The sequence below is a fragment of the Pelmatolapia mariae genome, linkage group LG12, assembly GCF_036321145.2.
Source record: "Pelmatolapia mariae isolate MD_Pm_ZW linkage group LG12, Pm_UMD_F_2, whole genome shotgun sequence".
Taxonomy (NCBI): Eukaryota; Metazoa; Chordata; class Actinopteri; order Cichliformes; family Cichlidae; genus Pelmatolapia; species Pelmatolapia mariae.
The window spans coordinates 31,776,793-31,910,772 of NC_086237.1; the positions used below are offsets into that span (position 1 = coordinate 31,776,793).

At 40.0% G+C, this 133,980-nt stretch overlaps 2 protein-coding genes across 3 annotated transcripts; one reads left to right on the forward strand and one right to left on the reverse strand.

Moving 5' to 3' along the window:
- Positions 1-3,749: 3,749 nt before the first annotated feature.
- On the reverse strand, positions 3,750-102,247 carry LOC134639538 (ADP-ribosylation factor-like protein 15). Of its 2 annotated transcripts, none has more exons than XM_063490805.1 (5): positions 101,859-102,247; positions 62,836-62,980; positions 61,382-61,441; positions 44,921-45,129; positions 3,750-5,578 (listed from the first exon to the last, which is right to left on the reverse strand). In XM_063490805.1, exons 1-5 carry the CDS (start codon positions 101,868-101,870, stop codon positions 5,426-5,428), a joined length of 579 nt encoding a protein of 192 aa, XP_063346875.1. In that variant the 5' UTR covers positions 101,871-102,247; the 3' UTR covers positions 3,750-5,425. The 2 variants fall into 2 exon arrangements, with proteins under 2 accessions (XP_063346875.1, XP_063346873.1); XM_063490803.1 differs by lacking the exon at positions 101,859-102,247 and adding an exon at positions 91,742-92,093.
- A 4,928-nt stretch (positions 102,248-107,175) lies between these two features.
- Positions 107,176-119,896, forward strand: snx18a (sorting nexin 18a). Its single transcript, XM_063490802.1, has 2 exons — positions 107,176-109,024; positions 118,541-119,896. The coding sequence occupies exons 1-2, from the start codon at positions 107,515-107,517 to the stop codon at positions 118,792-118,794; spliced, it is 1,764 nt and encodes a 587-aa protein (XP_063346872.1). The 5' UTR covers positions 107,176-107,514; the 3' UTR covers positions 118,795-119,896.
- The last annotated feature ends 14,084 nt before the right edge of the window (positions 119,897-133,980 follow it).

A 133,980-nucleotide genomic window follows, 5' to 3' on the forward strand; every position in this document is an offset into this window, starting at 1 on the left:
TAAAGTAAAAAAGCAAACACTCGAATGACTCATAAGGCATACCATAACGATCCCGGCATGTCGCTGCAAAGCGCGAGTGCACTCACTCACTGCTTGGCAGGGGTGTAACTCGTTAAGATTCTATCAGGTTTGAGCTGTTCATTAGTCTTATGGCTCGACCACAAACCCTTCAGGATCAACGTGCGCGACAGGAGGGATTTCTCTGCAGTCACATTTCAGCGTCTAGTGGAGGGAAGCTCTGAGAAATCTAGAAACACAGAAATCTGGCTGACTAAAAATGAGTGAATTACTAAGAAAGTGCTGAATTTTCATTAAAAGCAATTCTGGACTCCCATATTCTCTAACAAGAGACTCTAGGATTTTTTTTTTTTTGGTATTGTCTTTTAACATAAAAGCAATTTAAAAGAGAAAGGCTTAATTTAATATGTATTATTCGTCAAATGACCCACCTATTTTGACATATGTGGAAACTCTAAACAACATGATTTTGAAATTTGCACCATAACTGTGGTTCATCTGCAACCGCTTTTCCATTAATCATCAGGTTAAATTAAACATATGAGATTGACACCTTCAGGGTAAACAAATCTATCGCTTTTGGTGCCGTGACACCAGTGAAAATGTCACGGTGCTGCAAATTTCTGGACTCGCCTCAATCATATGACAGATCTGGAAACCATTATTTAGTCCAGGGTACATTTCGTCACCAGCTTACATCATTTCGATGCGTTTCCGTCATTTGTGTTTGTTGTTCAAAGGGGTGTGAGAGTGTTGAAGGCAGGAGAGTGCTGAAACAAAGAGGAAACACCCCGAATAGACCCAAAGGTCCCGCTTGATTACAGACTGGTATCTTTCTCAGATAAAACGTGAGCGAAAGTGATTTCTACGCTCGGCGGAGAGCTTTTTTCTTTCCCCCCTCACTACGAGGGGCCGAGAATGGTGAGCGGCCCGCACAAAGCATCGGCTGTGGGAGGCAGAGTCGGGGTACAGGGCCCAGATGGATGTCAGGGCAACATCTGTTCCACCTCCTGGCTGGATCTTATCAGGAGAAACGCTGCCACACACACTGGACGGGAGAAGCCGGGGAGAAAGAGGCATTCTTTTCAGAGTTTAAAAAAACATGCCAGCTTTTGTTTGTCCTGTAAACGAAAGTTAGGTTCCCGGTCGGGTCACACATTTGCATTTCACAAAGCTCACAGGGTTCATTTTTTGGTGTGTGATAGCATTTGTTTATACTTGTGCTGTATGACATGAATTTATATCTTTATACATTAAGCAGTAGTTGCCAGAATATGAACATAATCCAGTTAATATTCTTATAAAATGATACTTTATAGTAGAATATTCAGTAACTAAACTGCTTAAATTATAACCATTTTAACCAGTTGGCAAAAATGCTGCAGCTGTTGAATGCTGACATGTTAAATGAATGCTGTCATTTAACATGTGAGCCAACTGCACGTGTATTTATGTTGATATCTATTGTTTCTGACACCCATTTCAGGACTTCTGAGCACAGTGTGCTATTATACTCTTTGCTTTTATGCAACAGAAGTAACATGAAATACAAACAGCATATATTCCATAATGTTTTTTTTTTTTTAAACAAACTCTTTGACCTGTTTTTAATTACCGTGGGAGAGAAAGTGTGAGAGAAAACACACCCAGGCAGCTTTGTCGTCACTTCACATCACAGTTTTGCTAAAAAAGATGAAATGCTGCAAACATGACATTGTTTTATAAACCCACATAGCTTCTGCTTCCAACAATATGAAATATCCTGGAGCACCCTAAAATGTTCAAATGAACACCGGCCGTGTTTGAACAGCACCTGATGGAAGATTTCCTGTTAACTGAAGTGTGTGTGTGTGTGTGTGTGTGTGTGTGTGTGTGTGTGTGTGTGTGTGTGTGTGTGTGTGTGTGTATGTATACACACAACAAACTGTAACCAAGTTGTAAATGTGAGAAGAAAAAAAAAAAAGCCCAGATAATGACGTGAATGCAGCACTCTTGATGTCAGAAAATCAAAACCAAAAAGACAAATGATAAACTATGATGAAGGCTGCAGCCTCGCATGGCGGATAATTGCTCGTGGTTGGCAGCTTTGAACTGTGTTGCGTAAGTTCAGCGTGCTTCTGTGCAGCGTCAGCCGCAGTCGTTCTCTAGAGGGCAATTTTCCTTGTTTTATCCTTTTGTTACAAATCACACCTTCACTTTATATTGCTGCCAACAATTAGGCTTGCCATAGATTTGTAGATCTCTTTGCATCTTCCTCCCTTCCTGTCTGCCATTAATCAAGATTCATTTTAGGAAATTATAAATTGTGCCTGCAGAGACTTGAATGTACTGTCTCCATCACAGTAAACGTCCAGTTTCGGTTATTGTTGCTAGGTAATGTACTGTGAACGAAAACCGACTAGAAAAGTCTTGACAGACGACGATAGTTTAACTTTGCAGCTTAATACTGAGGGTCTGCTGCCAACAAGGACGAGACACTCCCCGAGCCAGACAGCAGGCATTAAATGAGCAGAGCAGGTGAAGGTTTAGCGAGGAGAAGACCGTCTGCGTCTTCTTCAGGGGAATTAAATCACCTTTACAGACATGGAGAGAGTGGGGAGAAGTGGAAGCGTGAGAGGTCCCTCGCCTCTCTTCTTTCTCCCGGGAGGGCTGCTCCTCTGAGGTCCTGGCCTCTTCCCTTCCCCTGGGCACTCGGCATGCCCACGCTGAGGGAGGGTTACTTTGGTGTGACCAAAGGGAAGCAGAGCGCTCAAGAGTGAGACAGAGAGATGGAAAAAATCTGAGCAAAGAAAAGAAAAAAGAAGAAAGAAAAAAGATAAGGAGAGGGAGAAAAAAGGACTTAAAATAGAAAGTGAGAGCGACAGGAAGAAAAAAGGGGGAGCGAGACGAGCGCAGCAGCCCATGGTTTGTCTCAGGGCTGCAGGAGCTTCCAGAGCTGGTGTGCAGCAGACTGAAGAGAAGCACGTCTGCCCCAGAGGCAGAGACTGGAAAACAGGATCAAAGAGTCGCCAGGGCAACCTGCATGACACACATTGTATTAAAGCCACACGGTTAATTTGAAAGAGAGGGAAGAAGGGCAAAAGGAGAAGAAAGGGGGAGGCAGAGGTAGCACAGAGTAGAGTATATTTATCAGGCACTCCTGTCTCACTCTGTTAACTTTCCACTCACAACTTTCTTCAGCTGCTCCACTTTGACTCTCTCTCTTTTTTTTAAACCTCTGGCTCAAACTCCTCTGGGTCATCTGCATTTTCCTGATTATCTTCCAGCAGCTCAGGTTTCCACGGGTCACGCTAAATCACAAACCAGAGGTACTGTGAAGAAAACATGCAAACTTTCAATTCTTTAAATATTTTGTGCTAAAACATGAAATGCAAATAATCCATTATTCAAATATTTTCCCATTCATACCCATTTTGACCAAATTTATGCTTGCACAAAAACCCTTTAGCTCCACAGTTCTGCAATTATTCTGTGAATAACTGCATTACGCCCCTCGATAGCATTCAGAGGAAGTAAGAGGACAAATGTATCAGATATTTTACGTCCACAGTTTAAGAAGCAAACGTGATCAAAATGTCAACAAGAACTGTGACGGTAATTTTCCTTTTAAAACGTAAATTGCCTTTTTTGAGACAAATGCAAGATGAGATAATAACAACAACAACGTAAATACTGCATTTTTAAAGGTTTGGGTAATGAAATGACATGAAAAGGCCAACACTGGTGTCATCCCTAGTCAACAGATTTATTTTGCTTTCAAGCGAACAAATGCATCATTCTCACATCAGGTACAAAAAGTGGTTAATTCTCTACAAACCTGACAAAAATACTGATCAAAATAACAACAAACAATACAGAGTACGCAGGAAGGAGGAGGTGTGAACATTATTCATAAGCACATCTTCGGGACAACCACACACCTGTGGCACAATGAACATGACTCATTTTAAGAGGTGTGGAGTCCACCTGAGGACAGCCGCACTGAACTGGCTCATCTAGGCCAAAGAAGCCCCATCGAGCAGTAATGGAAACAGGGAGCGGCGCTGGAGTGGAGGGGTAGTGTTGGTTTGGATGAAGTGGGGCAGAGATACGTGATAAACAGCAGACGGGGAGGGGTCTTCAGACAGTTGGAAGGCATTAGTGTGTCGGACAGCGACTTGTCAGATGCAGCTGTTGCTGTGACTGATTGATAGTTTGTATTTCACCCCGATGGGAGTCTGCAGTCACAAGCCAATGCTGAAAGGGATTATATCAAATTCAAAAGAAAAAAAAACATACTGTAAAAAAAACAAAAACATCATCAAAAGTGACAATTTTAGTGTTAAGCAACCAAGTCCATTACATTTCTCTACTTGTGGAGAAATCCAGCCTGGTCAATCAATGTTTTTTGTTTCTTTTTTTCTTCTTTGATTTGAAAAAATTCCTAAGTGTGACTCGTGTGTGTATGACATATAAAAAAATCTGAATGCAGCTCTAAGAGGTTAAGATACAGAGCTAGAAAATATATCCTAAGTTGCACATTTACAAAAGCATTCAAACTCATTTCCACTTTCTCTGAAAGACTAATGTCTCCATAAACTCACCTAACACTAGTCACATGATTAGTAGTACTTGTGTATGGCTGCACAGGAGGGTACACAGCAATATACTTGTCTGCATGTACATAAGATACTCCATGAGATACTCAGACTACACTATTCAGATTAGATATTCAGACACGGTGTGACACACCGATATGTAACTACCGTTCATAACACAAGGCTTTGGACTATGCACTCCAATCACATGATGGCATTCGCTGTTACCGAGTCAAAAGGAGAAGCACACTTGACGGCCATACAGTACTTCTCAGTGGAAAGAACTTCAACCATGCCCACCCAAACATCCTGCAAAGTAATTAGTGGAGATGTTAAACATATCTACAGACAACCTGGGCTCCACTGTGTGTGTGTGTGTGTGTGTGTGTGTGTGTGTGTGTGTGTGTGTGTGTGTGTGTGTTAGTGCTCAATAATGACCAAAGGAATGCCATACCTTCCAAATGCCATTGATTTAATCACAATGGCACAAACAGCAGTAAACAAGATTTCTGTTGTCGGCAAAGTTCAGTGATTTCTTTTGACAAACTGCTTTATGCTGGGTGGGTTTAACAGTCGCGCTCCTCTGTCAGGCTGTAGTAGTTGACTGTCGCTTGTGCACGCTCTTCCAATTTGAAAAATGAGACCGCAGTGAAGGGAGGATAACATATAATACACATCTCACAGAGAGAAACCAACAACTGCTGTATTTTCTTGTGTGTGTCTGAGTGTGTGTGTGTGTGTGTGAGTGCATGTGTGCGCATGTACATGGGCACCAGCAGGATGTGGTGGTGTTTAACCGCTAATGTCTCCTAGCATTAGCAGCTTTAGCATCATATCCTTGCTGGCTCTGTGTCTTTGTCCTCCAACAGGCTAATGAACTGACCGAAGCTCTCCTTCACCGCCTCCATGTTGTCAGTGGTGCTGCCCTCCAGGATCCAGCGCTTTCCTCGGGCCAGCGGTTCCAGCTCAAAGTACTTCTTGATCTGCAACCAAACACACGATGCAATCAGCTAAAATAATCATTTGAAAAAAGTAAAATCTTATATTTAGCATCTAACAAAAGCTCCTGTTTTCAATACGAATAAAAAAATATGAATCAACATTTTAATTTTCCCCCAGAACATCTTTGATCAAATTCAAAGTATAAAAAGTTCAAATAAAGCAAAAACACAATCGTCAAACTACAGCTTGTAAAGGCATGTAAGCTGGCACATTTTCATCTCATATCCTCACCACACTAGGTCAGTTCACACATTACGTCACCCTCAAACATGTGGCAGAAAGTAACTTTATAACGTTGTTCTTTAGTAACACATAAGACTGAAGACATGGTACGTTTTTTTAGACCGGTATCCAGTAATTTCTGCTGTTCGATCCCACACACACACACACACACACACACACACACACACACACACACACACACACACACACACACACACCTAAATGAAACACAACAGCCTCTTCATCTGAGGAATAAAAGGGTTGGCACTGCTCTTTGTAACAGTTATTATAAAGTTCATATGTTGGCTTTTGGCTGCTCTTGACAGTGGGGGTGCTGTGAGGTTCGGGGGAGAACCAGAACCAGCTGTTACGTAAAAACAAATCTCAGCAGAGGGAAACAATGTCTTAGACCTCCACTGAAGGTACTGCAGGTTGTTAGGGTTTCTGACATTTTCAAGCTGAGAGATATGGAAACAATTTTTTTGCCCGATGTGAACCCAGTTCATCCATCTCCTCCCGTTTGTCTTATAGCCAGTGAAAAATGCACAAAACCAAATGTGTACTGTCAGCAGCTCTGGGAGAAAAATGCAAAGCTTCAAATGTAACAGATGCAATAAAAACACAATTTCCCACCTTATTAACTAATTTAGTCAGTTTCATGCTCAGTTTGACAACGGTGTATAGGCTTGCAGAAATGTACACAATGTGTACAGACGCTGGGTTGACATATATGAATATAGGCATCTCTATTTCACACTCATCTTTATTAGAATATTAAGCTACAAGCTTACTACTACTAACTACTGCGTTTTTTCGAATGCAATATTCACATTGAGTATTGACAGGCTGGAAAGAGGACAGCACATTAAAAAGCTATGCTCTGAAGCTATTTAAAACATTACATTAGCTATTATCAATTTAATTGATTTCTTTAGTGCTCATTTCTACACATTTCTGCAAATATCAAACCGGGATTAATGACTGTAGACAACCTCAGTATTTTGAATTATACAAGAAAACAAGGAGCTCTGTGCAGTAAATAAACACCACAAAGTCCACAAGGATCGTCACACAGTCAAATTACTTTTCAACTTCAAGTGAAATTGCTTTTGTCTAGACCGTGCTGGGCTGTCTAGCTGTGCCATGGTGTGTGGCATGAAGAGGACGGAGAGGAGGAGGAGGGGGTGCGCACTCTTTGTGTCTGCTCAAACCCAGCCAGCCATGCCAGCGAGTGGGAGAGTGAGTGCCGTCTCTGCCCCCCTGAGCCGAGTCTCTGTCCGGGTGTAATGTGAGTTTAATGACAGATTAAGTCACCTCAGCCGCGTTTGGCTCAGAGGCCTGGCTAGAAAGCCGAGTGGACCCAAACAGTGTTAACAAATCTGTCTGGGTAACTTGAGCTGCCCTAGCCCAGGCTCTAGCCCCAGACCTAGACTGTAGACGATGTGGCTGGCTGCCTGTCTGGCTGGCTGGCTGGCTGGCTTACTTGTCAGCCTGTAGCCAAGGCCCTCTTCTGGAAGACTTTGGCCCCTGCACTGGCAGACAGTCAAAAGTCCAGAAGTGACCTTTGTGCAAGTGCAGACAGGCTCAAGCTTCTCTCACTTCCCCTCATGGGCCAATAGAACACACCCAGGGGCATCTCATAGTGTGGCAAATACCTTCTTTAGCACTGTGCGACAGATGAGCGGTCTTACCAACGACGGCAGATGACTTCTAAAGTTTTCAGTGCAGCTTTACACTTACGTGCGCATGATAAAACCCCTAATCTCTCAAACAATCCCCTTTTTACTTAATAGCCAGCTGATATGAACACCTTCTTGCGAGCTACATTTCATCGACACTGCATATCAAATCCAGAGACTTTAATCACACAATTCAGCTATTATATGCTGCTTAAAACAAGGCCTCAGTATTACATTACTGAAAGAATCAGCAAGGTAATGCAATCAGCAGTGTGGCCCAAACCAGTTTCTCTGAGATTAAATCCTCCTAAGCACACTTATGCTTGCTTAAGGAATTGCGTGAGGCAGTGGTATGGGTAAGCCACACAAGACGTGGATTGACAGATGGCTCCAAGGATGACCACTGGGTCATCCAGTCTAGCTTCTTCTAGGTCATACAGACCGGAGCGTCTTGCCTTGTGCATGTTAGGAAGCAGCTTATACATGCATAAGGGTGTCAAAAATTCTTTAATCGCTTGTGTCTGTGTCAGCCGAGTTCCTGCTGCTCGAGCCTAGTCATGTTAGCCAACAGTCTGCGCTCTCAGGAGGACAGACATGAAACCCAGGAAAGGTGAACTCTTTGGTAACAGCCCTGAATAGTTAGTAACTTCTGAGACTATGAAAAGTCTAAAGACTGGGAATGTGTAAGGAATCTAACATACCCAAGGGGCAGAAGACCGACATATAAAATAATGTTAAAGCATGATTTCTTTTTGGAATATGAACCTCGACTTAAGTAAATTAATTATAGATCTATTTTTTAGGTTGTATAATTTGTGACCCAGTGTCCGCAGGGAGTGGCTGTATAATATAGTCAGCTAAGCTTAAGCTCCAACCCTGGCAAGCCTACTTTGGGCTATTTAAGATACCCAATGGGCATATATGGCACGTGCATCCAGCTGCTCCCTGACCTGTGCCAGATTACTGCATGTATGGTCACTCTTGGCATCATGCCATGTCAAGAGGATCTCCTAGCAGAATAAAAGAGCTTTAATGAGCTCTGCTCTGGCCTCTTGACCAACTAAACAAACCGTGGAGCCACCTAAAGGGGCAGGGCAGCTATGGAGATACCTGATATTGCTGTCTGATACTACATGTGAAGAAAGAAGAAAAAAAAAACCCCTAACAAATTTATATCCTCTCCTCTGCAGTTGTCTTCACCTTCTAAAAAAGCATATAGCAGAGCAGGTGGCAGTGGGCTCAGATGTCTATATTTTAAATTATAAAGCAGACAAAAAACAAAAACAACAAAAACTGTCAGAAGTTTTTTTTCAGTATGCTTATTTAGTATTTATTTAGGTACACCGGTACAGTTTCAGCTTCTCCCAGCATGCCCTGGATAACAGGTTTCCAAACCCACACACACACAGAGGACCAAAAAAAGAAGAAGAAAGAAAGCAGCTTATATCTACATTGATGCACCCACTCAATCCAGACAGATACTAAGCTTCTCTGTCAGGCTGGCCAGACATTCAGGTACTGAAAGTAGACGATGTGGTTGCGATTTACTGATTGTTACCTGTTGATTCTTGCACCACAACTATCAAGAAAACCAAAAAACACAGCTCCTACCATAAAAAAAACCCTTCCGAAATGTATTAAACCATCACACTGTTGAGACAAAACCGACATTGTGCAAACAGCATCACAGACAGAGTACACAGAGAGCTGATACATAACTAAGTGGTATGTAACCTAATGTGACTCACTTTTGTTGTAGTGTTTCCACAGCAGTAATTATCTCCAAAAAGTCAATTTCATGGATCATTTTCATCATTTTATTGGTACGCAGTGTTCCTTGTAGTTATTTCTGCTGTTGAATTTGTGCTGAGTAATTTGTGGTTAAGCACCTTTTCAACAGTGCGATGGCAGAAGTCCAAGTTAACACGGTGACATTAACATGTTCAGGATCTTTCTGATAAAGCTTACTACGGTTCAGTAGGCTATGTGGGCGTATTTAAGAAATCTCAAGTCGTTTTTAACATATTTGCAGAGGTTTACAACAAAGCCAGATGAAAGAGATTTAGATTTGTTGGATACACTCCTACAGCAGATTAGGACCGAAAGAAAGTTAAATGATCTGTGCTGTAAGCTTTCCATTTCTCATGTAAGGTTGACACTTTCCTCGGGTTATAAAAGCCTGAAAAAACAATTAAATTAAATAGAGTATTATCAAATAATACTAATAACATCTTACTGTTTAAGTAATAAGATCATAAACCGAAGAACACAGAATGTTAATCTAAGAAGACGTTGGTTCTTTTTAAACAAACAAAACAAAGTCAAAACCAAAAGAGAAGCCGTTAAAAATACTCGGACAAGTTATGATTTCCTCCATACAACAGCAAAACTATTTTTTGAAACAAGGAGCACTCATTGGCCAACCAACAGTTTCGGCGTAGAGCTTTTAATTAGGCTAAACGTCAGCAGAGACCCTTTTAAAATAAATGAATAACATGGCCTTCGATGCCCTTCTCCTAATACTTACCATGACAACATATCTATGAAGCGTCACTGTCACATGTCAAAACCTCACCACACGAGCAGGCACAAAACTGGAGAGGGAAGCAATAGGGGGTCTCTTAACCAGGGAAAGTGGCAGACTCAAATATCCAAGACAATCAATTACACCATCCCTTGACATGTTGGCCCCTGTGAAGATATCAGTCACTTGGAAAATGGCCCACACTGGCGACTGCATTGAAACGGGAGGGTAATGTGAGATCCACTCACCATATAATAGATATGCCTTTGTTTGCTTTTCCGCCTTACCTAAAGAGCCTTAGACATGAGAAAGCCTGGAGGTCCCCAAGAGAGGAACACTTGGGAAGCCTGTGAATAAACAAACACTGTGCCTCAAATTGAGGGAGGTGTGAAACGAAACAGCCCACTGGCCAGTAAATAAACCCCAAAGCCTATGTAAGCACCTATTTAAAGCTATAACACTTTCAGCAATGGACTGAAGATTTTGCATCTAAGGTGGGCAAGTCAAGGTAGATCATGACCTGATCACTTGTTTGGTTAATGTATTAGCAGTAAGTAGGGCATGAAGTGAGCACTGCAGAATCCCTCTTTGAATATAGTTGGGACAGCCAGCAGCTGGCACAGCACAGCAAGAATACAATAATAGAGCTCAACAGGATCTCCATACCAAACCCTTTCCTATTGTGTGTGCACAGCAATATATATACACAAGGGCTTCCCCCAACCAAAGACTTTCCCAGCCATTAGTCGCGTAGTCATTGCATGTTGATGATATTAATTCAAATATTTAACTATATTTTTGGGATTCTTTTAAAATGGTTTGAGTTCCAGAGCCCAGAAGAGATACTACAAAGGGTAACACTGTAGATGCTTTGCTATATTACAGAGAAAAATGTCATATTCTTGGGGTTATGCCTCTCTATAAGATCCAAAACTTTAAATTGTCTGCAAATCATATCTACTCATCTAATAACAGCAGACACCAGTCTTTTACATGTTAAAGCTGCCACATCACAAAAGGTTTGAGGTTTTGTTGTGCATTTGTATGTTTCCAGTCAAATCCCTTTTAAACGCTACGGACTACGAATCTCGTCATCGACCAAGCTTGGGTCCATTTTAAGGGAGCAGTGATATGATTTACATGCTCGCACTGTTGTACAGCAGAATAATAGCTTTGCTTTTAGATGCATTTTGTTCAACTTTGTGGACATAAACTGACTAACGTGGCCCAGTGGACCAATCGATACTCTGACTCCTGGCCAGAGGACGTTTGTTACCTTACCCTAACGCTCTACACTGACCGACAGATAGAGGTGAAATGCCAAATACACAAAAACACATTAGCTGTCTGGTAGCAATTATATTTTTGAGGGATACAGAAATGGAAGCAATCAGCTTTTGTATACTAAAGACCAGAGCAATCATCAATAAGAAGCAGTGCACAGCTGAAGACCTTGATGTTTCAAGCTGCAGTAGATTTAGGGCGCACTCAGGAATGCAAAGATCCATGAAGAAACCTACAGCTGTACTTTGAAGCAAATAAAGAAAAATGGATGTAGGGGGTTTAAGAACACACCAATGGTGTCAAAAAGACATATTGCAAAGACTTTAAACCTGAATTCTGAGCATGACAGGAGTGAGTGGGACAAACAAAGATGTGGACTTTGAGTTAAATCCTTTCATTTGCTATGGAAACAATCCAGGTCTAGCTAGCATGTAAAAGCGCTGAGGCCACCCTGGAACCAGACCAGAGTTGTAGAACTGTTGGAGCAGTCAAAAGATGTCTAAAGTCCCAATGTCACAATGTAAAACCTGAGCAGCCTTGAGATTTACTGTCGTGTTCCACTCAGGTGAGACCACAGGGCTTCCCCTGGGCTCAGCTTAGCGCGGGTTCAAAGTGATTCACTTGCAGTACACTTTTCTTCAAAGCCAACTGACCACTGCCAGATCAGAGTTATCCTCAGAGGCTCTGTAAATCAAGGATGCACAGGGGACATTCTTACAGACTCCTTCACTGTGCTCCTTGGAACAATGTTATTGCTTTTAAGAGGTTACACGGTGATAATGTTCTTTCCATATAAGCATTTTGAAAATTTATCTAAAAGATGTGCATGAGAAAATTCCCATTTGGACAATGAACAGGTAGATCTTTTTTTTTTTGCTTTGTTTTTACAAGCACAGAGGTATTTGCTTTTATTTTTCTTGCAGCAAGTCATATGACTTCCAAAAATGTCTGGCTTCCTCATGGGTAAATGATGCATGTTTCAAATTTGGTAGTGACAACATCAGATGCAGTGTGTTTCTGCAGAACACGTCCTTACATATCTACATAGGACAAAAGGGAAAAAAAGAAGAAAAAAAAATGTGGCATGGGATGTGGCATAGTGAGACAAGGGTCTAGAGGACAGGCTAAAAATATCTAAAGCCATCTGATCAACAGAAAAAGAAGTAATGACTCAAAAACACCAGAGGAAAAAAAACAAGATGGCAACCTCTTTGGTGTCCCAGTGAACGCACTGAATTTTGTTATTTTTAGCAACTGATTGCAAGAAAACCTTTTTCCAAACAATCGCAGTCCAACTTGGATTAATGGCAGTCACTCTGAGTCAGACTGGCAAAGGTTTGCAAATTAATTTCTAATTTCTATTCTCCTCTTGGAATGGAACAACTAAGGAAGATGTCATTAAGATTTGTTTAATGCTTCAAAGTTAAAATGAAAAAGTTCTTCTCTGAATTTAATAAGCTGACGTAAGGAAATGGGCAATTAGAGGCCTTAAAGCTGTGGCTGATTAGTTTATATTCTGACATAGGTACAAAGATGTCCAGAAGATCACTTGAGAAAGGAAAAGATAACATGCTAAAATCATACCTGAAAAACAGGGCGCACTTAATTTCATAAGCTTCTGATGCTATATATGTTTAGATCACAACATCTAAGAGACCTCTTTGGTTGTGGTCGCTGGCATATATCGTTAAGTGAAGCTTAGAGATGAGGTGATGTTACAGGCCAGAAGCACGAATGGCATTTTCTATAGAGTGCGGGCTGGGGGCAAAGGGGAAGAAAAACATCCGCCCTCTTGTGCAGGCTGGAGAATAATTGGCAGGTTCAGTACATGGAACAAGGCCCCTTCACCAGGGTTTGACCTGCAGGACACTAAGAAACGTCTGCGAGGGTAGAATATTTGGGAAGTGTGTGTAGTGGGTGGGGGGGTGCATGTTTGCCTTGCCTTATTAAAGATTTACAGTATCTCAATTTATGAAAGGCCAAGAGCTCCCTGACAAGGAACATCTGGTCTATGGGACTTAAACGGGTGAGCTGGCGTCCTGCCCATGCTCCCTGCTGCAGGGGCCAATGTGCCAGCACCTTCCTTTAAGCCCGCCCTTTCTCTCTTCTTCTTGTGAAGGGGGCTGCCTTGCTGTAGCAGCCCACACAGAGGGCTCTCAAAGCCCAGGAGGTCTGTCCCAAGCCACCCCTCCTTTTCCAGGACCCCCCTAGTGGGACTGTCCACCCCTTTCACTCTGAGGCCCCCCTTTCACACTGCAGCTCTGACAGTTAACCAGCTTGAAAGCTGCAGCAGGCCCCCTCTTCAGCACACAGCTTGCGGCATTAGAATCAAAGTGCTCCACTCCTGCAAAAGATTTAAACCATGCGTCAAGTTGGAGTCTGTACACACACCCTCACATAGCAACTTCTCTTTGCAACGCTTACTCTCACAGACACAGACGCGCAAATCAAAGGCTATCAAATTTTTTTCATTCAAGGTCGCAGCGCTTTCATACTTTTTTTTTTTTTTGTTGCTTTGGATACCTTCTCATATTTATAATCGTAATCACATAATCAAAGGATTCAAAAGCATACATGAACATGTTTGCTTGTAATGTGTAAACTAATCACAACAAAGCTTTTTCCCCCCTAAAAACAACCAACTGGCAGGCAAAAAGGACGAAAGACCAACCAGAAAACCAAAGCTATGATGAAACCAAGGCTTGTTTGTTCAAAACACACATTTCCCAACATGTGTTCCAGCTGCTTCAAGCAAATTTCACTAATTAAAGTGCACGTCACTCTATGAAACCAATTTTCGGGAAATGTACACATTGGTGGCGTCTCTGTGGATATGCATGGTTGCGGTGCTCATCATCAAACTTGAGGTTTGATGTAGTTTGAGAAATGTGTTTGTTTTTGATGCATGGTTCAATGCCCTTAGTTAGAGAACTGCTTCTGTCTGGTTTTAATCTCTTCCATAATAAGAAATCAGTAGTGTATACCCAAAGCTGTGGATCAGTACAAACAAAAGCAGCCATAGCCACACACAATCATTTTTATACCACAACAGGCAAGGATGAAAGCCAACCCTGTTCTTTTTATCGCATCAATTAATTATCAATAAAGCCAATAATGGCCTTTAACACTAACGCATTTAAGAAGTTAAGAACAAACTTCTGTGAAGCCTGGATATAAATCTGCCAGGAGCCCCACATTTGAGAAACAGTGCTATACCCATCAAACTTTTAGAAAACTTGTGAAAAAGGGTACATTTCAATGGATGAAAAACTCAATGGAAGGGAACCCCCCCCCGAGATTCCCAGCGTTTGATCCATGTGAGTCAGCAAGGGAACTTTGGGGTCAAATCGCATACTGAATAGGCTTTTCGGAAGTCTTGTCCTGGCTTGTGGCGGCCGGTCGTCCGACCCTGCTTGACCGAAAACAAAGGGAGGGCCACTGACCACAATTGGGAAAGACGGGATTCTTTTCTCCTACAGAGGAAAGTACGGTGCTGAATAGGGTCTGGCTGTCTGAATTGCGCTCCAAACGGATTCTGAGAGTGAGGACCCACTAGGGTCAGGGTTCAGCGGCATTTGACGTAGGCTATGGGAAAATGCGTGCACAGTGCCCACACAACCTGCCAACTGCCCTCTCACCCACAGTGCCCCTTAACCTCCCAGAGGGACAGACCACCTGCCCAGGGATGACAGGACGAGAAAGGCGGTATGGGTGGGAAAAGGAAAGAAAGCAGAAATGAAGGTGGGCGGGAAGGCTGCGCTAGTGGGTTAGACAAAGATGTAAGCGAGATAAAACATCAAAGAAACAAGTAGTTTCTAAGTAACTTCACATACTGGTCTTCCAAGGTCTAGCACACATTCTCCAGAGGGTAATCAATATGTGCTGCTTGACTGATTTTCCAACTTTTGCATCCCAAGGTGGGCTGGATGAAGCCCCGGTTACATGTCTGTAAGATCTCTCTTGAGATTTGCAGTGGAAACAGAGGTTAATAGCAACATGGAAATGTATGTTACAGCACCCCTAAAAGTGGCTCATCATTTATCAAAGACTCAGGTATATCTATCAGCTAAAACATCTGGAGTCAACTTTTCCCTTCTCAGGAGTACAGTTTCACATGGGACCACCAAGAAAGACAGAGTTTATCAGCCCAGTCTGCTCTGAATCCTCTATTTCTTTGTAAGCACTTTCTGGTCATCACTACCAGGAGTGACAACATCCTGCTATGTCTTTTCCACCATCTGTAAGAGGATATGGCCAAGCAAGAGTCAGGAGCAGTGTACCACATGCAAAATGCAAAGGGGACGGTCACTCCGGTGCTATCACCAAGGATAAATTCCTCTGTCCTGTTGTTAAGAAACAAAAGTGTTTTCACAAGCCCATCTTATTACGGTCACCAAGAAATATTGATAGAAAAAAAAAAATCATATTGAAATGCAGTGTGAGTTGAGGGGAAATTAAAAGTATCAATTTAAAGTGTAAAAAAGAACCAAAAACCTGACGGGACTTGTTGAGTTCTAACACCTTGAAACATCTCTGCATTAAATTACAATACTACCTGAGTGAATTGGAAAAATGAGAGCACAGACTGATTAATTGTAATAGAAGACGTAAAGGCAGACACTGACATTTAAAGACAGCTTAATTGCAAGAGTCTGTTGGAAAATCAAGCTGTCAACACTGTGTTTTACCAGAGAAGATAGAGTCATCTAAGTGCACATGGTGGGGCCACTGGCTGGAGACACCTCTTAAAAAAATATCACGCGCTGCTTTACATGGAATGTCACACTTCGGAGTGCCATGCGGTTCACCTAATCAACTGACGGGAGGGAACTGAACTCAGAAACTACACCGAACCGTGTGCGGCTTGTGTGAAGTGTCAGCAAGCATATCTGTGCATATCACCATTAAAGTGCATGTTGTAGACTTTCATCATCGCTATTCAGTTACAGTTACATACTATTCTAATGTTTCAGTGCTACCGGAACACAAAGGAATGCAGGACCGTAATCTCATTCCTACTGTACGTTTCCCCAACCAAATGATATTTGTGTGCTCTGTACAACAGCATGGACCTCAATTATGACGAGCAAATATGAAGTGAATAAATTTGATGCTACTGGCATCTGCAAGAAGAAGTTAAATATTACTCACAAAACTGAAAGTCAAACGAATAACAGCCAGCAGAGTGGAAGAGTGCATTTTATAAATCCATAGAAAAGTGTACTCTTATAAAAATAATAAAAAAAAAAAACACCTTCAAAAAAAGACACTGGATGAACTTACTCTAATAAGCAACAGATCACCAACATATTGTTTATGTAAATGGGCTGAAAATAATATTTTTTTTTATCATCTGTACATATTTCACAGATAACTGCTGTTAAAATGCTGTCAACGTGTCCGGGGGGCTAACTCAAGCTCGGCTTTCTGGATGTTGCTACATTGTGGTCAATATGTTTATATAATGTGACCACAGAGTCATTTGCACTTGGCAAGAAATAAGGGACAGAGCTCAGCAAGGGCACCTGCTCCTCATCCATTTTTCTCCTGTAGCCAGCAACACAAGTCTGGGGTTGGAGAGAGGGAGGTGGGGGTGGGGAGCACTGGTTGCTGACCGGCTTCAGTCTAGACGGCTCAATACGCAGTTGACTTTTTAAACCCGCTTGTCTGGAAAAGAGCAGACGTGAGGTAAGAGGGGGGTGAGCTGCAGCAGAGAGGTGGTGGTGCATTTTGGCTGCCATAGCCAGCGGGCTAAACTCACTAGGCACAAGCAGAGGGAGAGAGTAAGAGAGGGAGAGAGGGAGAGAAGAGGGGGGTGGAAGAAAAAAGGAAAGAGAGGAAAAGAGAGCGAAAGAGAAACAGATAGAGAGGCAGAGAGAGCGAGCAAGAGACACTATCAGAGAGAGCCATCAGAGTCAGTGGCTGGGGCTCCATTGTCAAGGTCAGTGAGCGGCAGAGTAAAAAGTCACACCACCTGACCCCCCCCCCCACCTCCGCCGCCTGTCTGCTTTCCTGCTGTTCATCCCCTGTCCTCCTGCTCAGTACCGCCATCAGTCTTGTCTGCTCACTCAGCACACAGCAAGGAAATCTGATCTAAGTGACTGCAAAAAATATTCTATAGTGAAGCTGTCATTATATGGGATGTATTTTACAATTCCTCTATTTACTTAGTTTGATAAGGGGAATACACCCCAGGCAAAAACAGCTGTATATGATTTCGGTTAACATCTGAATACATTCCTTTTTCGCATGAAATAGCCCATCGATTCCCCAGATCTGTGAACACTATGGTGGTCTCCCTGCTGATGCCGTTTTTAACTCTGCACCAGAAATTTTTATGCAACAGCTGGACCTTTTAAGTTTGGAGCCCATTCATCTTCATTTGGCATCGTGGAGAAAGGCTTTATTGGGAAATTAGTAGAATTCAAAAAGAATGTCTGTTAGAAATGCTGACTGCACTTGAGCTGCAGTTTTCATTAGTCCCAATCTTTGGCAGTCAAGCTGATAAAAATTATTTGACATTGCACAATGATCTCATCTTTACAAGACTGGCAACGAGCCCGTTTGGAATTTGTCTTAATTATTATTCTGCAGAGAGCAGGAGAAAGATGAAATTGGCTCACTTTTACTTTTGCAACATTACTTAACTCTCTTAAGGCGAAAGCAAACCACTGAAGAATACCGACATCTGCTGAATCATTTGACGAGGCTGCAGCACTCCTTTACCAACGTACGTGATTAAATCTAGATGAAAAGACTAAGACGGGTCATAGCTCACAGACTGCCCTTGTGGTGATTAAGCACTGACCGCAGCTTTTTCTGCCCATGAGGTATGTGAAAAAACAAAGGGCAAGCCACGCAACACATACATGCTGTGCAGCGTTAAGCATAGCATCACTTTTGTCGTGAGCATCAGTGTTTACAGACCAGCTGAGTTGAGCAAACACTCCTTTTGATATCACCGCCCCTTCCTTTCCCTTCAAAGGCAAACTGAGAAAGGACATCCATTAGGACCTCTCAGAGATTAAAGTCAGTCAATGGAGAGACATTTAACATCATCATATAAATAAATAAATAAATAGCACAGAACACTTGTAATTAGATCAAAGTTTCCTTTTCAACGCCTTGTGTGTGTGTGTAGAGTTAAGACTTGTGAGTGTGTGTAAGGACAATAAGAGTTGTCCCCCCCACTCCAAAACCTAATCTCACAGATTTTGCCCTAAACCATGTCTTTTTGAAGTTACCTTCAAAGAAATCAAATTATGATCCTTCACTTCAACTGCAAGACCGCGTTTTAACTAAACATGACTGTATTCTGCAAAGTGATCAAGACTTTAATGCTCTGCTGTCCGAATGACTAATTTAGCATTTTACTGAAGGACATTTTTAAGGTCAGCCTATCACATTTTTTCTTTCATTTTTCACTCTTTTGAAGATGTGATTTCATGTGTTTCAATGTGACTGTGTGTCTTTTCTCTCCTGTACTCGGGTCACTCCTGCAAAAAAGCTCTTAACACTGAATTTACTACCTCCCTACAAGTAGTCGTCCTTTTTGCTTGTGCTAATAACGGATTATTTTCTAGAGGACAAAAAGGAGGAAAAAAGGTTGGTACTGGCAGCCTTTGTAAACTCCTGTTTAACAGACTAGTAGAGGGGAGGACTTAAACATATACTTTGAAAAAAAATTGTCACTTTTCAGTCTCATTTGTGACGTATGTGGTGCACAACTTTTATCCTGATGATTATTCTAAATGAGCTGGCAATTATTAGACATTTGCACCCAGTGATGACGCAAATGCAAGGTATTGTAAGGGTGATCTTAACAACTTCGTTATGGCCATTTGGTAAAGGAGTTGCTCACGCTGTGTTGTTTCCTTCTTAAGGTTCATTGATTGGCCCTTACCTGTGCCTCATCTTCTAAACAACCAATCAGCAGCCACTGGGGAATTTTGAGCCACCAGCGTCACAGTCCACAATGACACACACACCATGTGCCAGACGTTTGACGAAAGTTTCAGACACTGGGCGCCACATGAGTCACTGAGCACAGCCACCACCCAATGTGTGCCAAGACCTGCAAGTTCACCATGTGCAAAATGTGACAGAGGACAGTGGTTGACTAGCCACTTCCGTCTGGACTATTCCCAACACAGTTTGATCAAAAGTTGTGAGAGGACTTTCTGCAATGTTAAATTACTGTCACGGACACTAGAAAAAAAGAATACTGTTCCAGCCACATAAGAGAGTCAAAAACCTATAGGCTCTGTTTAGTAAATTAGGGGTCTTATGCAGCAGAAATGTTATTCTGAGGACCCTGCTTTTTCCCCCCTCTATAGAAAGCTTAATTTGGTCTGCATTAAATTTCCTTTAAGTCATATTTGCAAACTAAAATAGAATTCTGGTGGTTTTATATTAACTGAACAAATGTTTTTAAACTTCAGGAGTGTCAGTTCCATCATAACCACATCCGGATATAAATACTTCCTGGGCCTTGTGTGAGAATTTATGGTGAGTCATCTTAAAAGCCTCAATTTTAACAAATTACCTGTTTTGGTCATAACTGCCAGATCGCATGCCAACACAAATTATTAGGAACCTCCCCACATTTGGATCACATTAATGCACTGTATATTCAATTAGCAAAGAGTAGGCAAGATTCAGCATGTGCAAGAGCGACATAGTTTGCGCAGGGTACAACTTGCAAAAATGTATTACTAACCCGGCAGTGCACCTACGTACATGCTGCATGCTGAGATAACTTATGAACTAATTAATGGCTAAAAACAAGTGATCAACTGGATGTAACATTCAAGTAGCCATCTGGATGTCTACCACCTGTCGAGGGTGAGTAAGAGCATTATGTGGCTAGGAAGAGATGTGTCATATTTCAAACAACAAGTCAGTTGATTTTACAAACTTTGTCCATTACTACAATTGCTAAAGGGCATATTTTTAAATTAACAGATTAATTTATTTATAAATACTTTTACCATTTGATCATGTGTGTCTCTCTAGTTTTAATTGTAATCTCAGTTTTTGCACAAAATTGTGATGCATTCACGTGACTGATTTATTAAATCCAACCTCTATCTTGTGCAATAGGTATAGATAGCAAAAAAGGTTGCATAGTAACGTCATAGTCACTTTTCTAATGGTAAAAGAAATGATCAATATATTTCAGTGAAAGCACACAGTGCTTGTCTTTGTACTTTTACTGCTCACATAAAGACAAACCCTGACAGATGACTTGTGTTTGAGATATCCCACAGAAATAAACAGATAAACCATAAATAAAAACAAAAACAAAGGTTTTAGAATTTCTAGTAAGAACACCAGTGCAGTACATTACTTCAAATTTATGCATCATCACATCACTGGCTTAAAGTAAGACAGTGCAGGACTTTCTCTGACGTTAAGCCAGAACAAAGATATAAAATATGAACTAAACTGAAAAGAAATAATAAAATTAAGACATGACTTTAAAAAAATACACAAGGGTACTGAAATAAACAACATGAAAATATGTCTGGCAGTTATTCTCTGACCAGCAGTGGTAAAACAACACCCGACTGTAATTAACTTTAATTCATTTAGCATGCTTTTCTAAGCTTGGCTCAGAAAAACATACAAATAAGAATTAAGCACAGTGAAGAGAGTCGTCATTATCATAATGATCAACGATGAACGACTAAATACAGATTTCAAAAAGTATGATGAAACATCTAAAGGGGTCATTCTGACTGCACTTAGGTTTTCATAAGAAACATAAACAGCAGACTGTCAGAGCTTTGCAGGGAGGCTTGCAACGCTTCACTGCAAAAAAAACAAAAAACAAAAAAACAACAAAAAGAAACAACCGTCACCAGTACAGAGATTTCTGTTCGGTGTTTTTCTGAAAAGAAAACAAGGATGTATCAGTGCTGTAGAAAAAAAAATACTAATAACTGATGCACCTTAAAAATGGTTTCTGTGACATCCATGGAACAAAAGGATGAGAAAGGAATACTTTCCATGCGTTTCACACCTTTACTCGGTTAATTAAATAGAAAATACTGCTATCAAATGACTCTTGTCAGATTAAGTGGGCGTTAATGACGATAATGAAATGCCTGCAAGGGCAGAGGTTATTAGTTACTAGAAATTGTATATATATTATTGTGCAACATTAAAGTATCTAATATACAATTAGAGGTGAGAACCTAGAAAATGAGCTCTTTTCTGAAGAGTTACAAGCAACTTAACTTTAACTGATTAAGTGAAACCATCACCAGAGGGAATGCACAGTACTTTTCAGATAACTGAAGTAAAAACTTAATCAGAGAAGATGAAGCAAAGCCTGCTGAGTGAGCAACACTTGTGGCACTTGGAACTGCTCCAAAACTTACCAGTAACTTTTTTATTTCCACAAAGTACTTCTCATTTCCATTGTCTGGCTGTCTTTCCAAAGCTTTCATCTTTCTTTACTTAGACCCTTTGGGACTGTCTCTTCAAGCGAGTTGGTCTGCACAGAAGTACTAGAGGGGTATCACCTGCAACTGCCACAAACACTGCAGAAAATAGGCTTGGGAAAGACACTTTGTAAGGAACTGACTCCATCTGAGGTGTCAGCTATACCGTTTGGTGTGCATGACAGGTAAACAATAACATCCCTTAACACCCACGGATTACTTTAAAACGCATCAATTACGAAAGATTATTTCAACGCATCCGTTAAGCATGCCATTATCCGGATGTATACACGTTTCAACAATAATCGTGAGAGTTGGAATCCCATCCTCTCTATTGTCAATGACTGGAAGTTCATTTTCACAGATGATAAACAGATTCCATCTGTCTACAGGCTAGGATTACTACTGAAAGAGGGGAACAATACCATACATGTTTAGCAGAAAGCCCGCTCTGCACAACAGATGATAAAGAAGCCATTTAAAAAGAACAGAAAGAAGCAGAAATCTTTAAACGTGTCCCTCCATATTTCAGAAAATAAAAGGTTTTTGGCTTTTTACCAGTTTAATAGCACATGACACACATCCTGTTTGTACTTCCACATGCTCAGAAAGCAGAGCTACCACAGGCTTCATCTGGAGGCTATGACACCCAAAATCATTTGATTCACTTCCAGACAGTTAGTGCCCTAAACTATTCATCAGAAACACGGTGTTCTGAGTGGATGTTGGCACTGACGACTGGTCATGCCGCAGCCCACGTAGAGTCCTTCTGGTCATATGGTCATTGGAGACCTTTAACATTTCACTATTAGCTCCCATTAGGTCTTAGGGGGCTTAGTCACATCCTTAGACATTCTGTTTATTCTCTCACAATTACTGGTTAAACCTGAGGGGCAGTGACTAGGCTTTATGATTGACATTTCTTGCCACATGCAAGCAGACAGGATGCAGTCATACAGATTCACTGATCTAATGTTTTTTTGTAATTTGATTCACAAAAAGAGAGAAGAATCGTGGTTAAAAATTAATAAAGTTAACAGTTTTCTGTGCTTGCTTCCAAAACTGCCTCCAATCTGCCAACCAACACCAAAAACGAGCCATGTTACCAGCCCACAATTCCTTCATGGTATAATGCGAAATGGCACAGTGATGTTAATGCTTTAAATTTGTGCTCACGTATCCACAATGACTACAAAAAACAAATATGTGGGCTTGCAAATCTGGTACATGCTGATGGTACAGACACAGATTTGTGCTATGCCCACAGTATAGGAGGCAAATTGAAAACAATTGCCACCACCCACTTTGGGACTGGAAATAATACTGTTCTGAGTGGGAAATGAGAAAGATTTCCTTCTATATTTGTACTTAATAACACAAGACACGGCATCGTGACGCTCTGACTATGATGCACACTACACTTGTCAGCAATACTTTGATAACAACTTAGGTGTGAAAAGCTACCTTAAAATCTCACTTAATACTTCAGACACAAATGCATATGAAACACTGGTAAAACAACTATTCTCAAATGTTTAGCACAGATCAATGTAACATTTCACCATGCTGCACTAAGAAGGGTTTAATTGGTTTCAAAAATATAAATGGGTGCAAAAGTTGCAGAGTAAATGAAGTAAACAGTCTTTGGGACGAAAAACTGCAGAGGCAATTCCTGAATACATCAATAAAACACATTCACCAGTCTTTACTTTCATCACATGTGGTGCAACATTCTTATTTTTATCACTTGATATTAATTTTGTTTGTTTTTTGGCAAAAATGTGTATTAGTTTATTAGAACATGTGGTGGAGATTATTGCTCTCTGGATCTCGGTGTTCCCCCAGAGGAAGGTGGTGGGAAAAGGGAAGTCTGGACATCCCTGCTCAGACTTCTGCAGTTATGATCAAGACCAGTAGCAGAAAATAGATGGATGTCTATAAGTTTCAGAACTTTTTTTATTATCCATTTTAACAAACACAAACCACAGCCAAGGATGTTCCATGTGTCCACTCCCACTTGGTAACAGTGTCAAAAATCTGTGGTAAAACTGTTAATGTGGGGTGATGTTTGTTAACCTTAGCTTTTTGGTGGTAGAGTAAAACCAAGAGTTAAAAACTGCAGCCATTGTCTGTGCTTCTCTTCTGAATGTATTCATCTTTGAAGTCATTTTTTTCTTCTTCTTCATTTTGTGGTCAACTTTGCCGTGGCCATTCCCTTTCATCCTGAAGCAAACTCTTCAACTAATCAACATACAACAAAAATGATGAACAAATTGTCACCTTACTGGATGTACACAAGCATGACTCCATATCCTCTGTCTTGGCTGTGTCCTCATAGCCTGTCCCTCTGCACAGCCAAGACACAAATGTGGAGAATTAAAACTGTCTTTGGATGAAGACCCACATTAGTCCCAAAACTAACTTATTCCTTCTCACTGAAACATGAAAATGATCAATATATATTAATCTGTGCTGATTTAAGCCAGATTTGCACCTTCACACAAATGTGCCTGTCATGGCAATTCAGACTGAAACAACTGTTACTGTTGCCATTTTATTTGTTCTGGTTTACAATGGTTCACAGATGGGAATCCACCTGATGGATATCCATTAAAAAAGATGGAGAACTTAATTCACCTGGAACTACATTAATCAACTTGTGTATTACAGAGCACCATCTACATACAGACAAAATCTTGGTTTATCAGTTAATTATTCTTTTGAGTTATTGCAGTCTTTGAATTTAAAAAGAACAATCAGATAAACAAGGTGGATCACAGGATTTGGTGTGTATGGGTAAACAAGCAGAAAAGTAAAACGGTCACGACTAGGCTACTTTTTCACAGTTCTTTGTATTTGAATTAGAAGATGTTTGCATTTAAAAGTTTCACTGAGGTTCAGGTGTAGACCCCGAGGCTTGACTAATCCTACTTGGAGTGCCAGTCCCATTAGACCATGTAATCAGGAATGCACTGCAAAGCAGGTGTGTTAATAATGCTTATTAAACTAACGCCCATTTACTGCTGTCTGCTTTGGATACCTGATGTTTGTGATGTCATGACAGACATGGGATGGGAGGGAGAGAGGAGGAGGTAAGGTTAGTGAGGAGTATTTTCACAGACTGGCAAGTCCAGACAGAAAGGCAGAGCGAAAATAGCTCTAGGGGCAAACAAGGTAACCTTTTTCAAAAGACGCTTCAGGGGGTGTCTGCCAAGTCCCACACAATACTGTCTGCAGTGAGTGTCTGTGCTGCAGTTGTATTGCACTGCCGAACAAAATATCTTAAAATGTCTGGGTCCATCTCCCTAAGGCAGATCAAATACACTGCAACAGTCCAAAACTGCTCATATAAATGCCAAAAGTTCATCACCACCTGCAAATCCACCTGATCCCCCCCCGCCCCGCCCCTGTTAAAACTGTTAAATTATTACAAAACAAATGGCAGGAGTTCTGCATGCAAACAAAAAAAGCTAAGACTACAATATGAAGCACTGCTCTGGACTTTAATACCACTTTATTATAGGTTGACTAATGCAGAAAATTATTACCGTGCTGGACAAAAAAAAAAGCTATTTAGACTATGAGGGAACAAGGTTTAATCATTCCGCTGAATTGTGGTATTGCATTTCCTTAGAGATTACAAGCGGAAAAGATCAAAGCATCTTATAGATTACATTTTAACTCTGTGATTATAGGCCATTTAACACAACATTTATTTCTTACTGTACTTGTGTTTGATCATTACCACTGCTGTCTGCTGTTATCTGTTTTTTTTTCTAGTCCATGGAAGTTTGGGACATTTGTTTTTTCCAACTGTAATGATAAACATGTTATACATGTCTATCATACTGTTATACTGTGGAATGCAGACCTAGTCTCCCCACTGGTGCCCCGGATTAAGCCAGGCACATAAACATGCTCCACTGAGGTCATGCATATCCCTTGTGTTCATGATATCATGACCACAAAATAAGCCGTGAACACCTAGGATGTAGCTATAATCAGATGTCCTACATGGTAACTGTTGTTAAGAATAAGACCCAGAAAATAACACTGCCTAAATCACTTGAAAGATGAGCATATCCCTTCTAAGACATCTCCGTGATTCACAGGAAGGGAGAGAAGGGGGGACATGTACAACAAGTCTGGGCATATCCATGCCAGCCAGGACATCCCCATTAAGGGGCCACTTGCTTCTAAAAGTGGAGAGAGATGGGCTATGTGGATCAGATGGCCAGTTGTTTACAAGGTGGGTTCCCACTAACATAGATAAGAACTGACAAGAAAGCAGGTGATGCTTGACCTTGCTCTGACACTAGGATCAGAGGAAGAAAAGGAAAAGGTGAACATACAGCCCTGTTTCACAAGTGTTGGGACATACTATAAGATGTAAATAAAAACAAAACAAAATGTTACCATTTTCAATTCACCTTTTACTGAAGGACAACATATCAAAAATAGAGATATGACATATACCATATGCTCAATTTTCGCATAAAATAACTACAGTAAACTGCATTTGAATTTAAGATTTACAGAATCAGTGGCCAGAATTATTTTCTCTTTGAGTTCTCTTTATTCTAGGAATGCATCCTCTTTGAGTTTACCGATGTGTTCTGGCCTCATTCACGGGTAATGTACCAGACAGAGCAGATTACTGCCTTTCTTCATTCTCTCTGCTTGGCTGAGGAAGGTCTCCCTGCCCATTTCCTTTTGCCAACTTTCTCTGTTGTCCTCTTAGTCAGGCTGACAGGGACACCAGTAGTAATTCTGGAAAGCCCTACCTTGTTTTTCATAAAGACCAAATAGGTCAATGCAACTCAACCAATTGCATCAGAAATGGGAAGTAAACAGACTTAGTTTGAATTAAACAGGATAGAAACCATTTCAGTTGCTTATTTGTTCTTGCTCCATGACTTCTGCCCACTGTTTCTTTTGAAGCAACAATTCAGCCACAGGGACTGTTTGAAGTGATGGTTACAACTGGATTTCTGTGACTGAGTGATTGCTATCAGCGACTTGTGTTTTCTTAAGTCCTTCAAGAGCGAACTGAAGAGTTCCACACTGGCTTTGCACTATGAGAAGACCTGGGACCCAATGCAGTGTTTACATACACTCACTCATCCATCTCTCACACAACAGTGACTGAGGAGTGTTGGGCAATGAGGCGTTCAGATCTTGTCCACGGTCTATTTGTCCCCAATGAGCGGTGGCTTTTTAAATGCAAATAGCTGAAAATATAGTCATGTTTCTTGGCTATGCCATGTAAGGTGTGACACACTAAAAGAAATTAAAATAATAAAAAAAATGTCTTGTCTACAATAACTTGTAGAATGGAATGAATAAAACTCCATATTACAAAAGTAGCTATATAGGACAACCCACTAAAGATTGACCAGGCAAAAAGAAAAATGTCATGTATTTTCTCTTACTGTCTGGAAGTAGTTGTATTCTCATCATGCTTGCCTCAAGAGGAAAGTAGCTCAGGAGTATTTTACAAATATACAGATTCTACTTTGACACGTACCACCCACCCAAACAGTATTGGCAGCAGTCTCATCCAGCGTGATAATGCACCACGCCACATAATTTTAAAGTGTCCACAGTGGGCTTGGGAACTGCTCAAGAAACATGAAAAAGAGCTTAAAGCGCAATTTGGCCACCCAACTCCTTGGGCAGCCATGGGATATGGCACAACCCATTGGACCCAAGGGATCCACTGCCAACATCTTGGTGCCAGACACTACGGGACTCCTTCAGAGCAATCTGTGTCCATGCCCCGACAGGTCAGGACTGTTTTAGCGACATGAGACTGACCTAAACAACATCAGGCAGTCTGTTTTAATATTGACATTTGTTCAACTGATTAAAAGCTTATCTACAATTTGCATCTGTCTACTCTTTCAATTTCGACTTAGGCTAATACAGTACAACAGCCACGTGGACAGTACCTTTTCAGGACCTTTTACCAGTGACTTAAACCCTGCCGGTGTCATGTACTCAGACAGACACAGTGAAAGAAAAGAAGGAGAAAGAGAAGAGCTGGCACAGAAGTAAGGTCCACAGGTTTGGCATTCACTGTGGCTGGCAGAAACATAACTAAAGATGGCTGAGTGCATTCCCAGCCCTGGCAGAACAAATGGAGCTGTTGTTTGGGTTCAGAGAAGCTGGCCATCAGAAAGGACTCTGCAGGAGGGAAGTGGCAGGGTGGGTAAACCAGACAGGGACATACGAGGACACTGGAGCAGGGTGGCAGGGTTGCATCGCTGACACCACCCACTTCAGCTCCAACAAACAGCATCGAACAGTTCCCGCAGGAGAAAGCTTATGTAGAAAACAAAACAAAGGGTCAAACTCAGTGTAAGCCGCCAAGTGAAATGCAAAAGATTTTGTACTGTATACGAAGAATGTGATTTGCTTGGAATGTACAACAAAAATAAAGGAGTTACAAATAAGATGAGCAAACACGCCGTGACATGCTACTTTCTCTAGGCATTTAAACTGCATAATCAAAGCCCGTTTTGTTTATATTTTCTGAGTGAAAATGACTGATTCACAAAACAGAGCTTCAAAATGTTAAGAGATTATTTAACCTCAAATTATCCGTTAGGATAAAACTGTCAGGATTTCCCTGTCTTCTTTTGCTTTCAAGCACTTTGGGGGGGTAATCCAGATCACAGCGAGCTGAGGAGGACCGTCTCATGTGGCACAGATAGCCCAGGGGATTCTTCTGTCATCGGATGTGATTAAGACATACACTGAGCTGGAACAGTAACACTGCCCAATGCAACACACACTACAAACTGCCACAATCTAAAGTAAGACCTTTAGGTTGTGTGTGGAGGTGATGGATTTTAGCTGACTTGAGGTAGTAAGATGCTTCAAAAACCCTTTGGTCCAAACAGTTCAAGTAACTAAAGTTGCTTCACGTCAAGAATTATAAAGAACACAATGCTTTTCCTTGAGAAGTAAAATTTTCAAGACAAGCCAAACCAAAACAGTCACAGTTTAATGTTAAGTGACTCTATACTGGAAACTATTTCTATTTGAATACTTTTTTTGTTTAAAGAAATATTTTGAACAGTTGTGAAACTATGCCTAAAGTTTTGTTTTTGGTTGTTGACAACCGCATGCAAGTCATATTTAATCCCATAACTGTGTAGGGTCTGTGGATACCGACTAATGAAAAACTAAAACACATGTAACAAGACCACAATAATATTGTTCCTATCCATAGAAACATTTATAATTATTTCTAATCAGATGTACATGATGCAACCAGCCTGCTCGCTAACTGGAAATGATGTGAGGACTGTGTAATGGCGTACAGATTCGGTTAAGTACAAAGCAGCCAGTATGGTTCAGTAACCCTTTTAGCATGATACGTTATCTTGTGTGAAGAATGTTTGAGATAATGCTGCAGCTTTAATCATACCCAGGCAGGCTTGTGGTGCTCACAACACCTGGCTTCCAAATCCTGTCCGTCACATCTCCATTTTTGGTAGACATTTTTTAGAGGCATTAACGGTGCCTCGGTGTACGTCTGCAGACAGGGTGGCTATGGCTGTTTACCAGCTTTGGCTACAGCACTAAAACAAAAGAATGCTGCTTTTGACAAAAGACAGGATTTTATTACAACTCATCTTAGAGTCATTTGTTTTTAGGTTTAGGAATTTACAAACAGAGATGGGTTTTTTGCAAAGTCCAGACATGACTGACTACCTTTTTCTATGCTCTTATTTTCTGAAGAAGAAGAGTAAAACCAACATATCTTTGGCTTTTAGTAACACTTTAAACATTTCATTCTTCAAACACTGCTCAAAGGAAATATTAGCTACTTTACTGGCCTGTTCTTTTTGACAGCACCGATAATGTAAAAGGAGTTTGGGAAAGTAAACATGTAATCTGAACCCCAGTGTGTCTGGTCTGAATTGTACCTCAGAGTTCAGATCGTATTTTAAACATATATACGTAGACAAGACTGAGATTACAAAGACTACGAAGAAGACTAGCTTGTTAAAATTCCATGCATCCGACTTCTGATTTCAGGTTACATCATGTCACACTTATCTGCTTAAAGACCCCAGTCCTTTTTAATTGTTCATCTATTTGCCTACTATTAGTACCCAATACTTACACATTATGAAGCTTACTCATGTTCATTTGTATAACCACTGGTAGAATCTTAGTGCAATAACATGAATGGTAGTCCCATGGTATGGGGGGAAAAAAAATACATGGCTCATTTTAAGTTTAACAGCTTCAAAAGAAACAAATGATTAAAAAAGAAAATCAGAAATTATACTTTAGGAGGTGATATATAACAGAAGAGGTCGTGTAGCCCTAATACAAAACATTTTGACAGATGTGCACAGAACTTTATCAATCCCAAAAATGTACAGGCGTGCAAAGCTTAACCCTCACGCACAAAAGCTTGTTTCCACACCCAGCATCACAAATCTGTTCTCTCTTTGACAGGTATGGCCATATACTGTTTACATGAAAGACGATGCTTGCTGATGCAGATGAGCACCTCCCACGCAGCTACCTCACTCCCCACCTCCCTTTTGGCAGAGCATACCAATTTCCACCTGGATGGTCTTCAACTATGTGCCAAGAGGATATCACGGCAGCTCCATATCCTCTGTGTGACAGTGTAATTCCCTCTGCCCTGCAGCCATGTCTGCTAAACTCAGACAGTTTACATGTTCATGTAGCTACATTGCACTGTGCAAGAATGAATTGCCAAGTATTCTGTGCATTCATTTGATTTCTGGCACACACGGTTTAACCCCTCCAACATGAGCTGTCAGAAGCGCAGTCAAAAGTTAAGCGTGTTCAATCTTTCTCTCAGTTCAGAATACAAATAACCCAAACACTACTGAGTTACCAATGCACATTCTCCTTTGTTATATTTTATTATATAATTGTATTCTGTAATTGAAATGTATTAAAATATCTAAATTTAATGCAAAGCAGCAGAGAAATGAATATAATACATGACTGAGTGGCTCTGCGGTACAGAGATGTATCAAATTCCACAATAATTAGGTAATATACCATTTCACACTCCATTACAGTACAAAGGAAACCAGTTATATACATTTCAATCACCTAAAGTCAACATTTAATTAAAACTTCCAAAACATGCCAAAAGCTTCAGATAGTTGACAGCTGGAGGTTTTTTTTGTTTTTTGTTTTTTTAAAGTGGTGTTGAAATATACCATGATTTCATTTGAATACAGCAAAGTATAAAAACCACACAATTAATTTTAAAGGCTGCAAAACCTCTGGCTTAGTTTCAGTAACTTACAGTAACTAAAAGTATAATCCTACCTGCACTGTACAAGTTAAAATGAAGTGTAGTTACAGCTGAATAAATGCACTGGAGAAAACATTCCAGAGTTACTCTTAAACAGAAGAAGTCAGATATTAAATGGGGTCTATTACAGTTTTCATTGTTTCCTTTCATACTGATACAGTTATACTCATAGATGCTTATATTTAACAAGTTATAAGGTCAGCATATCAGCAAGAATTTGCTGTGACTCAGAACCTCGGGCTTTAGGGCTGCTGAAAAAACCCCTCTTTTTTCCCCCCACTTGCGTTTCTGTATGATGTCAAATACAGTTGATATCCCTAATATGGCAAGCAGAGGAGGTGGTTCCCACACATACAAGGTTTTGGTGGTAGAACCTAGGCAAAGCCAATTAGAAGAATGTTGCCTTAAAGGGAAGATGAGCCTAAATGGAAGGTAGCTAATAGCTAACTTTGGTACAAAAAGAATGAGTGTCAAGTATATTATCACTAGAATTATCACCTTGCACTTGTATTCCTCAACCAGCACGTCTACATGCATGCAGGGTACATTCATGTCTGTCATACAGTAGTTTAACTGTTAGAGTATCCATCTCCTTTGAGTGTTTGAAAAATGGCCAAAAATACGTTCTTGTAGAAAATTATGAAGTCACAGTAAAGTTCACCTATGACCTTTTTGGATATGAAATGTCATCACTTCATTACTTTATCTTACTAGACAGTTGCGTAAAATGTTGTCATAATTACTAAATGAATTTTTGAGTTATGGCCAAAAGCGCGTTTTGTGATGTCACACTGTTCTTGACATTTGACCACTGAATTCAGGTTTGGAGCTGATGTAATGAAATATACCCTTCAGATGTACCTGAGGTATTGCATTCACAAGAATGGGACTGACATGACGTCGCAGTGACCCTCACCTTTGAACAACAAAAAAAAAATCGAATCAGTTCTTCCTCAAGGGTTCAAGAGATGCCATGTTCATGACAACCGGACAGGCAAAAATAAAACCCAAAAATACAACGCTTCCAGCTACAGCTGTTCTCGGTGTGGAGGCATAAAAGTCTCACCTGATGTCAAGCATGACTTAACAGGCTCTGAATCATAATGCCACTGACCTTTAAATTTATGGCCGGTTTCAGATGCATTATATTCTTAAATGATTCATAGTGAGCAGCGAATGCAGCCTGACCTTTTAAGTAGTACTGTAAACATATCCTGTATTTTGGAATGACTGGATAGTCCCAGTGTAACTACAAACAGACATTACTGATCACATATAACTTGTATACTTCTAATGAATTGAGATGATTCGGGCCTCTGATTAGGCTTGCCTTAGCTGTTTTCTGGCCCAACTGGGAGGAGACACTGTGGTAGTCTCAGAACCTGTTGGAAAGTTTATCTAAGATGGTCTGGGAATGCTTCGCGATCTCCAGGAGGAACTGTAGTGTTGTTGGGGAGAAGGCTGTCTGGAATACCCTGCTTACTTATCCTGCAGTCTACATCAATAACGAAGCTAAAATGCTAGTACTTCATCTGAATTTCAATTTAAGCATTTGTATTTGACAAATTTGAATCTAAAACATTTTTCAAACCTAACTTTCCAATCATGTCTATGTTTCATAACGGCCAACTGGGTGCCTTCTGTCAGACGTGTTTTGGGCTTAAAGACAGACAATGCACCCACAGAATGTGAGAATCCATGACAGGTTCCCAGACAGTATAAAAATTGGCTAAAGGGTTTTTCTAAATAGGATGTAACACTCATTTGAAATAGCTTGAGACAGTAAAAAACAGACAAGGGCAAATAGAGGCATACGTTCATCCGTTTTTTAGAACTGATTCTCTATTGTAGACAGCACCCAATATCCCCCCACCCTCTACTTCAAGCTAAGGCTATCAGACAACTAAAGCTGCAAAAGTAAAATGACCTGGTGACTGTTAAAGCCCTTGAGAGAGTTTCTGTCTGGTTTCTGGGCTCATCCATCAATCCTTAGACTAGCTTATATATACACACACTGTTCCACAGAGCAAAAGAAAGGACTGATTTCTGCTGCACACAGCTCAAAGAATGACATAATTTGATTTTGCAAAAAAAGCTTTCTGGTAAGTGCTGATTGTTGATTTTATGCATTTGAGTAAATGCTACCAAAAATCGTGCCATGAATAAACAGTAGCTGGTGAAAGTACAACCAAATAAACCTGAAAAAGGGTCCACTGCAGCTTTTATGTGTTTAATCGATACGTATTTATGTGTTAAGATGTTTTTATTATCTTTACCCTGATGTCTGAGAACACCCGTTGCGTGGGTACTTCAATTCATGTCCTTGTCCACTTCTATCTCCACATACACACAAGCTAACAACATCATTGTGGGTCCTGCCCTTGTGGCCTTCAGGTCAGTGGACGTGCCGATTACCCGCAAGACCTTGACAGAAGACAAATCTTAGCGCTTTGATCAGTGTCGGTGGGTCACCCCTCAAAGCCTTGTTACAGGATTGGCGCTTGCCAATTAGCACAATTAGCTTCTGGCAAGCTGCCAAGGGTGTCACATGGGACCAGCTTTGCACTGATGATACCTGACAAGCCCACAGAGCTGTCATGGTTGCTGGATGGACAGGAAAACAAAGACAAAACAGATTGTGCCATGTACCTGCATAGGTCAGTGACAGAACAAGCACTTTTTGGGTGAAAGATTAGTTCAACATGTAGCAGAGAAATAAAACAACTTTTATATCACATGATCTAAGTTCAGTAAAAAACAAAACAAAACCCCAAAGCACTGCTTTTAGTACATTCACCATATTACTGCACAGCAAGGTACAATAACAGTCCTGAGGAGGCACTGGTTGTGCAATGGACTTGTTAAGTTTTACTCTTGGTTTTTATCAAACTGGACAGTCATATATCCTTAGCTGTCATTTGCCTTTTAAGACAGGCAGAGATTTTGTTTGTGAGGCCTAGTTCTCTTAATGTTTTATCCAGAATGCTCAGCTGAGGGACTCCCATATCTCAAGTCCTCTGTGGAGATGAAAAACATTTGCAAATAAAGTGGCTTTATGGGGGGGAATTCCAACCCATGCAAGGCTTCGCTGCTTTTACACACACAAATGGGTACATGGGTACAGTATAGAAAGACATCTGGAGGTGGTTGTGCCATAAAGGAATGTAGATATCAAAACATAAAGGCTTGGAAAGTGCAGCGAATCATATCAATGCGATTAAATCTTCAACAGGAGTATAGCTGCTGAAAAAAAAAAAAAAAAAAAAAAAAATCAGCTGCCTCAGTCACTTTGTGGTCATAAACTCACACACCAGTTAGATATACTACATAAAAATGTAAAAAAAATAAAATTAAAAAAAAGATCAATTGGATAACAATCACAAACCAGACAGCTGCCAAGAAAGGACAAGAAGGCAGGTGCCCTAAAAATCTTGTATTAGAAGAGGGCTAAAAGAAATCCTACATCTCTTTTGTCACCTAAGCGAAAAAGTTAATGTTTCGGTTAAAATTAGATACATAAATAGAAAAGGGTTCCAGCATACCTACAACTTTGTGCTATATAAAAACCACAAGCAAAAACTGTGGGATGGTTACAATTGGTGTGCTGATTAAAAAAAAAAAAAAAAGAAGAAGAAGGAGGAGGAGGGAAAAAAGCCCCAGACGATGGGCAGAGAGATAAGGAGAAGGGGAGGTCTGGGGCACTGACGTTCTGCCACAGAGCCATTCTCATTTGCAGCTTTGTGTTTCCTTAGTCCTCTCGCTTTTCCTCAGCCCAGTCAGTGTAAACTCTGTGCTTGGCTACACTGAATATCTTAGGTAACACTGCTTGAGATCAGTATCTCCTTTCAAAACAAGAAGCCAGGAAGTGTTCCGTCTGTCTTTAGCACAATTCACCCAGCACTGTGGTTTTCCTCTTCACATCAATTCCACTCTTTATGGTTTCCTTCTTTGTGTGAGTTAGGTTTAAACCTTTCCAGCTGAGGACAGTAAAGGAGAGTGAGACCACAGCGTCTGCGTGTGTGGGTATCTACTTGCGGTTTATTCAGAGTGCAGCTGCATTCCAGAGGCTGAGCAGTGAATTGACCACATAACACCATAGTGTGTGCGTGTGTGTGTGTTTGTGTGCGTGTGGGAAACACAATGAGGAAGGAGATTACAGTGAAAAGGACTGTTGATGTAAAACTGTTTGATTTCCACCGGTGCACGCTTGCATGCATAAATGAGTACATCCGCACAGCTGCTCAAGGATGGGCGTGTTACAACACACCTTGTCTGACAACACTCAGACGCATCTGGAGGTCTTGAAGAAGAGACAACTTAAAAGAAGGACTTAATTATCTGGCCTGAATACCAAAGACACTCTAATGAAAACATTCCCATCTCTTCTTCTCCTGCTCTTCCTGCCATGCTGCTCCTTCTCTATAAAAGTAGATGTTTGCTATCCACATTAAAGCCTCTAAATAAAGAGCGGCCCAAAACACCTTATCATCAGCTGCTAATTGCACTGGGAAGGAGGCTTTACAAAGAAAGGAAAAACAGTGACCTCAATAAACTGTATTGCAAAACTGTGATTTATGTCAGCGAAACAATAATCAAAGAGAGGAAGCTGAAACTTCAACCTTTTCTCATTATGTCATTATGTCCAAAACTGGTTTCAAAACAACTTTGTGGGATTTATGCACTGTAATCAAATCAAATGGACCACCTGAAATAGTTGCTTCACACCTTGGGTGTTTTTGCAAAAATTATTTGGCATGAGACACTGTTAATTCATGTCTTTCCTGATAGTTCAGAAGGCTTTACATGAACTAATAAATATATCAGTTCACAAGAAGTCATCTAACTTTTCTACAAAGGGCTGATGATGATGTTAAGCTAAGCAAACTGTGTTGGAAATAGACAAACCCTGCTCTTAACGGCTGTTTTAGTAAAATGCACTGTACCACAGCAACAGTCGCGTGCTATCCCCCAATAACTAACATTAGCTTAATATAAAGACAAAAAGGTTTAGATTAATGGCATTCAGTTTATCCATATTTGAATATTTTGTTACAAAGATAAAGGCATATCCCATTTCTCCCATTACCGTTTTACTTTGAAGATCTATCCCATGTTAGGTTTACTAGGTTTACTAGTAAACTAGGTTTATTAGGTTTAGATTGTTTGGTTTACTTTGCATTAAAGCTTATTTAAGCTGACAAAGATGCTGAAACAGCATCACTGTACTGTTGTTTACTGTATGGCAATAAAAAGGCAAAATGTCTTTTTACTTTCAGTGCCTAGAACAAACTGAGGCCAGCCAAATTGTTTTTAAAAAATAAAGCACCATATCCACTACTTTCACAGAATTAGTGCATTCTAGTGTGGTTATAAGCCAGATATAACTGTCTAAATACATCTGTCTTTTTAAGAAGCACACAATATCTGATCATTATTCCTCCCACAGTGTCTGTAAACATATTCATGAGTTCATCTATTCTCTTAAAGTAAATGTACCAAACACTGTGATTTTCTGCATCTGTGATTTAAAAAAGCTTAACAATAAATCAATGAATTTTTCACAAACCGTTACAAGTTATTGTGTAAAAATAGTAACATGTATGCACGTCAGCGCCTGAATGTGTTGTTTTTCATCCTGATCAGTCAGTCAAAAGCAGTTTAAACTGTGGTCTGTTAATGTTGTGTCATCGTGCTTTATGACTTCATTAAATCCATTAAAAAGAATGAGCAATCCCACAGCTATCATCTAGGAATACTCCTGCCTCATTTTCCTCCTGTTTCTACCCGTTTTATCAATAGTCACACCTGATTTATTTGCAGACTAAAGAGATAAACTATTAATAATAAAACTGATAATCATGATTTCTTTGTGACATCCATCAGCCATCAGAGAGCATAAATATGACCTGGCCAACAAAAATTTCTGTATATTTAAATTGAATTTTCATACATTTTACATGGCTTTTATCTGGATATTAAATACATAAAATTGGTGTAAAAGCATTCACCAACTTGGAAAAAAAACTTCTTTTCTCTTAAATCAAAGAATTGTTGACAAATTGGATAAAAGAAAGTCAGAAAACTATAATAATGCATATGGCTATACAACCCCCCCCCCCCCCCCCCCCCTCTGCATTTAGAGCCTTTAGATCATTTTTAGAGTTATAATGGATAACTATTACTAACTTGTTTTATAAAACAATATCTCTTATAGCCAAGCAAATACCTGAAAATAGGGAAAATAAAGACATTTTGGGGCACATAATTATAATTAGAAGTGTTACCTTTATAAAAATCTGGATATCACTGACTATGCTGGTAAAACTTTTTCCACTCAAGGGAAAAAGCGCCACCCCCCTATTTTCCCTACAGCATCTCCACTCTCTTGATAGTTCCCAGTCAAGATCCACCCCTGAAACCCTTCCTCAAAAAATCCTTCAGGAGGTCAGCAGAGAGATTAAGACCCTTCAAATGGGGTCATGGAGATCAATGATCAAACAGAGAGCCAGGGACAGGCCCCATACCCCCCACTCCACCCACTTTATTTCAGAAAGCCTGATAATAAAGACAAAAAGGCTGGCTAACAATTACTTCCCTACACCATGACCCAGCCACCCTCTTAATCTCAGGAGGTGGCCTCACCTATAGCTGTCACTGAAACTTCCACCAATCAGTGATTAGAACATTTCTATTTTGTGAGAGTCTCAAATATGAGCTAAAAAAAATACAAATGAGGGCAAAAAAAAAAAAAAAAAAAAAAAAAGGATTTTTCTCAAACACAGTTTGAATTGCAAACGTTTTAAATAAACTAATGCAATACAGCAAAATGCAATTCTGGGCTTTTTAAAAGTGAACTTTCCACAAACCTCTTTACATGGGAAGAAAAAAATGTTAGTTGTGGAGTTTCTATCATTGTGTGAGCCACATTCCTGGGGACCACAGGAGAACAGAAACTGGCTGCGAAGAACCCCACTCAGCTGTGGGGTTGCTGAAGATGTTCCCTGCAGAAAACTTGCCTCCCACTGAGTTACAGCTTTTCACATACTGGAGTAAGTTCAACATTTTTGTAGCATACTTGGATTGTAAAAGAAAGGACGCCACAAAGTTTTGAAAGGACTTGCAAATAAATTTTTGGTATAACCACGTATGAATAGACAAGAAATTAAAAGTAAAGTAAGTGAGCATAAAATAAGAGAGGGGCCAGAGATTTTAAACTTCCTGTCCCTAGTGCTTTTGCAGTGACACTGATAAGATTTAGACACTCTAGATCTCAGAAGAGAGGACAGAAATTGGCCTTAGTTTCTAAAATTTTAAGAAGCTTCACATCATAAAGTCAGATTTACACTGTGAGCGATGAACTGGTAGAGATTCAATTTGATTTTCAGTTTTAAGTTCTTTAATAGCTGGAATCCCTCAACAGACTTGAAAATAAATAAATAAAGGTGAAAATCTGTGCAATGCATATGCAAAGTCTCACTTGACCACTCATCAGATGGCATTTCACGATGTGTAATTTTTTTTATTTATTTATAAATGAGCGTGTCTCTCATTTATACATATGCAGTATGTGTTACAACGTAGAATACGAATGCAAAAAACAAAAACAAGTCCAAAATGCCAAATGTAAAAGTGGGATTTCCCCTCTTTCCCATTAGCTTAAGCTAAAACAGTAACCACTCTAAAATTTTGTAACTCAGATAAAGAATTCACAGAGTCACAAACCAACATATTTCAAAGAAAGTGAACGTTTTTGGATACATTTAAGTATGGACAAGGAAAATTTGTGGGGGAGCATACTGGTTAACAGTAGATGCAAAAAAAAACTGTTCATTTAGTTAAATGTACTCCTGCTAGGATCAGCTGAAGGCAGAAACCATGGCACATATAATGCATTGTCTGCGTCTGTGTGCCCGCTGGTGTCTCTGTGTATGTGTGCGTCTGCCAGCCTGTTTTAGTCAAAACATGGCCAATTGATGATCAATGATTGTTAGCATGTTTGGTGAGGAATCTGTCAATATCTGTGTCCTCTTTCGTGTCTTAATCTTCTAGAAGGAAAAGCAGACTGGGAAATCATTTTTAAGAAACAATTTAATAATTAACAGACCAACAAAAATTGTTTTTCCTCTTTAAAATGCCCTCCACTTGTCCAGTTATGATGCTTGTCTGTGCAGTGTAACTCTGCAAAGGCAACATGAGATTTCACATGGTACACTGAAAACAGATGTGCTGCAATTCATACCAGACTACAAAATGCTCAAAATGAAGAAAAGCATAATGGACTCTTCAGGTCTGGATTCACTTGAGCTTGAGTGTGTGAGTATAAGTGAGGGAGTGAGTAAATGAGGGAATGAGAGTGTGAAAAAGAGAAAGAACGAGAATGGGGAAGAAAATAAAAGACAGTACAGTGTGTGCGTACGTGTGCATATGCATGCATGTGCATGGGGTGGGGTGGGCTTTCTCTTTTCAATCATCCAGGGAAGCTGACCCCAATGTTTCAACGCCTCTGTCTTCAATCCTGCAGGGGAGCCTTTCTAATGGCTCCCAAAGTCAGATATTGCAGCCTGTTCCTTCTTCCTCTGTTTACCGTATTTTTTGTGTTAGTTCCCACACCAGGCATCATGACTCAGTCCAGACCTCCACTGGTTTTCCCACTCTTCATATGCTGTATCATCAGTTTTATTTCTACTTCTGTCTTTTCCTCAGACTACAACTATAAAACACCAACATCCACGACACTGATAGCATTTTCTAAAACAACAGCACCTCATGGATGCATTCCATTACGGCCTGCCATCCAAACAGACCTGCTTTGTTGAGGTGTTATATCAACAGGGTGACCTCCCCTCTACACCTCCCTAGCTTCCTTGGGCCCCCCAATGGCAGGAGATTGATGTCAACAAGGAATTTTATCCCATGTTTCCTTCTACCTCCACCAGACCCACCCTGCTCCCAAAAACACTTGCTCCAGCACAGAGGGCTTCAGTCAGGCCTTAACAGGCTGGCTAAGCTATATTACCCCATTGCCACCTACTCTCACCCCTTGCTCTTACAGTGTCAGAAACACCCTAAGTCACTGATGTGACACCATAAACAAAGAGTGCCCCAGAAAACAGCACTAACAAATGCAAGCATGTGTGTGTTAAGGAAATGATCCTTGTTCTGTCAACAGTGTGGTTGCTGTGAGAAAAAGGTCAACAAGGAGACGTAATTTGTGTATAGTGTCATCGCCAGAAAAGCTGCCAATAGAATTCAGACCAACTAAATTTGGGACTGTTTCATGGGTGGTGCTTGTCAAACATTCACAAGAAGCAAGAACCTGCAATGCAGCTGCTGTCTTTGGAGGTTTGTAGAGTTCAGATGAAAACCTGCTGGAGGAGTAAGGGGTCTGCAACAGCACATTTACAAGTTCCAGTAAAAATTTGCAGCATTACTTAATTCTATTCATCTGTGGCCATAATCCAATATTGCAATCTAGATCACAGCCCTGCAATGACAGATACATGATACTGCTTTTTCAGCAGGCTTCCAGAAAAGCTGTAAAATTATGAAATATTCACTCAGAGGCCAATTTGATTAGATGTTAATGACTGCCAATTAAACAGGTGTACCTAACAAACACTGACATGGCAGCAGCTCAATGTATTTAAGCAGGAAGATAACTTGCTAACGTTGAACCAGGCCATCAGAATGCAAAAGAAAAGTGATATAAGTGACTTTTAATATGGTGTGGTTGTTGGTGTCAGACGGACTGGTCTGAGTATTTCAGAAACTGCTGATCTACTGGGATTTTCCCATGCAACTGCTAGCATTTACAGAGAAAAAATAATCAGTGAGCAGAAGTTCTTTAGGAGAAAATGCCTTGCTGATGTCAGATGTCAGAAGAAAATGCTCAGATAGCTTCGAGCTGATAGGAAGAGAAGAAAAATTCCTTGTTGCAACCAAGCTATGTAGAAGAGCATCTCTGAATACACAACAGTTCAAACCTTGAAGCAGATACCTTACCATGTCCATCCCTTTATGACCACAGTCTACTCATCTTCATCACTGCTGCCTCTATATACCATGTCATAACGCTTTGATCATCTAAAACTAATGTCCTGAACATGACTTTGAATTCACTCTGTTCACATGACCTCCAGTCACCAGTAGTGCACCTTTTGGCTGTGGTGGAATGAAACAGGGGATCTGCATCATGATTATGCAGCTGACAACTGTGTAAAGCCACCATAGCAATATGGATGAAAAATCTCAGAGGAATGTTTCCATGATCTTGTCAAAAATTGGTGCCATGAAGACTTAAGGCATTTCTGAAGGCAAAAAGACGTCCAGCAAGCACTTTACTATGGTGTACTTCATAAAGTGGCTGGTGTGTGTGTTTATTAATCATCCTAATTATACACATTAGTATCTAGACACACTACCCCTTTAAATTGAATATGCGTGGCGTCATGGGCGCCAAAGGCTCACTGACTGGCACGGGGCACAACAGCTGGCCCATGTGACTTCATTAGACATAAGAGGTGAGACAGCCCAATTTTCTGAAAATCTCAGTGTTGGCTATGACAGGAAGTTGTCAGAACACGCATGCATCATCTTGCTGTGTACGTCTGGGCTGTCCACTGCCTGAGGCACCTGTGACAGACACATAAGCATCAGAACTGGACCATGGTTCATCCTTCAGATTCAATACATATTCTCCTCTTGCATCAAAATGCTGAATAAATAAACACACATAATTTATCTTATGTCTCCAACTAGAACCAATATCATGGGAACCTTGGCAGAAATGGAAACAAACTCCAGGAAGAGACCCCTGTGGATGCTGAACAAATGTTTAGTTAACGTATAGAGAAGTTTTCCTCTCAGCCGTTCTATTTCCACAACTTTTCCATTACAGTATCAAAGATATTTAGCTCTATATATAACACAGAGACAAAGAAACAAAAGGTTCTTTAACAGTTGGTCTAAAATTTTGTGTTGTCTTATGCAAAGATTATTTATGAGTCACTGAACATTAAGCTCCTTCAGTGACAAGGCATGAGTCAGATATGTGCACACAGGGACGGTAACACTCATAATGACCATAGAAATACAAACACACAAACAGATTACAACGAATACAAATATGGACATAAAATATCATTTCTTTGGTATCTAAACTGGATTAACCGCTGTGAAAAATCCTGTCAAAGTATATTAATAAACCATAAGAGTAATTCAATTAAATAATACCTGTTATCACTCACAGCAGATTCCAGTGCTTTATGTTAATCACTAATTTGTCATATGTGCTAGACAGGATGTATATATACAAGAGCATAGAAGGTAAAGTAAATAGAAATTTAAATAAAATTACAACTGGAGTTTCTTATGATCTGTAATCAATTCAAGTGCATGCATAACTAAGTCAGAAATACTATGACAAACACACATAGAACAGCAACATGGAAAACGTTCAAATTCCCAGTGACATTCAGCTGATAGTAGACATAGTATCAAAACAACTGCATCAATCCTGAACAACTAGTTTTATGCAAGTCTTTCACGATGAACTAAACTGGGCCTTTCAACAGGGTGCAAAAAAGGCCTTTAGGCAACTTTTATCTAACCCCTCCATCCCCATAAGTCAGTCTCACGTGTCATCAGTGTTTGCAAACAGTTCAGCCAAATCAGAAACTGATGACTGACTGATAAGGACATCACGCCAAGACCGCTCAGAGAATATGGGCAGGCCACAGGCAGATTAATTAATCTGCTATGATTTGAGGGCCAACAAAGGGACCAGTGTTGTCGAGGTCAAAACAAGCAGTTGCCACTTAAATGATCAATAAGATGAGTGGGTTTCCGTGACTATTGTGGCTCATGCTCAAGTGCATCCAATCCATACTAATTAGTTACATTAAGTCAAAACTGATTCTGGTGGTGCTGGGCTCCAGAGTGCAATTAAAAAAAAAATAAAAAAATAAAAATCTGTACCGAGTCTCAAGCTTTTCATTGGTTGCCTGACATGTAGCACGTCTGTGTGCATAGCTTTTTTTCTGCATTCCATTGCAGAACACTAAATGTTTGCTCTGTGCGTTGCTGCAGCTGATTCTTTTATTCATTTCTGCTGCTCAGAGTGCGATCAACACCCGCTAGCTGCACTGTAAAATTGCACTCCTGTTTCATGCACTTTGACTCACAAGTGTGGCTAAAATTGAACCGCTGGCGTTTGGTGTTCGATTCCTGCGTCATGATATCGAGTACTGATTGTATTTGTGACGTCTATTCATAGCCCTTTTAAACACTATATCTAATTAGAGACAGGGTATAGTTCCGATCATGTTCTAACATTGTCTATGAACAAAGTGTGATTATATTTGGAAGAGTTAAACCAGTTGCTCCACTAAATACGAATGCAAGTAATATATAATAAACCTAGGTCAGAGGTGCTTGCAGCACGACACAAAAGTTATTATTGTGGCACCAAAGACTATGGTTTGCTTCTCAAATTAACTGCTCGCACACCTAAATGCAATATTTTTCTGAAGCCCAGCAGAGTAACATCTTTGCTTTAGTTACAATTACTTTATGTCACAACAGAATCAGTCTCACAGCTTATCCCTTTTTCATTTCCCACAGTGGATTTCACATCCCTGAAGTAGCAACATTGGTGGTCCAGGGTAGGAAATGCAGATGGTGCTCTCTCTAACTATTCGTCTTTGTTATCATTTAGAAACATCAAAAAGGACCCTAAACATGATGTATGTGTGTATATATTTCTGTGTGTGTTTGCGATTTTGAGAGCGAGTGTCCACAATTTTAAAACGTATATAGTGAGCACTGCATAAGAAATGCTAGATATAACATCCTACTCTAAGAGACTTCTTAGAGTCTCTTAGAATTGAATTGAATTTTTTTGACTTTTTTGTCCTTTATACCCAACACACAAGCAGTCATCAACTTTGTCCCAAGGTGAGGGTGTCACACAGGTTGTTGTGATAGATTACATTAAGATCTTTAGAATCAGAATCAGAATACTTTATTGATCCCTAGGGGAAATTATATAATGCTAATTATGTTATGTTATGCTAAATTTTGTTATATGAGATAGGTGACACAGTTAGAATGCCTTGCTATAGGATCATTTCACGGCAACATATATAACCAACACCTTCATGTTTGGACTTGGGCATGCTTTGAAATTAAATTAACAGATGGATATTTCTGACTGCTGAACTGATTTTTAAATTAGAGCATGATGTATATATGCATTTATAGAGATGCTAGTTTATCGTATCTCCTTAAATTCTCTCTCCCCACCCAAGTTATTCAGCAACAAAAATGTGAAAGAGACAAAAAAAAAAATATGGAAAAGACACAGGTCTGGTGGACTTTTCTACTACAAAACTAATCTAAAGAGGTCTTTAATAATCCGAGTTTATCCCTTTGCTGGGGACCAAACTGCCTTTGGAAACAAAACAAAAAAAACAACAAGTCCATCGACACACAAAAGCCAGAACTCCACTACCATGAAAAATACAGAAATTTCATCCTTAAGTTTCACAATTTTCAATATCTGGCAATATGTTAACATTCCAAAAGTCATTATGTTGTCCACTGTAAACTGTGTGACAGCCCTAATGGGCCTATTGTATACAACAAGTTATTTCAGTGTAAAATGAAAAGGGTCATCCACGTGTATGTGTATATTTATATGAGTGTGTGCAATGAATTATGCAAAATGATGTCTTTACTAACCCAGATGTGTAAGGGGCAGTGTTTACATCTGCAAGACAAACTGAACTTTGAGAGAAACATCAGATGGAAACATTAGCAGCAGCACTGACAACAAACTAACTTACCTGGTTCGGCGTTCTTGCAGCAGGCTTGTCCTGATGATTTGCAAGGATGAGGAAAGGTAGTGTGCAGAGCTGTGGGTGCTGCAGAGCCGAGTGGAGCTCATTACGTGCCGCCTCCAGGTCCTCATCTGATGATGCGCTATCCAGTACGAAGACTACACCCTGTGATCCTTGGTAGTAACGACTCCAATACTTCTTGATGTTGTCAGCTCCTGTGGAGGGATGTGATGCTATTAAATGTAGCCACTGTTAGAGCTCTATATTAGAAAGTATGACACTTGTAATTGTTGTGTTTGTAAATTAACTTTAATGAAAACAAAATATACATAACACTCAAATATATAAATTATGGATTAAGGAATCTGTTTGGTGTAAAACCAAAACAACCAAAGAGAATGCTGACAACACGAGTCAGACATGACCGTCACCTTCCTCTGCTTCCATTCTAATTTTCACTCACAGCAAGGGTTGCAGTTGTAAAAACAAATTTTAAAAAAAGACTTGCGAGAAAAGACATTAATAATTAGTTAATAAAAAAAATAAACACACACAAAAAATCTATTATTTTTTACTTTTTAATGTAACCTTAGTGTTTCAACCATAGTATCCTATTACAGTATCATGCTCAAATTCATTGACCTCTTTAGAATGACCCATTCCTCCACAGATGTCTCTAAAGGCCTACTGCATGGTTAGGTGCTAGATTTATTACACCTGAGGCAAAGGGATTGAAAACAGACAGAGAGGTGTGGCCCATTACATTTGTCCATATAGTGCAGAGCATTGTATGGCCCTCAGGTCACATCCGGCTCTTTGACTGTCCCTGACCGGCCCATGTGAGATCAATAGGAAACTAGGATGCAAACATAAATAAGTATACGTCACCCAGTTTGTCCCATTTCAGCCACCACACACTTTGATAAAATCCTCATCAGTGAATGGCTTAATGATTTTCCTATGTTTTGGATATCACAATACAGCTTTGTTGCTTTATTTTGGAGGTCAATGCTATTTTTTTTTTAATTTACATATATGCGTGTGCAAGTGACTGCAGCTTCACTGTAAATGCATTGGATCAGATGTTTCACAGATGCAAGTTATACTAGCTCTGAAAGACATCAGCTCACATTAAAAAAAGAAAAATTGATGAAGAACGTAGAGTTTTTCCACAAGACCTGGACTTCTAAATATTTATTTACTGAAGTCTGAGTTAAAGCTGGGTGCTTACTTGGTAGAGGGCAGATTGCTGTTTTTAAACATTGCAGTTTAAAATGTCATTAGGAGACTAAACACTGAGAAAAATGTAAAAAAAAATAAATTATTGATGCAGAACAGGAACTGACATCTGATCATTTGCTAGCAACGTTGCAAAACCAACAAGGAAAAGCCCCATCCAGGGATAGTGCAGTCAAGACCAGCTTTGTGATTCGGGACAACAAAAGGAAGTGATTTGTTCACAGAGGTAACTCTGCACCTGGACATTCTGGGGCTCAAAATGGGACAAACTGGCAGGTGTTTCAAGCAATGGCTGTCCAAAGTTAAGTCTGAAATTTAGTAGAAACTGCACATACTCATTAAACAGCGATAAAATGCTGGTACTTTTATTTTGTCTTTTTCACATTTTCATTGACTAATTCTAATATCTACGGTGATAGTAGTTTGTAAAATTAAATCAATATTAATAAATTAACACTGAGCAGAACTGAGTTCAGCTTACTGGTGTAACCCTGCACAACAGCCCCAGTTTCCCATTGGGAAAATTAACTTCCCCCCCGGAAATAGTTTAAAGGTCATTTGTCATCTCTGCTTACTTTTAAATGAACATGTTAAATAAATGGTTAATGTCCTTAATTACAGCACTAACTGTTGGACGTCCGCTATGAAAAATAATTCCTAATCACTGCCACAAAGTACCATCATCAACATGCTGATCAGTTAGAGAACCATCTTCAATAACAAGAAGGACAAGCGAGTCCTGCAACAGATGGCATGGCCACAACAGAGTCCTGTTCTCAACATCATTGAGTCAATCTGGTATTATAAGAAGAGACAGCAGCAATTGAGACCACCTAAATCCACCAGACAACTGTGGCAGGTTCTCCCTGATTCTTGGATCATCTTACCTACACCACTTCTTCAAGGCAAACTTGGCAAACTTGCACTTTCACCAATAAGAACTGGTGAATTAAAAACAAAGGGAGTAGCATACAATTTTTTTCATCTTTAACGCAAACTGTATAAATGGAAAGTCTGAGTATAGGTGTTATATGATTGTATCTATGGGAGTGTCTTTTTAGACATGTAATCATTTATAATTAGGGATGGGTATCGAAAACCGGTTCTTGTTGAGAACCGGTTCCCACTGTTTCAATTCCTTGGAATTGTTTGGCATTTTTGCAAACGGTTCCCTTATCGATTCCAGTCGCCCCAAATGACGTCACCGCGTTGCGGAGCGTCATTTACCTGGCAGGAAACATGGCGGCTCAAACGCTAAAAAGTTTGGTCATACTTTACGAGAACGGATGACAACAGGGCAACTTGCAATACTTGCAAAGTAGATATTTCATTTAAGGGAGGAAACACTACGAATATGCAAAAGCATTTGCTCACAGAACACGCGATGACCTTAAATGAATGTCGTCTTTTTAATTCCGCTCCGGACTCGTGAATCTCAACCCAGCAGCAGCGGTAACGTTTGCACGTCCTCTCCCGTTAATGCGGCAGGTAAATAATCAACTAACAGTGCATATTATGTTAGCGCGATCTGCCTTATTACAAAACCTGCCATTACTGTGCATTTAGGTGACCATGATGAGAGAGACAGAGTCTGGCTGGCTCAGATGCTGGCAGTTTTCGCTGCAGTCTACCGGTAGCGTCTCCTTTCAGGTCAGAATGTCACCGAGCAGTGACTAAGTTTGTGGTAAAAGGCATTTGCCACACCAGATGCCCCCGATTTTCGGTAAGTGAATGTGTTTAATTGTAGGCAGGGAGATTACTGGATATTCTTGTGTAATTGCTACAGAATAATTTATGTTATACTTTGTTATTGCTACAGAAGAATATTTATTTTATTATTTTACATTTACAATTTTTTCCCCGGGGACCCTGTGACACCCCATTGAAGAGCCGTAGGCTGTGGATCTCTTAAGATCTCACTGTTGGGTTTGTAAGGCCATGTTACTCCTAAATTTCTATCTTGTTCAAAGAGAAGATATAAAACAAAGTTCTAAGCTAATCGACCTTAGTGTTCTCCTTTTTTTTAAAAAAAAGAATCGATAAGAGAATCGATAAAGAATCAAATCGTTAAACAGAATCGAAAATGGAATCGGAATCGTGAAAATCTTATCAATACCCATCCCTATTTATAATGATTTAAATATTCATTTTCAGCTAATAACTTCTGTCTGTTTATTGCCTGGGACTTTTTCTGATGGGCTACTTTAGGGAAAAAAAGGTTGGTTTACAATCTTCACTGAACAAACCCCTGCCAAAAATAATCTCAAACAGCAGTGTCCACCACACAAACAAGAATCAACCTGTTATGTATTAAGAGCTGCAACACAAAGTCTGGTCAAATCTCTAAGCCTCTCTTTTGCAAACCCATCTACACTATTTGAATGTACCTTTGTAATTACAGCAAGTCTAATTGGTGTTATTTATGGCAAATCTCACCATGGGTGGGACGGTGTTGCAGTAGTTGCCACTATTGCCTCACAGCAAAAAAAAAAACATGCATGTTAGGTTAAACTGTGATTCTAAATTGAGCATAGATGAGAGGCAAATAATGTGCCTAAAGGCACAGAACAAAGCATTGTATGAATGTATGGTTACATGTGGCCAGGAAATGTGGCTATCAAAAGACTAAAAAAAACACTGTATGAATGCCATTCCATGTGCATCATTTTTTACTCTGACAACACTTTTCTTAAAGTCAGTAAGGAGTAACCAATAACCGTGATATCTTGGCAATATTCTTTCATTTCTTGGTCCTTCAGCATTAGGAGTCTTGTCTTATGAAATAAGGATAATTCATTTTAACTCATTGAATCCAAACTGAGAACAGCTGCTGATCCTCACGAGGAAAGTATGAGGAGGAAAGTACACATTTCCAACAAAATTTTGAAACAAAAAGTTTAGTTTTACAAATTCAAAATGCACATAAGGGTTGTTGTTTTTCCTAAACAAATCCCTTTCTTATATGAAATCTATAAAAAGCTGAAGTTCCACCAACACTTTATTGCACATTACATTATAAAAAGAATAGCTGTTGTCTGGTTTCACACTTTTAAATGTATTCACTCAAATGATTACTGCCCTTTCCACATGTTTTCTATTGACAGGTGCTAAATGTCTGTTTTACACGCTCAATAAAGTTGTTGTCACTGTGTACACTATACACATAAGTATGTTCACTTGCTTGTAGAAGATGTACTTTCTCTGGTTAAAATTATCCCTCTCCATCTGGTGAGGTTCCTTCCTTTGCAATCTTGTGAATTGTTATTTTGTTATAGTTGCTCATAGTAAGTTAATTGCCAAGAAGTGACGAACTGTGAGGCTGGCAAATGTTTAAAAATCACGAATTGCTGTCAGTGACATTTACCTCCTTTTTCTCATGCTCTCCTTCTCTTCTTTCCTTCCTTCCTCCCCCACTCTTTCTACTCACACCTCTCACTAGAGTGGAAAGCTATCAGACAAAGTGGCACTTGAGAGATTGACTAGGAAGCTTCTCTCAACTTTGCCTGGAAATGGTGGAATGTCTGTCATGTCTCGTCGGATCTTGTTGGCAGCTTCTGCCACCTATTGGTCTGCAAGCAGGATTTGCAAACATGATGTCATGATTCTTGGAGGAAGTTACTCATATGATTAATTTTTTTAAAAGTGCACCATCGGTGCGCCAGACCTCATCTCTTTGCTTGTTTTTCCTCTCTGTTTTTGACAACTTTCATGTATCACTTTTATTTATATCCACCAAAAAGAACGTAGAATAATAATTTAAAAACACATTTTATAGTTTTAGACTGCAAGCATACATAACAGGCTGGAAGTTGTATCACGAGAAGTTAAAAATAGCATGTCAGTAACAGTCATGGCTCCTAGTGAACTTGTCAAGTCTTGACTCATGAACTGGACTGCTTGTTGCCTCACTTATTCAATGTGTAAAACCTGACAAAAGTAACATTAAAATGCCTGCCTCCAATATGACAGATTCCCTGCCTGAACATGACAAATTACATGGACAAACAATACATCTGAACTGAGTCTTTTTAATCAGCTTGTTGAAAGAATCTCACATAGTGCTGTCAAATCTTATGGTATGCTTTGTTGGGTGCTACAGAAGAAGAATTCACAGCTGAATACTATCACTTTTTCCTTTTTCGATTTTATTTGTGTTCCCTTGAATGCCTCCCATTTACTTCTAATTTAAGTTACAATTTGCATTTCTATGAATGTTCAACATCCTTTCTACTTGCCCTCACACTTTTATCTGTTGGTTCAGCTCTTATTCATTCAAATGTTCCCTTTCAGGAAGAGCTGATTGCACACTTGCTGATAGCAGTAGAATTACATTTGCAAATGATCCAAGCTGTTGTGCCCAAACATCCGTGTGTGACCAATGTTCATGCAAATAGATATGCAATGCACAGGGGAAAGTGTAATGTCTGCAATTTTCTGTTGTATAATTTACAAATCATAAACGCTAATCACCTGGCAGTAGGGCTGTGCGATATGACCAAAATCTCATATCCCGATATAAGACATCTATCGTCCCGATAACGATATAAATCACAAAAATTTAACATTTTCTGTAAATTCTGTGAATCTCGGGCAGCTCGACTTGCGTGAAGTGTTTCCAGCTGGGCGTCATGTACCTGGAGTCGAGTGTTTTAACCGATGCATGAAACTATACATTTTTAGACATAAGTTGTAATGGCCGTCGTTTTCTTTGTGAGTATTTATTACACACCGTGCTGCGGGGAAAAGCCTGTTCTAACATTTGAGTCTAAGGTTTATTTTTTAGCACCTGACGGCTATTTTTTGCTTCTCATCCGTAAATACTCTGCATCCTCTTTCACGTGATTCAGTTTATTTTGAAAGGTCTCAACAGGATCTTGAGCTTTATTGTGAAAGGTTTATATAGAAAATAAACAAGCGGACACGTCATTGTTGTTAACGACAACACATAAAAACAGGCGCTTGTCGGTCGGTAGTGTGGTTATATTAAATATAAGAGAAAGAGAGAACTTTAAGAAATTAATATAGCCACTACGGTGACCAGTGGCGGTCCTAGCCTGTTTGTCGCCCTGGGCGAACACTCCCTCTGTTCAGTTTGTTCATTTTAATGATCACTGGGTTTTCATTTGTTTGGTTGCTATGGTGATGTGTAACGGGAGTCACGTGGGTGCTAGCGGTGACATTAAGAGGGCGTTGTCAGTCTGTCTTTCACTGGTTTGATTTTGACAGAGAGGAGGGCTGGGTAGCCGTAGGTTTTGTTGACCGCAGCACAACGAGTTTCCCCTTGTTGCATTAGAGCTGTGATGTTTTAAGAGTTTGAATCGCGAGCCGATCACATTGCTCTGTAAACTTTTCAAGCACTCTAATAAACAAGCAAGCAATTCCACCTCTCGCATTATTGCGTAAAGTTGACAGCGCGTCAGGCAAATAGGCAGGCTCAATCCCCCGGCCTCTAGCGACTGTGGAAGTCGCTACACTCCTCCTCTTCTTTTCTCTTTTTTTAAAACTTTAAAAACGGGTTGTGTGTGAGACTTTAAATCAACAAAATATAAAATATACATTTAAATTGTTATTGATCCCTTACCCCTAGTCCTAAAGTGCATATTTATTTTTTTTACTCTTAAATATTTATTGTTTGTTTATTTGCACTGCTGTAACTGGAGCCTCGTCGCCTCGTCTCTCTATATACTGGACTGTATGTAGCGGAGATGACAATAAAGTTTACTTTGACTTCAGCAGCGAGCAGGCGCATCGAGGGCTCTCGCGCTCAGTTTTCCCGTATAGAATTTTGAAAAAACATCGGTGCAAATTACAAGTCTGTATCATAATGTCTGCTGTTTTCGTGTTTGTTGGTTTGTTTTTATTTTGTTTTATTTTGCGAGTTGGTTATTAGATGCTGCTCCAGCCAGCCAGAGAATCCCCCGCAGCCCCCTTCCTCTCCTCCCTTTGCCGCAAGCAGCAGGCGCACCTCGCAAACGGAGGGCGCCCTTACTCCCAGCAAATGGGCGATAGAAAACCGATCGGTGCCTATGCCATTCCCAATATGCGCTGGCATGATGTCGGGGCAGCATGAGTATGAGCAATTTTTTTTTTTTTTTGCCGATGCCCGTGATGCCGCCCCCCACCACGATGCCACCCCGGGCAACCACCCGTGTCGCCCGTATCCAAAACCCGCTACTGACTGTGACCATCAAAACGATGAAAAAATACTGCCGTTTATTTTGCGACACCACGAAACAAACGATAGCGTAAAATGAAACGATAGACGTTTTTATATCGTCATCCGATATATATCGTTATATCGAACAGCCCTACCTGGCAGACACTCCAATTTACCAGTGTTCCCTGAACACCTCATATGAAGCCAATTGGTTGTTATGAAAGCATAACAGACAGAAACAAGCACATAACATTTAGATTTTTAAAAGAGAATAGTCATAAGGATGCATTTAGTGAATGGCGTGCATGTAGTTGTGTGTAATAAATGCAAAACACCTGAAGTGGGCCTGGGGACAAAAACAAATGCTAGCCAAGACATTCATTTCTAAATAATGAAATGGAAACTGACCTTGTATTAGTCACTTGATTTGACAGACAGGAATTGAGTTGCTGGGGAGACCACTGCATTTATTTTTAGTCTGCCCAAATTTGGTTGCAATTTCACACATGTTGGGAATTTTCTGGTAGTAGTGGGGAGTGCAGCTAAAATTACAGATGTTCCTTAAACACCTCAAGCATTCCGATTTCAGAATTTAAAAAAATAAATAAATAAATAAAATAAATTACACTAGCGAAACAGCTTTATTATGAGTCTGACATCAGAGTCACTTCTCAGAAATTAAACGGCTAGATAACACATCTGATTCGTTATATTTTTTTGTTTGGCGAGTGCACATTTTTGCAGCACGTGAGGCTAAAGCAAAAAGGAAGGAAAGTACTAACACATTCCATGTACTGCATAAAATAATAAAACATATGAAAGTATGCATGGTTTGAGGTCTGCGACCCATGAATCTTAAATTCATGCCCCAAAGACCTTGAATCTGAATCTTACTTATATTGTATGAACACTTGCTGTGTTTTGCATGCATTTGATGATTCATTGCACATGCACAGCCAACTGCAACAGGACACTTATGTGAAACGCTTATGAAGTTATCATGCATTACTAATGCAGCCAACTCTCCACACCCATAAAACATTTTCACATTCTTTCTCCAAAGTTATTGACAATGAACGTTGATATAGGTTCTAGGCTTTTGAATTTATTGAAATGTCAGAACTTTTAGACCTGAAAAGGTCAGCTGTTTAGTTAATCATCTATAAATAAATAACGTTTTTTTTTAAATCAATCAACCTATTTTCTGTCATATTTCTGCAAATATTTCTCTAGCTTTTCACAAGTGATACTTAATGTTCTGCTTGTGGTGAAAAACAAGGCTATTTTAAGTTGCCAGTTTGGGTTTGAAGATATTCTAAAAAGGGCATTTTGACTAGTTTTAATAATTCAAAGACCATAGAATTACAGTTAGTTCATCATCAAGAAAGAAAAAGAATCTGTAATTAGTGGAGGGTAAAAATGCACATTTGTTCCTTCCGTAGTCATCTCTACCTTGCTTAAACAATTAACTTTCCTTGCTTTACAAAATATTGTAAAACCCTAGTTTCAATGTGACAGAAAGTAGTGCACTTTTTCAGTTTATTTTGAAGTATTAAGTGGTTACGCTTTACGGACACCATCTGAAGCAAAAAAACGAAAACACACGGCAAAATTAAGATTCTGTCTGAGTTACAATCCCCGTTAGAGGAGAAAATGGGAAAAGCAGACATTTGCCATTTGTACAAACATGTAACAACATGTTCTGATTTTGTGTTTGACTTTTAATTAATGAACAAAACTTGGATGCAAACGCCAGCAAAACGTCAAGCAGTCAATACGCAGCAAAAATTAAAAGCAGCTTGAATTCAGACTCTTTCTGTTGCATTCAATAGCCTGTGTTTATGAATTCTTTCACAAATTCAAACAGCATGCCGTGCTCTATATTTCAACAATACATTTCAACAGTTGAAACCCTGCCACCCTATACTTCCTTTGGTGTAAATAAGACTACTGTGAGGGCTTGATCTTTTTGTTTTGGTCTCAGATTTACTGTCAGGTTTAGCAATAACTTATTAAACAGTTTTGCTACTTGGTTTAAGTTTTCTGGCAGCTTTCACCTTAAACAAAAACTCAGTATTAGGTCTTAAACTTTTGAAAAATAAATCCCGGAAAGCAATCCTCTTTGAAGTTATGCTAGTGCCAGAGACTGAGGAAAACGGCTACAACAGAGTGACGAGCGAGCCTGCTGGGACTGTTGAGCAAAGCTGTTGTAATAAAGTTTGCTTACTTCACTAAGGAATGACCTGGCTGGAACTGGAGTGAGGAGTAAAAAACACTTCCACTGTCAGTACATCTGTCAGCCCACACATTAATCCCTTTCATTTATGCACACAATTAACAGCAATTGTTTATAGAAATGCAGCTTCACAAAATATCCTAAATGACTGTGTTACTGTATGCAAAAATTTGGCAGATGTTACTATAAGCAATCATTTGACTGGTGTTATTATATGTAATATTTTGGCAGAACTTTTCCTTTTTAGGTGTGTAACCCTGGTCTTCGATGGCTGAGCCATTTTCATCATGTGCCACTGTAACTGACACAGCTGTTTACGGTTATGGAAAAGTAATGTGAGTGGTTCAAAGTGTAATAATCAATCACCAAGCCACTGATGTTTATATGACACTACCCACCCCTCTTACACAAACAGTTTCCTGCACTAATATGAACAAAAATATTTAGATGATCTTGCTTGTTTCTGATCTACGGGTTCTGAAATACTGAAAATGTTCAATATTTCAGAAATTTCAACATCAAAAGTTGGCTTTCCCAGAGCACCCTGAGGATACGAATGAGTTCTTTCTGATCCACCATTTAACCACAATGAACATGAAGGAAGGTAATATCCTTGAATAAGGCTTCAAATGCAGATCGGTTACACTCCAGACTTCAGAACTCCAAAACCAGAACAGTCTGCGCCTTCCATCATCCGCTTTAAACGCAATGCAAATTACTTCACTGTGGTTGGATTTTTTCCCCACACAAAGCAAAAGCTTCTTTTCAGGGTAAATTTACACACACGGTGGGGATATTTGATAGGAATGAGAACCGCATATGGTCAGTAGTAACGACTATGTAGTGTTTTTGTTCAGAGATGTGCTTGGTAGCTAAATTTGGCTGTTAAATTTTCTGTCATGTTAATCTGTCTTGCTCTTCTCATCTCACTTGTGTCCTAGTTAGTCCATTCTTCTGTGGAGAGTGGGTTGGCCAAGAACTACTGGGACAGGTTTAGGGGATTAAACTACTTCAGGTTTTGGGGGTAAATCACAGGTTTAGGTAAATGGTGCCCCTTTACACCAGTAAGGCTTCATGTTGAAAAATGATCAATGACATCTACATCTCACATAGGACAGTAGTCCTCTCAGCTGAGACATACCAGTGACACTGACATAAATACTTTGTTTTAAACTCCAGAAATGACAGCATGTGTGCATATTCGTATGTATATAATGTTATGACATGAATATCATTTTACTAATATGATATGCTGAATCATTCATTGTATGTGAAGGAAGTTAACAGTGATTCATATCTATCCCACTGCTATAGCCTGCATGACATTCACTTGAAACTGAAGTGTGTCTGTCCTTAGCAGAAATGTGTCTACAAAATATTTTGAACAATGCAAATCAGTTTTGTTTACTCCACAGCTTTTCCAAGTGGGTGCTACTGAGTGCAACATTAAATTATTTGGGGCTACTGACACTAGAGGGATAAATGAATGCAAACTTGCTTCTAAAACGAGAAAACACTTACAAGTGCTTTTAAATTCTATTTATTTGCAGTGAACGTTTTCCTCATCTTACCAATTACAGGCATAAACAGACACTGTGTAATTTTAATTAACTACTAAATCTTCACCTATGTGCACCAAATGTGCATTGGCAAATGGCGAAAATTGAATGAGTAACTGTACTTTATTCATACACATGATTAAGCCGATAAAATCCTACTCATAAAAAAATTGGGCAAGGCTCCAAATGCTATTTAAATAAACTACTTTTGTAATATTTTTTAAATAAACAACCATTATTATTACTTACTAAGATGTTATGGTTGCACTATGTTTTACCTTGGAAAGAGGAACTTTAAGAATTAAGGCCTTTTTTGGGATTTCTTTTTCAACTATATGTATATAATAATGATGCATGCAGCACCTGTATACAGTCATTAATATGATCACACAGACACACATGCTAATCTAGAAATAAAAGGTCAAACTTAAAAATCACACACCAAATCAATATTCATTAACTATCACCAATAGCGAATGTATAGTAATGAAAAATAACAAAGTAATGTAAAGCCTTGTTTCAAATAGTCTACAGCCTGTATTAACAACACCTCTGCATGTACAAAGATGCACCGCTGTTGTTCAAATCAAATGTCTAAATTCTTAACCCCAGCCACATCGCTACAGAACAACAGCAGTGTGTTGTGACTATTAGGGTCACTTCATCAGCTGTCTCTGCGTGACATGAATGCACACTGTGAAATGGCCCGTCTAGACTTGACGTCATGTCACTGTCCACACATGTAGAGACACACACACACACACACACACACACACACACACACACACACACACACACACACACACACACACACACACACAGTCACACTGGAGGTGCCCTTCCCACCTAATCCTCATACCTGGCACAGTAGCTAATGTGTGTCAGACTAAAGATAAGTACAAAAAAATGATGCAGTTTTGCTGCAGTGTTGTTGTCCACTGAATAAATGAACAGTATCAATCTCTTCATGCTTCCATCCTAGAATTAAAAAGGCACAGTTCTCTCTGGGTATTTATTTATTTAACGCCCGATTATAATTTCTAATTAGTCCCGAGAGGGTAATACAGCATGGCATACTGATGACACTGATTGACTGTGTGACTATTTAAATAAAAAGCTAAGACAGAGCAGAAGATTATTTGGATTTTGTCGCCTCTGAGAGCAGACAGACTCTGCAGTGAGATCACACTTTTGCTCTTTTTCCATGCACATTTATCTTAATTTACAAATAACTTGTTCAGAGGTGGAATCCAACTTATTCAGATTCATCTTCTCCGGGTTAGGGTTAAATCAGGCTTGGATGTGTTTATTTTTGTCCTTTCATCCTGTCATACTCTTCTCGCAGCAAAGTTTTGTCAATCCTGCAGAGAAGTCGAAATTATGAAGTTATTTACAAGCTAAATACACTGACTGGCACGACAGACAAGCCTTGTCTGATACGAGCAGGGTGTTTTATCAAGGCCAGACAATGTGTCTAAATCAATAAGGGAAGCTTGACAGGAGTAAAACAAAGTGAGGCATTGTTTTGGGGTGTTTTTTGGTCTTTTTTTCTTGAAAACATCTAACAGCACAACAGACACAATTTTAAAGATCAGAAGGTATGGTAGGCAGAAGGAAAAGACAAAAACCAGAGTTAAGGATGAAAAGGAGAACAAATTAAAATAAGTCAGTAACAAATGCATGACTCAGACAAACATATCGCCCAGCCTGGTAACATCCATCAGGGCATGCCTTCCCAAAGGTTGATTTGTGTCTTTAGTCTATAGTACATTTTGTAGATATAACAATCTGGTCCAGTGCACTCAAAGCACGGCGATTTAAAAATGCATAACCAGACTTATGCGGCATCTACACAGAATCTGCAGCGTGAGCAGCACGTTGCCAGGATAGATCGGCTCCAGAGCTCCATGCTACGTGTAGAAAGAGTTCAGACACAGCACTGAGCTGTAGGTCACATGCATTTTAATGCTATAGTTAGGTTCGGCAATATGCAGAAGCACAGAAGCCTTGGAAAAAAAAATTTATTTGGGTGTCAAATAAAATACACCCGAATAAACTTTATGCCAATAAAATCTATGCCAATTATGCTTTAAGTACGGATTTACTGGCTTAGTATAGCTTAATATAACAACATGCTTGTGTGCAGTACTCCAAAAACAAAGAAAAAATAAAGACAACACTGTGCTGCCTGAAGGCACAGATAGCATGCATAGGTGGAACGCAAGAGCAGAGTTCACACGTACATTATGACCTCTGCCTTCTCTGTAGTGGAGGCTAAGCTAAAGCACAAACAACAGCCCAATCACATAAGCGTAGCTCATTTGTTTTCTGCATATTTTGATACTATCCCCTGGTGACAATACACAGATCCACCATGTAGGTGGATCTAGTTGAGCATGACCAATACACAACCATTCCAGTCCTTTTATATTTTAAAGTGAACTCCAAGTACAACACCATATGATCAAAATTACAGGGTCACCTATACATAGGCTCCTAGAGGAGCTGCTTGGCAATAGAAACCCATGTCATGAAGTTCCCAGTACACCGCTTTTGTGCTGATGTTAATGGCAGAGAAGGTTTTAACTCAGCAGTTACTGGGTCTCAGCAGAGTCTTGGTGACTTTTTCACACAATGCACCTCAGCACTCGGTGAGACTGCACTCTAACTTTACATGGTCTGAGTTATTTGGTTATCTTGCAGTAACACTTATAGTTAATTGTTGAATATCTATGTGGGAAAAGCTTTCACAAACTGACTTGTTGCTGGTTTGTTTCCTTTTGCTGTACCATGCTCGAATTTATGCCAAATCAAGAAATTTTCCTAGAAATTACCCAATGAAGGTGATTGTGCGTGCAAATGTCAGAATCAGCTGCATGGAATATCTTTAACCTGATTGTTGGGGTTTTTCTGTGTAATTGTAGGGTCTTTACCTTTCAATATAAAAGGACCATGAGGTGAACATTGTTGTGATTTGGCACTATAGAAATAAAGAAAAAGAAAAACGAAAGAACTGATGCAAAACATCTCCTGCTGCTTGCTACATGTGACAAAGGACAATTTCTGATAATGTCAAGTTTGTATTCTCCTCATATGTTCATGAGTTCAACTTATGAAAGATTTTGCTGCGTGCCAGAAATGTTGACCTTAACATACTCCCATATGCCCTCTTCCAGTTCAGCTGAAACTACCTTTGTCTCCCAGATGTAAAAGGTTGAGCAATAATGAGGCTTACAAAACCAAGGAAATGAAGAACGGCACATAAAAAAATAAAAAGCTTAAATGCTTGAGCTTTTGTGAGGAAGTTTTATGTGACTTTGTGTCTTTTAAATGGTTTGCGTGCTCTACTCAAACAAATACTGACAAACAGGTCATCTGACCTAGGGCACATACGTCACCTAAATACGCAAAACTTGCTTTACCTTTCTGACTGTTAAGTGTCAGTACCTCACTGATCTTCAATAGGCTTTCCGGTGGCATGGGAAGGAAATACACGGGAAGTGCTTCACATCCTGACACTTCTCAACAAGAGCGTCTTCCCTTGCCTTAGTCAGGGCTGAGTAAAGAGAACAAGCCACAGAGGCATTGTGTAAAACAAGGGTTTCGGGGTCAGGAACACTGATGTCTGTGCGTCACATCTTGTATCATTTTTCTGCATCATTGATGCAGTGCAAAATAACATAAAACTAAACCAGGCATGTTTTCTTGTTTAAAAGCCATAGGGAGAGGGGAGGAATAAAAGAATACTGACAGAAGTGGGAAGTGTTGAGTAAGTTTCAAACTGTGCAGAACAAGCCTGCCATAATCAGAAGACACTCTGAGGGTCTCTGCATGAAAACTGACCAGTGGAAAATTATGCAAGAGCACAAACTCTTCCAATTATATATTTGCGTCATATACAACTGGAAGAAAAGGTGGATGCCTGCACAGGGAAAACATAATGGCTGCAAATCAACACCTTTTCTCACACACAATATCCAATATCCTCAAAAAAAAAAAAGAAGAAGAAAAAAAAGGTAGTTAGTAGAGGCATCAAAACATGTGCTTGTTTTTACCGTCTCCAATATATCCATATCGGATGGCAACATAAATCACTCAAATGCCTGTGTTCTGTGTATTTACAAGGAAAGGAGCAGGGGAGTAAGTGTTCAGGCAGGAGGGCTAAGAGAAAGAGAGAACAGATTTCATCACGCTTTTCTGTGGTGGCAGCCTATACTAATGTCTCTAAATCAAGTGTGTCATCCGTGGGACCAGTGTTTTTCCAACCACAATCATGTTACCACTGTTACCACCAGACTGGCTTTGACCCAATCCAGAAAAACCTCTTTTGAGAAAAAAAAAACCCTAATGCGTTCTGTCCAAATTTGGTAGCTCCCTCGTTGGTGGTCCCCCCCCAGTGCCTCTTTTTGCATTTGTGTGAGTGTGTGTGCTTCTTTTCAGACGCCTGAGTTGGGTGATCCTTGAAAATATGCACTGCACCTGTCATGCACAGGAAACTGAAATTACAAAACAATCTATTCCTTTTATTTCTCAAGGCTCTCTTTAAGGACTTCGATTGCATTAGCTCTGTTTATTTATCCCATCCTCCACCTCAGGTTTCCTCATCTCAACTTAACGGCTTCCTCGAGTGTTGTACATTTCCAGGAATAATACGGTGCACGTTGTTCAGCATTGGAAATTTAAAACACACACAAAAAACAAACACACTAACACATCTGACGTCTATACACACACATGTCTGTGTCTGAAAGATGTCATGCTACAGGACACAAAAAGAAAAATTTTTTCCATTCTTGATGTTTGTGCCCGCTTGTGTAAATTTCAATTGAAAAGATGGGGTGACGGCAGAATGAATTTTATTGTGGATGAAAACCATTAAAGTATATATCTAACAGGTCACATATGTACTTTTGTATACCTGTGCAACATATGAGTGTTTTGTAATCGAGGAACAAAATATTCCAATATTCCAATGATGTCCTTGGAAAAAGAAGCTGGTCATAGTTTGGTGGGTAAACAGATCATAAAGTACTGATTTCAAAAAAGAAAACATTCATTATGGCACAATAACTGTTGCCCACTTTATAATGTAAGGTAAAGACCCTACAGTAATACAAAGAAAACAGAAAATCCCAATAATCACATGATGCAGTTACTGTTACAGTGGCCAATTAACCTGTTAATGTCTACGATGGCCCACAGCATTTCATTGCTGGGTCACTCCATTTCATCTAATACAGACGTTACAAACTTGAATTCCTGCATTTACTTCTTACCTCCAAGTTCTTTTACATTCAAGATGGCATTTGGAAACGGTACTGCTTTGATGCTGAAACCTGAGAGGAAAGAAAACAATGAAAATCCATCATTGTAATCACCTAAAGAAATTGTACTTCCCTCTGTGTCAGTGTGTGTGTGTCCAGCACATGCTAGGATTGATGAGAGTCAGCTTTTAGGAATGCTGGCTACATTTACTTTTCAATAGTGAGAAAGTGGATTTTTTTTTTCTTTAAAAGAAAGAAAGAAAAAGAAATCAATTTTATCATTAGGTTTCCCCGGGATATTTGGTGTACCTTTTCCAAACCACCAGCTGGTGAACACACACAGGACTGACAACATATTTGTGTTATAAACATGAAAGAAAAACACTTTGTGTGGTCCAGTTTTAGAAAAACAGAAAAACAAGAAGAGCTAAACAGAAAAGTGTTTTGTTCTATGTTGGGGTTAGCGGAGGATACAACTAAGTACTATCGTGTATTATGTGGTTTGTTTATGCGGCTGCGTACGGGAAATAGTGGGAAATGGTGGAGAAACCCACTAAAGGGCAAAATTTAATGTTGCTCAAATTATGCTAAATTGTCTTGGTGGGAATTCATTTCCTGACAACATTTACAAATAGGAGGAGAGATGTGAAAGCAGATTATGATTTTACAAGCATCTAAATTAATCACTATGTACATTACAACAGTGCACAATTATGAAGCAGGAAGTAAGAATATTAGCAGGAGAGTTCCCCCTTTATTGGCCTTCCCGTTCTTCCTTCTGTACATTTGGCAGATGGACAGTGCTGACAGCTAAATCTGCTTTCAGAGATGAACACTAATTTTCTAATTTATCTATTAAGGCTTACTCATCAGCAGGCACAGAGAGTTATTCACTCACCTAACACACCCCCTGACACAGAAAAATGCAAACTAACTGTTACAGGCAGCACATTTGGGAATTACGTTATATTTAGCTTCTCCTGGAAAAAGAGTAAATCTAAAGTGGGACTTCTGCAACAGCTCAACACTGCTGCTGTCAAAGCCCGGGAAGGAGACAGGAATGTCAGGGTTCTTGAGGGATTACATATATGGAAAGCAGAGTGCTGACTACCACAAGAATGATGTGCAAACCCTGAAACCTCCTTCTTTTCTGGACATAACACCAGCCTGCCACTTGATTGAAGAAGAAAAAAAACAAGTATTGGCGGGTGACATCCTGACATCTATTCTGGCACAAACACTGGGACTGGAAAAAGTCCTTCCTCTATTGGAAAACTAATACCCGGATAGTACTATCTATCTGTTTCAAGAACATGATGTCCTTCAGATTCGAATCACAAAGGACTAAAAAGGAGAAAGATTGCAAGAACACATGTGAGCGAAGGGAGATAGGTACAACAGCAGAGGGTGCATGCTTAATTTTTTATGCCTTCTTTTCCACTGATCCATGTCTTATAAGCACATACCTGTTGTAGGAACTATGCCATCGGTGCTCTCACTACAGAGGCGTGAGAGCAAGCTGGTCTTTCCAGCACCTGTCAGGCCAATGCACACCACATCATACTCTGGTCTTGGCGGTGGGGGTCCTTTACAGCACAGTGCCCGAAAACACTAAAACAAAGCATACAAAGCAATGAATGCATTGGAAAACAATTCTATGCGACGGGGGGGATAGGGAATTGAAGGGAGGACCGCTATAATTCTGCATCTGCAATCAAAACAATTCTTAGGATAAATTCTTGCCTCCATAACTCTGCATGACAACTCTCACAGGCATTTCTGTCTTCATACGGCAAAACAAAAATTCACACCTCATGTGAAAAAACAGGTCGAATATAGGGAACAGGTCCAGCTGATGTACAAGGAGCAAAAGTATACAAATGATCGAGCAGAAAGCTTAATAAAAAAGAATGCACCATGACAAAGAATGACACTACCATGATTTTGACATGCACGATTTAATTTAATCATGCCACATAGAGAAAATGTCATTGACAAATTATATTCAATCAGGGGGTTAGATGCATGCATCCAAGTGCTGGTCCAACACGTTTTTGTCTGCATGTAAACCTTGTCTGATTGGGCCCTTATGGCAGCCAGAGGCAGACCTGTCACTCCATGAATCACGGCCTGGGACTGAGGGCCTGCTGTGAGACATTAAGGGGCAAATGCAGTGTGAACCGTGAATGAGAACTTTAAACTTGTGTGGGGAGATCAGTATCCAAAACTAAAAAGAGATCTCTTTTATTAGCAAGACAGGAACCAGTCTGGACATGGGAGGGCAGACACACGCACACACGCACGCACACGCATACACAGTCTCCTACCCATCTACTATATCACATTTCAAGTACAAGAACATCAACACAAGATTTCCTACTGCTCATGTCAAAGGACGACCCTCCTCAACACACTGTTGCTGCGCTCAGAGACTTTAACAAGAAGTAAAAACATGCGCAAGTCTACATGAACTGCTGCATATCTGTGTGCACGCTGTCCAGGTGTGCCATCAGAAAAAGAATACCTCGGTGGGCAGAAGCAGTTAAACTAATGAGAGGATAAACAAATATCCATCATCAGTTTTCAAGTAGGTCTGTATGTTTGTATATTCCAGCTTTAAGCCGCTATAAAAGACTTTTTATCTCAAGTTAAAAGAAGCAAATGAACATCCAATAAAAGAGCAATTTTACAAGATGCATCCATTGCCGCTTTTAAATTGGAGGAGAACAAAACAAAGTGCTTCAGCCTCAGTTCATCTACAGAGCCCAAGACATCAATGACTACCGGGGTCAGTTTTCAGAGTCATGCCAAAACAGGACTGCCGTTTGATGGAGATGTGGGGAATCTGCTTCAGCAGAACCAGACGTTGGCTGAGCAACCCGAGCCCCCCCGACTCCTTGGTGAACCCACCGGTCTGCTCAAACAGGAAACATTCTCCTTTTCCAGAAAAACTGTAAGATCAGAAACACACGCGTGTCAGATGGAAGAGCACATGTACAAACTTGGTTTGATTGGGTTATTTTCTTCTCTCCTCTGAAGCTACATGTACAGGTTTCTGTAGAAGGTGAAAACTACCCTAGCTGTCAGCCAAGAGGACTGACAGCTGTTATTTAAAAAGAAGGGTTGAGGAAAGTGAAGATGGAAGAACTCAAGCAGGTACAAATAGATTTTGAGTTGAAAAACTCGAGTACTCCGAGCCCTATGAAATAATTGCTAAACCAGGAGTAAACGTTGTTTTTAAAAAGGCATTGAATCAGGGTGCTGCCCCATTGCGGGAGCAGAATGAGAGGACTACTCCCACCAGAGAGTTGTGATTTCACAACAGTTACTAAAGGAGCATCCAGGCCCTGACCCTGGGGTCCCCATGTACACAGTGGCCCCTGTGAGAGAGAGATGGCAGCTCCCACCTCTGGCCCTCTTTGACAGCTCAAGATTGACGAGGAGAGCTTGCTCAAAAGGCTCACAGGAGAAAAATAAATATGTCGGAAGGCCTTTGCCTACTTCGAGACATGCCCCACTCCATCAACCACATACTCAATGTGCCACAGAGACCAAGAGCACAATCACAGAGACTGTCCAATGATGAGTACTTCCATAAATCTCCAAGGTATTTATACACACAGCTTAAATTGAGTTTTTAGTTGTATTTGACCCATACAGTAACCTGTACTTTGATATAGGAAAACATCTACAGAAACTCATGAAAAATAAAACCTATGAGGCCACTTGTCAATCTTCCTGCCAAAAGACTCTGGGAATGACAAGCATTTTATATAGACTCTATTGATTAGTTGCCTCTTATAGGATTGGACATGTTCTAGTTGTGCTTTCCTGAAAGACCTGCCTAGACATTACCTCACTGTTGTTGTGAAAGTTGATTAGCTAGGCTTTATGTAAATGAGAATCATATCACAGAAGATGTAGCCAGGCTGCATTTTCTCCTCAAGAGAAAGATGCATGACAGAAAAAATGGAAAAAGAAACACCACGCTCCCCAGGCCTCTAATTTTAAAAAGATGCCAAGACTTTTAATGGGTGACATAATTAGGCCTCCTGGCAGCAGAGCATAGCTCAAGTAGACACTGAGCTTATTAGCATTTAGCCTCATCTAAATAATGGGGGGTTCCCATATCAAGAGTTTAAAAGGACAATGATGTATGAAAACTGCTGCAGTTCTTTTTCCTCCCAATGTTTTACTTCACATAATGCTCAAAGCCACACCACATGGTATAGCGAGCACTCCAACAATGTCTCCACAGACCCTCCTGACCTCAAGTTTGTGCATTTGCATATGGTTAACACATGATATATACATGGATTTTGGGACTGAAAAAGATCAAGGCAAAGGGTCCCACTGACTAAAGGATTCAGATAGACTTAAAAAAAAAAAAAGAAGAAGAAAAAAAAAAAGAAAGAAAAGCAAAAACAACTAATAAATGAAAACATTTTTGTCAGTGACACATCATAGTGTAAATTCACCTGACGTGGTTGGATGGAAAAAAAGCCAGGCTCTTTTTAGAAAATGACTTTGTATTTTTAGAGGTAATAAATGTGGGATAGAGGGAAGCCGCTATACCCACAGAAGACTAGTTCATGTTTCACTCTCGTACTCTCTTGCTACTGTCGAGACACCACAGGACCGGAAAATAGGCAGTGGCATGACAGCATGTTCCAAATTGAGGCTCCCAACAAGCTTTCAGTTTGTATGGACAAGCTTTGATCTTGTTGAAGTTATTAAATTAAACTTTAGTGTTGTCAAAGGAGACACAGAGAACATAGAAATCAAATATGCCAGCTTGGAAACGCTGATTTCATACCTATTCTGTTCAACTGGATCTTTGGAAACGGTAACATAACAAGCATGGTTTCTGCATATTGCTAAAACATCTCAACAGGTGTGCAGCGTCAACTAATTCTGCTACAGAAATACTCATGACAGGTACATAAATACTACCCACTAATGGTTACCAATCTTTCTGGATCCTTACGATCTTTAAGTCTTAATATTTTTATCAGGATGGTTGGCTAACATTACCCAAACTTAACAAAATCTGACATAAATGCTTTGCCAGAAAAGTTCAGACACAATAATATTCTGCAGAAATACAGTAAGAGGTGAAACTTCAACTTCAGCAACTGAGTAACTGCAAATGTTTATCCAGTGTTTAGTGTTTTTGGAAAAAAAAAAAACAGTTTGAGGAGACAAAAGAACGAAAATTCTGTAAACCTTTGGAAATAAGGTGATAAAATAAGAAATAAGAAATAAGATTGAGTTATAGGCAGTATGTGGCAGATGACTGAGTCAACTGCCCTCACCACATTATACATTTTGCAAAAAAAAAAAAAAAGTGGCTGAAAAAACTGCAAATTATACATGAAGAAAATCTGTCAAGCTGATGCATAAGTGCCCTTTTTAGCCCCTGTCCTGCCCATTAAGCATGTAAAACACCATGTTGAAAGGTAGATTACTCATCAGTGATTAAGTCGGAACTATTTGCACTCATCACAGTCATGGTGCTAATGAGTATAATAATGCCCGCTTAAAAACTGCTGTATCACATTTAGCCTTTGGTATTCCAGAACACACAGACATACCAAGAAGTAACTGCAGCCTCCCCCTTGGCTGCAAACACATAAGCTGCACATACTGACTTCCGGTACAACAGAAGGGACAGGATAGAAGAGAGGAGGAGGAGGGAAAAAAAACAAACAGAAAGGACACCCAAGACACTGGCCTCAGTAGTCATGCCCACTGCAGACAGACAGACAAAGAGTACGGGCAAGCAGTTTTGTTTTTTTTCTCTTTCCTCCAGACCAAGTGTCGGGACAACACTTGCGTGCAGGGCTCACTCCTGACCTTTGGAAATGACAGTCCTTTATATGGGTGTCCCCATGGAGGAGCAGTGCTAACAGCTATGTGTGTAATAACACACCAGCTACAGTCATAACACAGGCCTGCAGTGGAGGGGATGTATAGAGAGGCAGGCTGTGAGGTATAAAGGTAGTGTAGGGAGAAGCAGGGAGGTGGAGGGGGTGTGCAGGCAAAATGGGGGTGGTGGTGGGTGGATGGCTGCATTCATTCATCCTCATTCATCTTCTCCCCCCCTTCAGTTGTTGTTATTTGCCACTTTGAAGCTGGATGGGGGGTGAACAGTGGGACACAGTGTGGTTCAGTACAGTGAGGGTAGGGGGTGTGTGGGGCGCACTGCATGCCATTCTCGTTAAGGGGTGAGAGAGACGTGCTAGACACACAAGGCTACTCAATGGACTCTTCCCATGCTAGGTTACTGCAGACTGTTGTTACTCCAAAATCACAGATCACTTCAGGCCCAGGTCTGCACCACACCACACCAAACCACGCTTCACCCTTTATTTTGCTTCATAACATAGCACATATTTCTGACCATTAATTTGGCATGCTTAAGTGTTACTGGCATTTTTCTAACCACACATGCCTCTCATAGCAGTGGATTTTCTTCCACTAGTGCAGACAAGATGCTACCAGCATTATGCCTATCAGCACAAGCACGAATGACTGTTTTCTTATACCTTAATTGCAAGTAAAAACAAATGCCATGTGGATTTGGCAGTGAAAACTCCGATATGCTTTCAACTGTAGCTACAGGTGATGAAATACAAGATTTACTGCACTTCAAAAATGATGGCCAGTTAAGGACACTAAACAGGTGCCATTCATTATCCCGCATCAGAAATAGATCCCTGAACAAACACACACACACACACACACACACACACACACACACACACACACACACTGAAAGAGTACACTGGAACATTTGGGGGATACGCATCGCTCCCGTTCCATGTGCCTCGACAATGCACATCCAGTTGTGTGGAATGTGTTTGATGCAGGGCATGCTGAATATGTCTACTGTTGACTTCAACAGCTTAAAACAAAATATCTCAGAAGGCTGCTGAACTGAAATGACAGACATACAGCAATAAGAAGATGACCCTGTCTGCGCCAGCTCAACATCCCGTCTGGTGAAGTAGACCGTGTCTTACTTAAGTCGACAAAACAACCCACAACCCATTATGCCTGCTTGTCTCTGTGTTTACGGGGAGGTCTCGTTTTAAAGCTGATTTGCTTGTCACCGTTTTGCAGGCACATCATCCCTTTATTTGAAAGCAACATCCACTCTCTTTCTCTCACTTTCTCTGTCTCTCTCCCCTATCACCCCCGCTACCCAATTCATTCATCCCACTTCTGTCTGTCTGGCCCTCGTTTCAGAGCTCAAACACTATTGCCCTGACGTTAAGGTGTCTGGACAAGGAGACAAGCTAGAACACACACACACACACACACACACACACACGCACACACGCACACACACATACACAGAAAGTCACAGAGTGAAGTTAGAGCGCCCCCCAGCTTTTTGCTGGAATATACCACATCTTTTACACTGCAAAGGAAAGGGCAAAGCTTTGCTCCAACTCATTTAATGTATCTTAAGTAACAAGAAATGGCTCTAAAACCTTCATGTATCAAATTTCCACCAATTCTGAGAATCAGTTTCATGGCAGCAAACACAGAAAGAGAAAAACTAATTGGTGCTGCCTGCCACTATCGAACAGAAGCGAAATCCCTTCATTAATTTGGCTAAACAAGTTAACGTGACAGACTCTTTGGAACCTTGAGTCCAGTTTTAAAACAACCAAGATATGTCTAGACTATAAATCTCAACTTCGAAAAACAAACTGAAGCATCTACTTGCTCCCCCCCCACTTCACTTCCCTTTTTCAGTAAGCAGCTCCAATGTTAGCCTTCTCCTATCTGGCCTGACATGGTAGCTTGTGACCCTGCCTGGATGAGGAGAAGGCCAGATCAAAGGCAGAGGAGCAGCCTTGGAAAAACACTTGGGCTGAGAATGGACGGGATATCTGTCAGGAAGCCTTTCCCACTGGGCTCACTAGTGCTAGAGCCCAGGGATCAGGTTACCACCCAAAAACACCGACATGAAAGAGGGGGAGACGCTAATCCGCATACATGGGGCTCTCTGTCTGTCCTCCAGTTGCACTCCACCACCAATAATGTATCCCTTCTTCCCCTCTGCTCCTTACCCCCTAAAATCTCCACAGCTCAGTATCTCTGAGTCACCGCCAAACCACACCAATTTAACTTACCCATACACCCCCCGGGCTTCTCTACACCACCACTTCTCCCTGCTTCAACACCCCGAAAACACTCAAGCTTCATCACAGAGGATTAACAGGAAACCCTGACACACCCTTTTGTTGAGGGGACAGAGGGGGCTTGGGTGGTTTGCCACCCCGGGAGGGCCTTTTTTTTTCCACTGGGGTTCCTGATCCAGTTAGAGAAGGAGACGTGAGGACTTCATGTCTCAGCCTTCTTACTAACCTCAATGACATGCACACACAAGAACTTCCACAACTCCAAGCTGTATAGACGAGGCCTGCTGGTGGCTATCAGTTTTCCAGTAGCAATGAGCAGGGACTAAGAAAAGAAGGATGTAGTGAGAAAAGAGGCTGGGGCAGGGAGGGAGCATTTGTAGGAGTGTGTGGGATAAAGGGAGTGTTCAAAATGAGGATGGCATATATGTGTATGTGTGTGGCAGGGAGTGGGGGGTGGGTGTCAGTGCTGTAAATCTTGATGTCACTGACAGGAAGACTGTTGCAGGACCATTACCATAAATCTGACAAACGCTAAGTTGATGGGAGGCTGTATCTGTCTGGTCAGGGACCAGTCTAGACGGTCCTATTGAGGGGTCCTACAGCGTAGCCCTGTTTGTTTCCAGCACCATCTGGATGTGGCAGTAAGTACCCGCTGCTGTGGTTCACATATGCAAACAAACACAAAGTATACAATGTGCACCATTCCCATAGCCATTGCAAAGGCCCTGATCTTTGTATCTCAAACAATAACCACAATTTATTTGTGTAGTGTACTGACAGAAATTCTAGAACAACAAGTTACACACAGTATCAAAGTAATATCAAAGTTCTGTGGTCAACTTTCTTGTATAATTATGGCATTAAAATGTTACTCTGAACTTCTGTGGATGATAAATTGGTAGCTAACTATTCAATGGGCTCCTAAGGACTTTTGTTAGATTAAAGCAAATCTACACCACATACACTAAACCGTTAAGGTTGTGAACACGAGAACTCCACAGTGGTGGATGTTTGCACTGAAATCTGGGTATACGCCGCAGGCTGCACGGTCCTGAACAGTTTTGCTTGTTGGCAGGATGTATTCACTCAAGGAAGCAGCCGCTGTGTGGAAGTGGTGCTGCCATGAGGTGGGTGGCATGTGTCACATAAAACCCAAATGAATGTCCAGCAGAACACTGCATGGTAACAAAATGAGTACTCTTAGTCACTTCACCTGTCAGTGGTTTTAATGTTGTAGCTGAGTGGTCTACACACTAATAACTGTGTTGAGGAAGATGGGATTCAGTGATTCATACCGATTACCTCATAGACACACTATGATTAACAGGGTATGTTCTCAAGTTTAAACCCTCCCATAAAAACACCATCTCCCAAGAGATGGAAACACAAAAGCATGATAGTTCTGCAGTGCTGAATGCTTTTCAAGCATCCATATCATTTGCAAGAGTCACTGTGACACAGCTTTTAAACAAGCTTGAAAACTTGAAAAACAAGCTCTCGTTTAGTTTATCAAAGATTTTCTATTGAGGCACTGACGTACTATTAAAAAAAAAGAAAGTAAAACAAAAACATCTCCTCTCTCTCTCTCTGAGTCTCTCTCAACAAACTGGGCAAGAGTTCACCTGAGGAGAATCTGGGACTGATCAGCACTGCACGGGTTCCACACTTTGTCCCATTTACAGAGGCCAGGCGTGGGTCACAGTGCAGCCTGAGGTGAACACTTTCACTACAGTTTAATACTTACACTTCGTTTTTGATGAATACAGAAGTGTCCCCTCATTAACAAAGTCCATAATCTTCATGCCTTCATGCTTGAAAGGAATGTAACGAGTAGCATAACAAATGACTTTTTCCTGGAAGTAATTAAGTAATGTACTGCATTACTTTTAAAAAAGGTGTTCTGCGTAATATATTTAATAATAACTTTGAGTAACGACTAAAAAGAAAATATATATATCTATCTATCTATCTATTAGGGGTGCAACGATACACAAAATTCACGGTTCGGTTCGGTTCGATACTTTGGTGTCACGGTTCGATATTTTTTCGATACAAAAAATGTTCATGCTTTTTTAATTTGTCATTTATTAAAATTATAAATATATATTTTAACTCAAAAGTACAGTTTTTAAATTTAATGTTGCTGAAACGACAAAGTAATAAAAAAATAAATATCTCATGGAAAAATCCCTCATCTTTGGAAAAGAGAGTTCATTACAGAGAAATGGCTCTTTCCAAAATAAAAGCTATACTATACCCTTCTTCTGGGGTATACTCTAAGCAGCATATTAAACATATCAGGTCCCCATAAGGAGAATCATGTGCTAACGGCTGTCTAAATGACACGGGTAAAGTTTGTAGCATGCGTGCTTGTTGTTTTTGTCTGCTTCCACTTGTCTTTGCACTAGGATGATGTCGGAGTAAATGTGCAGTCATATTCATTGTGTTCCCACTAGTGCTGTCAGCGTTAATCTGAAATGACATTAACGCCACAACAAGGCAAATCTCCGTTAACGAGCTACCGCAGATCGCCCCGTGCGTGGGGCTGGACGGCGTCAACACGTTAACGAGCAAACTGCGCTAACGCACTAGTTCCCACCCATGTAATTGAGCATTGCGTGGCACATCCGACATGCTGTTTTACTTTTGTCCATGATGCGCTTACCTTCAGGGTCATACTTCACATGAAGACCAAAATAGTTCCAAAGGCCAGATCTGAATGAGGGTGGGGGAGGTTCAATTTGCCATGCTGCAATGAGCTTAGCTTCTGTCTTGCTAGCTTGCCTGCGCTCAGTGGATCTGCGCTCGACAGTGCAGCCTAGGCGGAGTAGTCGAACGCAGATCCACTGACCTCTCAACACAGACAGCATCGTCAGAAGAAAAGTTGATAAAATAAATTAAAAATTTTGTATTGTTCGATACACATGCGTACCGAACCGAAAGCACTGTATCGAACGGTTCAATATCGATACGAGTATCGTTGCACCCCTACTATCTATCTATCTCACAACAAAGAGGGGAAATACCTCAACAAAAATGCACAAACATTTGACCCACAGCAAGCAATTCATTTACATGAATGTAATTTCTTTATTGCTGCTTAGAAATGGTGGTGACTCTCAAAATGGAGCCAATGAGACTTGATGAGGAATCAAATCAAAGTCCAAGTGATATTGATAATGGAATCGGAATCACTAAATTCGTATCAAAACCCAGATTAAGATTGTCTGAAAGATCTGATGATCCGTAAGATCTTGATAGGAATAATATAATCCAAACAGCGTGTCCCTCTAGACCCCCCAGCCCCCTCCCCAGCCGACACTTTATCTGTCTGGAGCCTACCTTGGAGCTTCTGTGTTTCATGACATCTACTGGAAAATTACATTAGGTTGAGAATAAGAGGGACAGCATTAAGGGGCCCACCCACGGGACTGTTTTCATGTTCTTCTCTTTTTGTTCAAGAAAGCATAAGGGTGAGGTGGTGGCAAGGCAGTTGCATTCACAGTGGACACCTTTACTCCATGGGACATCCAGAGGGTAGATAAGGAGGCCACAGAAATGAGGGGGTTGAAGGGGTTCCACTGGGCGCCATTACGGTAAATAAATCTTCTAAATTGGGGAGAGCGATTAGCTTGGCTGCATTAGCATACTGCGGCGGCAAAAACTTTGGTATCCTGGGCACAGCGTAGGGCAAAAAGATGTTTTTCTGCACCCATATAGAGGATCAAAGCTTAAGGGGCCCCCTTTTGAAGGCCCTGAAACTAGTGTGCGTGAACCAAGGGGGGTGGGGGGCGCCCCATCTCACAGACATAAAAAGGATGGGTGGATGGGGAGGGCACTCATCTCACTTTCATCAGTTAAAGCTCATTTTCATACAGCATTTATGTATCGATGACTAAATTGATTGTTGATTAAAGCAAAATTAGGGCCCCCCATTCTCCCTGAAAAACGTGTGGGAACGTTTCAAGTTTGTCGTTAAATGTGAAAGACTTTTCCCCATTAGCCATTTCATGGCTCCGGTTTGACAAAAAAACTAAAAGCCATCAGAACGAGACGATTTTTATATAGACTGTATGTAACACAAAAATAATCATAATATATCTATAATATTGTTTCACTGAACTAGTCCTAACATCATAAGATACAAACAAGGTCCAGCCACGGGGATGATATTAACAGCCTGACCCTGTTGATGACAAAGTGTGTGGATTAGTGTGTGGGAGATCTACCAAAGATGGTAAATGGAGATGTTTTAACCCACAAAACAGAAAAGACATTACTTACTATGAATATAGTTGTGGCTGACGATGTAATCTAAACTCAGTATGCAATCCAAAGCTTTCTGAACCCCCTTTTCATATCTTCTTAAAGTCAAATTGCAAGAAACTGAATTTACAAATAACTAAAACTCATGATTCTATCTACTCGTCTGGCTATATTAATCAATACTGACATTTCTTATTTAGTTTAATTCTTGTTTACAACCTATAGCCCAAACTTGAGTGGATCGACAGATGATGCGAAATGTTGACATGATTAAGAAGTTTAAAATAGGAAGCTGATCAATGGAACTTTAAGCTGTGGCAATTCCTTTTTGTTAAACTCCACTGTAGGACATGCAGTGATGTGCCCTTTCACTCGCAAACAATCTCTGCCAGAGTTCATTCGGGGACTTGGACAGAGAGTTTCAGTAAAGTTATTACAAAATTTGTGATTTGTAAGACACAACTCTCTGTACTCTGTTGAACAGGAACAGAATCCAAATGGGAAGAGCTATCGGATCACAACCCTAGGTGTGGCACTAGCAGTGATGCCAAAGAGAAAACAGAATATTTTCACTGAGATAAGGATCATGAATGATGAGTACTGCAAAAAATGAAGAGACTAACATCATTACATTTATGTGGAAACTTAACATCTGTGAAAACCATACTTCATGCTGTCACAGATCTGGAAGACCTCTTTCATATCTTGCATCCAGATTGAGTGTGTGTGCTTGACAGAGCTTACAACTCACACATGTCAGCAGAACAGGTCTTAAAAGCAGTGACAAACTGAGAAGTTTGCAGTTTCCATTTATCCAAGTGAGTGTTGCCCAACAACAAAAACTTTTGCACATGGCAATATAGTGAAAGGCAGTAAGGCGTCAGAAAGCAAGTACAATCCCTTTGATTCTGTCTGGGTTTGGTTAAGACATCTTGTTGAACTACACATTACAGCCAAAATTCTGACATGACACATATGCATACACAATATACTATACAATTACATTCATCTCTGACCACTTCAAAGTAGGTACAAGTTGACCACAAAATCCCATTCGGTCTTATACACAATGAAAAATGGCCTGGTTTTCTTGGGTTCCTTTTTCCTTGCGTAACCTCAAGATAAAGCATCATTAGGAAAAAATAGGACATTTTATATACTGCAAATACTATAAGAAAAAACTGTAGTAGAAGCTGCCCGACAATAATAAAATAGCCAGAGAGAGTACAATGTTATTTCTGATGTAAAATGTCAATGCACCTGTGATTCCCTTGTACATCCTTCCTATTAATAGAAGCAACAAAGCTCATGCTAACTGATTTTATCTATGGTTTTAGAAATGAGAGAGGCAAGCTTTCATTCTATACAACTCTTCTCTCTTACTTCATCCCCGCTGAGGTGTGTTTAACTGGCACAGCTTAGACAAGAAGTAGTATTTATAGGAAAAAATTAACAGTTTAAGATGCTGGTGTTATTTATTTATTATTTATTCTTTATTTTCAAAGGGTTTATATAGGTTTTTATGAAGAGAAGTTGTGAATTATCCATTTTACAAGGTTATACAAAGGAATGACAACATTATGGTAAAAAGCCTGTAAGCATACGATTCAGGCAATTTAATACCTGAACATTTGCTATTATGAATCTTCTCTTGTTTTGATTTTATTTTATTTTAATTATGAGTCACACATGAACAATTTGTCCAATTGGTGCACAAAACAGCACTAAAAAAGAAACCTGAGCCATAGTGAAAACATAAAATACTAAACAAATAATCCAATCCATTTTCCTTATTTTAGAAACAAACGGGGTTAACATACAAAGATTGAATGAAAGAGTGGCTTATCACCAATTTCACACAGCTTGTTGTCCTCCTGGATAGTGATAACAGACGTGAGAAACCCAAATACATCAATTTCCCATAAATATACTGACTATGAAATTGTTGAGGTCACTTGGACATGTCCTTGGAAATAAAATAAAATAAAAATATAACTAGTTAAATGTCTGGATGCTCAGAATTTCTTTGCTTAGAGTCTTGACAATGAGAGGAAAAGAAAGCAGCAGTATAATTGTTAGTACAAATGAGAAGATGAAGATGTAAGAACGGTAATCAGACCTGAATATTTGTGAAAGAAAGAATAAATGAAATGATGCTCAGTGACCGTTTGATGCCATCCATCAAGTGTGGTAAAGGCCTATAAGGCAGTGATTCCTGAACATGTGCAAATATTTACTGAAAACAAATTTTAAAAGGATAAAATTAAGAAAACTACACGAGATGAGACACCAAAGCCAACCATCTGGAGGTATTTCAAATCACAGGTCATTCTGTGCCGTAACCTTTTCCAGTGAGTGGATCTATAAGAGTTCGGGGCGTTTCGGCACGTTTGTCGGACGTTAACCAGACACATTGTTTTAACCTTTGCCGGAGAAGCTTCTGTCTCATTCCCAGGGGCTGGCTGTGTAAAAGGGTCAATGACTTCAATAGGCCTTCATTAAGCACAGTTAGTGTCAACAGTTAATTATGCAAATTAGGGGACCCCTCATGTGGTTTGTGGGTCCCTGGGCTCCCCCTTTCATTGCAGCCTCACACACACACACACACACACACACACACACACACACACACACACACACACAAAATAAAAGCACCACCCTGCAGACACACATACTTCATATAGCACATACGTTCACGTACACACAGTATGCCATTCACACGTTACTTTTCCTCCTCACTCATTTCTTGTCAGGAATCAAAAATGCAGTGTTATGTGCTGATATATAAATGGAGGCCAGTGAGGCCCCTGAGGTCTCCAGTGGCTTTTCTTGCCATCAAAGGACCTCCGGAAGGTTCTTGCTGGGTGAAGCTGAAAGCCCACCAAGTTCTCCTCATCAAGGCTAGTGAGTGGGGGGTGGCATCCATGCTCCCTCAGAAACAAAATGGGAAAAAAAACTGCATCAAAACAGTCAATTAGGCAAAAATGCATGACAGCCAAATTCGAGCATTGTTTCTGTGATGGTAATGACAGGCCCCTTCCACACATCTGATGTCTGCGGCCCCCTGATTTTCGAATGGTGGGAAGCCATCAGTAATTAATAGTCACACGCTTCGGGCCCCTCAGTTGTGACTGGCGGATTCTTTGTAGGCCCGGGCTAAAAAACTTCCAGTCCACATCTACCTACTTCTTGTCATCCCATCACTGCTAGTTTGTGTCCATCTCCCTCACAAATGGATCCATCACTGCCTGCTGTTTGCTTCATGTACATTGTTTATCAGCCATTTGAGTGGCTCCACTTCATTGTAGGGGGATTGTTATGGGCGCCAATTGTAACCAGCTCCCCCTGAAGCCTCCATCTAAACCCGTTCACCTCCCACTAATTGTGGAGAGATATGGTCTTTGGGGGGTTTAAAAGGGTGGCTAGATGAAACGGCCTCCGTTGTGAACTGAAAACTGTTCAAACACCACAGTTCCTTTTGGAACCGGTCTCTTGTTTGTTATTTTGTTTGCCTTTGCTTTTTTTCCCCAGCAAAGAAAACTTCTCAAAAACAGCAGTCTCAGAGTGATTATGTAATAGTAAATCAAAAACAGACTGTAAGCCACACTGGTCCAAATCCACCAAGTGAAGCTCTGGGAGCAAGTCTCTGTTCCTTCACCATGTGATACAGGTGTCATATTTTTGTAGCTACAGGAAAGAATATCTTGCAAGAACCCCATAACCCCACAGCAGTCTATTCCTGAATCACGGTAGATATTTCAACGCCAAGTTGAGCAATGATGATTGCATTACTGGTTTTCATTTGGCTCATCCAGTGGCTTGCTTACACAGCCAGTTCCAAAATTGTTGCTAAACATGTGCTTGGTCCAATGTAAAGATGTCATACAGTGAATGCATATATAAAACTTCCAAAAGGTGAGCCAAAAGGACCGAGCATGGGCCAGGAGACAGGAAGGGTGTGCACAATTCATTGCCACCTAACTGAGTGGTATGCATTCATGCTGTGATCATTTTGGTGGAATATAGCACAATCGATTTAAAATAAAATAGCAAATTATAATGGATTTGTCCAACTTTAAAGACAGTGCATGAGGACAGTGATCTGGAAACTAAACTATTATGTTACAGCCTTGTTTTTTTCCTAGTAACCCCCCCCCCCAATTATTCGTTTTTAACGAGCAAACTGAAGCATGTTTGATTAGTCCAGTTAGGTGCCTGACCTCAGATGAACCGATTATGTTTTTCACTTGCTGGAGAAACTGAAAATAAAGAGCTCTTTCAACAAGAAAAAAAATAAATAAATAAAGACGGCTGCACAACAGGCCTAGAGGTTCATGACCAGGGCAACAAAACATTTAATATAACATTTGCCCAGTGATTTTAGATCCCCTAATATAAGGGGTTTATATCAAAAACAGCTAATATGGCACAAGGACATAAACCTTAATCCGCTTTAAAATAAGGCTAATCGTCAACATTTTACTTACTATACAGTCACCATTTAATTTCAAATCCAAAGTGCTAGAGTACAAAATCATCAACACCCCTAAACATGTGCAGCTGATACTTTCTACAGGTGTAACAGCATGAAGAAACATTAAGATAGAAAAAGCTAAGGGCTGAGCTGAGGGAAATGTGTCTGTGCGTGTGCGCACATATGTGTGTGCGTGTGTGGGCTACCACTATACAAACTGTATAACTAAATCCCACACAGGGAGCATTTGACTTAAGCCAATAGACTCCACATGTCTGTCCTACTTCAAAGGGGGCAAAAAACCCCAGAAAACAACATCATACAAGCCCGTTCTCATCATCTCCAAGTACAGAGTAAAAACTTGGTGCATGAAGCTAATATTATTCCTCACACAAATAAACAGTTTCACGCATCAACGCTTTTGTGAGACTGTTAAATATATTAGTCGCTCGGTAAATGGAGGGTTAACTGTATGTGAACTTCTTCGCCAAGTCTTGTTTTCAGCTCATATTTGCTCTGCATTATCCTGACACCTACTGGATGACTAAAAATTGTCAATGCCATACAAGTAAAAAAAAAGTTACTTTGCTGACACACAGTACACATAGTGATTAAACAAAATCAGGACCCTCTATATGCACGCATGCTTGAGTTACTTTCTGTTCATCCAGTCCTCTGCACACTTAGAGTGCAACGTCAAGTCTGGGGTCACCTGGATAAGCAGTCATCATATTTAGGCTCAAAGATTTTCTCTGCTATTACTGACAAGTCTAGTAATTGGGTTAATCAGACAAATGAGAATCTTTTTCCTTGCAACTAAATTGTGAGCAATCGTTGAAGAATTGCCCCTGGTAAATGGCAAATAAATAATTTCATAAAAGACAAAGCCAGTTAAAAGACTGTGCAACATCTTGCTTTGATCAAGAAAGTTTCAGCATTACTAATAAAATCAGACTTTACCGGAAGAAGGGAAAGACACACACACACACACACACACACACACACACTAAGAGCCAAGGCTGATGGACAGATGTTGTGCGTATGGAAGTATTGCGCAAAGAAGCTTTCATAAATGACTGTGCACAGAGGGAAACGTTTACTTAGTCAAAGGCAGGAAAGAACAGTCAGAGGCCAACTGTGCCACGATCCATCACAGGCCTGCGTATGACAGTGCACAGTGCAACCTGATTCAAAGGTAGCCTAAGCCCTTCCTGAGATTGGCCCCCAGAAGAGAGAACATCCAACCTACCAATTTTGGATGAATGTGTATGACAAAGGACAGGGAAAACATCCGCATGTCAGAAAATACTGCAAAGATCTAAAGGGTCCGACTTGAAAGAAATCACCTTATGTTAACCTGCCACAGGAAAGATGGGAGGTTTTCAAGGTGTTTCTAATTTTGAACAGTATGGGAATAGATTTCAGACTGTAGATGCTAAATAATCTTGAAGAGATTATTAAATCATTTTCCAGGTCAGGTCATCTAACTCTTCAAGTGCTCGCTTTTGTAAAGCCTTCAGAAAGCTGAGTGCAAGGAAACAGATTTTAATACTTTTCTTTATCTAGCATGACACATTTGTTGTCAAAAATGCCCCATAAACAAATGTAAACACACTTCTTTCACTTCAGTCTTTTCAAATGCAGACAGAACACATGACATTTGTCACGAAAAAGACACAGGAGTCTCAGAAACTACAGATGGAGGTGAAACTTAAAATGTGCCACAGCATCACACTAGGAAAGAGGAAATTTCCATCACCTCCGATCAGAGCTGCAGCTGATACATACACGCAACTACAGCGGAGTCATTTAACCAGAGAATGAAAGCCAAGTGTACCCTTTCCTCGAAGACAAAAGCCAGATGTTATTGAGTGTTAGTGGGTTTTAAGTCCAGTGTGAAAGGGGCTTAAGATGGGTACCAAGAACAGGAAAGGAAAACATTAAAAAAAAAAAAAAAACCATCTACCCACCCACCCACCCACACACGCACACACACCTAATGGTTTGAGTAGAGTCTTGGCAAATACATCCAACAGGTCATGAAAACATGTTTTTGGAACTTTTCACTTCTGCTTTAAATGAGTGAAAACGATTGCACACAATAAATAAATAAGAACAAAAGGAAGTGTTTGTAATAGATGAAACGTCTTGAATAGCACACGTCTTTGGTGTGGTTTCGCATGCTGTTACATCTTGCCACAAACACCAAAAAAAAGTGACCCTCTCAGTTTGCCCTCAGCAGCCCAGAGGTTTTCCATGTATCCTCTTAAAACCAATTTTCTCTTCAGGGAAATCAAAGTCAAGTGTTTTAAGTAAAATATGAATCAAAAGAATAAGTTTAATAACCCCAGGTCCCCCTTTAAATACTACTTGAATAACCTGTCCTTTGCTTTCCATATTATTATTAGTATAAATTCAGGTAATAGCAAATGAGCTACTCAGAAGCTCATGCTTATGTGTCTATTTAATGATAAAGTAGGATGTAGTGTATTCCATATTCAGAAGTAATAGTATCAGGGGAAATTACCATAACAAACTCAATGGTAGTAAATCTGCAATTGAGCTAATACAAGAGTGACTGCATGGCTCCACCCAGAGGACACAGCAGTACATTTTTATGAATTGAATCTTGAGTCTCAAATGAATTTAACAGATTTTTTGTGTGTTTAAATAATATATTAAAAACAAAAACAACAACAACGTGTCATTTTTGTACAAACCCATCAAAACGTGCAATTTCAAAAGCAATGGCCGACTCTCTCTTGGGTGTCTGTCAAAGACACTATATTAATAAACTTTACTTACTCCCAGATTTCAACAGATATAAGGCAAAGAACATTTAAATTGTATTTCAGGTCAACAGGAACACCATTCTCTAAATATAGTTCTAATTCTGACTGTATATTTATTTTATTTGTAGGTTGGTTGGCTTAAAGTAAATAATTTGTTTGTCAAGCAATATAAGTAGTTTTTCAAATATAAGCATGTCCTGTGATTTCTATTATTAATACATTCCTATTGAATTTGTAGACACATTTAAAGAGCTAAAGTCAAATCAATTAACTTATTGTTTAAAAAAAAAGAAAAAAAGAAGGGAAAAAAAAGGAAAATCCTATTCTGGATAACAAAGCAGCAGCAGCTTCCAAAAACAAGGTTGAAATATACGCTGAGATGCTGCTATTCATGAGTTGACTTGTGTCTTCTGTTGGGATATTTCACAATTTTCCCACAAGAAATCATTTTTGACAGGTGAAAATGATTTGGACAGTAAATGTGTTGTGCAAAACTATATTCCTGAAGATTTCTGTGAAGAGTAGATCCAGTCTTTTTAAAGATATTTGGGAGCCAAAAGTCTCATAAAAACAATACTGATTTCCTCTACTCACATTTAAGGAAAAATGTTCAACCTAAAAAACTAAAATATCATGACGAGAGTCCTCACAGTGGGCTCATATTTATGCATCATTAGGCAGTTACACAGACCAAGTAGGGCAATTAGACATTATGGCTCCAAAGCAGCATTTGACATGATTTCCATGAAGAAGCTTTGAAAATGACTCTTTAAGCAATGCAACTTGTTAAACTTGCCGGTTTTATGCTTCATACACCAGGTTGTGGAAGTCTATAAGGATTGGGTAAAAAGTCTTCAAGCTTTTTTGTTAGCTCTGGTTCACAGTTAATGAAGTTTCAAGCTAATTTTCAGTCTTACAGTTCAGTGTTTAGTAATCACCTTCAAACTGTATCTCATAGCAGTACGGTGACATCATCAGAATCTCCAGTTCCCCAATTTGTCATATTCATGGACACAAATATTCCACCCTTACTATGATTTATGCCCACATACACAAATGGGTATTTTTGTTTCACTTTTAAAGGGCAACAACATTCACAGCTGGAGGCTGCAGAGGCTGGTGATTTAGGTTAACAACAGTAGCCACTTCTTTTATGGATCTAATTTCTTGGTTGCCAGGGGGATACATCCCTGTTAAACACTCCAACAGGAAACTCGCCCAACAGGAAAGAGGACACAAAATAGGCTTCCTATTAAAATACATTAGTCAACATAAACCATGCTAGCTGTCATGAACAAAAGTGACAAAATGCATGAATGGACACAAACAGAGTACTTTTCCAATGAGACCTGAAAAATTAAGTGAGTTAGAATGTCTGTCTCAGCTGAGTTTGAGAGTTTCCTACAGAAAACAGCAGAACATTCCTTTTAATCACTCAAAGGCAGACTTTTATAGACTTGTTTTTAAGTCATTATCTTCTGAGGTTTTCATGTTGTTGCAGTTAGTCTTCATTAAGCTGTACTATTCGGTTTCAATACCTCACTATAAAATGCTGTGTTAACTTTGCAAACCACCTCGCTATGTGAAACAGCTTTGGAACATTAGTCTCCGGAAAAGCAGCAATGTGGGTTTGACCACTGAACTGTTAACTGCCATTTTCTTACAACAAAACAAAACATAACAACACAAAAAAAAACCCAAACAAACATAAAAGTGATAACTATCACATGCGCCAACACTGAGTAAAAAAGGCAATAGATTACTCTTTTTGTAACAGCGAAGTAGTTACTACAAAGGTTGTCTTTTTATCATGTGGTAGTGCAAAAACAAAGACCAATAAATTATTTGTATTTGTGAGTTCAGAGAGACGTGCAAGTCAAGCTGTAACCCAACTTTACCTGAACTTTAGTAAAGTGTCCTGACCATATGCAGTGCATTTTAAAGAATGTCTAAGAGAGAGAGAGGGTCTGTCCAAAAGCAGATCCCTGGACAGTTTTTGTCAACCACAGCAATGTCTACTCAATAGCAATAGAGGGCGCCATTACCCTTTCTTCAACTCAGCAGCTCATACAAACAAACAGCATGTCCAGACAAGAGTCCTTTACCTCTTTTTCACATCACTGGTGGGAAGCATAAAGCTTGGTGAAAAAGTGCACCGATCTTGTACAGTTCAGATACCCATGTGACCAAAGAATGGATCCCGGATCTGCAGCATTGCAACTGGCAGCATTGTTTCACCAGCACAAAACCATAGGATGATTTGAGATCAGCTGACATATGTTGTGGTCACATAGTGGGTTCCACTAGCATTACATTTGAATGACCTAAAGACCCATCCCAAACACTGTACATGTATTTAGTTCCATTTTTTCCTCTTAAAATGAGTAAACAGTTTTTTACTGCAATGTTTGAAGAAATAAAGCATGTTTTTTCCTTTCATTAATTCTTTTGAAATTACATCAAAACAGAAAAACATCTCATTATCTCCAAATTTGGTCTGTTACCAGTTTTGAAAACCGTGCTACAGATTTATTTTGGCCTTAGTCAGCATGAATGTCCTAAGATGCGGCCAAGGAGCAGGCTGTCCCTCCGGATCACTGTGTGAATATTTCAGCTGTCAGTCCAGAGTTTATTTTTAAGATTTTTACCTATAGAGGGAAGCTTTCTGTCTTTACAAATGATCAAATGTGGGTTTTTGCATATGTGTATGCCCACATAGACAAAGGAAAAAAAAGAAAAAAAGGCACAGCTACCAAAATCACTTGACACTTCCTCCACATGAGGACAGAAATATCTGTCCTCAAAGAAAAAAATTGGAACAGGAAACCCCTTTTTATGGGATTGTGTCGCTTTCATCACTCATATAAAAGAGGATTACATCTGAGGCCGATAAGGCTTCAGTGGACACAACATTTGTTTGTTACAAGTGTTGTCTAATATCTTCATTTCACAGACTTGATAGCGAACAATACAGAAGCCCCTCAGCAACAACTGTGGGGTTGGCAAAACGATGACCTAATTTCACTTTTGTGGTATAGCAGTAACTGATTTCATTGCTCAAGGAGAGATGTCCTGTATAAGCTGCTGCTGCAATAAAAGAGTCGTCAGAAATAGTAAATGGAGCGCAATTTTCATTATAAGGAATCCCTCAGAGATTCCACAGACTGTGATGCTGATAATCACGGTGAAACTTCTTCTGGCATTGTGAATGTACCTGAAGTCTCTGTAAAAAAGACTGAGCAAAAATCTAAGTTAATGTCTTCTAAATAAATCACTTGTATTGAAAAGCTACAAAGCATTTGGAAAACAACACAACTATAAATGGAAGCACCAGAAGTGGGTGGCAGGGATACAACTATGGGACACTTAATCCAACTGATGGAAAGGAGTGGGCTAGATTTGCATCCAGTTTGAGATGGCACATCTTAGTCAATCACGAGCCGAACTATGAATGACACATGCAGACCTGTTGCAAATTAAAGGTAAAAAACTCAATGTATTGACCTAGTAATGCATTACATTCCAATATCCCAGAGATGCTCAGTTGGGTTGAGTGACTAAAAATGCCATAATACCATCATCATCAACATGATCATCAGTCAGTATGATTGACCTGGGGGGAAAAGGTGAGGGGGGGGGGGGGACAAAACAAAATAAATAAAGCAATGCATAAACTTAGACAAATACATCACTACCAACAACACCCTGTAGCTAAACTAAATTATTCCACTAAATTAGACAAAACACAAATTACTCCAGCTGTGGAAGGATTAAGTAAAATAGGTCCCGTTGAATTTACAGTCTGCATGTAGAGATTCTTGAATTCACTTGCTCTATTCTGTAACAACGATGCATACTAGAAAAAAAAATGATAGAAGAGAAAGAGCCCTTCTGGCTTGGATTAGGAATTTGCAGCCCACTTGTGTATTACAATGTCTTGCGGATAAGCATATTACAATATGTGCTTCAGGGTCTGAGCTGGGGCTAAAGATGGGTCCTTGTCGTGTGAGGTGGACAAAGACTATTGTGTAACAGAAAGACGCTTTAAGGCGTCCCTTAACAAAAAGCCCACGGGGAGTGTTTTCAGATTCAAGGGCGATGTAAGGGAGGCTTCTGCAAATATAGGCCAACAGAACAGATTTATGTGGTGAAGAAAAACAGATAAATGAGAATAAATAATTTAGTAATTCAAATAAACATAATTTAGCTGCATGTTATCAGACTTTATGACGAGCACTTTTTATCCAATTGTGTGAACTGATATTTTCTTCCACTTATCCATTTTAGGGTGTTGCCAGTGAGGTGGAGGGCTATAATTTTACTTTTGTGGAACTGCTATTTCTTTTTACTCTTTTTAAATTGTGTTTAAAAAACAAACAAACAAACAATAAAACAAAATTCAAAACATTCCTGAACCACCCCAGCTTCAAAAGGAATGTGAGCCGAAAAAGAAATTCTTCTAGTTCCTGATGCACATGGTACACAAAGGCCGAATGCGGCATCGCCCTGCTCTGTCAGCCAATACATCTCATACAGGAAGTTTTTCTTTGTTGTTTCTCAAACATGTGCAGCCAAATTCCTGCCCAAAACGTCCTTGACAAAAACAAAACAAACTAATAAGGATAAGGACTGGCAGACAGTTTTTAGGAAATGGTACTTGATCGTTGGGGAGTGACCAGTAGGTACTGTGGTTATTTTAAAGTGTATTCATGGCCCAGTCTGGGGCAATAGCTGCTCCCATCCTGCCTTTTTAAAAGGACGGAAGCAGTTTGGAAATTTACACTGCGAACACCCTGTGTTAAGAAAGGTTTATTTATGGTAAAATAAATCTGTCTGGCATATGACACAATACACATTTCAAGAAATTGTTTTGTTTTGTTAATCCTGAAACTTATTGCAATAAATTCTAAAAAGGTAAAAGCAACTTTTAAAAGTTTCTCATTCACTCTGACACAATTCAAATAAATTCAAAAAACAAAACATGAAAAAATATGTTATGAAATTATGTTAACTGCTGTACAAGTTGAGATCCATAACAATATGGCTGGATTACATCCAAAAATAAGGTATCTCAAGATAAGAGAGCTTAAAATATGTCTTCCAGAAAACAGGATGACTTTTTCTCTAGAACTATAAACATAACTTCAAAGATGTGAATTGGGATTTCCTGCAAGACGGGAATTATTTTTTCCTCCTAAAATCTGCTCTTTAAAATAAATTTGGAGACTAAATGTTGCATAGAAAAGCACCAACTCTATGCTTAGGTTTATCCACTGTGTGTCCCTTCACATACTTCATTTACATTAATATAGCCTTGTGGAAAAAAAGAAATAATGCTGTTTACCCTTGCCAGATCAACCTATCAGCATTGAACCAACAAAAAGCCAGAAGACAAAGGATGCAAAAAAAAGTACATCTAAGTACAGAGGTAGGAAAATGAAGAATTAAAAAACACAACAACAAAAAAACAAGAAAAAAAAACAACACATTGTGTTTTTCTTCCTTTCATTTTTTTAATGATGATAAATCTAACTCACATCCTCACTTTCAGCCAATTTAGAAATGCCAGCCTAATGTGGATGTCTTTTGACTGTGTCAAGCAAACCAGAGCACCCAAGCAAATATAAGAAAAATAGAAACGCCATACAGAAAAGATCCCAGGAGGGTTTAAACCTAAAACCTTCTTTCTGTGATGTGCATGTGCTGTCTACTGAGCCAATGTGCTGCTGTGCATAAAAAACAAAGCAGATAACTTAAATGATATTACCATAAGAAAAGTACTTTTGGTTTATGGGAAAAATACTGAAAAAAATATTTCATCTTTACCGGGACAAAAACGATGCATGTGTTACCAGTGTGGTGACAGCTGCACAAATCAGTAAAGTTTAAGAGAAACCCCTCTTTAATTAGTGATGTTTTTCTGATATTTAGTCTGCCTTTATAAGGTTATTTACTTTGATTCTGAACAATTGAACTGATCTACTGCGTCTTACAAAGACATCTCTTACACAGAACTTTAAACAGCTTTCACTACTATCCAATAAAAAGACTTATTTCCTGACTTTGGTTCAGTGAGTCCTGCATTAATGTGAAAGAATTAGTATGCTGCTTCAGGTTTCTTGTATGGGCCACATTGGGTGTAAAGCTGCCATTATCTTGTGCACACTCTCTAGCCTCTCTTTCCAAATTAAGCTCAAAGCAGTCTTGAGCATCTTGATCTAAATAGTGTGACCTGGGTCTGAAAATTAGAAGCAGCATGTATGAGAAACACTTTTCCACTCCATTAAAAACATAATGAGTTAGCCACGAAGTGACTAATGCGATCACTTAGACCCTTAATGGTTAAGGGTCCAAAGAGCAGTAGCTATGGTACCCATAGCACGTGGCCACATACTAATGTCCCAGGGCACCTGCTGCTACAGAGAACCTAACCAACATCTACCTGCACTGCTGTAATAAAAACAGAATAGATACATGGCTTCTATTGGAAAAGAGTTTTAAGATTCAGTGGTCCTTTTTTCTAAGATAAATAAAATATTTAATAACTGAATAAGCAGAAGGACATAGAGTGACTCAGCACAGAGGTTTCAGTGAAAATGTGTCCAAATGAAAAGAAACAGGTAACTCGAGATAAGGAAGGCGTGAGCTGATAGCTGGATGATATCGGTCTAAACCTGTTCTCAAATAGATGAATCAGGTATCAGTGACAACATGCGGATTCTGTGAAATTCTCTGTTATTCTCTTTTAACTGCTCACACATCAGCAGTTGTGCACAAGATGCCAGTGGGAGACCTAGCATAGCATGGAGGAAGAGAACAGCAAAGGGTCAGCAGTTTGGAGGTATTTCATGCCTGCCATGCCAACGACCTCTTTGACAAGACTGAAAAGATCAGACGATGACTGTGGGCTTCTCTCCCTCTCTTTTTACCTCTCGTGTTTAGTGAGAGACAGCAGAGGCTATGAGGACATTGGATAGATGTAATACTTGTTGAGGAGCATTTATTGCATTTACGATAACATAATGCACTGTCAACTCAATTAATAGTATTTCACATCAGCCATCTCTTATCAGCTTATCAGCTGTGGAGGCAAAAAAAAAAAAAAAGAAGAAGAAGGAGAAGGAGAAGACAGAACAACTGTATCCCTAATCAAAATAATTCTACATGCTTTATTATTCCTTTATCAACACACACACACACACACACACACACACAAAGTTCAAGGAGTCAGTTTTTCCTGTCCCACCACACAGCCCCCACAGACCAAGGTAGATGGGGCTATGTTAACAAATTTTGTCAAACAACATGCTCCGAGTATCCATGATGGCACGAACCAACTTACTGTCTGTAGAATTGCTAAGCCTACTACATAAATGTTTTTTCTTTTTTTGTGAGATGTGTTAGTACTGCTCATTTTCCATTAAGATCAATAAGAAGAAAAAAAAACTGTCGTGTTAATGAAATATAATGAGTACATTTCTTATTAAAGTGCAGCTGCTCTAATTTGTTATCTTCACACATAAGTTATCTTCCCACATTTTGTGATTTGGAGTCAACTTCTTTGCTTTTTGTTGGCCTAATTATAACATTTTGGTTCAACATAATCGCCCTGCTGACAGCAACAGCAGGTTCAAGTCCAGGTACAAAGCAGGACAGCGGTGTTGACAGAGGAAGGGGCTCATCGGACTAACTTTCCCAAGGAGATACAACCCAACACATAAACCCTGCGACCCAGCTCGATTTTACTTGGACAAGTTCATGTGCCGCTCATAGACAGTATAAGACGAGTACGTTGCTATTGAGACATCAATCACTGGTTTCTTAAGTTGCACTTTGAAGCCTCGAGATCAGCATTTTCATTATCTCCCTCTTGGTTTCTAAAAAGTAGATATGACAAGAAAGGGCAGGTCTGACTGCTCACAGCTTATCAATCACTAATCATTAGCCAATGACCATACCACTGATAATCATCCATTTTAAAGCACAATATGACAGATTTACAAAATAGACTCAGAATGGCCCAAAAGACAGAAACAGACACAATTTCCCCAAAGACTTCGACAGGACTTAGCTTTTGCCACCTAGTGGATTTGTCACAGAATGCAGGTTTGAAGCACCTCCGAAATGGCTTTGTTTTTCTGACCTGAAAGCTACGTCTGTTCAATTCTGGCTTTGGAGCTGCTATGCTCAGTTCTCCAAGGCTCCAGAGCAGAACAAGGACTGAAGCATGGTGGCTGTGGGGGTCATGTGCAGGGTGGTTCATGATCTTGGTTAGATCCAAGAAATCTTTCCTTGTCACACTACAATACCTGTATTTATTTTCCTAGTCGTTTATTCATCCATCCATCCATCCAATAGAGCTTAATAAATAAAAGACTAAGAACTTTATTCAACTAATTTACATGATTTCATGATTTTTGTTTTTTTAATGTAACTCCTCTTTGTTATTGGCCATTTTTTTTAACCTAACTGAGCGATTTCTTTATTTCATAATGCATCATTTTTACTGAGCTACTATATTTAGGCTATTTTGTTATGGGTTATATTTAATGTTTTGATTGCTGTGACCCAATAAATGCTCAAATTTTGAGATAAGTGAAGTACAGCTTATCTATCAATCAGCTGCAAAGTGATTTGTGACGAGATAAACGCTTTATATGAGAACAGCTTTACTGAGGAGGCAGCTGATTACATTCCTCCAATTACTTCGCAAATAAAATATATTGTAAGTGGCATTATTTAATGAAATATTTAATTTACATGTAGCTAAATCTGTGTGGGGGAAAAAAAAAAACAGCAGTTAACTTCATTTTGCTACAGATTTACCTTTGTTAGTCCCAACCTACTCAGTCAATAATATAATAAAAACTTTTCATAATCTGTGTTACAGGAATAACTAGGAGTACAACTGACAACTTGCACCACTTAATATAACTAGAGATCTAAGAGTAGAGCAGGGCAATATGACCAAAAATATTTATCACGATATACATTTGAAAATTTGCAATAACGATATAACTGACGATATAATTGACACTAGACAAATTACTTTACAACTCCACAACTTTATTAGTGCAAAAAAACCCAAAAAAAACAATGCATTTTCACTTAAACAAGCAGCTGTTTTTTTATGTGCATTAAAGTTATATAAAAATTTAACAGTGCAAATGCAAATTCCTTGCTGACAGTTTAACCAAAAGGCATTTCCAGTGGAAATTGGCCAACATATCCTCAGCATAACCATGTATAATATCCACAAAACTTAAAAAGAGGTTATACACACACACACACAATACGGTAATATTATGTTGAAGCACAGTACGTATCACTCCGCGAGGCTCCTGCCTACGATAGCCGTAATGTTCCGACAATCCATCCAGCGGTGCGGGTTCGTAGCTTATCAAAGTCGTACTAAAACATTTGACAGATTTTCGAGCGCCGTGTACCACACAAAATCGGTTCGAGGTCAGTAAACACAACCAGTATTCATACATAAGGCACACGGGATTATAAGGGGCACTGTCAATTTTCAGAAAATTCACAGGATTGATTTTAAGTGTGCCGTATTTTCCAAAAAACCTGGTAATAATGACGGCCCGCTAGCATTCTCCGTCACTGCCATGCTTTTTCCGCCATGTGCGTATGAAAACAAAGGCACTGCGCATGCGCGTTTTACCCATATTCTATCGCAATATTTCATTTTCTTATCGTTGCCCAACATTATACTGGTATTACCATGAACGGTATGATATGGCCCAGCCCTACCCAGCAGCATTGTTATTGTTGTTTGGATGTTGATGGTGCCTCAAGGATTAAGCAAACTGACAGAAGAAAACATTAAAAGCCAGTCAAACAGCAATAAAAAAAATAAATAAATAAATAACACAATTTAAAAAAAAAAAAAAAAAAAGGATTACCAGCAACAGTTGCTACTGTTTTAATTAACAAGGTCTATTAGTTTAATTCCAATACACCTAATACCCATCTGCTTATTCCCACTCATTTGATTCAAGAATGGCTGAAACGATGAGTCAACGATGAGGCACGACATTTTAATCAAACAAGCGCTTACTGTTAAACACTTATTTCAGAATCAGCCTTTCTGTTTATGCTCATTGAAAAGGCTTTACCAGCTGGTGAGAGAGTAACAGAGGACCAGACAAAATGCAATGTGAGTCATCAGCTGCTGTTAAAATACAACTATTTCAAAACATGTACCAAATACTGCAGTGCTTCTAAAAATACGTCTATTTGTCTATTTATGTTAACCAGTTTCTCTCTTACAAGTCACATGGCAGTAGAAACTCAAAAACAAATTTGACAGTTATCACTATTTGAATAATATAGATGGATTCGTTTAAAACTATGATGCACTTAAGACTGCCTGAAGCCAGTTGCTAGGAGCTCAGGTAGAAAAGAGACAATAATCTGTCTTTTTGCTTGCATCCACCTTTTCCAGTTTAATATTATGCCAACATACACATTAGAGCACACTCTATATTCAGTGATCAACCAACCGTAAAGCAGCAGCTACTGTTCCTTGGACTGTATGTGTTTCTAAACACTGCAAGGAAAGATTAAAAGCATACTAAAACTAGTAGTGTTCAATCTAACACATAAACACACAGACTGCATCCCTGCTGTTCTCCAGCAAACAAATACCAGCATGTTTGCATCTTCTTACCGTGTAAAGCCCAATCCTGCACAAGGCAAGGGACAGCTGCATGTGCTCCGACATTGCGCTCAACAACAAGTGTAACCCGCGGCAACAAACAACCCAAGCCTCTGGAGTAAGTGAATGGGTGGAGGAGGATCAGGGATAGCTGAGCAGTGCCAGGTCAACACCATGAGTCCCGTTCATCACCGTGTCACGTTCAGAGCCACAGTTCAATTCTGTTTTCTTTTCTTTTTTTAACACTTGAGATTGAGTTTTGAAAGAGTGCAGATGAGCAAGACTGGCGGTTGTCCAGTGTTTACTCCCTACACTCATTCATAGAAAGAAAAGAAAAAAAACTATTACCACAAGAATCAGCAGACTGACACAAGCTTAAGATTAGTTTGTGAGGATCTCTCTCTCTCCACAGAGATTAAGGGCTCTCTGACAACTAGGGATCCAGAATAAGACTGCAAATTGGATTAGTCACCATTACACACCCACACACTATGGCCATACTGTACGCACAGCTTTATGGAGAAGAGAATATATTGCTTTCCATGCATGGAGGAGGATAAAAGGATCGACCACTTGAGTCTGCAGCGGTCGTGGGGATTTCAATCATTGTTGTGGAACGTTTTGTTGGAAGTCTGTTAACTGTGAGTCATCTTCAAATCGCTTGCTTTGGTCAGCTCGGCAGTCTAGTTCTAGCTGCTGCCACTATCAACTGACACAAATTTGTAGTTAAAATATAAAATGCTCAATATTAATTCAATACGCTACATGATGAATAATTTCACCAGGAGGAGGCAGGAACAGTTATGGGCAAGAACAGTTATTGAATTGAGTGAAAGTATCTGATATAGGAATGAAGAAAAGTCATGTCTGGGGAATTTATTGCCAAGTATAAAATTGCAAGTTTTACACTTAAAAGTGACAATCAAAACTGTAATTCCAATTATTCCATATAATGTTTTTTCTGCAGTTATGAATAGAAATTTTTGCCATGCTCTTTAGTGCATCTTGGGCACAAACACCGATTTATATCATCTGAGAATTTCTGGGTCATTCTATTTAAAGTCAACAAAATCTGAAAACAGTTTCCACCTGACCTTCTCAAAATCATCTGATTCTTAGCACAATCATTTTAGCATACCTATCAAATCATGCAAAGTTCATATTGTGAAGCAGCAGAGTGAGCACCAGTGTTTTTTCTCCATTTCACAACCATAAGCTGGTGCAGTTTTTTAAGCAAAAACTATGATATATCCTTTCATTTTGACGTGTAAAAGGGGTTATAGATAAATAATTCTGCTGAAGAAAAGATTCTGGCATTAGATTGTGACATTTGGAGTAAAATTGCTTTGATTGGATTTCTTTCAACAGAAAGAAATGTTTTTCAGCCCTGAAAATGTAACATGGCTACGAGGTTAGGAGGGCTCACAAACTCTGGAAAAAATAAAAGATACTGTCAAATTTAAGAGTGACCCACATCTGTACTTCAAGGTCCTGCCATTCAAACAAACTAAAAAAAAAAAAAAATCTTACTTTCAAGGCAAAATTTTGCATGGCTTCATAACATGAAGTTATTGTACAAAAATAATCAAATTCAGAGGGTCAAGTAGTGGCTGGCTGATTTTGTCATGGAAATTTTTTTTTTAAGCCCAAAGTCAACAAAACAACTTTTCATCTAGTTGTTCTCAAATTACAATGTCCTTTTTCTTCATTAATTTAAAAACCAAAGCAACGGTGCAACTTTTGATCAGAAATCCCATTTTTTTGTAAAGTGTTTCAAAAAGTCACGTTCAAAAAGTGCTAAATAAATAAATCAAAATCCTACTGAATACAGTATATTCAAATCATATTCATGTCACAATTTTTATAGCAGACACCACCTTCTGTATTGGGATTAGTTATATGACAGTCTATGATGGCCCATTGTAAAGCACTTTATCCAATGATCGTAGGTCAGTAAGATGAACTGTACAATGGAAATCTTGGTAATAAAGCTACACGTATTTAATCGTTTGATAGATCAAGCCATTTTTTATTTTTCAAGTAAAATTAGTATAAATCAAACAACAAACACTTCTCATTTGCATTTCCTTAATCCAGGAGCATATTTTCCCCAGTAAAGAAATGTTTCATCGTACCCAACGCTATGACATCATTTACGGACTGAGACAGAGTAAAGGAAGTGGAAATCAAGACAACATATCAGTGGAAGTCAAGATAAAAAAGGAAGTCAAAGTGCCAGTATTGGATTATGATCCATTATCTTAACAGCAACACTGATCTTGATCCATTCCAAGATACTGATCAGTGGTCCTCTCCATAACACAATGAGCTAAACAGCAGATGGGAAGGACAAAAAACATGCAGGTTTACGATCAGTGAACACCTTAACCAAACTTTACATAAACCCTCCAAGTGAAACCTGACTCAAACTTGTTGGCTCAAGTAAATGATTAGCCCAATATCGACCGAACAATAAAAAAGCATATACCCTACTGAAACATTTTGAGTTTTCTTATCTGGATACAATAGGTCATTTTTGTTTGCCTGTGGAAAAGAAAAGAAAAAAGAAAAAAAAAAAAAACTTGGCACAGATCTTTGCCAGCGCCAGTGAGGTGTGTAACACGGTCAGACAGGGGACAAAACATCAGCCTTGTGTCCCATATGCCAACAAGATATATTCATTCTGCCAACAACTTCCCATCAGCTCTCTTTCCTCTGTGCTTCAGCTGTGAGATGTCAATCTGCCACAGCCTGCTGTGTGCCCTTGGAAAGGAGCTCTTCTGAGCCAAAACACATGCAAGCTTCAATATATTTTCATAAAGGTGTGATCCTATTGCTGACTGCGTCAACAAAAGCATGGCTATTTTAAATGTTTTATTCAAAAATGTTGCCTGTTGTACCCTCGTGAAATCTCCAAAACACCCAAGGCATCGTTTGAGCTTTTAATTCCTGTAAGCTAGTGGGATCATGTACCAAAATGCTTTCAGTGTAACGATAGCAATCATCAGAAGACATCTCATGTGATCCATGGTATCACAATACAGTGAACAGGAAGTATAGCTTTCCCTTAAGCCTGCATTTGTGAGTTTCGTGTTCTTCGCTGCAGGTTAGTTAACTTCAGTGACTTGGAGGAGTCATAACTCTGGAAAAGTTTACAAAAACATCTAAATGGGCTGATACTTATACAGCACTTTATATAACATGCCTCATTCACACCCATTCATACAAGCACTTTTTCTCTGGAGAAGTGCTTTCTATCTAACATTTAAACACATTTATATTCCAATTGATGCATTGCAAAGCAACTTGCTTAGGGTTGGTATCTTGGCCTGAACTGAAGCAGCCAGGGATCAAACCACCAACCTTCCAATTAACAGATGACCTGCTCTCCCTCCTACCTACCCAACATGTGACAAGAAATATCATATATATCGTATCGATATTTTATTCCAGACCAAAAATTAACATATTATACATTAACTTTCCTAAAAGTAATGCAGCATTTTACTTCATTACTCCCCAGAGAAAGTAATCAGTTACACAGTTAAACATTACTTTCTTGTTTATGACCATCACAGAATATAAACCTTATGTTACAGTCAGACACACCGACAGAAGTCCCTATCCTTTGAAGGACGTACAATCGATTTTTATTTTAGCGTTTGTTTGAAAAGCCAACGACACAAAGCAAAATTGGCACACACAGTTAGAAATGGAGGCTACAATGCTACAAGCCTGTGGAAGTTTAGATTCTGACTGCTAGGCTAGGGATGGCATCCACTCAGTTATCATTACTCGCGTTCTTCGCTAGCTTTGCGTTAGCATGCTGTTTGTGCACATGCTTGCAAAGAGCCAGTTGTGTTAGCAGTATAATGCGGTTGTTTCTGTCATATCCATTACTCCCTAGACCTTTAATACAAGAAAAATAAAAGTTAATGTCCATGTCACATGCACACACACCATTTCCCTACTGACTGGCTCACTCACCAGGTTGCAGTTGTGGCTATGCATGTCAAATAGTAACTTGTCAGGGAAAGATAATGGCAGTGGGTTGGACTGCGAAAAAAAACATGGATACAGGTGTTTAGTCCTTCAGTAAATCCTTTAGTGTATTAACAGTAAAATGCAAAAGTTTGCTCAAAATTTCTAAGCATAAGATGAAGTGATCTCCAAAAGGTAAAAAGCAAGAAGAAAAAATTCTCACAGAATTTTTGAATGAAAAATGAATGGAAAAAGTACCCTGCGGGTAACTCTTATTAAACTGTGAGACATTAAGAAATGAATTTACACAAGGAAAGGCAAATGCATGAACATTTCAAAGCTTTATAAATACAATATTATACATGACTGGTATACATGACTTTATATTATATATAATGTCATGTATACCCATTAAGTAGAAGGCATCTCACTGCAAAATTAAGCATTAAAGGGTGGAAATTAACATTTACACAAGACTGATGCATACAGGAAGTAATTCCTGTGCACTGATGAAGTTAAAACAGAATTTAGTGGCTGAAATAAGAACACTTCTTCAACTTTTAAGGGCGAGATTAGAGAGTGAGCTTACAATCAATTATAGTTTAAGCTTGTGTTGCAGCTAGTAGTACAGACAATGTTTTACTGGTAGTTGGAAGAATGTATTCCGTTAAATACCAGCTAACTATGGAAGCAAACATCACAACAGTATGTTTTATAAAGCGGGATAATGATCTTAAACACATCACAAGTGGCTTAAAGTTTTGTCATGGCCCCCACAGTCCCCTGACCTAAATATTATCAGAAGTATATAGACAGGCCTCTAAAGAGGAGTGCATCTAAGATAGCCTGAAGGTTTCACATAACTTGAAGTCTTTTCCATGAAGATTGTTTTTAATGGATTTTTGCCCAAACAGAGAGCTTCTTAGCTGATTTACAAAAACTCTTTTCAAGCTGTATGAGACTTGCCAGTTCAAGTGTAGGGCGCCCAAACCTTAAAATTTTTTATTTTGAGATTGTAAAAGACAAAGGTTATTCCATGAAGTCATCTTATATAGGTTATGTATTCATATTAAGTATTCATAGAAACTTTTCCATGCCACTGTGCCCATCTCATAAGTAGTTTACTTTTACAAACTGCAAATACTACTACTAAGGCCTTAAGTTTTAGTTTGTGTTACCTTCTAATTATGGTAAGAACAAAATACAGTCCCGATCAAAAGTGTAAGACCACTTGGGAAAAAAAAAAAAGAAACAAACAAACATATTTTAGAACAAGGTTCCAAGTAGAGCTTCAACATGCAACAAGAAGAAACGGGAGTGAGACAAAACATTTGAGCATGTGGTTTATTAAAAACAACGCTTAAACTGAAACAGGCTGTTTTACAGCCGATCAAAAGTTTAAGACCACACCTCCAAAAAACCCGTAACCCCCCCCAAAACAGAAATCAAAGTTCCAAACATGAACTCAATAATGAGTAGCTCCACTGTTATTGTTGATCACTTCAAAAATTTGTTTCGGCATGATTGATGCAAACATTTCCATGAGGTGAGTGGTAACATTTCTCCATGTGGTGAAAACTGCCGCACAAAAGGCATCTACTGTCTGGAACTGTTGTCCATTTTTGTAAACTTCCCTTGCCATCCATCCCCAAAGGTTCTCAATTGGATTTAGATCAGGGGAATATGCAGGATGGTCCAAAAGAGTGATGTTATTCTCCTGGAAGAAGTCCCTTGTCCTGCGGGCATTATGTACTGTAGCTTTGTCCTGTTGAAAGACTCAGTTGTTACCACACAGACGAGGGCCCTCAGTCATTAGGGATGCTCTCTGCAATATCTGGACATAGCCAGCAGCCGTTCGGTTTGATGCCCCTGCACCTCCTGAAGCTCCATTGTTCCACTGAAGGAAAAAGCACCCCACCGTTATGGCACCCCTTCCAATGTGGCGCGTAGAAAACATCTCAGGTGGGATCTGCTTGTCGTGCTAGTAGCATTGGAAACCATCAGGACCATCAAGGTAAAAAAATGTTTTCATCAGAGAATAACACTTTTTTCCACCTTTCAATGTTGCATGTTTGGTGCTCTCTTGTAAAGGCCAAACGGTCAGTTCTGTGGTGTTCGAGGAGACGAGGCCTTTGAAGACATTTTTTGTTTTTGGTTATGGGGCTGCAATTGGCACCAGTAACGGCCTTAATTTGGGTCGAGGAACGTCCAATGTCTTGACAGATAGCCAATTGCATCCTCTGGCTCAGTGCTGGTAAAATTTTGGGGGTGTCTTCCACTTGACTTCTTTTGTTCCATAACCTTCAGGATCATTTAAAAAAAAAATTAAAATTAAAATTAAAAAATAAAAATATAACTGTCTTACTGCGTCCCACCTCAGCAGTGATGGCGCACAGCGAGAGACTTATGCAGTTTAACAACCCAACTACGTTCAAAAAGGGAACTTTCTTTTCCTTTGCCATCAGAAAGTCATGACAGTGTAAGTACCTGACAGAAAATGACAATGAATCCACATTTTTGCACAAATTTGGCCTTTTAAAGGCATGTGGTCTTAAACGTTTGAAGGCTATAAAACAGCCTGTTTCAGTTCAAGCATTGTTTTCAATAAACTGCATGCTCAAAAAAATGTTTTTTCCTCACTCCCATTTCTTCTTGTTTCACATTGAAGCTCTACTTGGCACGTTGTTAACCCAAACATGCAAAATATGACTTTTTTGCCATTTTTCAAGTGATTTTAAACTTGATCAGGACTGTATGACTCAAGCATCAAGGCTTTCCATTTGATAAGGATGGTAAGCAACAACTGTTTAACGACAACCATCACAATTAATTTACAGATTTTTTTTTTTTTTAATCCAATGGTGTCAAAATCATATCAGCTCAACAACATAACATTAACAACATTACATGTATGAAAATATTGGGTTTTGCATTTCTTGCAACAAAGCTTCTATTTTCTTAATGCTTCTCTTATGGATTTCTTCCTGAATATGAGCCACATGAGTAAATGTGTGAATCGTGTTATCAGCAGTTCAGGCTTTCTTATCCCATTTTTACCACATGCCTTGAGGTGAATGTCTGGCAGTCACTGTCACAGAGTCTTTGCATAACTTAAATTTTTTTTTTAAAGTGCTGGTTGTTTGACATTAAACAACGTCAATATTTATTACAACATTACAGATCTGTCTTTGTAAAGTACACAGCAAAATTTTCACCAGAAGGTCAGTCCATGAGGGTTTATTCATTCGTGTACGGGAAGTAAATACGTCATCACAAAAGGCAAATATTGTGTAAGACTGAGGGAAAATGTGTACGCTGTAAATCTCACCACACCCATAAATGAGACGAATGAGCACTCTCTCAGACCCGCTGTCACAAGGACAAATACAGAAAAATAATTCTTACCTCATACCATATATTTGGATTTTTCTGTATTATTCCCTAGTTCATTATATTAAGAGTTTTCTTCATTAAACCCTTTTTTTGAGCTACTTTGCCTTATTATACATTTATTTTATTGAGCCAATATACTTTATTTGAGCTTTGTTGTTAAAAGTTGTATTTAACGTGCTGGCTGATGTAACACAGCAATTTCCCAACTTTTGGGATAAAATATTTCTTATATGAATAATACATAAAGCCTTACAGTCTAATAAGCAAATTTCTATTTAAAAAGGTCATGTCTGCTAGAAGACCATTAATAATAACCCTATATGTTCTTGTGTGAGCTATGGAAATTAGCCAACTAACAGTACTGCCATGTTTGTGTTTTCACAGACAGCTGTGGTCAAAACTTTCCACACTCATCGAGGGAATGAATGTCACGGTAATGTTAGGATTTTAATTATGCACTTTCATTTTTTTTTTTTTTTTGGGGGGGGGGGTCCTAGATTTAAATGAACTCTATCGAATGTGCCAAGAAGAGTGATTAACTATACATCTAGAATTATGTCACAATTATGCCACAAGCTTGTTAATGGCTCTCAAAAGCCTCTGGTTAAGGTACAACTTGCTAAGGGACATTTAACCAAATATTAGTGGGGATATGTATTTATTTGAGAGTGCATGTATACTTTTTAAACATGTGTGGATTAGAGAAAATCCAAAATAAACTCCAACTTGTGCATGAAATTCTCAATTTTAAAGTAATTAAAGACATATGCTGTACAATCAAACCAAAGACATTGCCAAACACTACAAGTGTACCATGGTAAGACTGCGTCATGGCAACAACTAGCACCAAATTCCTGTGTGAATGCAGCAGGTCAGTATGGCCTTTTTTTAAAACATAATGCTGACCTTGCAGAAGTACAGCCTCTTCAACGTGCTCCAGCTCCCAACTGAATACACCACATCTCAACTACTGTCAAAGCTCAAACCACAGTTATTACCCAGCAATGTGCAGTAACTGTCAGCTTCCATTCCTATTTGTGCTACCGCTGTGCAAAACCTGATGCAAAACCTTACCAAAAAGCCCGAACAGGAAGCAAGACTAGAATAACTTATTAAAAGTTTAGCAACACATTCAAATTAATATAGGAAAGCGAAAGAGACGAAGTTCTGGCCTAGGCTTGTGCCAGGTCTCCAGTGTTGCACAGCAGGAAAGGAGGCCCTGCGCCTATTGAGTGCCTGACCTCAGAGGACAGCCAAGCACTCAGCTCCAACAGCCCACAGTTACAGCTGTGCTTTCTGCACAAAACTATTTGTCACACCAAATCTTAAATCCTTCAAGCACGTAAGCTGGAAAGTGTTTACATTCCTGTCAATATGTACATAGGGGTAATTTTACTTTGTGCTTTATGGTGAGGAAAATATATGGCAGACTGTTTTTCGTGCAGTTGTTACAAAATGATCTGAAATCATTGTAAATGCTGTCATGTCTGTGAAGCACCTGCTGGGTTTTTGTTGGCTCAAAATGGTCATTTTCGGGGGATTACTACACATACAAGGATGACTGGTCCTCATATAACTGAGGCAAGGAGTCTGTGTTACCTGACTTCAGAGGAGTCTGCACATTTGATTTTAAAAAAGTGTATTTTAAGCTTTAGTACATTAAACAGTACTTAAAAAATGCTTATTTGCAGAAAAAAACCCTTACATCAGAAAAACAAAGGAAGCTAAGGCAAGCCAGATTACATTAATTTCATGACACACAGTTGCTATTTTTGACAGCTGTACCTTCACCCTTTGATACCAAGAACTTTCCATTACCATCTAACAGAGTTTACAGTATAACCCAAGTAAACTAAAAGTGTGTCACAGGAGCCACAAGCAAGGTAGACATTAACAGTACAGCTGTTCTGGTGGCAGCTGCTGGATAGGACTTTGTCATCTTTGCTCAAGAAATTTCCCAGCGAAGCCAAAGTTCGAAGTTCCTCTTCGGTCACATCTTGGGAGGCCCACTATAAACAAGCTGATAACACTGGGTGGGCAGGTTCCTTTGCATTTCACACTGTCATGTCCCCCATGTGAGATGACAGCACATTGTTTGTGTACACTTTTTCCTCCGGCTTCATAAATTCCCAGGGAAAGCCTTCAGTTACAGCTTCCTCTCCATTGTTGCACTGTTTCAACAGCACCCATCCCATTCCTACAATGTGGGCAAAGACCCAAAAAACATAATCTCACGGTTTAAAGCTGGTGCACTAGTCCGGATTGAAATAAATCTCTTCTTTTTGTTTTCAATCACAGATATTAAAAGTATGCAGGGGAACTAATTTTTCAACCCAACGCAGTGACAAACTGTCACTTCGAGTGACAGCTTGACTCCAAATCCAACATAGTGCAGCTTTATCCCCAGCAGCAGCGAGTTTTGTGGAGCATGGCAGCTTCGTGGCACATTATAAACACCTGAAGAGTGTAGCTAGATGGCTAGACTTGTGTCTGAGTCGAACAGCTAGAAACAGCTACCAGGCAAAACCTAGAGGCTACAACAGAAACCTGACATTAGCATAAATCAACACATGTCACCACGCCTATAGTTAAATACAAAATTAGTTAATAGTAACAAACACCTGGCTGTTAAAAGGTCACACACCTGCGTGACACCAACAGCTTCATTGGGAGCTCAACTGCCAGGAAAACAAACGTTCAAAGCGGTCTCTTATTGGCACAAGGAACCCCACGGCATTTCATTTCACGTACTTACCAGATAATCCATGTACTATCGCTGACCAGTCACAGCAGCACGAACTGGCTCTGTAGCAATTCCGTTTTTTGTTTTCTGTTTTCTTCAGTGAGTCGAAAATGTTACGGATTTTCACCGTACGTCGCTTCGTATCCCCCGCCTTTCGACAGTCAAAGCAAAATAAAAACCAGCCCTTTTCGGAGGGTTTACAGGCAGAATGTAGCCGCCTTCTTCGCCACTGAACCAACTTTCAGTGCAGCAGAGTCTCCGGTTGTTTCAGAAGACGAGGGTCGCCGGGTTGGTGAGTGTATTTCTCAACAAACAGCTCCTTCTTGCACCGGCGGACTTCCAGTTTTTATCACACAATATCAGTTGAGTGTTTGGTTGAGGAAACTGTTACGAAGCCTTGCACGCTACGTCACGCACGTCGTTTTGCGCACGCATCGCGGTCACATGACCAAACACATGGGTTGTCTATTTTCACTGTGAGGCTGAATGTCGCTAAATTTGCCTTTTGTTTCTTTATTATTATTTAATTTTAAGTAGATTTTAGAGATGATTTCTGTTTATGTTTTCACTCCGAATCATATGATTTAATAGTAAATAATCCCCTGACACTGAAGATGAATAGATTTTCTCACATCCTAATCTGCGTTACAGCCACACGCCAAAGTAAGGATTATGGACTATACAGAGAGCTATAGATTATTAAATCATTATGTAACATTAAACATTTGGCTCACATGTCCTTTTCAAAGGAAGCGGACAATTCTGGCAGCATCGAGCATGGAATATTAATGTCATGTCAACTGGAATAAAAAAAACATCCTGTACTTATTTACATTCCACCAGATTACTGGTGTTCACGCAGATCTAACACATCTTTCAGCTTCAGCTGCAGTTTTCTACAATGTTATCGAGCTTTCGAGCAGACTAAAACAAACTCTGTCATAATATAGCACACTATGCATAATGAATGAGAAGAGATCACATGATAAGCATACATCAGAGTGAAAGACTGGTTCCTAAACGTGGCTATTAATCCGAAGAAGAAGAAAGAATGCATATGCAGGTGCATAACAGCTTTCACGCAAAGGAAATCGAACTTAAGATCAAGAAGCCTCAGAGTATTGCTAGCTACTACTATGGCACCCTATGCAAATATGGTTTCATCTCATCACCTCCCCCAAAAAGACTGCAAAGAAAACTATCCGTGGGCAAAACTTCAAATTAGCGGGATAAAAGTAGTAAGAACTATCTAGAGCAAAGCACGATTAGAGCTCACGCAATGCATTTATGTTATATCAATGTAAATTAAAAGTCTGCTTATGTGATGGAAGCTGAATACTGAAGTTATTTATATCTCTGGAGACCACATCCTTCTTCAATATTTAATGTGATGTGCTATTAAGGAAACCTCCCTGAAGTCAGTAAAGTAAGGTGAAATGGATGTCCCGTGGGGAAGTCTGTAAGTTGTGGAAAAATGGTAAGAAGAGTCCAAAGGATAACATTGCTTTTGATCTCATCTACAGAGAATTTCAAACACGTGTAAACGTATACCTGTCTAGTAATGTTCTTTTTTTCTGGAATTTGGCTCACTCAAATGTCAGTGGAGAGACCCCTGGTGGCCTGTAGGTATATAGTGGTTGAGATAACACAGCACCAGAAGTAAAGACCATCAGGACTTTCAAGGACACCTATCCATATCCACATCCAGGAGAGAAACCCAGAATCACAAACCTTACATGGCTCAAAGCAGACTTACTCTACTACGAGCTCAGAGTGATCAAAAATCTAAATGTGGAACAAGCACTGCTTGTGAAGGACAATATGGGACAAGTCCGAGTTTTGAGTTCTCATTTTAAAATAAAAATACAGCAAACTGTGCAGGTTATCAGATTTTCATACCTTTTGTGAGGCTTATGTGTCAATTTTAGTGATATTTAGCCACTTAGGACAGATATGTACTGTCACTTCACACCATATTTTCGTATCCATCCATCTCTTTTCTCAAAATTTTGAAAACATTCTAGAAAAAGAGAAGAAACCTCTGTGCCAGATGAACCAAACGCTGATTCGCTTCATCTGGATGTCGTGTTTTCAGTGAAAAGGTGAAAAAGTAAATGCTGGCATTTTATTTTCTTTCTGGTAAATGCCATTATATTCATCAGCATCTGCAAAGCTTGTGGATTGGGTGACTGTTTTGATGGATATAACATCAGATATGCTATCCTTCACTTGAATGTAATTTAAAAAAGCTTTCCCTGCTTTCTTCACATGCGTTGGGTAAAAGTCAGACTTCAGAAAAGTGTCCTGCACAGTCAGTCCAAATATGAGGCAACGAGTCAAAATGTGGGACAGGAGAACAAGGGATAAAAATGCTGTGTAGTCCCACATAAACCAGGACGTATGATTAACTTACCGTACCTTGAACTAAAAAATGTCATAAGGCCATTCACTAAAATAGTATTCCTTTCATTTCATGTTGAGTGAATTAAAAAGTGACTGAGTTGTGACACAGATGCACAGTTTAAAAAACATTCCCTTATCTTTGCCACTTATTAAGATAAGATAAGATAAGATAAGATAACCTTTATTAGTCCCACACGTGGGAAATTTGTTTTGTCACAGCAGGAAGTGGACAGTGCAAAAGTTATCAAGCAAAAATTAGAATAAAATAAAATAAGAATAAATACAGTATACAACTGTACAGAATAGAATAAAATAAAATACTATATACAGTAGAATAAAATAGAATAAAATATGCAATAAGATAAAAATAGAATACAAGTGCTATATACAACTCAGTAAAAATACAACGATGCCAGAAAAGATTATTGCACATGTGTGGATGTGTGTGTTGATCAGTTGGAGTCTTTGTTGTGCAGTCTGACAGCAGTGGGGAGGAAAGACCTGCGAAATCTCTCCGTCCCACACCGTGGGTGCCGCAGTCTCCCACTGAAGGAGCTGCTCAGTGCTGTCACAGTCTCATGCATGGGGTGGGAGATGTTGTCCAACAGTGATGACAGCTTAGCCACCATTCTCCTGTCACTCACCACCTCCACTGGGTCCAGAGGGCATCCTAGAACAGAGCTGGCCCTGCGGATCAGCCTGTTCAGTCTCTTCCTGTCCCCAGCAGAGATGCTGCCGCCCCAGCAGACCACACCATAAAAGATGGCTGAGGCCACCACAGAGTCATAGAAGGTCTTCAGGAGTGGGCCCTCCACTCCAAACGACCTGAGTCTCCGCAGCAGGTACAGTCTGCTCTGCCCTTTCCTGTACAGGGCGTCTGAGTTATGAGTCCAGTCCAGTTTGCTGTTCAGATGAACACCAAGGTACCTGTAGCTGTCCACAGCCTCAATGTCCATACCTTGGATGTTCAGTGGTTGCAGTGGAGGATGTTTGTGCCTGCGGAAGTCTACCACCAGCTCCTTTGTTTTACTGGCATTGATCTGGAGGTAGTTCAGCTGGCACCAGTCCACAAAGTCCTGAGTCAGTCCTCTGTACTCCTTGTCATCTCCATCAGTGATGAGGCCGACTATAGCAGAGTCATCAGAGAACTTCTGCAGGAAGCACTGGGTGGAGTTGTGGGAGAAGTCTGCAGTGTAGATGGTGAAGAGGAACGGAGCCAGAACCGTTCCCTGTGGGGCCCCCGTACTGCAGACGACCCTGTCCGACACACAGCCCTGAGTCCTCACATACTGTGGTCGGTCGGTGAGGTAGTCCAAAATCCAGGTAGTGAGGTATTATTAAGACCCCCCCCCCCCTCCCCTCCATGTTTAATCGTTTTCATTTATATTATTTGTACCAATAGCACTTCGGGTAATGTAAAGAATTCACACACTTTCACTGAGAGACAAAACAAAAAAGTGCCACATGGGGGCAGTGTCTACCAAGCAAAGTGAATTTATGGACGTCCTTGTGCAGTGCGCCTCTTTCCCAAGGAAATGCTTACCTGCTATATGTAACACCATTTAAACAAAGATTTTCAGCTTTGATTCAATTTTGAATCGATAAACAGTATTTGGGCTGCAAAGTGGAGCGACCGCCTGTAACAATTTTCTGATACTAGGAATATAAGTTCAATAATCGCGTTATTAATCATCAGAATAATTGGTAATGGAATTCCGTGTAGTCTCTCCCACACTTTATTGTCTATGTGTCCTTTATAGGTGGCTATGTTGAGGCATGCAGGGTTATCAGTGGAGAAAACAGAGGAAATTTTACCATTTATGTCTCGGTTAAATTATCCAAAGACTTATTGTATTTTTTGTAATTTATTAACTTATAAGTTGGACATTAAACTGACTTAAAATACACAGAAGTAATTTCCCCATTCAGCCTTTAACTGAAAGTATGAGTGTTTAGAATGTGAACAAAGTCAGGATGATATCAGTATTTTGCTGGCATTACTTTTGACTGAGAAACCACCGAAATCCGATCCTGACTTCTCATATCCGAACATCATTTGCGGTCTTATCTCAGACTAGCGGGCCTTGTTGTGTGCAAATATTTGCCATTTGCTTTGATAAGACTGTAAAATTTTAAGCATTGGAAAATTCAATGTCTCCTCGGTTTGTTCTCGATTGTAGCTACTATTAAGGACAGTGAAGTTAATTCCTCAATATTTTGAGAAATAAGTAAAACTTATAGTTTTGCTGGGAACACTTTGTATTTATAATCACTGACAATAAGATACAGCTTAAGCTTAAGCTGTATGCCATAAAAACATGAAGAACTAAGACTCCTGCTGTATTTTCATATACAGAAATGGATCAAAGTACTTATGAAATGTAAATTGATGCAGGAGAATGACCCCTTTCTTCTTTGTGCCCTTGCGCTGCACTGTTAATTATTAACTAGAGTCAACATCATCAACAGTCAGGCCTCTTTTTTTTTAAAAAAAAATGTACCTGGTTAAAGTTTTTACAGGTTAATCATTATGTATAATCTTAATTTGAAGTAATTATGCAGTGAAGAAGCTCTGGAATTTGATGCCTATAATAGTCATTACTTTACCTGGAATTTGTAGACTGCATTTAGAGCGTTATAACTGTATGAAACACCTCTTATTCACTAACACAATATGTAAAAGTCCTGACTGTGACCTCAGCACATACTTTAAGCCTTAAATCATGTGCTGAGGCTTCATCTTATGAGCTGTTATGTCTCTGCCGTTGCTCCCCGCAGGCGCATCGGTTTGTTTCCGATTGGAATCAATCAGTCATCGAGTCTAGAGAAACTCGCAGCGCTCACGGAAGGTTGATTTGTGTCGTCTGGGCGGATCGCGGCGTGCTGTTGCTCCGCCCTCGATTATTCAGCCTGGTTGACGTGCGGTTGCTGCGCAGCTCGTGAAGACAGAAGCGTACGAGAGGGATCGGAGGGTGACTGCTGGAGCTCAGATTAGTGTTGTTGTAGAGAGGAAAGAAAAAAACATTAATCCAGGTTCGCACGCTGCAGGATTACAAACACCCCAGTGCTTTTTTTCCAACAGGGAGGACCGCGCTGAGAGGATCTGCTTGAAGACGCTGCTGTAGAAGTTTGTGCTCGGAGTTTTGAGAGTAGTTACTGTTGGGCTGACCGAGCTAGCCCGGCTGCCCGCTGTGCCTTCCTCTGTCCCGGCCAGCCAGCCGTAAGTGAGCCCGCTGTCCTTCTCTCCTTCCAGCTGTGGTGAATCATGGCGCTCAGAGCCAGAGCGCTGTACGACTTCAACTCTGAAAACCCCGGAGAGGTGTCGGTGAAGGAGAATGAGATCCTGACTGTGTACAGCGAAAAGGACATCGAGGGCTGGTTCGAAGGGGTGAACAGCAAAGGGGAAAGGGGACTGTTCCCCGCTTCGTACGTGGAGATCCTGCGGAACGATGCCGCCTCCACCACTGTCAACAACAACAGCTGCAACACATCTGGGGACGCTAACCCGGACTTTAGATACGCCAACATCCCATCCGGAGGTTTTGACGGCTCTTATAAACCTAAAGTTGAGAACTTTTCTAAACCGTCTCCTCCTGGTTTCCCCGCTTTCTCACAGCCGCTACAGCAGCAGCAGCACGGCTACCAGCAGCCCAGCCAAGGCAGCGATGATGACTGGGATGATGACTGGGATGACAGCTCTACTGTGGCAGATGAGCCAGGTACTGTAGGAGGACGGTACCATGACTATGAAGGCAATGGACCGTCCACTTACAGGGTGACAACGTCATCAGTGCCACGAGGTAATGCTCAGCAAGCCAAGAGCTCTGCTACAGTGAGCAGGAACCTGAACAGGTTTTCGACCTTTGTGAAGTCAGGGGGAGAGGCGTTTGTGCTCGGAGAGGCGTCCGGCTTTGTGAAGGATGGGGATAAAATCTGCGTGGTGATGGGTAATTATGGTCCAGAGTGGCAAGAGAACCCTTACCCATTCAACTGTGCGATTGATGACCCCACTAAACAGACCAAGTTCAAGGGCATGAAAAGCTACATTTCCTATAAGCTGACACCCACCCACACACAGAACCCGGTGAACAGGAGGTATAAGCACTTTGACTGGCTGTATGCTCGGCTAGTGGAGAAGTTTCCCGTAATCTCGGTGCCACACATTCCAGAGAAGCAGGCCACAGGGCGCTTTGAAGAGGATTTTATCTCCAAGAGGAGGAAAGGCCTCATATGGTGGATGAACCACATGACCAGTCATCCTGTCCTGGCCAGGTGTGATGTTTTCCAGCACTTCCTCACGTGCAACAGTGCAGACGAGAAGGCCTGGAAGCAGGGGAAGAGGAAGGCAGAGAAGGACGAGATGGTCGGAGCCAACTTTTTCCTCACCATCAGCCCCCCGCCGGCTCCGTTAGACTTCCAGGAGGTGGAGAGCAAAATAGATGGATTCAAGACTTTTACTAAAAGAATGGACGACAGCACCTTGCAGCTCAATGCCACCGTCAGTGAGTTTGCCCGAAAGCAGATCAGTGGCTTCAAGAAGGAGTATCAAAAAGTAGGGATGTCATTTAAGGTCCTCAGTCAAGCCTTCGAAATCGACCAGCAGGTGTATTCTGCAGGACTCAACCAGGCAATCTCCTTCACTGGGGACACATTTGAAACCATCGGAGAATATTTCGCCGAGCAGCCCAACAAGGATCTCGACCCAATCATGGATTTGTTAGCTCTTTACCAAGGACATCTGGCAAACTACCCAGACATCATCCATGTTCAGAAAGGTAACCACAGTCATACACATTTACTAGATTTGCGCCCTCTGAGGAGCATCAGCTATTTTGCTTTACGTCTTTGGATTCTTGAGACGTCAGTAGGGAATTTATGATGATTACAAATGAATTTTACGCAGTAAGCATAAAGACCAAACTGAACTACAAAGGCAGAAAACTATCAGATACACACAATTCAAATTCAGAAGAATGTGCTTAAAATGTTTCATAATCCCAGTGACCCACTCCATTTTAACCTCACCACATATACACTTAAAGTAAAGCAATATGGCAACTGTGGGATCATTAAGACTTCGGTTTCAACCACAAGTTTTTCTGAGGTTTCAAAGTAGAGAAATAAGCATCTTTTCTTGCTGTGACAAGATAAACAGGGTAATTTTGTCTGAGGCATATTTACTGTTGTTAAACTGCAGTCAGGTTACTACACAGGCTATTGCACTTTGCAAAACAAATAGCCGTTGTTTGCATTTGGAAATTGGCTTACATGCTGCTGCCTCTGTTTGTCCCACCTGTTGAAATGATTGGGTGGAACCCTTCGGCCTATGTTTGAGTTTCCATTGCTGGTGAAGCATCACGTGTTAGTGGACGGAGAGAATGTCCTTCCACGTTGAAGCCTCGTCAGTCTTTGCACAGATTAAGTAAATTGTTAGACTAATCTAGGCCATCCTCCTACAGTACCCTGGCCCAGCAATTGTTCATTGTGTGGCAAAATGTCACTCATGAGAGGATACACTGTTATACAAAAGGAACTGTGGAACTGCTCTCACAACCACTGCCATATATGCGGTACAATTAATGCAAGAGAAAAACAAAAAGCAAACCACACCTTTGGTCTGTAGGTCATACCTAACAGACTGCTTTCTGCCTTTGTAGTTACAAACTGAAAGTCCTGCCTCAAACAGTGCAATGTGGGACATGACAGAGGACACGGGCTAGTATGCTCTCACAGGCTAATCCTTCTCATTTTTGTGCACAATCCCGCTAAAAACATCTTACTTGTGCTTAATTGATAAGACATAAAATTTTACAAAAGATGCTAAAAATGGCATTTTGCCAGTGCCACTGCCTGTGACCCCAAACCACTGGGTCCTTTCACTCCACAGTCGATGACAGAGAGTGAGGAAACAGGACAGACTTTGTAGTGGCTGCAGTGGGTTACAAACATCCCAGTCACTTCAAATCAAGATCACCACGTAGGCCACATACAGCTCCAAATAAGGCGACAGCCATTCACACAGTCTGCCGTGATAAGCCCAGCCCAATTCCACAGATAAGATATTTGGAAGACCTTGCTGCAGGCACAATGTTGAGAAAAGATCAAGGAGTAGTACAAACACACAGCGGTAGACGAAAAATAAAGCTGAAGGAAAAGACGCGATATGCAGGAGATTAAAGGAAGAGCATATTGAATCTAAAATTGCTTTGATCTCATCTTGTTCCTTTATTCTGAGTCCAGTTGAGCCAGTTTTTTCGGTTTTTCTTCCATATGAGCTTTCATTTCCTTGTAATCATTCTTTAAGCCAATAATCAATTTCAAACAAAATTACAAGTCTATTCCAGCTTATCATACCTATTAGAGGCTGTAAACATTTATAATCCTACATAGAAGAACAGTTGACGTGCTTACTGTACATCCAGTATTTCCAAACATGTGCTTGTTTATGACACCTGAATTGAAGCCTGTCACTCAGACTGCCTGAGGAGCATTAAATGCAAATATGTACTGCAAAAGTATTCATGCAGGTATCATCATATTCAGCCTCCAGTGTATATTTATGATGTCTACTCACTTTAGTATCTTTTATAATTTTCCATCATTTGACAACTGCTACTGCTGCAGCAAAACACTATAATTAAAAAGTTAAAAATCTATCTATCTATAGACACACACACACACGCATACATATATATATATATATATATAGAGAGAGAGAGAGAGAGAGAGACAGAGAGAGAGAGAGTATAAAAACTGAGCGCTTAGGTTTCACTGCCATATCACTGTTTGAAGACACAGCTGTGGGGCTGGGAACGTAAAGGTACACCAGCCACATACATGCTCATCAGTAATACTCTTTAATAATGAGCGTTATTTTTCAATTTTTCATTTCCATCTATTGCTCGGTTTACAACCACTTTCACCACATGTACAGGAAGTGTGATTCTTCTTTCCCGTTAGCCTCTCTCCACACCTGAAAAGAGGACTGACCACATCCTTTGTTGTCAGAAGCCAAACTGCACGTTTCTGGAGAAGTGGTGCACAAGTGAAATTGGCTGGGATTAAAAGACAAAAAGTTAAAAGGAGGATCTATATCATGTTCATTTCCTGTTTGCATTTTTATGTGTAGACTCCACTAGAGTAGCTTCACATGTTCAAAATAATTCTGCGCTTTTGTGCAGCCCCTTCTCTTCGTCCTCTGTCTGAAGCAAAGCATTTGATCTGCTTTCTACTTCCTTTAAAGCCCGCTTTCTTCTGATTGGCTGGATCTTGTAAACAGAAGGTTAAAACACCTCTGTGCTCGCAGACTTTTTATGCCTGGTATATCCATATTAAGCAGAATTTATGGTTCAGTAGGTGTAGCATGTTCACAGTCTGTTGGCAGTGTGGGGATGGCCTGTCTACCTGCAGAGAGCTCTGCTGTCAGATGGAGGCAGTATACAAAGTATATGGTGCAAACAGTCTGCAGTGTTTTGGTCCATCAGCCAGCCATGGAGAAGAGCAAAGTTATAGCATACAAGAGGCTGAAGTGAACTCTGAAATAGAGTGTCTAGAACACGGCGAAGCCTGAGTTTATGCCACACAGGGATTATTTGAGCATACACTGACCCCATTATTTGAAATTTTAGACATATTTATGAGCATCCACATGATAACAGCTTAGGGAAATAATGACATGTAAACTTTAAATCGCACACAGAGAGACAAATCACAGTGTCTTGACTCCCTTTTTGGAAGCTTATCTCCAGAGGTAGTCTTGCACTGATATGATGGTTTCTATCTCGAAACAAAACATACCAAAGCAGCTGCTTGTCAGACTTTATCAATACCTGCATTCCATTTTTAGCCTCCTGTTCCTGTCTCACTCGGGCCAGAGACTCCAGACAGGTTTGAATGCAAGTGACTTGTGAAATGTGAGCTTTCCCACAGAGGGACATTGACCATCACCCCATTGATTTCCACCTCCGCAGGGACCAGATTAGCTGTTAGAGTGCAACCTGGCAGCAATAATGCTAGCTCACACTATTGACATCATATATGGCTTTGCTTTCCAAAGCTGTTTAGCTTTACTGTAATCTAATATTGACGCCCTAAGTATTGTGTTGTTTCTAATAACTTGAACCTCTTGAGAGAAGAGAACGTTTATTATCAGAAAGTTTATTGTTAGAAAGTTTATTGTTTAGGGTCTTACCATCCAGGATTAGCGGTGAGTACAATTTGTGTTGATTATTAAAGAATCTGCAGCTGCTTTTTAAGCAAAGACAGAACAATTCAAATGCTTTTGATCAGTTTAAATAACATCAAAAGAGAGGTAACATGAATATTAATATTAACAAAAAAAAAACCCAACTTTTGACTGCATATGTTTCAGTCTAAATTTGGTTTAGCTGCCACCAGTATGTAGAAGTGAAAGCACATCTTTTTTTTTTCTTGTGTGCTGACCTTCTGCATTAGCCAAATTTAAACAGAAGACACTTCTGCTGCTGAAAGTTCCTGTTCAGATAAAGCTTGGTGTGAAAAAAGTGATCTTGTAATTGGTGCTTCTTAGAGGAAAATACTTTCTGATTGCACAAAAGAGCACAACTTTATGCTCTGAGCTGTGTAGTCACAGTGATATAGTCAGTAATAAGTCAGTAAAAATGCTCAGTCACCAAGTTTTCATCATGTTTATGAAGGAGGAGTAGTAGTACTATAGATAACACATCATTTTATTTCGATTTAAAGAGGAAGTTTACTGGTGAATGCTATCTATCTATTTTAAATCCCACAGACTGCTTGCAGAGCACAAATTCATTAAGGGAGAACCTAAATGTCAAGTTGAACCCTTAATACTTTTTCTTTTGCCTCCTTATCCTTATTCACATTTTTTTATTTATGCATTTTATTCCCTCCTTAATTTTACCAGTTCAGCACATCCTTAAGATCAGTATTTTCTCTGCTCTCATCAGTTTTTATCACCACATGGAGTTATAAAACAATAGTAGGCGTGCAAAGGAAAGCATCGATTTACAAGGATGTCAGGCTTTCCTGCTGAGTCAGCCTTTCAGCGTACACTCCTGTGCAAACTCTGCGGGTCTGTTCTGATATATTGTTAAAGCCTATTTAAATGTCCTCTGATGTGCAAGTGGATGGCAGAGGTGACAGAGTGATGAGATGGGCATTGCAGCTGGTTGTGCAGGTCACAGGCTTGCTGTAGCTTGGTGTTGTGTAACTGGTGATTATATAAGACCTGAAACGGCTTCCTGCAATGAGCCCAGGAGGGCTGGGTGCCACCTCCGTGCGGGGAGGACTTCTACACAAGCGAATATCAGGACTAACCTCGTTCATCACTATCTGTGATGTTGGGTTTGTGCATCTATTAGTATTTATGTATCTAGCAAATATAAAATAAGCTTCACCTCAAATATAATGAGTAGATTTTAAAACTAGAAGGTGAAGAAGCCATAAGGAGAAGTAAGTAATAAGAACTAATGAGAACTAAGACATCACATGCAATTTGAATATTAGAGTTTAGAACTAAACTGAGTGTTGAAGAAATAACTAAAGAAAGATCACCCTGCTCACTATTTTTGTTCCAATAAATACACTATATGTACAACCACAAATTGGGGTTAACCAGAGCAGCAGACCGAGCACAAGAGAAATGAAAAAGAGTGTGCGTGCAGGGTGGAGTGGGTGGAGACGAGTATTAGGGGTGATGCATGACAGAAGGATTGCAGCAAGAGGGAAATGGTAGTGAGAGCTACTGTGGTGTATAGTTTGGAGGTGGTAGCACTGATAAACAGGACAGGAGGCCGAGCTGGAGGTGGCCAAGTTGTCATTGGGCGTGATCAGAATAGACAGGATTAGATATGAGTATATCAGAGAGACAGCTCAGGTCGAGTGCTTTGAAGAAAAAGTTAAAGAGGAAAGATTGAGATGCAACTATAAGAAGCAAATAAGCTTCATAAAAACGTTGATACATTCTGAGGTTTTTAATGATTGACTCATTTTACCTGGTGTAACTTATAGCACTTAAATAAGTAGCCAGTGTATGAGTGCTGGCAATAAAAAGACAGATTAAGAGCAATAATAATGAGTCACATGAAGACTGCTCAAGACTCCTTGAGACATGCATGGCTTTCCATTAATCTGATGGCATTTCAGCATGCCAGCCTCCTGGCGGATTGAGCACCTGCTGACTTTTCTGTCTGAGTCATGAAGCAATCACACTAAGACCTGATTTTTATTTCTGCGGGGAAGCTTTGTAATGCCTACAATGTAACCTAAGGAAGTGGCCCACGTCGTCACCAGCATTTATGCTTGTGCTGATACATTAAATGCAGATTGCCTCATGGTCATGTCCCAGTGTTTTATATGGGATGCCAGTCAGAGGAGGAAATAAAATTCCGTTTTTTTCCCCTCCTGCATCCGGCTGCATCCACTCAACCTGACCTGACATTTCTAAGTAGGTGGCAGAGTTTACGGGGTAGGGTTTCAGAGGGGTTTTGCACTGAAGCATAGATCCCCATTAAGTTGGACCTGCATAACATTTTCATATCATTTTTAACGCAGTATTAGCCAGAACTGCATACAGTCACATTTATAGACTTGTTGCATGATTGGGTCAAAGTTTATCAAGCCCAAATGTACCCAGCGTACCAACGTTATTTTAAGATAACAATGTTTGCAATGTTGCATGTTCCACACCTGAAAAAAAGCTTCCCTCTGTGATCAGCAGCTCTGTTTGTGCAACAGGTCTGCAAAACTTACTTGCAGCTGTGAAAATCATGTAGCTTTCCTTATTACACTCTATATTACACTCTACAGTCTCCACGGTAACAGTTATTCTGTCTTAATCCATTAGTGGGCTTTAAAACAAAGGAAGCCAGAGACCTTTAAGGTGCAGGTAAACACCATGTTTCCTCCATCATGCCGTCCATCAGTCAAATTTTCAGTTTACTTATTTAAAATGTTTCAAAATTGAGATAATGACCTGAAATTTTGACCTATAGATTGCAAACATTTTTTTTCAGTGGTGGAAACAAGCGTCCATACTTCTGTTTTTTCCCCATACCCTTTCACCTCTCTTTCTGTCATGTTCAGTCTGCTGTACATCACACTAATCTCAAAGATCTGGGTTAAACTTCAGCTGAAGGAACTATAGCCAGAAGGCAAACTGAGCAGATTTTGGTGGGGGGAAGGACAACGCGTTGTCTTTTTTGAGGAAGGATTTTCAACATGTTTTTCTCAGTGTGATCAAGTATTTGGTCGTACAACTCGAGTCTAAGAAAAGAAACTTAATGGAAACAAAAAAAGCTGGTGACTTAGGTCAGTATGCCCTTTGTGGTGTCACATTTCAGGAAACAAGTAGGCTGCCTTTGAGTTCTTGCTGAGTGCTGGTGACTCAGCTCATATAACGACAAAAAAAATTCCCATGACACAACAACACAGGAAGTTTTGCATGCCTTAAGGCCACAAATCACACCTCCAGACTCTGCTCTGAAGCCAGGATTACAATTGGCCATGCTGTGCATGCTATTTGACCCTTCTTGCTACATCTCTTCAGTGTCAACACTCAGTAACTTCCACATGTAGTACGTCTTACATTGGTTTCCCACGTTTTAAAGCATGGGGCAAACCAGTGTTTCAGCAAGGACCAGTGAAACACATGTTTAGAGCACATTATTACTTCAAACTATTCAGGGCGAAGTTACTTTGTGAATACTTTTCTTAAGTGTTTGGTCCATCAAATGCCAGAAAATGTTGAAAAATTCCAAACACAGCATCATATTTTGTCCACTCAACAATCCATAGAAAACACAGGGAACGAGCAAGTCTTCACAATCAGAGACCTGAACCACATTCAGGGATTTTTGACAGCATACTTCAGCTGTAAAACTGATTTCATGCTGTTTAAAAGTCTAACCGAAACATTAGGGCCAAATTCTAAGAACCAGGAACCAAAAAATTATGTACACACACGTAACTTTCATGTTCGCATCCTCACCAGTAGGTCCATGGTCTGTGGCTTTCCTGTTTGCCTCCAGCTGTGATATGTGACCATTTTTAAGTAGTGAGTTCAGAGAGAACATCATTTCCCACCACTTTCTCGCGCCGTGCAGCTTAACATTAATTTCTCATGACATTCATTCCTTTCAGCTGGTCAGCAGTTTGATAAGTCATCAGCCACGAGCTCCTGTTGTTGTGACTCTGCTTTCCGCTCTCATTGAACCATCTGTCTGGAAAGCTGGAGGCTAATTTCTTATGTTTTGTCTCTTTTGACTGAAGGCTTGTTTTGTGGCACTGAAAAGGTAGTACTTTCTTGTAAAAGGAAGTGTCAGTTAAGTATGAAATGCAGAAATGCAGGGCTGTAAACCATCATTTCTGGTGCTCTAATGCCACAAGACCCCACCACAGCGATGACAGAAAGTAGCTCTTTGTGCATGTGTGACAAACTTGAGCAGGCATTTGTGCAACTTTCAGTATGAGTATGATTCTGTGGATTTGTTGCAGTGGGTTTTCGTTAGGAGTTTAGTAAAGGTGCAATCTTAGTTTTTCACGCTTTACACAAATGCACAGCAAACATCCAACAGTTGAAGTCACACAGTTATTAAAATGAGTGCACTTTTAATCTTAAATAGCCCTGGTAGTTGGGAGAAACTGCCAGAAAAAATCCCTTAAATGGTTCGAGGCTTTGAAATGACTTAATAGATATTTTTAGAGTTGTGCTCCTAAATATAGATACAGAGAGCCTGTCATGCTCATAAGTGTTCCCACTATTTTTGGTCAGTTTGATAAGTTAAAGGTTAAGCTTGACCAAATAAGATGGGTCTCATGTTTTGTTTTTGTTTTTTTTGGTTGTTTTTTTTTTGGGGGGGGGGGGGGGGGGGGTTGTGCTAAAAAAAAGAGTTAGAAAAAAAAAGAAACATGCTTTTGGTTTTGTTTTGTCTGGTTGTGTCTGGATGTTTTTTTTTTTTTTTAGCTTGACTGGAAGACTTATATGTACAGTGTATGCTAACAAAAATCTGGGACTTTCTGGAGTTTTGTGTAAATAAACAATTTGTACAGCATTTGAACTCTTATTAGTTCAGAATAGTAGAATAGTAAATTAAGGTTAACACTGAAATTTCATTTCTTTTATTTCATCTATCTTCTCATCCAATTCAGATGGAGTGGACCCTGGATAGGTAACCCTCCTGTCACAGGGCTAACATAGACCACCATTATCACCAGTTAACTTAACAGACCTCCCTGCTGTGAAGTTTTAAATACATGCTCTCTCTGGCAACATATTTGTTCACTGAGCAGCATATTACATCAACTAGCAATTATTGTTTTGCCATTGCTGAAGAATAAATAACTGCCCAAATATAGCAACAGAGAGCCACGCTACAGGTGTGGCCAATATCAGGTAGTGACAACAGCAACTTGGAACTAGGTGGAAAACCCATAGACGCTACCATGACATCACCCAGTGATTCATCCTTTCTATTGTGACTATTAAAAGGGACACTAACTATGGGTAGCAAACCACAGGATTGAAATAAAACGTGCCTACCAGAGAAACTGAATAACCAACTCCTTTGAGTGATTATTTTCTCTTTTTCTTTTTTTAGAGTGTACACTCTCTAGGCACAGTCACCAAGCACAATCATCCCAACTCCACCTCTGGTCTGCACTTGTATTGTACATGAAGTCATTCATATGGTCGATCGCTCTTTTTCATGCACATAGATGCTAACCGAGGTCAAATTTATAAGCAGTGGCACACTGTCCTGTCACGTGCTTTAACTGTGATTTTTCACTGAGGTAACTGTCATAGGGGAACCACTGGACTTCCTTCTTGGGTACTTGTAGGGATCACGCTGCAGGAGTTCCCAGTCCTGTGGTTAAATGTGCCCAGGTGTGGCACACAGTGACTCAAAACAGACACACCCCTAACCTTGAATACATTTATTTAAAAATATTACCCCAAGTGCTGATGTCACAAAGGTGAACTTTTGCTATAAATACTGAAACTACTTCCTTGTTCCAGGCTGTAAATATTCAAAGTGGGATATATAGTGGCCAGAAATTGGCATTTTGCAGTTCTGGTTTCCTCATGTTGAAGTCAGTGGGTTTTGAGGTGATTTAGACACTTTCATATTTTGTTCTGCAACACAACTAGGTCAGTAAATGCACCACTTGCTAATTTTGCACTGCAGGTTTAGTGGTGCGGGTGCTTTTCGTGGACTAGAAAACAGAACATATGTATTAGTTTGATTAGAAAAGAAATCTAAAATTCCTGCTTTTTTTAATCCCCCATACAGGAGCGCTGACAAAGGTGAAAGAGAGCCAAAAGCACGTGGAGGAGGGCAAAATGGACCGGGCACAGGCAGAAGGAATCAACGAGCGCTGCAACATCATCTCCTTCGCTACGCTGGCTGAGATCCAGCATTTCCATCAGATCCGCGTGCGAGACTTCAAGGCGCAGATGCAGCACTACCTACAGCAGCAGATCACCTTCTTCCAAAAGATCACGGGCAAGCTAGAAGAGGCTCTGCAGAAGTACGACAACGCGTAACGGATCGTACGTCTCGATCCGTCGGTTTAGACCTCGCTGATAAATGGCCAAGCGCTGCCTTTGGCCAGCCTGCGGCATCTTGGCAAACGACAGCCAGTTCCTCACACACAAACACACACATACACACAAACACAGACACACTGCTGATGCTGCTTATCCAGCAGGGAGGGATTTTAAAGGAGATTATGGTCCAGTAACAGCAAAATTTCAACCAAATCCAGGTTTCAGTGTATGTTGGGCCACATTTTCTTGGGCACTGGATGTCCCTGTTGTAGAGACGATGGGTACTTGGGAGTTGGGTTAATTCATTAAAAAAAACACTCAAATTCTTTTAGATTTCTTGAGAATCAATAAAAATGATGGTGCACCAGTTTGGTATGTGGGTGAATTAAATAACCTTGTATTCACTGCTGCCTAAACATCTGGTGCGAGATTTCCTACATTAAGTGTTTTTAGCCTTAAAACTCTGGTTTGAACTGTTGGAGTGGCTGCCGCGTCAGCAGCAGCGGTGCTGTCGTGGCCAACACACTGCCTTCTGGAAACACTCGAGCCCTTCCTGCTACACTTCTTCTTGGACAAACAGGACAAATTGTTTACAGTCTCCTCACTGTCACCACTGTGTCGCTGTGCCTTCTGATCATGTATCTCTGGTTATTTTTGTTAATAGCTACTTCAAAGCTTTATATACTGATTGTGTAGAAATATATTGTATTTGTTATTATAAAGCTACAAATTTTGCAGTCTTTGTTGGGAAATGATATCAGATGATTATTTGAGGACTTGTTTCTTAACACTTGCAGTGTGACGACATCAGGATCAAAGATTACCTGCTCTGATAATGATCATGCTTTACTTACCTACACAGCAAGCTGATTTTAGGGGAGGAGGATGATGGACACTTACGGTAACCATGCCAGATGCCGGTTTTTGGGCGTAGTGTTCATAGGCAGGCTGTAAGGGGGTTCGGGGGTTCCTCACCTGTTTTAATAATGCAGTCCTTTTGATAGCACACTGATGTTTTTAACATTTACGATGCTGGCTGCATCGTAAGGAGATAAATGTAGAAGCAGAGAGGCAAAAATAAATTCCTTCTTCACAGAAATATTGTTTGGTCCTGTGCATTTCTCAAGTACTTGACAAAACTCAATCATTTAATCTTACTTGGTTAAAAGCCAGCATATAATGGTGTATGTGCTGACAGTTAGCTGCCAGCGGTCCTTCGTCGACAGACAGGTCAGACAAGTGTCATGTATCCGGCTTAGCATTTCACAACAGCAAAATAACAAAGGGAGCGAACTGCACGGCTCTGTACGTTTCCTTGGCCGCGTCCCCGGAGGACCGCTGCTGTGTTTGTGTTTTATGCTAAGCTCATGCTCAGCTCACAGACAGATCTGCTGACAGCACAGGAGCCTGGGTGGCCATATGGGACATCTGGCCACTTTTAAAAGTGTCTGCAGCTGAGCCAGCAGCTGTGTCACTGTGCTCTACTGTAATTGCTCCCAGCAATAACATGTTCACGGTGTAATATTTGTTCATTAATATGTTTAGCAGCCAGCGGGTGGCGACTCCTCTGGTTGCAAAAAGGCACGTGCTTTTATAGAAGTCTGTGGAAAAACAGCCCCCGCTTCCCTTTCTCTGTGTCAATTTTCTGATGAGCTGATGGCTTCAGCTGCTAGTTTCAGGTCACACTTGCAAAAACATGAAGTTCAAATTGCAAATTATGGTCTGTGCAAAGGGAACTACCTGCATATTTGCTTAGCAACCTAAGGTTTGATAGTTGAAATCTGGTGACCAAAATCCACTTTGGGGTTGCGGAAGGAGAGCATCCGATGTAAAACTTTAGCAAATTAAACCCCTTGTGACACGGGAGCGGCCAAAAGTAGCTGCCTCATTAGAGTTTGAAAGGGGAATTATCCAGGGTGTGACTGCTGGCTAACAACTTTTCAGTTTCTGGTTTCGAGACCTCAAAATGATGGCGCTGAAAATGCTCAACAAATGCTTCATAATTTGACTTTAGTAACCAGTGGGCGACGTCCATCTTTTATACTGTTCATGACACATAAATGTCTAACTTCTGTCTACAAAGTCTTGAAACATTCTCTCAAAATGTACAGATATACTGGTGCTGTCAGCGTTAATCTCGTTAAAATGATGTTAACGCCATAACCGCATGAACGCGGCACAGATCTTTCTGCCAATTCAGTTAGATATCCCACCCCATTACTCCGCATCCATTCTGTACTGCTTATTCTTATCAGGGTCTTAGCTGGTTGTATCCCAACTACAAGACATTATATAAAAGTTAGATTTATATTTAAAAAAAAATTATGGTGATAGATGAAAAATCAGAGGATCGCTGAAGGTTTCATCCTCACATAGTAGAATATCTTATCCAAATTTACAAGAGTCCTTATCAAGATACTGGTCATATTGAAGTAGGAATTACAACATGACTTCCTCTTCTGAGGTTTTTGTGGTGATGCGTCAAAAAAATTGTTGAGACAATTCACTTCAAAGTGAGGGACAAAATGACATGTGGGAGCACTCGCCTTCTCTTTTCCTGTTTTCTTTAGTTTCTGTTGAAATCGCTTTCCTCTCCAGCACAAACTCAACAAGATCCGTTCAGCCTTTGGAAAGCTCATCCTTCAGGCGTTCTGTCAGTCTGCCAATGCCTGAGGAAATGGGTGCTCCTGTTTTTACATTTGTGTTCTGGCTGGCCTGAAGCTTTGGGGTTTCTGAGAGTGTAAAACTCATAAATATTAGGCAAAAGAGGTTCGTTGAGTAATCTTAAGCACTGCTACTCTTTTTACCTGTGATTGTGAAAAGTGCAAACTGGCATGATTTTAAAGTCCTCCGTACACACACATTTATCATCACACGATTTTATCGTGTATTTGAAAAAGTGTGTCTTTGTCTAATGTCATCGTAAAGTGTGCAAATGTGATCTGAAGAAAAGGGTTGGTGGTGCTGGTGGGCGGTGACGGTGTTTTGCTCACCACAGTCTAGCCACTGCAGGAAACAAACAGCTCTTAACTGACACTTGGATTGCTTGTGAGACAGAACAGTGTCAGCAGCTGGCCACATTCCACAGAGAAAAAACATCAAGTGTGCAAAACCAACAACAAGCAGAGCAGCGCCGGAAATACTGGCCCGGGGGGTTAAGGGGTTACAGCATAGCACGGTGCAAGCGTAACTGCTGGTGAGTGAAAAACACGGAGCAAGAGTCGCTGCATTTCAGCACTAATGAAAAACATCATGTGTCCGAAATAAGTTAGCGCTGCTCCTCTGAGACTTGGCTGTCTTCCTTTTGGATTTGCAGTGGATCTCTGGAATTCGCAGAATGTAACCCATTAAATATTCGGCACCCTTTCCAGCTGCTCTCACACAAGGAAAGAAGTAATACTTAGATAGCATGCTTTCACCTTTACCATCAGCGAACAGCTGTTTTCACCTTTTTAAATGTATTTTTAATAAGAAACAGTATTACTCTGTCAGAATTTTAGTAATACTGACAGGAGGAAGAGCATCAGTTAAGTAAAAGGCATTTCTCCTGCGTATGAGCCGGCACGGGCGCTGCATTTAACCACATTAATTTCATTAAAACTGAATCAGTGTCTCGAGGTCCTTGCCTGTGTAAATTATATCTTTCAATATTCAGGTCAGATTCTACTGATTCAACTGGGACAAAAACACTGAAACACAACCCTCGTCATCGAGTCCTCTATAACTGGAACCTACCCTAAAAACCTGTGCAACGCTTCACATCTGCTACTCTTAACTCGTACGAACTGAATGGATCACCTCCCCTCTTGAGAGCTCTTGCACTCATATGACATAATTTCATCCTGAGTGCCATTGTGAGCTTGACCCTGGCTTCCTCTTATTGCTCCAGCTCATTAAAGGCTTCCAAAAGTTACATTATAATACCAGGAAATGCCCTAAGGCAAACCGCAATGATTTCATCCCTCATATTTCTTCTTGTGATATTACAGAATTCAAAGAGGAAGAACAAAACCAAACACAGGATTTCTGTTAAAGGAAATGGCTTGTTTCAAATGGCAGTACAATATTTCAAGCTAAGGTGCGACTTTGAAATAACAGAACATGTTGTTCCTGCTTGCCTGTTGAAACTGCTTTTGTGGCTTCAGTTGTTTCATTAACGTATGATCTCATCCGTGTAATCCAGGACCGTGCGCTTGTACTTGGCAAAAGGTTTCTGGTATAATTTCAACTTCTGCAAATGTGCACAGAGAACAGGACAACGTGTGAAGATTTTAACACTCCAACAAATGCTTATAGGATAGTAAATAGTTTTGTTGTCTTCATCAGGTGCAGCATATACAGAAAACATTTTAAAAGATACGTGAATTAGTTCAGTTTAACTTGGTTTAAAGCTACAAGACCATAAACCCAACCCATCCTTGTGGGTGTCTCATTAACTGCCATGAATGTAGAGTTGTAGTATGAATGTAGTATAACCCGTGAGTCAGTAGCTTGTAGAACCTGCTTTAGCAGCAATAAATTGAAGCTAATATTTTCTGTATGACTTTATCAGTCTTTCACATCACTGTGGGGTATTTCTGACCCACTCAGCTTTACACCCTTCCTTCAGTTCATTTAGGTTTGTGATCAATTGTTTATGCACAGCTCTCTTAAGGTCCCACCACAGCATTTCAGTCAGGTTGAGGTCTGGATTCTGACTGGGCCATTTCAACATGTTGGCTGAAATAGAAAATAATCATCCTGCCGGGCATTCCTCGGAGTGTTTGGGAAAGTTGTCCTGTTGGACGACCCAATTTCAGCCAAGATTTAACTGTCGGACAGATGGCCTCACTTTTGACTCTGGAATATTTTGGTATACAGAGTTCATGATCTACTAAATGGCTGCAAAAAACAAGCCTAAATATCACACATCCACTGCCGTGTTTGACAGTTGGTTTGAGGTGTTTGTGCTGATATGCTGTGTTTGGTTTTCACTAAACATAGCACTGTCCATTATGGTCAAGCATCCAGACTTTGTTTCGGTCGGTCCAAAGGACATTTTTCCAGAGGTCTTGTGCTTTGTCCAGATGCAACTTTGTGACCCAGTATTCTGAGTTTCTTGATGGTTTTGTTATTCTTTTCAGTCTAGTTTCATTTCAGTTTATCTAGTTACATTCTGTCATGCCTAGGTTACAGTTTTAGTTCATGATTTATCAAGCTCCCCATTTGTCTCATCTCTGTGTGAAGTTTTCTGTGTCAGATTGTCATGTTAAGTCTCCGTGTGTTTATCTGTCATGTTTCATGTCCAGGTTTTCTTTGTTTGTCAAGTTCGAGTCATGTCTGGGTCTCGTTATGTTTCCCGTTTTATTTTGAAAGAGCCTTGTGTTTTTTGTTTATTGTATTTAATTTCACGTCCCCTGTCCTGTCATTATGTTAATTGTTGTCAGCTGTTTTCCCCATGTGATTCCTCTTCCCTTGATCATTCCTTATGTGTATTTAGTCTGTGTGTTTCTGCTCAGTCAGTGTCAGATCGTCTGTTATCCTCACCACAGATTTCATAGGTTTGCCTCATTGTTTCACTGTGTTTCCTAGTTTACTCAGTGTTCATAGTTTTTTCACTGAGTGTCAAAGCCCTTTGTTAACACATAGTCTCCTTAGTTTCCCTAGTTTCATGTTTCTTGTGCCATCAGCCACAATAAAGGCTCGCTTTATTTTTAAACTTCGTTTTGTCTCCACCGTGTCTGCATCTGGGTCTACCTCATTTTCACACCGGCGCACCCTGCCGTGACATTTAGTTGTTGACACAGTTGGATCCTAACTCTTCAAGTTTATCACTACAAACACCTCATCAATAAGCAGTTCTAGCCACTAGCTTATGTGATTTTCCCAAAACACCAAACTACTTTTCTTAATAGCCAGAGTAGAATTTATGCCATGGAAATGATATAAAAGATATCAATTCTCCAAGTCTGCATAGAGAAAGAAATACACATAGATAGAAAAGATCACTTCTGCACACTTCAGTGTTTCCTCAGGCTTGACTCTATCAGGTGTAATGCAGTCAATTTTACCTGCTTGAAAATGATGATCTCATTTCAGAAATTTCAGCTCTGTAAATTTTATTGCTTATAAAATCGCACGTCGCGTGTCAGCATCACCCTGCAGCTTCTTTGCCTGCGTTGCTGAACATCTTTCTTTCTTGTAGAGTTCATGCTTTTGGAATGTGAGGTGTTTGCTTGTACTCAGCATATTCTAGCTGGGGGGGGGGGGATTCGAGCTGGATCTGTTTTCAGTTACTGGTCTTTGATCTGACACAGAGGGGAGATCCTGTCCTGACACAGCTGGCAGACTCAGGTGCAAAGGCGATATCAAGCACCGAATCTCGGGGATAAACCGATTCTCTTTCTCCAGGGAAAAACAGACAACCACTCCTCCCAGCACAGGATTCACATCGCAGTCTCAGTGGAACAATTTCTACATGAAAAAGTGTGAATGAAGATCAAAGAAGCATGTTTCACCTGGGAGTTCTTTTTTCTCTTTTAAATTGAACCCTAAGTGTATAGACTTCAACACCTCTTCTATTTCTCACAAAAATAAAAGCAAAACCATCCACATTTGTTATTTCAATTCACTTACTGTGAATTGAAATAACAGTGGTAGTGGAAAATTACAATTACATTTTTTGCTGTCAGTGTCTCGTGAGACGTGGTGTCATCACTCAGCTGGAAAGGTTGTTAAGTAGGGTTGTTCCCACAGCTTTAAAGATCTGAAGGTAGATAGCAGGATGACGTATAACTTGTTCCCTTTAAACAAACACTACATCTGAATACCGTCCTGTTTTGTTAGCTCATTATGCAACGTGCCTGGAATATTTACACCCTGTCGTATTTTTGAAAGAAAATGAAAGCACCTAATTTTTATGAAAACAGTTTGAGAGTACAGGCTGAGCTATTGGTGTGAATGATTAATGAGGTGTTAATTAAGTCTATCAAGCGCTTGTGTTACTCCCAGGAGTCTGATTGTTTAGCCCACAGGGATACTGCTCACATACTTGAACTCAGAGAACGTTGGCGGAATAAACCAAAGGAATTTTCTGATTTTAATTAAAGTCTTTATCTTCCCAACTTCTTCCCAATCAAGCTGACAGTAGAAAATGTTTCTCTTCTTTGTTTATCTATTACGGTTAACTCTACAAGTAGATCTGTTTGTGCTTAGAAATTTTCGTGGTTTAATGTTATTTTGCTCAAATCCAATACAAGCAGTTCTTATTTGTGCAGGAAGTGTGATTAGACAAACATGCCAGTCTGGTCAGCAGCTCCCATGAGATCATCCACTGACCTCAGCAACAAGCAGCACCCTGCCCACTGCTAGGGCGAGGCTAGTCCTCCTGGAAAAGGCTCAGATTTGCTACACCCTGCTTTTAAAACATTATTGTAGGCTAAAAATCGCATTTGCTGTTTCTAAATCTTTCACTGTTTCTAATCTGATTTGGAATGAACACAGTATAGTTTCTGTAGGTGGCTATGGTCTGAAATAGCACTAGAAGCACAACAAAATATTTCATTTTTGGGTTTGTTTAGTACTGGTATCATGAAATGAACATCCTGCCAGAGGCACACCCACTGGAAAATGTCCAAATACTACGTGCTAAAAAGACCTAAAGAGACCAGCTTGTGGAATTATTTTCTGAGGTGCTCTTTTTCTCTTTCCTAGGACAGAAAAAAGTCATAAACTCCTGATATTGTTTGGAGAAACATGTTAAGACACTCATGTAACACACAGCAGGAGATGATGCAGTTTAGATCTGTTCTTGCTACTGAAAATACTGTGTTTGGTTTAAGCAATGGAGGCGCCCGTATAGTGCAGGCAGGAAGAAACCGAGCACCTCTTTGTAAGTCATTGGACAAAAACCTGCACTATCTGTGGACATCACACAGATTTTGTACTAGAGAGCTTGAAGGGTCAGAACTGTTTAATAGTGCCTGTTGGGTATTATCCAAAAACGTTTAGAGCTGCCTTTCATCAGTCAGCAGCTTAATACAGAATCGCGTTTAAATTTCACAGTCCTCAAAGGGTGAACCCCCATTTTGGCGACCCCTCTGACCTGTCCTCTATTGCTACCATCAGCCCACACAAATACTTGGCGACCTGATGATGAACATTTCCTATTTTGCTTCCTCATAGTTTACCTCTTGCATGAAAGCTTGAGTAAAACCGACACGAAAGACAACACGTTTTCTGATGGGCTTGTTTAAACCACATGTAGCGCCACAAAAACAGAAAAAGAATCTCTTTCTTCTCTGCTGTGTGCAACATTTTCTTATTGCAGTCTCTAATGACTGTGACAACCTTCATGGACCACCAGCCGAGATTTTAAGTTAAGCCCTGGATAAAAATATATAGGTTTTTTTGTTTTTCCTTAGGGGTATACATGTGCGTGTATCCATACAAATGCACCATGGGAATTGTTTTATTTCTCAGCTGATACAAGGGAAGAGTGGAGGACATGCTGTATGTCCTGTACCTGGCAGAAGGTTCAGGAATGTGGGAGCACTCTGCATTCTTTAGCCCCGGTTTTGTTTTTATAGCCCTCACACAGGAAGCTCACTGCAGCGGGGCCTCATTCATGTTGTCTGAAAAACGCTGACTGCCATCCCACCCCCACCTCTCTGGCCGCTCTCCAAGACACACACACACACACGCATGCACACACACACACACCAGACAACATGCATTTTTTGTAGTTGTGGGCCACAGTGGATTCTCCCCTCCCCCACCACCATCAGAGAGTTTCATTTATAGCTCTAATTACAATAAACAAGCAAGAAGAACTGGGGAAGAGGCAGCTTAAACAATGATTTTCTCAGTGATAGCAGCTTTTACATTTCGGTCAATCAAATACTAGCTCACAAGTTTTAATATGCATTTTTAATATTTCTTGTCTGCTCTGAATTAGATGGGGTTTTTTTGGGTCATGTTTCCTGTAGCAAACATAGGTTTTCAAGTTGCATTTGCCAATTTTTACACAAGCTGGATTATAAAAACTAAAAACAACTTACATTTCCCTGCATACTTTTTGATAATGTCACAGGATTCAGGGCAGGGCGTCTCTGTCTTCACTGAGTTTGCACATTTAAAAAACTTCAAATGTAACTTTGAAGTAAAAACTGGAAAATCGTAGGTTATTTCTTTCCTTTCCACCCTCTTACTCTCACACAACAACCCTATCAGTTTGACTATCTTTATCCACTGCTTCCCACGGACCTCAGTCGACATGAGTCTGGCCTACCAGTACTGGTGGTCTGACTTCACTTAAATTCAGCACGCACACTCACCCATTGTACGTGTTCACTGCTCAGAAATTAACTGATCAACAGTTGACCAAGATCAGCACCTAAGCATACGTGTTAATGGGAGGAAAAAGTGAATGTGTGTGACCAGTGAATCAGTTTCAAGATGACTACAGATTTATCACATCCTCTCCATACTGTTCAATAATGATTTAATGTCAAGAACATGCTCCTTGGGGTATTTGAGAGAGAGAGAGAGAGCATTTGAGGACAAACATCTGTTGCATGACATGTGATAATATCCCACTGTGGATGAATCTACTGACTAGATTTGACAGGGAGTTGTCCTGTCAGTGGACAGTCGGACTCGTGGGAATTGTCCGCATGAGCGTGTGTTTGCATAGAGATACTGTTGTTGTTGTTGGAATCCCAAAAACTTTTAAAAGCTGATGATCCAAATCAGGTCAGACTCGCAGGACCAAATCACTAAAATGCAGCCTTCAATTTGACACAGAAAAAAATGTTATTTAGATCATATTAAAAACAAAATGTCCTGCAGCTTAATCATAAACAATTCAAGCAGCTTTTGGTTAAATTTAATAAGTTAAAATCGGTGCTGGCTTATTTGGCAAAGAATGCAGCCATTCAATGACAAGTAAAAAGGAACGAAAATACACACGTCCCAAAGTGCTCTCATATGCTATTTATTAAGAAGTGTTGACAAATTTATAGAAGAGCAACGCATGTATGTCCAAGAAAAATCACTACACATGCAGAACCATCCTTACAGACACTCAGAGAAAAAGAAACTTTTAACGGGACTTTATGAGGTCCTATGAAAAAAAGCCGCACTCCCCATGAGTCAATAGGCTGCAGAATCACCTTCAGCTGCAATAACTTGTAGTAATAATTTCCTGAATGATTTACCAGTTGCTGAAAATTTTCTGGATGAATTTTGGCCTAGTCTTTATGCTTCAGTTCATTCACCTTTGCAGGTGTTTGTTTACAGACAGCTCTCTGAAGTTCCTGCCACAGCATTTCAATCAGATAAGGCACTCTGACCGGGTCATTGCAACACTCTGATTCTTTCTTTTTCAGCCATTCTGTTGTGTTTGCTGTTCGGTTTGCTGGTGAGCTTGTTGCATGACCCAGTTTTAGCCAAGCTTTATCTGTTGGACCGATAGCCTCACATTTGACTTCATGAATACTTTGGTAAGCAGAGGAGTTCATCGATGACTCACTGACTGCATGGTGCCCAAGTCACAGCCCAAATCGTCATCCCCCCACCACCATGCTTAACAGTTGGCTTGAGGTGTTTGTGTTGATATGATGTTTGGTTTTCATGAAATGTGGCGCTGTGCATTGTGGCCAAACATATCCATTTTTGTCTCATGCGTCCAAAGGCCATTGTGCTGCCGTGTTCTTTTAAGAGAGAAGTGGTTTTCTCCTGGCAGCTGTTTTCTAATTGTACGGTCTTAAACTTTAAAATTTTACATGCTAACTGAGGCCTGAAGCGTCTTGGGGATTTTTTTTGCATTGCATGGTCTGACAGTGGGGTTGAATATTTTGGGGTATTTACTCCTGGGAATATTGGCAAGTGTCTTGAATATTTTCCACTTGTGCATAGTCTTTCTCGCTATAGACTTCAAATTGTTAATGTCTATGCCAGCAATACGGGTCTGCTGAGTGGTTCACACACACTTTATTTTTGACATTAATGTAAATTACACGATTAAACAGTACAGTTTTCCTGGCTAGGGATTTCTTTCAAAGTGTGCATCTATTTGCTTTCAGTGCCACTTCAGATCACATCAGCCATGTGCAGAGAAGGGAGAAAAGCACCACTCAATGCCAAAACACAGGGGAAAAAAGCCTGTCATGTCTGTGGATCAAGCAGCTAATCTCTTCCCCAGCAGAGGAGAAATGTATAAGCACCCAGATTAAAAAAAAGGCGCCTGATACTCATCCCACATGGGTAAAGAACTCTGGGAAGGAAAAAATTAGATCACTTGCAGCGAGGCCTTTTTGTTTTACCCCATCATTTGCACAGCAGTGCTTTCTCCTAAAAGAAAACCATCTTGGCTTTCGGCACCAGCATGATAGATTCTGAAAGCTTTTGCAGTATTTTACATGTCTTGATTAGCTTTTAGGAATACACTAAATGACACTTTGTGGCTTTTTCAAGGCAGCGGCATTGTTAGTCTAGAGAGAATATTCAGTCTTTTTCAAAACTGCAACACAGTCTTTGTAAAATCCAACTGTAAAGGGAAGAGACTCAATTAACCATCTGGGTTTGTCTGTGTGGAACCTTATTAAGCCAAATGAGCCAAGACACCATTGTCTCTCTTAGTCTTGTCTTACAGGGTGCTATTGTTCTTTAACCTTCAGCCCCATAATTTCCAACCCTTAAATTACAATGATTACTCTGAGATCTAATATCAGAGGGCAAGAACCCATCATCTCAGAGTCTCAATCGCTCCATTTAGTTGCCCATAAGTACAAAGGGACAATATGTTATCGGCATTAGCTCACTTTTACTTCCCAGAGCTGCAATTTTAGTACTGCACTGAACTGCACTGTTGCAACTTTGGCACAGTTAAGAGAGCCAGTGTCATGTTTATTTAAGATGCATTTGTATATTTAATGTAAAACTCATATATGCAAACTGATATTCAACTTCTTTTGTTTTTTTAATTTGCCAGAAGGTTCAATAAACAAAAACAATTTATAAAAACATCCATCCATTTTCTTCTGCCTACTTGCGGCTGGGTGGTGGGGGTACCAACCTATGCAGAGAAGCCGAGACCTCCCTCTCCCCAGCCAACTCCTCCAGCTTGTTCAGGAGAACACCAACGCGTTCCCAAGCCAGCTGAGAGATATAATCTCTCCGGTGTGTGTTGGGCTTGCCACGGGGCCTCCTCCTGGTGCTGGTGTGTTAAGGAGGTCCTCGAAGTATTTCTTCCACCTCCCAACAATAGCCTCAGTCGAAGTCAGCAGTGCTCCACCAGCACTATGCAGAGCACAGATTTCCTATCGTAAGCTGTCAAACCGTTTGCCAGAATCTCTTCAAGGCAGTCTGAAACTCTTTTTCCATGGTCTCTCCAAACTCCCACACCAGAGTTTTTGCTTCAGTCGCTGCCTGAGCTGCACGCTGCTTGGCCTGTCACTACTTATTGGATGTGTCCGAAATCCCACAGGCTAACCAAGCCTGATAGGACTCCTTCTTCAGCCTGATGGTTCTTTTCACCTCCGGTGTCGACCATCTGGTTTGGGGGTTGCCACCATGACAGGCACCAGCCACCTTGCGGCCGCAGCTCAGTGCAGCAGATTCAGCAACGGAGGTGCTGAATATGGTCCATTCGGACTTAGTGTCTCCAATCTCCCTCGGAATGCTATTGAAGCTCGAATGTTGTGATTCATGGAGGTTTATGAATCACTCTTTGTCTGGTCACTCACCCAGGATCAATTTGGCATGAGACCCTACCAGGGGGTAAAAGCCCCCTGATAACATAGCCCCTGGCATCCCTGGGACACACAAACCCCACCATCATGATGAGGTGGCGATTCAGGGAGGGCAAAACAAGCAACAATGTAATTTTTTGGCAATTATTTCATGGTTCAGGCTTTATAGGGTTAAACTAGTTCAAACTTCTAATAGGTACATGAGTGTTAAAGTTAGTCAAAGGGAGATTAGAACTGATGACACGTGCATGACAAGCAGTCAACAGTGCCGTGGCATGTCACGCTCATTCTTTTCTCAACCCCATGAGACTTGCTAGAGGCATGACTGGGATAGCGACGTTACTCCACCATTTTGTTCCCCACTGAAATTTCTTAACAATTAAATAAACTGGGGCAGATTCTTTGTCTCCAACTCACAATTCCTCAGATAATCCCTTGACCTGATCGATGCATGAATGCACTGGAACATTCTTTTGTAGACCTTTGTTCCAGGGGAATTTTAGGAACACTGAACTGTGATTTAGTGCCAGTATTAACACTATCATTCTTAACACAACGATACTAGCAGCAAGTATAAAGAAACACTAAAATACAACCACACAGAGCCACTGGGAAATTGTAAAAGAAAGCTCCTTGTCCATCATTTTCTTTGACAGTTTACTGGATCCCATATATATGGGATCTCTGAGATAAAAGTGGTAAATAGAAAAAACAAAAAACATTCACATGTTTTCATGAAAAATCCTAATTATTCTTTGAGATTATAAAGTGATACATTTGCAAAGAAAAACTAATTGTGAGTTTAAAGTCACAAATTTACATGTGTTTTTTCTGTCATGGAACCACCTGGCTTTCATTTGCAAAACTGGATCAATCTCATCACACCACAGAATCCTCTCATAAACTGGGACACACATGTTTGAAAGGATATGCAACAGTAACTGATACACAAAAACCTTTCGCCCAATCAAAATCTCTATGTTGTTCTCTTCTGAATAGTCCCAATTTATTCTGATAACATGTCATCTAAAATACCAAATTGCTCCTCATTACAAAGTATAATTTGATTGGATCATCCACTGTACATAATTCAAAACAGGCAGCAGCAACTCTGGGGCAATGAGGTTATATTTTAAATGATCTCAAGAACTACTCCTCTAAGAAGTGGCAGGTCTAAAAAGCAAAAGATGAACAGCATATGAAAGTCATGCCCTTAAGAAATAGGAAAAATAGGAAAAAGTAAAGTCAGTAAAGAACTGACACAGGACCTAAAAAATGAAAAGGAAAGGGAAGCAGGGAGAAAAGGCCGATGTATGCCACATTACACAACAACTGGACTGATAGGCAACAGATCTGATAAGAGTGATGAATCCAAATTTAAAATTCTTGGTTCAGCATGTATGGAAGACGTCAAGAGAAAAGTAGAACAGTGAGTGTCTACACTGTAAAATATAACTTGTTTCAACTTAAAAATATGAGGTAAAGGGCTGCCTTAAAATTTTAAGTTAAGTCAAGAAATAGAGTTTGTTCTTATAACACAACCAATTGTTATCTTAATGAAAAATCACATGTTGTCTAAACTTTCATCTTAGTTTAGTTGACTGAGATTTATTAGTCAGTTCAACTCCTTTAATTGTCATTTTTACTTGGGAAAACCCTTTCAGCTAAATTAAAATAATCTATTGTTTAAACTCTTGTCCTAGTTCAGTTGACTTGGGTTTTTTAGTTAATTCAAATACTTTAGTAGTTCTTTTAACTTAGGAATCTATTTTAGCTTAACTAACATAATCTGTTAGCTAAGTTGATTTAAGTTTATTAATTAACTGAGCTCCTTAAGGTAGCTGAGTGAACTTGTAAATCAGTTTCATTTTAATTATCAGAGTTGATTGACTGGATGTAAAGAAAAATGTGTATTAAACATCTTAAGTTTTGTTTTGTTTTTTTTTGGCTTTCTAACATCCATTTCAGCAAAACTACCTGTTAGGTTTATCTTAGATCTCAGGTTTAAATATCTACATTCCTTTAAATTAATTTTCTGTTGTTTACAGAAAAAAAATAAAACCCCACAGATTCCATTAAAGTCTATCTGATCATTTCATACAGAAAGTTTGTTTTAAGAACATGACAAGACAATTACTCATGAGCACCCAACATTCACCATTTATTGTGCCATCTTAGTCATCTGAGAAACAGAAAAATCAGTGACGTAGCTCATCAGGCTCACAATCCATCAAAACTCAAAGGCTGCTCCCTGTGAAACAATAAATTTGAACTTGGTCTTGAGCCCAGTTTGGGTGAAGATGAAATTCTGACCAATACTCTAGGAGCAGTAGTGATTCTTGTGAAGTAACAACATAAAGTCTGCATTAATGTAATGTATCAACGGGACACTTGCTATTTTAGAAAAGTTATTCTTTACATTTACAAAATTTTTAAACTTCATTGTGCTCAG

Bases quoted from the DNA above. Each gene is read 5' to 3' on its own strand.
- snx18a (XM_063490802.1), top strand. From the start codon at position 107,515: ATGGCGCTCAGAGCCAGAGCGCTGTACGACTTCAACTCTGAAAACCCC. The intron at 109,025-118,540 runs GTAACCACAGTC...TCCCCCATACAG, and splicing joins CATCATCCATGTTCAGAAAG to GAGCGCTGACAAAGGTGAAA.
- LOC134639538 (XM_063490803.1), bottom strand. From the start codon at position 91,795: ATGTCGGAGCACATGCAGCTGTCCCTTGCCTTGTGCAGGATTGGGCTT. The intron at 62,981-91,741 runs GTAAGAAGATGC...GCTTTGTTTTAG, and splicing joins GCAGGATTGGGCTTTACACG to TGTTTTCGGGCACTGTGCTG. The intron at 5,579-44,920 runs GTAAGTTAGTTT...GTTTGGTTGCAG, and splicing joins CTGCAAGAACGCCGAACCAG to ATCAAGAAGTACTTTGAGCT.